This window comes from Prosopis cineraria, unplaced genomic scaffold (genome assembly GCF_029017545.1).
Source record: "Prosopis cineraria cultivar Desert tree isolate PC_DT_omini unplaced genomic scaffold, ASM2901754v1 PC3, whole genome shotgun sequence".
Classification (NCBI taxonomy): Eukaryota; Viridiplantae; Streptophyta; class Magnoliopsida; order Fabales; family Fabaceae; genus Prosopis; species Prosopis cineraria.
In genome coordinates this window covers 3,167,071-3,311,249 of record NW_026555334.1, presented here as the reverse complement: position 1 = coordinate 3,311,249, position 144,179 = coordinate 3,167,071, and the positions used below count along the sequence as shown (strand labels likewise).

Below are 144,179 nucleotides of genomic sequence, written 5' to 3'. Positions count from 1 at the left end.
GGACGAATCCTGTAACATCCCAATTTGAATTTTAATAGTTAATTTGGGTTAATAGAAATTTAAAAAAAATATTTAGAGGTAAGCAAATTAGTAGGAGATGATCATTAAATCTAACTTAGGATATAATTCTAAATTAATTTTTTTAAAAATAATTAATTAATTAAAAAAATATTATTAAATTATTATTATTATTATAAAAAAAAGAGAAAAGGTATTAATAAAAAAAAGGAAGAAGAAGAAGAATAAAATTGCTTTCGGTGCGTCCACATAATGATTACATATAAAATAATAAAAAAAAGGAAAGAAGAGGAAATAATAAAAAAAAGTTGTGGGACCCACATTCATTTTTAAAAGCCACCATTCTCTTCTCATTTTCCTTCATTTCCTTCCTCTTTCGTGTGCGATCAGAGAGAGCATCTGTGAGCATGAGTCGCCGGCGCGGAAGATCTAAATTTTTAAGGTAAGAGTTTTTAATAGGATATTTAGGGTGTGATTTCAAGCTTTTCAAGATTAAGTATGTGTTCTAAAAAAATTTCTTAGTCATCTTTCCTCTTTAGTTTCTATTTTTGTGGTGGTAGAAAATTTAGGATCTGGAAGAGGGATGAATTTATGTTAAATAAATATGGTTTATGAGGTTGTTAGTAGTATAATAAATATTCTAGAGTATAAATTTGTTGATGATCTTTGAATTTATGGCTTATGGATCAAATTCTAAACTAGATCTGAAAATATATATTAATTTATTGAGGTTTAGATGATTATTTGGGATGAAAAATGAATTATTATGGCTATAGGATTATGATTCTAAGTGAGAGACTTAATTTTTAATTTTTGGGTATTTTAGGTGCGAATTTATAAAATAAAAAGAAAATTTTAATAATAGAAATTAGTTTAGAAGTTGATTTTTAGATTATTAATGTTTATTGATGACTAAAAGAGGAGTTAAAAATTTTACTTAATAGTATTGACTCTAGATTTGTATTAATATTGAGATTAAAAATTATGTTATATTTTTAAATCTATTATTAGAATTATTTTATTAGTTTCAAAAAATTGAAACTAATATTTATAAATAATATGTTATTTGTAGATTGTATTATTGGTGAAAATTGTGGTGGGAGAGAAATTGTAAGGAATAATTTATTAAAAAAGCCACGAGGTAACCATGCTTTTAATTTGTGATTAGTGTTACTTCATGTTAATTGGGTGATTATTGAGAAAATTATGAATTTTGTAATATTGTATAATTGTGCAATATTATTATGAATTTGTTTGATTATTGTGGGAGGTGTTGGGAGACTTGCTATTGTTGTTGTATTTATGTGCCACGTGGTACGTCCCTATTGGAGCTCAATAGGTGGCTTGTAAGGGCTCGGGCTAATCTACCTTTGGCCGGGTAATTTAGCACCGAGTGAGGGCTACGACTCGAGGTTAATGGAGGGATATAAGGATGGTTGTTTGTGTGTATTGTAATATTTCTTATATTTGTTAGAATTATATTATTTTTAATTCTCACTTAATAAGCACACACTTAACTGTTTGTATATACTATCATAAATTGGCATTGGTTACTGGGACTTTTGAGTCTCATTATGTGGTTAACAATTTTCAGGAGAAGAGCCACGAGTGACACGTGGAGGAGTCCCAGAGGCTTAGTGTCATAGATCCACTGTTTCTTTTGGGTATTTGATTTATGATTTATAATGTGTTATATTGCCAATATTAGGGCTTTTTATTTATTGATAATTATATGAATATATAAATGTAATCATGCTTTTCAAACTATTTTTATTTTTGGTATACTTTGGATGACTGTAATTTTAATATTTGATTTACTTTGAATTGATTAAAATGGCATGATTTAGTTTACTTGTTAGGAGTATAAGGATGGACAAATGTGATTTAGCCTAATGGCATGTGGGAGGTAAAAATTTATCTGAAATGTTATATTATGTGAGTTAAAGCCAATTATAAAATATTTTTATATTGAAATTATTGATATAAAATGTGTTGGGTGGTTGTAACCCAACTATGGTTGAGTTAAATTATTTAAAAAAAATTTGGTGTGTTACAAATCTTGATATCAGAGCTACATGTTTCAAGATTCTTATAAATTATGAAGTTGTTATACATTAACCTAGTTTATTGTCAATATACATTATTAAATCATAATGCTTCTCCATTATTTTTCTTGTCTTGAGATTAGTGTTGACTTAATTATGTGACTTTCATCCTTAAGGAGGGGAGAGATGGTGTCCAAAACTAGAAGAGGTGGCGAAATTGTCGGAGATTCTATAGAGCTAATAGGAAATGACATACCTTCACTGTCACAATTAGAGCCCACACAGCAATAAATGGGGCAGGGCGAGCCTATACAGCCACAACCAAAGCAGGGTAAGCCAACCATGAGGCAAATGATAGATTTACTGCAAAATCTCAGTGACCACATGAAGAGGCAAGAAGAAGAGTTGGCTGCTTTAAGACAATATAAGGAGAATGCCAACCGAGAGGGAAATGGCCAACAAGAAGGAAGCCATATCAAGATATACAATGTGAGCCAATTTGTTGATGAAGGCTCACCTTCCTATTCTCACCATGAGACTAGTTCGAAGAATGCGAGTCTCCACTCTGAGCAACAGACATCCACGATCACAAAGATCTGGAGTATTTTTCGTAAGTTTAATCCTCCTACTTTCGATGGAAATCTCAAGCCAGCAGTGGTTTGAAGAATGGATAGATCAATTGGAGAGTATTTTTTGTATGGTTGTGTGCACTTCTAATCAGAAGGTCTAGCTGGCAATATTCCTGTTACAGAAGAGTGTTAAGAAGTGGTGGGAAACATCAGGACTGAAGGATGATTCCTCTCTTACTTGGGAAGATTTTAAAGCCATATTATTCGAGAATTATTTTCCTACTGCACTGAAGCAGAAAAGGAGGCTGAGTTTCATGCATTCTGCCAGGGTGATCTAGATGAGGATGAATTTATTGAACAATTTTCAGAATTATCTAAATACTTAACTTACCTTCAGAAACATGAAGACACGGAGTGGATGGCTGAACGATTACTAGAGAAGGTGAGGCCTGATCTAAGGGAACAGTTAGCCCCTTTTGAGATCAAGACATTCAATGAGATGTGCAATAAGCTTTGAATAGTCTCTCGGAGGAAGAGAGAGGCTAGATTAGAAGCTGATAGAGAGAGGACGAAAGAATCTCATGGGAAGCCCCCTATTCACACTAGACCCATTGATGGAGTAGAGAAGAGGAGCAACCAAGTTTTTGGAGGCTTTAGAAATCAGAAGAAGAAGGGCTACTACCATAAGGGCCAGAGCTACAGAGGGAATCAAGAGTGGGAGTCAGGAGTCCTACAGGAGCCCAGCTACCTCTACTCCTACTTCTAGTACTGCTAGTAATCAAGCATGCAATAAGTGTGGGAAGTTTCATTCTGGTGATTGTTGGGTTTGTTACATCTGTCAAAAGCCTGGTCATATTGCTCGATTCTGCTATCAAAATCAGAATAGGGGTAATGATCAGAGACCTATAGTGCCAGCACGAGTGTATGCCCTCTCTAGGCCGGAGGCTGCTAACAACCCTAATGCTATCCGAGGTATAATCTGAATCCTTGATAATGATGTTTGTGCTTTGTTTGACTCGGGTGCTACACACTCTTTTGTGTCTGATGAATGTATAAAAAGATGTAAATTGCCTGTGTGTACCTTACCTTTTGATGTGAAGATTTCTGCTCTTGCTGGTTTGACTGTAAGGATTGCTAAGGCATGTCTAAATGTAGAGGTTGAGTATGAGGGTCGAAAGACCACCATAGACCTCATTTGTTTGTCTTTATTAGGGATTGATGTTATTGTGGGGATGGATTGGTTGTCTACAAATGGAGCTGTACTTGATTGTCAGAAAAAGAGTATGTCACTCTCAACTCTTACTGTAACCCCTGTAGAGTCCCAAAGTCCTATGTTGTTGTCTGCCGCTCAAGTAGAACAATGTGTAAAAAAAGTGCTGTCAAGCTTTTATGATTTTCTTCTCAATCAAGGCAGAGATTGAAGAAGGTGTAGATCAGATTCCAGTAGTGAGAGAATTCTCTAACGTCTTTCCTACTAAAGTGATCGGTTTGCCTCCAGAATGAGGGTTGAGTTCTCGATTGAGCTCGTACCTGGTACGAGGCCATTTCCAAGGCACCTTATAGGATGTCCCCGTTAGAGTTAGCTAATTTAAAGAGACAAATTGAAGAGTTGTTAGAGAAGGGGTTTATCAGACCGAGTGTATCACCATGGGGGTCACCGGTACTGTTTGTGAAAAAGAAAGATGGAAGCCTTAGATTGTGTATTGATTATAGACAATTGAATAAGGTAATCATCAAGAACAAATACCCCTTACCTCGAATTGATGATTTGTTAGACCAATTAGTCAATTCAGCGGTGTTTTCTAAGATTGATCTAAGATCAGGATATCATCAACTGAGGGTCAGAGCAGAGGATGTCCTTAAAATCGCTTTCAGGACTAGATATGGGCACTACGAGTTCCTGGTGATGCTGTTTGGGTTAACAAATGCCCCAGCTGTCTTCATGGATTATATGAATCAAATCTTCAGGCCTTATCTTGATAAATTTGTTGTAGTCTTTATTGATGACATACTTATTTATTCTTAAGATGAGGTGGACCATGCTAAACATCTTAAAATTATTTTGGAGATATTGAGAGAGCACAAGCTCTATGCCAAGCTGAGCAAATGTGATTTTTGGCTTAAAGAAGTTAAATTCTTAAGCCATGTTGTTTTAAAAGAAGGGGTAGCGGTGGACCCTAGTAAGATAGATGTAGTGATGAAATGGGAACAACCTCGAAGTGTGACAGAGATTAAGATTTTCTTGGGTCTTGCAGGCTACTATCGTCGTTTCATTAAGGGTTTTTCACAAATTGCAATGCCCTTGACTAAGTTGATTAGGAAAGATGCTCCATTTATTTGGACGAATGAGTGTGAAGTTTCCTTCCAGGAGCTAAAAAAAAGGTTGACCACAACACTGGTGCTCACCTTACCTGTTCTAACTGCTCCTTAAACCTTGTATACTGATGCTTCTAAGAAAGGTTTAGGTTGTGTATTAATACAGGAGGATCGAGTAGTGGCTTATGCCTCTCAACAGTTGAGACCTCATGAGGAAAATTACCCTACTTATGACTTGGAGCTTGCTGCTATGGTATTTGATTTAAAGATTTGGAGGCACTATCTTTATGGTTCTTCTTTTAAGGTCTTCAGTGATCATAAAAGTTTAAAATATTTGTTTGATCAAAAGGAACTCAACATGAGACAGCGCAGATGGATTAAGTTTTTAAAGGATTATGATTTTGAGTTGAAGTATCATCAAGGGAAAGCTAATGTAGTCGCCGACGCTCTGAGCAGGAAGCTTATACATACTGCTCACATGATGGTCAAAGAACATGAATTATGGAGTAGTTTCCATGCAGTAAATGTAGAAGTAGTTGAGAATTATTTGGTTGCTCTACACATTACTGAATTTGAGAATAATTTTTGAGAAGAAATTAGAATTGCACAACAGAAGGACGATCATTCGAATAAGATTAGGGTAGAGATTGGAGCTGAAAAGGCTGAACATTTTGATGTGACCGATGATGATGTCGTAAGATATAAAGGTAGAGTGTGTGTGCCTAATGATGCTCGATTGAAAAATATCCTACTTGAGGAGGCTCATTAGAGTAGATACTATTCACCAAAGAGCAACTAAGATGTATCATGACTTAAGACGTGGTTGGTGGTGGCCAAGGATGAAGAGAGATGTAACTGAACATGTAACTCATTGTTTGACTTGCCAGAAAGTCAAAATTGAGCATTAGAAACTAGCCGGAATGTTACAGTCTCTTGATATTCCAGAGTAGAAATAGGACAGGATTTCTATGGACTTCATTACAGGATTGCCTAGAACATCTTCTGGTCATGACACTATATGGGTAATCGTAGATCGACTCACCAAATCAGCTTATTTTCTTGCTACCAATATCACGTATTCTCTTGAAAAATTAACTGAAATCTACATAAGAGAAGTGGTGAGATTGCATGGAGTGCCAACAAATATCATATCTGATCGTGATCCAAGGTTCATATCAAACTTTTGGAAGTCATTACAGGAAGCCATGGGTACTCGTCTAAGTTTTAGCACCGCTTACCACCCCCTAGACCGATGGGCAAACGAAACGAACCATACAAACTCTTGAAGATATGTTAAGAGCTTGTGCCATTGAGCTTAGAGATAATTGAGATAGTCACTTGCCATTAGCTAAATTTTCCTACAATAATAGTTTTCATTCTAGCATTCAGATGGCACCTTATGAAGCATTGTATGGAAGAAAATGTAGATCGCCACTGTGTTGGATAGAATTAAGTGAGAGAACTGTTTTGGGGCCGGACATTGTTGATAAAACTACCCAAAAGATTGCTTTAATCAAGCAAAAATTACTCACAGCTCAAAGTAGACAAAAGAGTTATGCAGATAAGAGGAGAAGACCGCTTGAGTTTGAAGTAGGTGACCATATATTTTTAAAAATCTCTTCGATAACTGGTGTTGGAAGAGCTATTAAGGCTAAGAAGTTGATACCAAGGTTTATGGGGCCTTTTGAGATCTTAAAATGAGTTGGACCAGTAGCGTACCAAGTAGCATTACCACCTCAAATTGCTGGTATACACAATATATTCCATGTATCACAACTGAAGAAGTATTAATTAGATTCTTCCCATATAATTGAACCCGAGGAGATTGAACTCAGGGAGAATTTGACGTTCAAAGCTGAACCAGAAGAAATTGTAGATTATAAGGACAAGCAATTAAGAAACAAGACCATTAGATTGGTTAAAGTAATCTGGAAGGGCACAACTCCAGGTGATGCTATGTGGGAGATCGAGGACAGTATGCGACGTGATTATCCTCATCTTTTTAATTAAGTAAGTAGTTAATAGTTACTAACTTTAAATTTTGAGGACCAAATTTTTAAAAGGAGGAGAGAATTGTAACATCCCAATTTAAATTTTAATAGTTAATTTGGGTTAATAGAAATTTAAAAAAAATATTTAGAGGTAAGTAAATTAGTAGGAGATGATTATTAAATCTAACTTAGGATATAATTTTAAATTAATTTTTTAAAAAAAATTAATTAATTAATTAAAAAAATATTATTAAATTATTATTATTATTATAAAAAAAGAGAAAAGGTATTAATAAGAAAAAAGGAAGAAGAAGAAGAACAAAATTGCTTTCGGTGCATCCACATAATGATTACATATAAAATAATAAAAAAAGGAAAAAGAGAGAGGAAAGAAGAGGAAATAATAAAAAAAAGTTGTGGGACCCACATTCATTTTTAAAAGCCACCGTTCTCTTCTCATTTTCCTTCATTTCTTTCCCCTTTCGTGTGCGATTAGAGAGAGCATCTGTGAGCGTGAGTCACCGGTGCGGAAGATCTGAATTTTTAAGGTAAGAGTTTTTAATAGGATATTTAGGGTGTGATTTCAAGCTTTTCAAGATTAAGTTTGTGTTCTAAAAAAATTTCTTAGTCATCCTTCCTCTTTGGTTTCTAATTTTGTGGTAGTAGAAAATTTAAGGTCTGCAAGAGGGATGAATTTATGTTGAATAAATATAGTTTATGAGGTTGTTAGTAGTATAATAAATATTCTAGAGTATAAATTTATTGATGATCTTTGAATTTAGGGCTTATGGATCAAATTCTAAACTAAATTTGAAAATATATGTTGATTTATTGAGGTTTAGATGATTATTTGGGATGAGAAATGAATTATTATGGCTATAGGATTATGATTCTAAGCAAGAGACTCAATTTTTAATTTTTGAGTATTTTATGTGCGAATTTATAAAATAAAAAAATTTTTGATAATAGAAATTAGTTTAGAAGTTGATTTTTAGATTATTAATGTTTATTGATGACTAAAAGAGGAGTTAAAAATTTTACTTAATAGTATTGACTCTAGATTTATATTAAGATTGAGATTAAAAATTATGTTATATTTTTAATTTTATTATTAGAATTATTTTATTAGTTTCAAAAAATTGAAACTAATATTTATAAATAATATGTTATTTGTAGATTGTATTATTGGTGAAAATTGTGGTGGGAGAGAAATTGTAAGGAATAATTTATTGAAAAAGCCACGAGGTAACCATGCTTTTAATTTGTGATTAGTGTTACTTCATGTTAATTGGGTAATTATTGAGAAAATTATGAATTTTGTAATATTGTATAATTGTGCAATATTATTATGAATTTGTTTGATTATTGTGGGAGGTGTTGGGAGACTTGCTATTATTGTTGTATTTATGTGCCACGTGGTACGCCCCTATTGGAGCTCAATAGGTGGCTTGTAAGGGCTCGAGCTAATCTACCTTTGGCCGGGTAATTTAGCACCGAGTGAGGGCTACGGCTCGAGGTTAATGGAGGGATATAAGGATGGTTGTTTGTGTGTATTGTAATATTTCTTATATTTATTGGAATTATATTATTTTTAATTCTCACTTAATAAGCACACACTTAACTGTTTGTATATACTATCATAAATTGGCATTGGTTACTGGGACTTTTGAGTCTCATTATGTGGTTAACAATTTTCAGGAGAAGAGCCACGAGTGACACGTGGAGGAGTCCCAGAGGCTTAGTGGCATAGATCCACTGTTTCTTTGAGTATTTGATTTATGATTTATAATGTGTTATATTACCAATATTAGGGCTTTTTATTTATTGATAATTATATGAATATATAAATGTAATCATGCCTTTCAAACTATTTCTATTTTTGGTATACTTTGGATGACTGTAATTTTAATATTTGATTTACTCTGGATTGGTTAAAATGGCATGATTATGAGGCCAAATAACTGGCTTGTGTTGAAAATTGATTAAATTATTTATTTTACTTGTTGGGAGTATAAGGATGGACAAATGTGATTTAGTTTACTTGTTGGGAGTATGAGGATGAACAAATGTGATTTAGCCTAATGGCATGTGGGAGGTAAAAATTTATTTGAAATGTTATATTGTGTGAGTTGAAGCCAATTATAAAATATTTTTATATTGAAATTATTGATATAAAATGTGTTGGGTGGCTGTAACCCAACTATGGTTGAGTTAAATTATTTAAAAAAAAATTAGTGTGTTACAAATCCCATAGGGCTTCTTGCACCGCGATGTAACAATCATGCACCGTGGCGTGCACTTGCTATCATGACAGCAAATTGTTGTCATGACTTTTCTCCGAACTTTCGGAGCATGTCGTTTCGTTATCCAACATCCGATTTGAGCGATTCAAGTGTCCACACGAAGCTCTATGAGCTCTAGTCTCATACTCAAACAATTATTTGTTTAAAAGATGGATACTCGAACCTAAAATGGTTTATTTTCACAATAAAACATATACTATGGTGTCTAACTCACAATACATAATGCCATTAGCCTCGGAGACAACTTGGCCACGTCAAATGGACCATACACCACATAACAATCCATTTACATCACACAATTAAGCAATTATGCTTCAAAATGACCACCAAACCTCCATTAGACAAAAACACAATGGGGTGGACAAAATCTAACACATCAATTAATGGGTCATTTTGACATTCAAAACACTTTATATATATATATATATATATATCACTTGTAAGCAACTTGGCCGAGCACACAATTAATCCATATCATCATTCTTGGATCAAGATATATATACTTATCACAATTTCATACAAGTGATATCCAAATAATGTCATGCTTTTAAGTTGGCAATAATTATCAACAATATTTGTTACAACACATAAAAAGAGAAAAGGAAAGAGCTATACAATGATGCTTTTCATTCTTCAAGTGCCCCTTCTTTTCCCTTGCCCCTTCCGGAGCCTTCACATGTAAAATATAACCATGGGATGAGATAAACATCTCAGTAACCAATATAGCTCATAAAATGTTTATTACCACAAATAACCATGAAAAAGTATCAAAACTATAGTATTATCAATTATATCAAAAATTATGAGATATATGTATCTCTTCTCAACAAAACACATAGTTTTTACACCAGCATGATCATCTAACCACCGAACTTCCAATGCTTCTCGACATGAAACCATAGGCTCTCCTGGTTGAACTACTTGTTGACTCGAGCACACTTTTGGTTGTAGAAATACCCGACCAAAGGTAATCTAACCCCCTACAGACTATGGTTTTTTCCTCTTCACACACTTGTGATAAAGGCATCGTTGACTTCTAACCGCACCCGAATGGGTATTGGGGAGTTGTCAGACTACTCGAATATCCCATGGTAACAGTCCCATATAATGTTGCACCGGATGTCCTATGGTGTCAGCCTAATCATATGGATTTCTCACTCACATATCTCTACACACACATATTCCCACATATCTCAGGTGAACTCTCACCCCCTATGATCATGCTCTTTCACAATTTTTACTACTTTTCATCACATTTTCCAATCACACTTATATACATAGTATATATATTTCAATTAGAAACAATAACTATTTACAAAACACTTTTTTCATGCTAAAATCATTTACAATGTCAAATTATGCACAAAACTCTTCAAAACCACAACCTTATTATTTAAAAATTACTTCTACACAGTTACAATAGTTAATAAACACAATAAACTATATGGTTACCTCAATCCTTTTGTCATATAAAAAGGGTTACCATGGCTCAACGTTAGCTCCACACGTTTTATATGCACAATATGGCTTGAGCAATGCTCAATCTACACCAATAGGTGACAATCATCAATTATCACTCCGGATAACTCCGAATTCACTAGGTTCTAAATGCTTAAAATACTCAAATTCCTTTTCTAACAATACCAACCATTCCTACACACTCTAACCATCTTATTAAACATTCCAACACACCAAATTCGCCAATCTATGTCCCACATTGTCTCAAAATCTTCAAATTATACTTAGGGTTCATTCAAACTCTTACTAAAAATTCTCAATCACCACAAAACTCATAAACTTAAGCTTGATTTAACTCTCCAAGATTTTAAATAAACCAATGGGTTCAGTCTAAATGTAAGGAAATCGAAATGAAAGCCCCCATTACCCCAAATGTTTAGATTTTCACATAAAGGAGGAGAAGAGGGAATGTACGACTTATCCAATGGTGAATCAAGCTCCTAATGCCCTCAAAGTAGCTTAGGGATCGTGCCCTAGTAGGCCAAAAGCTCTCCTTCATCTCTCTCTCATTTTTCCTTCTTCTCTCTTTTGTTTTTGGTCTATTTCTGCGATTTAATAAGTGCTGATTTTGCACGTGCGTTGCGACGCACTGACTCGCCCACCGCAGCGCATGGCACAAAAAGCCCCACGAAATTTTAAACTTTCTTCCGTGCCATGGCCTTCTTGAACCTCGACCTAGTCCTTTTCTAAGGCTATCCAAGGATCTAAAAACCATATTAGTCTCCATAAAAACTCACTAAATAATAATTTATTTAAATTGACCAAATTACCCCTTAAAAACATTGATAATTACTAACGGGGGAACTTAGAATGTTATAGTCATGATTGCAGCAACACGCCGCGGCGAATGGTGCATTTTGGGAATTATCTAAAATGCTCTCTTTAATACTTGAGTGTTGTTACTTGTTTTCACGCTTCTGTTACTTCTTTTCATATGTTTTAAATTTTGGTTTGAGCTCAAACGTCTTTTTAAAAAGGGTTTCTTGAGATTCTAGACTTTTAAACTTGATTTTATCACTCTCATGTTATGATAACCTAATATAAGGAATTATCTTAATCCTGGTTATCATATAACAATGTTGTGTGCTTTGTCAAATGATAATATCAAAGTAGACATAACAATACTCATTGCATTTTTTATTTGACTTGTATTAGGTACCTTTTTTTTTAACTGCTATTGCCTTCACTATTCTTTCTCTTACCACTATCTCTACTTAAGGTTCTATGAGAAGTATTTAGAACTATTCTATTGAACTCATCGCTTACTCTAGTAGTAGTTTCTAAAATCTCATCACTATCTCCTGAATATTCTTCCAAATCAATACCCTCATTTACCATGCTTGGGCGATATACATCTTCGTTCTCATCTTCATTCCTATTTTAAAAATTAGGTAAGATTCTACTTGAAGGTATCCATGTTCTAAATCCATTAGATATGGTACCTTGGAACAATACAATCAATTTATTGGCAAAGGGTAGTCCTTTATTTATATGAATTTTTCATATGATGGGTTTTCCTGCACATACATTACCAATAAATATTATAGAATATACAAATAAATAGAATACATACATAGCCTCATATAACAATATCATACCAATATCTTTTTCTCCCACCAACCAGTTGGAGCATCCATCGTATTCTTTCCATATTCCCATCCTAATTTTGTATCGTTAGAAATCAAATTATCCTAAAGTTGCCACTCTTTTTTCATATCATCCCATTTGTTCTTGAATTGCCTCTTGTCATATTTTTTCCCCATTGAAGCCACAATTTATATTTTTCCCTCCTGCTTTGGTGAAGCTACCACCATTTCTTTGTGATTTCCACACTTGTTCCAACCATATGTCAATAAACATTCTAGTGCTTCTTAAGTCCTTGGAAGCTTTTGATTTATCGTTACTCATTGTGCTATATAAAAATTAATTGTAGGATATCACATATCAGCAAGTCAAACTAGTACCAAATTACTTGACATGAATATAAAAATCAATGATAGCTCTAGATTTTAACTAGAATATATCGATAAACGTAAAATCATAACTTCACAAGTACCATATTACTTGCTAATTTTTTGAAGATCATTTGTTTTTCTACGAAGAACTTATCTTACGTTCTTTCCTAATGCACGTGATCATGAAAGAAGTATAGCAAAGAGTTCTTGAGAACAAAAACTTCAACAATGGAAGTCTTAGACCCAAATAAATTACAGATCTATCGACATACAAGACCAATATGACAGAATTCAGAGAGCAAAGCAGGCATGAGCAAACCCATGAGTATTATTTTCAACTCCAACAAGTAATCTTGCAAGCAATAATAATCTAAAGATGGAGGCACACAGGTAAATTAAGGGCATCCAAAGCAGAAGAAAGCATCACATTCACCACTTAGCCAGAGCATTGGGGTTATCATTCAAATCGAGACTCCAGATCTAGCATCTTGAAGGAACACTACAGTTAATCTAAAACTATATATCAAATCCTAACCTTCTTCATATGGTTTCATAGTTAGATAAAACACAGAGAATATACAAGCAAACAGCAACAAGAAGCAGGATAAGTCAATATGCAGAATCATATTATTTGAATAATACCCTCCCATGCTTTGTCGAATACAACTAGAAAGTACCTATGAAAAACAAAAAAGAAAGCCAGAAGACAACGAAAAAAGAAGTAGACTCATAATGCAAATCAGAGATGAATAGATCAGAGGAGGAGGAGACGAACAAGATGGTGGATGAAGAATAAATCAGAGATGGGGGAAGTAGATTGAGGCAACACAGACCTTCTTCGACATGGCTGGAGCTTGCTGCTGCTGGTCATAACTCAAGATGGCAAACAAATACCAGGTTGACGGTGGGAGGAGGACGGCACAGGAGAAGAAGGAGCACACACCAGAGAGCATGTACGTGAGAGAGAGAGAGAGAGAGAGAGAGAGCGCACAGGCAATTGTTGCCGCTGGTCGTAGTCGAAGATGGCAAACGATGACAAGCTTAGCGGTGGGAGGACGACGGCAGAGAGAATGCACAGACATGGTGCAAGTAGAAGCCACATAATAGCAAGAGACAGTAGATTGAAAACATGAGAATACACGTATAGGATACCTAGGGTAATATTGGCAGGTAAGAATTCTAACAAATTATTATTATTCCAATGGTAAAATTGGTTAAGAGAAGTTGGTAGGGGCGGCATATTACAAAACGTGGTTTAGGCTGGATAATCAATTAGCTGGTTAATTGTGCTGTTTGGGTAATTTTCTCCTAAATCATGGTTTGCTCCCAAAAAATTTATTATTTAGGGAAACTAAACAGGCACGAAATAATTATAAATAATTAATGTTAAATTTTGTTAATAACGCATGATCGTTTAACTATTGAATATATAAGATTACAGTTGTAAAAAGTTAAATTTATAGTTATAAATGATTGATTTTGTAAATTATTTGATTAATATAATGTATGTTTAATATGGGTATTATTGTTTTTGCATTCTAATTTAAAATTACACTCAAGTCCCAAAAATCCTGACTATAGTTTTTAAATTTTATAAGACTTATTTGTAGATAAGCCTATTTCATTATACCTATACTTAATTTTTTCAACTAGAAATGTCCTGAAAACACATCTACTTGTAGGAGTGTTCACGGGATAGGATGGGATCGGGACACTCTTGTCCTGTGTCCCATCCTGAAAAAAGATCGGGACTGAAATTTTGCCCCGTGTCTTGTCCTGTCTCGAAATTCATCTCGTCTCGTTAGAAATTAGGACAAGATTGAGACAAGATTAGGATGTCCCACCATCTCGATAAATTGAATAATGTCGAGGAAAGATTCAGATAATAATATTCATTAAAATTTTAAATTATATAATTTATTAAATTTAAAATTAAAACAATACAAGTACATAAATCATAACAATTTAAAGTTAATTACTAAATTACATTAGTTACAATCACACATTATGATAGCAATTATATGTGATCTCTAGACTATAAGAGTAACAACAACATGCAAGCCTAGCATAACATCAAATTATTGTTCTTCTACCTTAATTGAGATGTGCTAAGCTAATTACTCTTCCAAAAAAGTAAGCAATAAATACGATATAAATAAAAATTATTATATATATATATATAAGAATAAATTGTGTTAATATAATATTTTATATTATAACAAAAAATATCATCCTGTTTGCTCTATATTATTAAAATTATCAATATAAAAAACTTTAATTTTATATAAGAACTGCAAGTATTAAAATTATAATTAATATAAGTATAAATTATATTAATATAATTAATATATATTTAATGTATATTTTTAAAAATAAAAATAAAAATAATATATATATATATATATAAAATATTCAGGACGGGATAGGACGTCCCGATGGTAATCCCATGTTATGTTTAGATTATTTTTGGGTCGAGAGACCCGTCTTGATATGATCGAGATGATACCGAGTCACTCGATATAGATACAAGCTCAACACTTCGTATCTACTTGGATGTCATGTGACTACAAAAAACATGTCTACCTAAATAAATGACGGACAGCAAACAGCACAAGAATATGACAGAATAATGAAGCATCGAATTTTAATAATTTAAAAATAAAAATGACTCTAAAATTAAGTTCAGATGCTCTCAGGCTGTATGTGATAGATTTTAGAGGGTGAAAATGGCTCTTTCCGAAGAAAACATTTTCAGCCCGTTGACGACGACAGACCCAAATGCTTACTTTTCCTCGAAATACCTAATCAAATGCTGTCAGGTTTAGTTATGTTTTCTTGAGTTTTTTAAACCACATCGTCTGCACACACCCATTTAAGATCCAAAGAGATGTAAATGAGTACTGTTCAGTTTGAATTAGATGCTTTTTTTTTTTTTTTATAGGGGTTGGCAAAAGTCAGGCTCCACCAGATTTATTCAAATGCTACAATAAAAAATAAAAATTATTCAAATACTATACTTTTTAAAATATTCATTTCAATATTATAAATTCACAAATCAACATCTATTGGATCGAGTTTTTAAAAAATTTGTGACACACAATCAAGTCAAGCTGTGTGTCAAATAATTTTTTTTAAATAAAAAATGAGTATAGCCTGACATCTTATAGTTTTATACTTTCACCCTCTCTTCCTCCATTAGAAAAAGCCTTTAGAGTGAGTATCGATCGGTTCGGTTCGGTCTTAAAATATACAGAACCGATCGATCGAATAACACTGAAAATGAAAATTAAATCAAACCGAACAAATCAATCAAACCGAATAAGGACAGAACCAAAATTTAATAATTCAGTTCGGTCGGTTAATTCAGTTTTTTAGTTTTATATTGGGCTATTGAAATTGGGCCTATTTTTTTAAATATTAAAACAAACAACACTACAAAATTGGGCCTTTTTTTATCTATTTTTTTCAAACCCATTTTAATTACACCCATATGACATAAAGTCCAAATATTATAAAGGCATGGATAATTAAATAAATAACCACAAATAAACATCGATGATCAAATAATGGTCCCATAATCCAGTCACAACACCTACTGATGAGAGTGACTAACTGAAATAAGGTTTCAAGTGATGTTATTATTTTTTATTCTTTATTAAAATAAAAAATAAAAATAAAATAAAATAATTTATAAATTAATAAATTATATGTAATTCGGTTGGTTCGATCTATTCTATTTTAAATTTTACTAAACGAATTGAATCAATCAACTGAAATATTTAAAATAAAAAACTGAATTGAACCGAAAAATCAAATAAACCGAATCAAACAAAATTCGATTCGATTCGGTTCAATTTTTGGTTTTGATTCAGTTTTGCTCACCCCTACCCTCAGCCGCTTTTTCTCATCTCTCTCAACCCCTTCTATAATAATTAATAATATATAATAATATCTATTATAAATGAATGTGTATATATAAAATAAATTAGTAATCATGTATTTATAAGTATATATTTTTAAAAATAATAAAATATAATATATATATATATATACATCTTTTTTATTTTTACTTTTGTTATTAAATATATAATATAAATCATATAATATCTTTATTATTATTAAATAAATAATAAACATGAAAAATAATCATATTTAATATTTCATTTTAACAATTTTTATATAAGATTATTGAGGAGTAAATGAACTAATTACTCCTTAAATTTTAAATCTAGTAGCATTATAGACTTTAAACATGTTTATTATATAAATTATTTTCTTAACTTTTAAAAACGGTGTTATCTAACCCTTGCCATAAACAAAAGTTAACTTGGATCGATAGTTGATTAGAAAATGATAGAAAAGGATATCAAAAATTACAAAAAAGGACCAAAAATTTGTTGATCCTTTTCTATAATATTTTGGTCCTTTTTTGTAATTTTTTTATAATTTTTGAGGTTTTTTCTAGTTCACTAGTGGTTAAAGTTATCTTTTGTTAACAACATGGGCCAAATTAAATCGTTTTTAAAAGTTGAGAAAAAAATTTATATGATAAATATGTTTAGGGTCCATGGTACTATTGAACCTATAGTATTTGAATAATTTGAGGTCCAGTAGTATCATGGACCCTGAACACATTTATTGTATAAATTATTTTCTCAACTTTAAAAAACGGTTCAATTTATCCCATGTCATTAACAAAAATAACTTTGATCACTAGTGGATTAGAAAAATTACAAAAAAAAAGACAAAAAAATAAAAAAGGATCCAAATATTACAAATAAGGATCAACAAATTTTTGTCTTATTCAGTAATTTTTGATATCCTTTTCCATCATTTTCTGGTCAATTAATGATCCAAGTTTACCTTTGTTTATAGTAGGGGTCAGATAATACTATTTTAAAAGTTTAGGAAACAATTTATATAATAAATATGTTCAAAGTATATAATGCTACTAGATTTCAAATTTAAAGAGTAATTTGCTCATTTACTCCCTGATAATCTTATATAAAAATTTTTAAAATAAAATATTATATATGATTATTTTTCATGTTTATTATTTATTTAATAATAATAAAAATATTATATGATATATTTTATATATTTAATAACATAAGTAAAAATAAAATATATATATATATATATTATATATTTATTATTTTGAAAAACATATACTCATAAATACATGAGTACTAATTTAGTATTTATATATATATACATGTTTATTTATAATATATATTATTAATTATTATAGAACACGGTTGAGGGAGATGTTTGGAGGAAGAGAGGGTGGAAGTCTAAAACTATAGTGTTAGGCTATGCTCCATTTTTATTTTAAAAAAAATCACTTGACACAGAAATTTTTGAAAAACTCGGATTGATGTATGTCGATTTGTGAATTTTTAGTATTGAGGTAAATATTTTGAAAAGTATAGTATTTAGATAATTTTTTATTTTTTATTGTAGCATTTGGATAAATTTGCTTCAGGCTTCTTCGCAGTTACTTGTGATTCCTAACCTAACAAGAACATCCACTGTAAGTTAGCTAGGCCTTTTCGTTTACACACACATCAATCTACACGAACACGCGCTTGTATATTTTTCTTTATTAAACATACATATTTTAATAATATATTTTTTCACTAACATTTAATTAATAAATAATATAAAAAAAATTAATAACATGACTTTTAAGATCAAAATAATATTTCTCTTCTTACGCTACAAATAAGAGGAGTAGCAGCTTGATAGATGGGCAAACCCCCCCCCCCCCCCCCAAAAAAAAAACCAAAACCCCTCCAACAAAACAACAACAACAACAACAACACAAGGCTATGAAACAAATGGATGATTTTGGGAATAGTGGTCTCGGCGAATTAGAACCTAAACCAAGATCACATAATTCCCAAAAGGTGTGATATGAAGCCATCTATACCTATTAATATAATAGAACAAAACAACAACAACAATTTTGTCCAGAATAAAAATGATAACTTAAGCAATGGAAAGTGTCAACTTGGCATAATAAAATGACAACTTGAATCTATCAAAATGACAACTATAGCATAGAAAAATTATAACTTGGACATCAGAAAATGACAATTTGCAAATCTGAAAATGATAATTTGAGCAAAGAAAAAAATGCTAAAATGACATGAGAAAATAATAACTGGGCATAGAAAAATGAAACACTACAAAAAAAAAAGTAGATTAGTGATGAAAAATTTCATCACTAAATAGATTAGCGACATAATTAGTGATGAAATTTTAATTCCATCAGTAAACAAGAATAAGTTATTCTAATTCTGTGATAGAATGCAATTCGTTGCTAAATCCATTGCAAATGAAAATTCAATAAAAAATCACACATTGCCACGTCACCTAGTGGGCTAGTGCCACCTCCACATCCCCATGTACTTGTCACGTTACCTTCAAGTTATATATTAACTTCAAATAACTTCAAATGTATCTTGACCAAGTTTGAACCCATAACCTCACATCTTCATAAGCCTTTGTGTCCTACCTTATTGTCAGTTGAACTGAATGAGATCTTTAATCTTTAATTGATAAATTAAATATATAATATTTAACCTTCCATATATATATATATCAATAAATATATAATTTAAATATATTTATTTTATTTAAAATTATTTTTATTTATCAATAAAATAAGTTAATTTTTTATATAATACTTATTTTATATTATATTATAATTTTTAAAAAATAATTTTTTGATAAAATATTAATTAATATTAAAATGAAAAAAATACTTTATTATCACTATATATTTTATTATAATTTTTATAATACATAAAATTTTATATTTTTAAATTATTTTCTTAAAATATTTTTATTTTTAAATAAAAATAATAAGGTATGTTACTATGTTATCAAAAAATAATTAAAAATAAAATTTAAACTATTATAATTATTATTAATATCTAAATAATTTAAAATAAAAAATTATAATTATTAAATTTATTTATTTATTTATAGCATGATAATAAATTATTAAATAAATTATATATTTATATATTATAAATCATATAAGAAAAATTAAAATAATATTATAAATTATATAATATTATTTTTTTTTTCTCTTACTTTTTAAGGGTAGTTTGAGAATTTTAATTTAAAATAAAATAATTTTATCAATTAATAATTTATAATGTAAATCAAATTATATTTTTAAAATATGACTAATATATATGATCGGAGGAGTATATGATAGAGAACAGAAAACTATGCAGGGGAGGCATGAAGGCAGGAGCAAAAGTGATGACAGGAAATGATCGAATGTTGGAGTTTGTAGTCACGCTTATTTTCCTGTAAAGGTTTTCTTGCACGCAACATCAGCTAATACCATTTATTTCTTCAATCCCTCTTTGCTTTAACCAATGATTGCTCGCGCATGGCTTAAAAGGCGCTTTTGCCCTCCACTATTTGTTTGGGAATATTAATATCCTAAACTTTTATGTAGTATAAATTTTTTTATGATAAGAAGTGAAGATGTAAAACATTGTAAATATTATTGGCTAATAGTTAAAATAAAGGCAATATCTTATAATGTTCTCATGCATAAACGTCTTGTATTATAGTAAGTGCGCTTTACTTGGTCCAATTCCATTATAGTCCTAAGATATAAATGCAGTCACCTTAAATAAATATATCAAATGAGGATGTTTGAATTAGCTTGGGCAGGAGGTAGTAATATCAATTCTAGGTTTTCCTTTATGCAAGATAATGGAATAAAAAAAAAAGAAAGAAAACCAGGTCGCCTGTTGTGAATTGAATTGAAGACAAAGAAAAGATGGTACTCAACTGAATCTCGTCATATATCCAAAGCGAGTTTTAATCAATTTCAGAATTCAAGTTTCTTTCTTTACTTCTTTACCGGGCGTAGAATTAAAAAAAAAAAAACACAATACAAGTTGAACTTTGATAATATGTGCTCTATTTCTCTTTCCTTCCTCTTTCCTTAGACTATTATTCAAAATGAATTTGAAGTAATCCAATATTTTTTTCATCAATACATAATTTAATGTTTGTAGAAGTGCTTAAATATTATCATCGAACATGTCAACAAGGTTTTTCATGTTTATAAAAAAGTTTTTTACCCAAACCCGTATATAATCAAGTTCTTCCTAGGATCAATCTTTTGTTAGATGAGAATAATCCATTTTCATCCCATTGACCACAAGTTGAAAAGAAAGTGCGGCCCGCCGATAAGGAAATTAAAGGCAGGAAAAGAAAAGGTAAATAAAGATAGAGAGACAAACTTTTCACTGCTTGGATCATGCGTTGTAGTTTTTGTTAAGCATGCGTACTCTCTCGCCCGCTCCAACATTCCTCTCTGTAAAGTTTCTTGGATTGCTCATCGTTTTGGTTTTGTTTTCCTTATTGGTTACAAGGAAAAGGGAAGGACCAACAATGTCCAAATAACAAAGCAAATTACTGCAATCTTGGGATGAATATTCCTTCGATACCATATAAGCAAGTTTTGCAATATAGTCAGCGCCATGAATTCACTTCTTTATAAATGCGCTTGTCTGTAATCTCTCAATCCTTCTTCATTAAAAGGTTTATGATATCTTGCACTATATTGAAAGTTGTGTGGGTATGGTTTTTGTCATAGATGTTCATGATTCCAGAACAGCTTCCAGAGAGTCAGAGAGTCAGAGTAAAGCTTGATTTTCTTGAAGCCCTGAAACCAATAAAGCTGTAAGCCCTCATGCGAAGTCAAGAAGAGTTCAGCCTTCATGATTGAGATTAACCAAGCTTTTTTGCAAAGCCGCATGTCCATCTTCCTTCATTACCTCTAATAATAAGTCCCCTGCAACTGTAAGAAGCATGCCCAGCACTATTAATAGAGCCATCGACATGTAGTCTAATCCAGTCCTGTTCAGGAGGCATCCACTTTGTTTTATTAAGCAATCTCTAGTGATCAATCCTCCCTGTAAGAATGTCAAGTTTCATATTCCCACAAACAACTTGAGTTAGGAGAAATGACACATCATTCTCCAAATACAAATGAGGGGAAAATAATTTGTGGTTTAAAGACCAAATTTACTCTTAAACTATTTTTCGAGAATCATTGAGTATTCTATACTATAGGATAACGTAAATTAATTCATGAACTAACAAAATTGTAGCACATAGCACCTATCATTTCTTTTGAACAAATGAACGTTTGTTGACCAAGTATTTGATTGAAAAAAGCCACCACACCACGTGTCTCCTATTCAAGCTAAGCGCACCTATAGTGCATGCCACAAGTTTTCTTCTTCAGTTCTTTCCCCTCTTTCTTCTTTGTCATTTGAGGACACACACACACACTCGCCCCCCTCCTTATGAATTTTTGAACACCAAGCTTGTCCATCTCAACCTTCATTGGGCCATCGCAAAAAATCATGCCTTCATTCTAATTGTATTAGATTTAGATGTAGACATGGCCATGGCCTCTAGTCTTTGTGTATGTTATTTAGCTTATGGTGACTTTAGATCAATCAAAGTAGAAGAGACCATGGAGGAAAGCAGCGTAGGTGGAGGAGGCAAATGGCGAGGAACATTGTTCATGAGATTAGTAACGAGAATTCTAGGATGATTAGGAAAGCAACTTTGTCTTCTTCCCTTGCACAACATCCTTAGTCCTTATTGATTAAGGTTTCTTACCCATTAATCTAGCTTGCTTGTAGATAAAATAGAGGTGAGAATTCCAATAGAGCTCTTGTCAATGTTAATGGTGGTGCTTCAGATAATATTAACATTGCATTAATATTATAATATAGGATACTCAAGCTATCTTGGAACTCCATAATGTCATTTTAAGGATGAAGCCAACAATGTTAATGGTGGTGCTTTAGATAACATACACTGGCATTTGTGGGAAGATGCTAAAGCGATGGAAGTCAAGGTAGAAAAATGGGTAAAATTGAAGGCAAATAAACTTTTGACTAGCAGTCATCACAGAAAATGACTAGGAAAATTCTAAGTGATAAAGACAAATTGTATAGTAGGGGAGATTTTGGCTTCCCATTGTGACGACGGTGAGGAGTATGGTCATTAAGGGGTTCAATAATAGAGAATAGTTGAGAGTTTATGTCTTTGATCCAAGTTTAATTATTCATTATAGAAAGGTTTTATAGGAATCAAAAGTGATAGAGAAGTTATTGATGGGATTGTAGGTGTAAGACTGCCCTTATTACCCCATCACTTAGCCAAAATCTCCATGGTAGCCATAGGAGTAACCCAAGTAGATTACCATAACTCATTTTGAAACCAATTAACTACAATTTAAATACATTTAACTATAAAAGAAAGAAGGATTGCTGAAATAATGCCAAGTGTCCCCCTATTATCAAATCATTTAAGCCCTAAATAATAAAAATGGGACCTTAAATCTCCTTCAAATAAAATTTAACCATGTAATTCAAGATAAATAAGAGTTTAAGCAATGTATGGAAGCATATGATACCATTTTAAAGCTAAAACCTTTGAAAAATAGTTGGAAATAACTAAGACAACAAAATAGAGGATGCACCACAACTTGGAATTCATACGCTGTGACCTGTTCTCTTTATGCGACATGCCATAGTATAGGCTCTATGTGCCATAGTACATTGCACAGATTTAATAGTAATTCTATTACCATTTGATAACATATGGCTAAACTTCTAGTGTGCCCCATCTCTCCGTCTGATATCTGGTCAAGGTGATCTGGGTATCATCTAAAAACTCTTTTAAAGTATTAACTAATGGCACTAGTTTTATTTCAAAAGTATCAATCAATCAAATATTGGACACACATTTGCAAACTAGTACATTTTCACACTTCAACTCAATCTCGAGTGTCTAAACAACCATGTGCCATAATTACAATATGATATCTAAACTATGTGCAATGGACTCAAGACTACCTACACAACACACCACAATAATCATATAACTCATGCAACTCATGTTCAACCCTCAATCCCTTGATCTCAAAAATAGAAGGGAAGGTCATGTGCATTTAAATACTTAAATTGGTCAAGTTTATACTTTATAGTAGCACTCATATCTACTATTATACTATCACTAGTATTTTGGCCCTATCTAGGTTAATCAAATCATACCACATCACCTAGGGCCTAAAATACAATCAAATATCACGTAATACAATGGTGTAAGTATAATTGAAAACATGCTCCTAGTTAGCAATATCAACTTAAATTACACATATCAAAATAATAAATGAGATGCCTACAATAGGAATATGTAATCCTATGCCTCTTTTGCTTTTCCCTGATCTTGCCCCGAGGTAGTACTTGTAAAATATTAAGAGAGGAGTGTGTACAATTACTCAATAATCAAAGTACATCTAAATAATGCAAATGCAAGTTAATTGGTAATGATCATGGAGAAGGTATATATAACCAAATTCTCAACATCATCAATCATCATATTCATGGTTTTGTGCTAATAGCCATAAGCTATTATAAGTCACCTCATATTCTCTTAAATATTAGGGTCATAAAAATAACAATCATGTGACCTTTTTAATATTTCGCATACTACAATGTTGTCACAAACTTATCAACATGTGACAAATATGGGTATGCATGTTCAACACATCCCTTATACCTCTTAACACCTCTAACAGGAATTGTGGGCTATTAAATCAAACTGGGCCTTGTCTATGTGAATGAATTGCCCAAGCTCACCAATTGTGAGGAGTAACATGGCTTAGTTTTCCTTGTTCTTGAATTCCTAAGGTGTCGTGAGTCATATACTAGTCTTCTCAGAGAACAAGTGGAGATAAGGTTGGCTTGAGTCCCTCAACAAATAAAGAGACAATCCTTGGCAAATAGTAAGACAAGGGCTAGCCTTTGGTTATCAAAAGGTAGCCATATCATATGGATTTACTTGCTTCTCTTCCTAAGGCAAACTTCTGCCAATATGGTCATGCAACGATTCATGCTTTCACATATAGAATGTTATAAATCACATCAATGTGCCCAACTAACATTTAGCAAGCAATATCCTATAATCCATTAAACGTCATCTTGAAGCCAACAAATTTCCAAAAGGCACTTAAGTATGTATATACAACATCATGTTAACACATATCGCATAATCTCCCAAGCACTCATACATGCAACTAACTCAATCATATTAACCATAAACCATAAATCATCATCATGTAATCACATTATCACATATTTTCTTCTCTCAATATACCTCATGCCATAGCAAATACAAGAGTGCTTTACACATATTCACAATAATGCACGATACATCAAGCCATATTTACATTTACTAATTGCCAATATACATCATATCAATAGCACTTGTTTAATTAGCCTCACAAGTTCAATTTTCATTATAAAAAATTTTAGAATCAATTACAACAATTACATAAAAATATATTTTCTCCAATTATCTCAACCCTTGAGAGGTCAAAGGTTTACTACTCAAATCAAATTGCTTTTGAAGCTTGATACAAGCTTAAAATGATGCACGAGATGATTACTCTATAATTGATCTACTATATACCATTAATATCATTATATATAGGTTTCCAACTTTCTATTTCTACTATATACCATTTTTTTTGCCTAAACCTAACTAGTGCTTCTTAAAAGAGGGAAGTTATACGAGCTAAAAACCACCCACGCATCACTTTGACAATGATGAGGCAAGAGTGGAGCTTAGGGGATAACTACAGTTTATATATGACCATAGAAACGTAGAACATGGTGCCATCAAAGAAGCTACTCCATTTTTGTATAAGAAGGAAAGCAAGACACATTACAAAAAAAAAAGCTTTTAGCAATAACTTTCTATCATCACCAAAAGTACTAATGTTGCTATTAAAGGTCTTTAGTGGTGATTTGGCAATGACAAAAGTTCATTGCCATAACACTCATCACTAAAATGTTTTAGTGGTGACAAAGTTGACCTTCTTTGCCACTTAAAGTTAGAAAGTTATAGCCAAAAGTTTGGAGTTATGCCGCCGCTAATGGTAAAAGTCAAGCAAAAAAATCTTATTTACTTATGGTAGTGAATTATGTTGCTGCTAAAGGTAGTTATGGTGGTTAGATGTGGTCACCTGCCAAAGAACAAAACATAAAATCTATGTTACCTTTGTGGCAGAAATATATTGTTGCTGCTAAAAATAATATACAATCTTTCAACTCTTTAGTGGTACCTTATTGTTGCTGCTAAAAGTGATCTACAAAAAAAAATCTTTTAATCTATAATTTTATATTTAATTCCCTATATCTAACATAATATGATAGTAAAAATATTAAAATCCAACAATTAATAATCTAATAACACAATACCAATGTAAAACTAGAATTACAATATAAGAATTCGTAATAACAATCATCGAATTCGACAATATTGCATCATAAAAGCAATCCAACAATATATGAGAGGAAAAATAATAGAACAACTAAACTAATTTGGTAGCTAAATTATTGGGAAGTAGAGAATAACCAATATGAACAGTGGAGGGAGATCGGAGATTAGGGATGGAGGGTAAGGATTTAGTGAGGGTAACAAAGATTTAGAGCAAAAATCAAAGAAGAAGAAAAAACAGATCACGCAAGCATTTAATCTTTTTTATCCCTCTTTTTTTAATAAAGGGGTACAATAGTAATTTCATTTAGATGAGGCAAACACCTCTAATTAAGCCATGAGGATTTGAACACTAGACCTATTCCCTAACACAGGGACCGAGAAAAATTTCCTTAAGCCATTAGTATATCTTATTAATCTTTCCCTTATAATTAATAAAATAACCTTATTTTTCTTATGATTTGTTCTAACTTCATAAATATGTTATGGGTTATCACATAAAGTTTGGAGTGAGTATGATTTTTGGAAGAAAAATGCTAATTTTTAGAATTATGAAATTTAACAATTTAAATACTTTAAAAAAAGTGTTTTCCCTAATAATAAAGATTTGCCCAACCTAATTTGTTTAACATTTCAGTCAATATGTGATCTGAGTTGGCTTATATTCTTACTATTTTTGCTTTGCTTTAAATTTTAGATAAACTAAATATCTCTCAATTCAAAATGAATCCTCAATCAAACCATTGCTCACGTTCCACAGAAGAGGAGGATGATGATAGAGTAAATATGATGCAAGCATTGGTCTCAATAATCAAACTATAAGAGAGATTTACTAGAGATAAAAGAGAACCATGACAAACCCACACCTAATAGAGGGAGAGCCAGTTATGATTTATATAAAGGCAATTACAACTTTTATTCATGAGATATTGAAACATAAAATGATGAAGGTATTTTCAAAAAATAAGGGAGAGAAAAAAATCTTATTTTATTAATATTTATCATGTAGAATATATATATATATATATATATATCAAAAATAAAGTTTTAACATGATAAAAATTAATTTTAAAGTGAAAAAAATTCTTTTAATTTTAAAAAACTAAATTTTACAACAACAACTTATGGCGATGACCAAACTATCATCGCCATAACATAGTGATGGTGATAACAATTACTGCTAAAAGTCATAAAACACTTTTTAAAATAATTTTTAAATAATTTTTAATTATAAAACTTTTGGTGGTATGTCACCGCTAAACGATTGAAAAACATATGAGGGCAACATCAAATTTTTTTAAATTTTCAAAATAATTTTAAATTAAAAATTTTTTTAGAGTGACAAATGTTGTCAATAAAGGCCTGAAAAACTTATAGCGACAACAATTGTCACTATTAAAAATTATTTAAAAGCACTTTTTTAATTTTTGAAATAATTTTTAATTAAAAATTTTTGGTGACATTTGCTACCATAAGTAATTTTTGGGGGCAAACTTTCAAAAGTTGCTACTAAAAAGTCAAAAAAGGTAATTGTTAGTGGCAACCTTTGGTGGCAACTATTTGTCATCGTTAGAACTATACTTTTGGCTTTGACATTTCATTGTCACCACTGTAAGTCAACTTTTGGCAATGACTTTTTTAGTCGCTAAAGTCGCTATCAAAAGTTATTTTCTTTTTGCAATGACAACACATACAAGACCTCTCTCTACAATCAATCTAACATATCAACCAACATATAGACATTGTAGACACTTTCTTCCTTTAGCAAATTTAGATGTAGTGACACACATACAAGACCTCTTGCAATCAAAAGTAATTTTTTTTTTGTAGTGACACACATACAAGACCTTTCTCTGCAATCAATTCAACACATCAACCAACAAATAGACATGGTAGACGCTTCCTTCCTTTGGCAATTTTAGATGTACTTCTTTTATACTACCATGTGTCCATGAGATAGCAACAATCCACCTGCACCTAGTAGGGTGACAACACATAAAAGAACAATACCATCGCCAGCTGCTCTGACATTCTCCTTCTATTTTTTTGCATTATAGTTTTTGTAGTTTATTTTAGACCAATAATAGTATGTCTGCTCCCGTTCTGTAGTTATGATATTTTGTCCCATCTCATTTTCTTATTTTTAAGAACTTGCATATGGGGAAATTGTGACAAAGGATCTTGGGAACTCATCATTTGATTTTAAGGCTAGGTGTATTGCATCATTAAGGATATACTTCTTTGGCACTCCCATGCACCAAAAGCACAAGAAACAATACATGAAAGATTGAAGAAATAATATATGCACTTGGCATTTTGTATAAAAGCCTAAAAATTCAAGAATATGATATACCTATATAACAATTTTACATATATATATTTTTACAAAACCCTAACATATATGGATTATATATGAGAATACTAGTGTATATACTTTGCATAATGTTGGAGGTGCTTCCTATTATCTTTTCGGTAAAGAAGAAACTAGATTAAATGCAAGTTACTTTTTAGTCCTTAATTAAATTTTGCTCAATTTTTATTTAGTCCCTATTGCTAATTTTTTTTAAAAAAATTTACTAATATAATCAATATAATGTATATTGTCTTAATGTCTTAAAAATATAAGATTTATAACAACGGTAAGAATCAAATTAAAATTTGAATGAAATAATATAACATAAGCAATAAATTTTTTCTTCTATTAGTTGAATGAACTTGATGAAGTTTTGGTTGAGCAAAAAAGTGCGAGGAAGAGTTAGTACAAATGGGGAGGTGGAGGAGTACAAGATGAAGAAAAGTTCATGAACATTTATAATGATCAAAGTTAGTGAGATGAAATGGTGGTCCAGATTGGCTGCTTTTTGATAACAAAATAATGTTAAGGAGAGAAAATCAGAAATCTCTGAACACTTGAAGCTTAAGAAATAGAATGCATGAAAGAGATCATCAGAATATATTGCTATTGCCTTAATGCTTTTAGAAGAATGAAAAATTGTCCCTTATTCTTTAAGGAGAAAGAGATGATATATATAAAGTTATTACCTATGTGATATATCACAAGCATACACATGATATTTATTCTCTTATATATATACTAGCGAGCAAAGAAAGAATGATTCCAATATATTTGGTAGTGGTCACCCTCCATGCAAGGCTCTGCAACAGCATTTGATAACACTTACACAACACACTCACATTCTTGAGTGGTTACTAGAGAAAGTGCTCGTGCTTGATTTAGTTTGCATCTTTTTTTGATCTGTGTGTGATCCAAGATCCCTTTTGCATGATTTGATGAGTTATTACATTAAGGAATAATCAAGAATTGAGATATTACTGATGCTTTCATACACTATACTAATCAAAAGGTTAATCTTTTTGTATGTGCTTTCTTCCAAATTAAACGGATTCTTTTTTACTTTTTTCTCTTTAATGTTACTATTACTTCTCCTCCATCCCTCATTCCCCCCAATATGTAACATTAGATATGTAAATACCATTATACTAGGCCTTAGGGTTACAAGAAATTAGTCATATTTTATTTGATTTATTTGATTGTTATTTTATGAGTGGAGTTCACAAATTAAAGATGTGATAAACTCATCATACTAAATGCCGTGATGAAATGAAAAAAATTAGAAAATTAAAGAATAATTAAAAAGATGAAGATAATAATAATTAAAAAGAAAGAAAGGTTTGTATCAAAAAAGAAAGAAAGCCCTAAAGGGAGCAAAGCCTAGTATGATTTAAAAGGCATGTGAATGTTTTAAGAGGAAAAAAATGATTTTGTTACTAGTTGTCACAACAATAACAAGCATGCCCAAAGCAGATGCGGGCAAAAGAAAGAGTTAAGAGAGAGAGAAAAAAACCAAACAAAGTCATTTGATTCGTCAGTGAAAAATGAATGGCATCATAATGTGACATTGGTTTCCTTTAGAGAAGGCACCATAGAAAATATGGTGTGTGAGGTTATGGAAGAGAGTTCATTATCTCCATTCTTCAAAAGCACAAATCCAACAACATATTGCATATTATAATAATATCAATCAAATCTAGTTGACCCCAAAATATTTTTCTTTTCAATTGTAACATCAAGAAATATAATAAACCATGTGTATCAGAGAGAGATTGTGTGGGGGGGTTAGGTTTACCTTTTTTTCCTTGTTTATAGTTGGTGATTTAACAATTTTATTTTTAATGCAAAGGGGAAACATTTTGAACTTTTTCTTGGTAAAATTCTAGTGATATACACTTTCATGCAATATTCCTTCTTTCTTTTTTTAGTTGGCAAATGTCAAAATATTAAAATGTACAATTGATATTTCATTTGACCTAGAGCGCATATGTCAAAATAAACATGTTCAATGGCTTAGCTAGCAAAAACCCTAGGTGCAACATATTAATTGTCACACATCACAAACATAAAAACACACTTTAATATAGAACCTATCTAGAAGCTAAGCTACCCCAACTCCCCAACTTTCTATCTACTCTCCGCTTCCAATATTAGTTTGAACCCCCTCCCTCCCTCCTTCCCTCCCTCCCTCCTCTCTCTAGTTGGTAAGCCTACCTACTCTCTTGTCAAATCCCTCAGATGGGTTGATGTAGATGGAAGAGGTGAGTGAGTGAGAAAGTCAAGGACTAATGTAGCATTTGAATGAGTTTTGAACCAAAGTGTACTTAGGTGGTTGTGAAGTGTGACAAAATAAATTTTTGACCAAGGACAACTTTGAATGCTTGTATTTCTAAATTGCACTTCATGGTTAAATTAATCTTTCTAATATTCATGGCCAAAATTTAATGTGTGCCACATCAATCGATTAGAGATTTTTACACCATTTTTATGATTGATAAGTAAAATTGCACACCACATTGTAATACTTTTTAAGTATGTTTCCTTAACAAATTTAAACTTGTCAAAACATGCGGGATTCATATTCCTTGCTTATCTGACACCTTGCCTCATTATGAATTAAGGATTTTTGTATTGTTTTTTAGGGTTGATGAGCAAAATTGCACCATGGTGCAGTTTAGAATACTTAGTAATTAATATGGTTTTGTATGGACTAGTGGGCAAATTTTTTACAGAAGTTTTTCACTAGGTGTAATTAATATCTTTAATTTTTGATTGGTGCAATATTACTTGACAAGTTTAAAAAATGACACAATTTTGGCTAATAGTAATGTTAGCAAAAATTGAGAGTCTAAACTTGAAAAACTTAGAAATTTTGCCCTAAAAGTTTTTTCTAAAGGTGAAATTGGGATTCTAAATTTTTTTATTGATATAATGTTTTTGGGTTATTAATGTTCAAATAAAAAAAAAACTAATAACCTATTATCAATATTAAAAATTATTCATATTTAGATTTTGATAAGACATTTACCAAAATCAAACCTACCCTAGCCACTTCATAAACTTTTTTTCTTAAAGTCCAAACTTGTCTTTATTATACTTAAAAATTTAGTTTAACATAAAAGTTTCCTCTAGTTTGGGTTGTAACTAGTTGTTGGATCATTCTTCTTATATGAAAGTTGAAAACCCATAAACATTACTCTAATCAAAAGTTTAGAATACCAATTATTCTTTCAGACAAACTTTCAAGGCAAAATTGCCCTTTAAAATTTACCTTTCAAATGTTCCACATTATGATTTTTGGCTTTAGGAAATACTGAGGTGTTTGATAAATCTCAAGTAGGAAAGTGATAAAGAGTTTACATGGAAGAAGAAATGTGTGAAACCTAACTGTGATATCAATTGATGTGAAATAGGAAGGGGAAAGGAAAATAGAAAGAAAATAAAAGGAAGGGAGGGAGAGAAAGAAAGAGTAGGAAAGCCAAAATTCCCAAAAATTTTATTCAATATACTCAATCAAAGCGCCATACAATTGAGAACCCTAGCTGAGTAGCTCAATTTATAAGACCCTAAAAATAATAAAATAACAATAATTTAAATTTAAATCCTAAATCTAATTTAAATTTTTAAACATGCTAATAGGATGCTAATATCCTATTTTTTTGAAGATAAATAAATCTAAGCTAATGATAAAATAAAACAATAAATCCTAATTCTAATGGATAAATATCTTTATTTAAATATCTCTAATTGATAATCTTACTACCCTAAATTAACCCTAATTAACTTAATTAATCATTATCCCATATTCTATCAATCACTCTAAGTCATGCCAAAGTTATTTTCAGTTTGACAGTTGATTCAAGTTCTTTTAGTGTTCATTGTTTGTTTCATTAATTATATTTTAGTTTCATTTTCATCTCAATATTATATGTAAAGGGTTAAATGGAAAATTTTTCTTGAAAGTTTTGTTTTTCAAGATGCAATTGGTATCTTTAACTTTTGATTAGCATAATGTGATCTTGAAATTTAAAAAATGGTGTAATGTTGGCCTACCATAATGTTTGACCAATGCTATCATTATTTTGAGAGTTAAATGGTAATTTTGTTCCAAAAATAGTCTAAAAGAGTAATTGACATCCTAAACTTTTGATTGACACAATTATTTTTTTGGTCATCAACTTTTAACTTAGATTAAATGATCCAACAACTTGTTAAAGCCCAAAATCTTCTTTTTGATTTTGGGTTGAATGATACTGAATGCCTTTAAGTCAAAATACAAGTTAGTCTGTTGCCCACAAACAAGTCTAAACAAGTTTATATTTGCTCACATTTAAGCTAAGCAAGTAGAGACCATCTCGTAGAAACATATTGGACTTGCTTGTGGAAAAAATAAGCACAAATCGAAATTTTGTTCAAATAAAAGTTAGTAAAGTGCTCAGGGTAAAGTTTGTTTTGTGCCTAAGAAACCTTAGGTAAGATCTCTTGTAGAAATCCAGAAATACAAACCATTTTTAACATCGGTAATATGTTGTTAAATTTTTCTCCTTTTTTGAACATTGATAGTAAAAAACATTATGCTAAGAAGTTTACGATATCAATTGATCCTTCAAAAAAAAAAGAAATCATGACAAATTATTCTTTAACCCTAATGATAATTTTTTAACTAATGCAAATTTTATTATAAGGGTTAGGGCTTAAAAATACCCATGAAATATTTTGTTAGGAGCTACTGGTATGTCCTTAACTCAAGTATATATGATGCAATTTTACCTATCAATTCAAAAAAAAATTTGGTGCGAAAATTCCAAATTTGTAACAATGACTTCACATCCCTATGTTATGCGTAAATGGGTCAGGGGGAAAATATTCATAAAGTAGTATACTATGGTGCAATTTTGCCCATCAATTCTAAAAATAGAGCAAAAGTCTCCAATGTGTAACAAATATATTTGTTAGCAAATGTTGACAATGAATGTTAGAAACGTTGAAATTTTATTTAACGTGAACTGCATATATCAGAATACATGCCTTTAAATTTGTCCTAACTTGTTAAAATTATAACCATGGGTAGGACATTTTATTTTGTCACATATCATAGCCATATTATAAACATATTTTGATTCAAAACTCATTTGAAGCTATTCCAATTCCTTACTCTCTTCTCTCTTCTACCTAAGTTGGTCCAAGCTCTTTTCCCTCTCTTCTTGACTGAAAAGTGTGATAAAATAAAATATTGTGCTTAGGGTTTGTGTTGGTTAAGATAAATTTGAACACATGTATTTCCTTACTTACACTTAAGGTCATATAAAATTTCAATTTTTTTTACATCCAATGTCAATTTTTGCAAACATATGTATTTATTTTAGATTGGATATTTTTGCATAGTTTTTTAGGGTTTTGGGAAAAATTGCACCACTGTGTAGTATATGATGAATATTTTTACCCCTTCTCCATTAACATATGGTAAATATATAAGACTCCCAACCCTTGCTACACAGGTGTTTATTTTGTTACAAATTAGGGAGTTTCGCACTATATTTTAAGATTGATGGTTAAAATTGTACCATATACTTAAGTTAAAGATACCAGCAACTCCTCATAAAATACTTTGTGGGTATTTTTGCACTAGCTCAACTCTTATTACAAGGTGAAATTAAAACAACTTTGAAACTTCTAAGGAATATTGTGCCAATCAAAAGTTAAGAATATAAGTTGTACTTGGAAAAAAATTTTAGACAGATTTTCCCTTTAACCTATGTATAAATTAGCATAGTATATGCTAAATGTGCGTTCATTAATTAATTTGACATGGCATGCCTACAAGTTAATTAGGGTTTTTAGGTAAGGATTTTTCTAGAGTCTTAGTTTAGCTTAGGATCTTGAAAGTCACTCCTTTTGAAAAGATCTTTTGAACATCAGTTTCTCCTTAACAAGTTTAACATCCGTTTCTGTGTTCTTGTTAGAATATAATGGAAAATCAAAGATTTGATCATGAACCTTTGTGTTGTGCTCTATCAATTATTTATTTACTTATTTGAGTATACGTTTGATGTGATACTGATTTGAATATTTGAGGTCCTCATGTAGCTCATTTCTATGAGGTCCATGTCAAGAAGATTTTCATCTAGATAACATTTGATAGTTACAAACATGTTTGTTTTCGATCTATGGGTTAAATGTTAATTATTGTTAGTTTTTAGTTCAATTCTGTTGGGAAGATTTTTTATATATGGTCTATTTTTAGATAGAAAAAAAAGGTGAATAGAAAATAGAGAAAAGAGGAAGAGAATAATTCTAGGGAAGACAAAAAAAGAAGAAAAGAAAAAGCAAGATAAGAAAAGTAATAACAGAACCATGTAGAGAATCACTAGAACAAGAGACATCACAGATAAAAATAAAAAATGTGAAGGTGGAATAAAGGCATGTATAGATAGAATGAAAGATAGATAATAAAATTATAATAAAGTGAATTTTCACATACAAAAAATATAATTAAATAAACTTAATCGAAGAGAATCCTTTTCCCTTGTTCTCTGTAACAAATGAAAGGAATAGCATTATGGACCAACTGTGATGTACTCGTGACTTTAGCACATTAATTTTAGAAGTTTTTCCTCCCTTGTAAATATTGTTTGATAATTAGCAAAATCACAATTGCATTATATGGATAACATGATCAACTGCCATTATAATATATGGATATACTCTGTCCTTTCAAAAACATTAGCTTTTAAATGAATCTTAAAGTAGTTACTTGTCTTTAAATTAATTCCATCTTTCCACATTTATTCTTATTTAATAGTTTGTTTTACTTTAAAATAAATATAAAGTGATTCATTTATTATGAGCACTTTTGAAAAAAAATACATTAGTTACACTTAAAAATACTAAAAATACCTAATATTTTTTTAATAGAGGGGTAACAAATTGTTTTGTTCATAGTTAGAGCTTTCTCACTAAAGTGTTATAAATGGTTTTAATGTTGAGATGGTGATCGGGGAAAGGACAACTAACTTTACCATTATGATGGATAAGCTACATGCTATATAATGGCAAACCTAATGGATTTAGTGAGGAGTTCCAAGAATTAAGGAAGATTGGACATACTTTGATCAAGTTATTTGGTGGGAGTAGTGCAAAGGATATGTCTGATGTTGTAGAAGAAGACTAGACAATTAAGGGCAAAATTAATGAAGACTTTCCAAAGTTCCCTAAGACATCTAAAGAAGTAACACTACTAATAAGTGGGTTGCCTTTGGAGATGAACGTGCCATTTGTTAAAGGAAATTCAAACCCTTTTAATGTCCAAAAATGGGTTAATGTACTTAGTGCGATCTTGCAAATTATAGATTGCCTTAAGGAATAAAAGGTTTAATTGGCTGCTCTTACACTGGCAAGTGATAATACCTTTGAAGAACAATAAGAGAGTAGTAGTAGATCTAAAAGAAGAAAGCTACTAGTAATTGTTGTTGGCGGCAAGGAAAATTAAGCTCAAGTCATGCCGAAAGACACTGTCCTTAAGAACTATTTCAACATATTGGTACAGTAGGCTGGAAACTCCTCAAGATTAAACAAGCTCTTCTTGTAGGTAAAGTAAGGAAACAGAATAATAGGTAATAATGTGAAAGAAACTTAGGTAGATGAACATAGCACAAACAAGGTAGAGGAGGAAAAAAGTGTCTCTAAAACTTAAGAACTTGGCACCCTTATTCTGTCTGCATGCATACCTATATATAGGCCGAATTTCTAAACAAACATTGGATCAATAATCACCAGATTAATCCACCATTAAACCTCAGTTACAAGTATTTTATTTCCATTAAGCACTGAGCTGTTGGGGAGACAAAACAGTAATGAAATTTGATTAATAAAATCCATTTAAGAATTTACTTAATGGCCATAAATGGTTGAGATTTGAATTCAAACTTCAATCAGCCAAAAAATAAGGTTTTCTAGTAAGCTTGTTTAAATAAATAATTATTTATTTTTTGCAAGAAATAATCCAGTAAAAGGAATCCATTGCCCGTTTAACTCGCGCACAGGGGAGTAAATTGGCTATTTGCAACTGCAAGTGCCCTGAGTAAGCCTATTTCGTGCATGTGAGCCTTGTAACACCCTCAAATTTACAAACCAATTTTTCGTAAATTATTAATTCAAGAAATCATTTTTTTCATTGAACCCTTATCATACCCTTATCATGGTAGAAAAATTTCTACCATGATACATCCAAGACAATATACCACAGGTCTTAAAATATCTCAAAAAGCAATTAGAACCATGAGGGACAGACATGATCCTCATAGCATGTTATTTAAATTAGGTCATGAATCAAAAGGGACAGACATAATCCTCTTGGACATATAAATGCATTTAATAAAAAGGATTAGAGTTTACATGCTCCATAGACAGATATGTCCTAAGTTGGCACAAGATACATTGTATAATCCAAAATAAGAGGCAACGTAAAAGATGGTGTCTCATACACCATAATTACACCTCTGGTGCTTTCTCGGCCGGATTCGCTCCTATAAAAATATTAACCACGGGGAATGAGACTTAAAAGTCCCAGTAACCAAAAATTAATATGTAATAATGCATGCGGATGTAACTAATCATGCGATTGCTAAGTGGGCACACAAAACATTTAACCAAACAATATTTTCAAACAAACCGAACAAGTATTTAATTGCATGACTGCACCTTATCTCCTCCTTTCACCATGCTCGAACGCCAAATCACCCGGCCAAAGGTGAGTTGGACCAAGCGACACGCCACTCATTGGGTCCAATGAGGGCTTACCACGTGGTAATAATTAACCGAACAGAAATTCCCATTAACACCATACATTAAAATACCCTGACAAGTCATGCATCATTCAAATATCCAAACAGGAATATATCCGAACAATAATACCTCATCATGATAAATAAAAAATAAATTTTTAACCCACTTGGCAATAATTTCAAACAAGTATATACCGTATTTATTTTCAATAATTCATAATTTTTCCAACAACAAAACAACACATAACCATTCACAAACACACTCATCACAACACATTAATAATGGTTACCTTGTGTCTTGAATAACAAGTTCCCCTTCACAACTCCTCTTTTACCACTATCTTTGTCAACACAATCTACATAGTTATTTCATAATACTATGTATTAATTTTACATTAAAATACATAACTCTAATTTAAAGAGTTAGAAAGTCTTAGATCTATAATCCATATTAACACTAATTTAAGATTTATGCCTCATTTAACTTCTCAAATTCTTTTCTAAAATTCTCGTACCCTAATAAACTATTTTTAAGCCTCAAATTACTTCTAGTATCACAATTTCATCCTTCTATATTCTAAAAATTCGCCCAAAAATAAATTAAAAATTTTAGAATTATCCTGAAGCCTCAAATCACATTTCTATAACCTCGAAAATACCTATTCATACTTAAATAAATATTTAATAATCAGAGGTTCATCCCTACATCTCAGATTCCACATAAATTTGACCATATAGATCTAGATTTTAACTCAAAAATTCTTAAACATGAGTTTCAACCTCAAGAAAATATTCTATAATATTTATTATATCCCTAAGAGTTTTAACCTATATTTTTACTCCATCATATCATCAGACTAACTATCCTATAGAAAAATCCTAATCAGAATATTTACTCTATCCTACAAAATAATCATATCACTAGAAAGCTAATATCATTTAGAAAATAACTATAAAATTAATTTTGTAATTAAATAAATTTTTAAATGCTAATCTAAACAGGAAAGCTAGAACATACCTGAAGAAAAAGAAAATAATCCCCCTTGCGAGAAAAAACGCCGAGCAACGTGAGAGGAAGAGAGAAAATAATATAAAAATGGGATTGTGGTCCCAAAATTATATTAAAAAAAAACTATAGGTTCGAATTTAATTATTCAAACCTTTGGGCCAAAAGTTGTAATTTCCTCTAAATTACATCTTAGCCTCTCATGCTTCCTAATGCACACACCCCTTCCTTTTTATACATGAAGGCACCTCTTCTCTTTCCTCATCTAACCAATGTGGGACTTAGAAACAACAACCTTCCACCCCCCCTTTTTTTGTTCCTTCTACCTTCTCTTTTTTTTTAACACACAATAAAAAATTATTTATGTATTATATCTTAACTAAATATTGCTTATGTGATTTTAAATTTAAATTTTTAAATTTATAATTAAATACCTAACCATAATATCATTTCTAAATAACCTCAAATAATATAAATTCCTATTATTATCATTTTTTTTCCTCAAAACCCAAATTCTACAATTTCTTTATTATATAAAAATCAGGATGTTACAAGCCTACTTCTCCACTAGGCCTATTTTACTAGCCCATTTCATTCTTTAGTATTTAGACACTAGGAGCTCTCTTTATATGGGCTGTAACATCTAGGAAATCTAAACACAATTAATTAAGTTAATGAGGATAACTAGTGAATTGATGAAGTTTGTGGCTAAAGGGGTCTAATAAGTATATTTGTTTGTGATTTCAGCCTAAGATGCTAGTCTAAAGTGAAGTTGGACCATCTGAGTAAGGAAATAAGAAGAAAATATAAAGAAAAGTCCTTTGTGCCATGTGCCACGATGAGAGGAACATTCTCCACGGCACACAGAGGTATATTCATGAAGAAAGGCCTTTCTGTGTCATGCGCCATAGCTAAAGGCTACATGTGCTGCGGCACACGATTAAAATTTTTCTTAAACTAGTTTGTGTTTGTGCAAGAAAATAGAGAAGAGGAAAGGAAGAAATGAAAGGCACGACTTGGCTTTATTAGGGCACATATATTGGGACAATTAGTGATATTTTAGAGCTTCCCAACACCTAAGGTAAGATTACTAAGCCTATCTCTTTCCATTTCCTTCCATTTTTGTGAAGAGTTAAGTTAGCGTTTAAGTGTTACTGGTAATTTTCAGCTTATATGAGCTATGCATCCTAACCCATTAGTTAAAATAGATATAATAGGAGTTGTTCAGGGTATTTAAACTAACATTAATGGTTTTATGAGTGGTTAGTAATTCAGAGCCATTAATATCTGACTTTTAAAATAAATGAGGTTGTTGGGAGTATTAGATAGTCATTTATGATGGTTTAATGACTCATTAATGATAATGTAGTCAATGAACTTTAGGAAACCTATTAGGCATGATGGGTAGCAAATTTAGGGTGTTAATGGAATGAGAATGTGGAGCTAATTGTTGAGAAATTTACTTATAAAAGGATATTGACCAATAACCTTATGGAATGATTGTAGACTATTAACTTGGCACCATTCGAGCTTGGAAAGAAGCTTTAGAAGTTAGTATTGTGAAGAGCAGACCTTTGACCTCTTAAAGGTTTGAGGTAACTGGGGAAAATCTAATTTGTATAGTTGTATGTTAATTAGATATTTGTTGAAATTTATAATTTGAAACTTATGTGTTATATGGAAACTATTGATACAACTTTGGCAATGTGATGGTGAATGTGTGTGAAATGGTTTTGGAAAATCAAGAACCTTATGCATGACGCATATATAGGTTTAATAATGATAATGGATAATATCATTGTGAAAATATAAAAAACATGATATTGCAAAAATGTGTTATATATTAAGTTGTGAATAATTGTTCAAAGTTGAGATGGGCTGTTGAATGGCCAAATATTGACCTGTGTATATATGATATAAAATATGGTCAATCAAGTATGTTAGGTCCTTTTGGACTTAATTCAAGGTCTAAAATAGTCTAATAAGATAATGTGGATGATTTGAATGCTTGGGTGCACTAAATTTTTAGAAAAAATAACTTTTTGTACTCGAGTGTTTAAATTTTGATTGAATTGTTGGATGATGTCTAAACTTATCTTATTAGTTAGCTTATAAAATAAGTTTCATGTGGGCGCTTGCATCACTTCAATTAGATGTCGTGTGTGAAAATGACACCGGAAGATTACCCTGTGAGCAGCAAAAATAGTTATGTGTGTCACGGTGCATAGTACAAAAGGGTCAACTTATAGCTCTATGCCACATGCCGCAACATATGTGGTGCACACCGTAGAACATGACTCAGTTTTTGACTTTGTTTCCTTTCTTTTAAGGTATGCATTGATTTTAATGAATGTAAGTATTAGTCTTCTACAATGCAATCATTACTCATATTGGATTTCAAATGATTATGAGGTTTTATAAAACAAGTCCTGGGCCCCAAGTCTTTCAAACAAAATTTCTTAAATATAGTTTAGTTTAAGGATGCTGTGATTGAGTTAACCCCTTCTAATGTTAGGTGGATATCAGGGGAGGTTACAGTTTGGTATCAATTTCTTGAGTTTTAAGATTTGATTATTATGATTCCTTCTTGCATTTATTTAGATATGACAGCTTATCATTATTCATTACACAACTCTTTTCCTAATGCTTACTTTATGTGTTTTTTCTTATCCTTAGGAGGGGAGAAATAGTATAAGATGAGGAGAGATACTCATGTTAGAAGTGCCTATTCTAGATAGGTAAATGAGGAAGAACAAGGGCCGAAAGTCTAACCAGTTTAGCCATAGCTAAGAGATAGGCCTGATAAGCTTCTTGAAGAGCTTTAAAATATGATGGTAGACATGAGGCAAACGGTTAGGGATCATGATATGATTCTAAGAGGAAGAGAATAAGAAGAGAGAGTTGAGGCTCAAGGTATTCCAATGCAAGAGGAAGCGTAAAGCATACTTGGATCATCTCAGGGTTCGGGTAGGAGATAAGAGGTTCCTGATATTGATCCATCAATAGATTGTGCTTGGAAAACTTTTGTTTAGTTCAACCCACTTACATTTGACAGAAATATGAGAAAGTATGAAGTAGAGCTATGGATTGAGAGATTAGAGACCATTTTTGAAGTTGTGATCTATACTATTAAGCAAAAGGTTATTTTGGCTATAGTATAGTTAGTTGGGACTGTAAAAAGGTGGTAGGAATCTGTGAGACCGACTAGCAGTACTCATCTAACCTAGGAGGAATTTAAGAAGGTTTTTCTTCGACTAGTACTTTCTAGTTTCATTCAAAACTAAGAAGGAGGAGGAATTCTATACGTTCAAGCAGGGAGATCTGGATGAGAAAGAGTATATTTGGAGGTTTAATAATTTGTCCATTTACTCTACCTACCTTCAGCACAGTAATAACACCAATTGGAAGAAAGAGAGATTATTGGAGAAAAAGATACTCGAGCACAGGCAGCAGATTACCTTATTTAACATGACCATATAAGAGGATATATACCATAAGTTGGGAGTAGCAACTCAAAGAGGCTAAGAGGCTGAAGCTGAGAGAAGACAGGATAGTATGGGGAGATTTTCATCTCCTTTAAGTCCGACAGGTAGAGTTTCAAAGAAGACTAGGTTTAGTACAGGTAGTTCTAGTTCCTTTAGAAGGAAGGGTTTTGTCAGAGGATCTCAGTCTCATTTGATGCAGAAGGGATCCATGCAGAGAAGTGGAGGTGTAAGAATTAAGCCTCCACAATCTTTGAGGCAAGTATCTAATGTTTCAACACCAACACTGAGCACAAGAAGTTGCCTCAATGCAATATTTGCGGTCGATCTCATGAGCGTAGATATTAGGCTTGCTTCAAGTATGGCAAGTCGGGACACTTGGCAAGACAGTACTAGGAGGGCAAAGTTGAGGGGATTGAGCAGAGATCTACTATTCCTGGTTGAGTGTTTATAGTTACACAAGAAGAGGCTAGAGTGTCTCCAAACTTGATCCGAGGAATGATTTTTATTTATAGTCACCAAGTTGAGGCACTATTTAATTTTGGTACCACACGTTCCTTTATTTCTTAGGAGTGTGTGGATAGATTAAATCTATCTTTTATAAGAGTTACCCATACTCATTAGAGTAACTATGCATTTGGGATCTACTAGTATCACTAGTAGAGCCTGTCAAGGGATAGAGCTTCAGTTTGAGAGTTAAGTTTCTAGAATTAATTTGATTTGCATTCCTATGGAAGGAATTGATGTGGTTATCGGCATAGACTGGCTAATAGCAAATAATGCAATGCTTGATTATACTAGAAAGATAGTTTTGTTGCCAGTGTTATCTGTAACAGGAAGTTCTTCTAAACATTTCAAGTTTTTATCGGTAGCTAGTATTGATTTGGTAGGGTTATAATGCATATATGGTATTCTTTACTTCCAGTACAGTCTATAATAGGGGTATAGAGAAGATTGGGATAGTAAGTGAGTTCCCTGAAGTATTTTTAGATCAAATGACTGGGTTACCACTTGAAAGAGAAGTAAAATTCTCAATCGATTTGGTTTTTAAAATTGAACCAATATCAAAGGCCTTATATCAAATGTCACTATTAGAATTGGCAGAATTGAAGAAGAAAATTGAATATTTACTGGACAAGGGGTTTATTAGCCTAAGTGTGTCACCCTGGAGGTCACCAGAGCTCTTTATAAGGAAGAAGGAAGAAGGACAGCAGTCTGTGTCTTTGTATTGACTACCGATAGTTGAACAAGGTGACTATTAAGAACAAGTAACCCTTTATTAAGGATTGATGAATTTTTAGATCAGCCAGCTAATGCATCAGTCTTTTCCAAAATAGACTTGAGATCAGGGTACCATCAATTGAGAGTTGGTGTAGCAGATGTGCCTAAGATAGCTTTTAAAACTTGGTATGGTCATTATGAATTTTTGGTCATGCCATTTGGTTTAACTAATGTACCTGTAGTGTTCATGGACTATATGAATCGTATCTTTAAGCCATACTTAGATCAGTTTGTAGTAGTCTTTATAGATGACATTTTAATATATTTTAAAGATGAGAAGTAGCATGCGAAGTATTTAAGGACGGTGCTTCAGATTCTAAAAGATAAGAAGTTGTATGCCAAGCTCAATAAGTGTGAGTTTTGGCTAAGAGAAGTAAGATTTTTAGGATATGTGGTGTCAGTAGATGGGATTTGTATGGATTTGCACAAGCTTGATGTAGTATTGAAGTGGGAACATCCTTGTTCAGTCATGAAGATACACAGTTTTCTAGGATTAGTTGGAAATTATTGGCAATTTATCTAAGGTTTTCCTATATATATTCTCCTTTGACTAAGTTGACACGGAAGGATCAGCCTTATATTTGGGATGACCGGTGTAAAATGGCATTCTAAAAGTTAAAAGAGAAGTTAACTACAGCATCAGTATTAATTATCCCCAATTCAAGACTACCTTATGATGTGTATACTGATATATCGTTGAGAGGCTTAGGTTGTGTCTTGATGTAACACGATTAGGTGGTAGCATATGCATCTCGACAATTGAGATCGTATGAAGGGAATTATCCTGTTTATAATTTAGAGCTTGCAGCAGTGGTGTTTGCTCTAAAGATTTGGTGTCATTATTTGTATGGCATGGTATTCAATGTGTTTAGCAACCATAAGAGTTTGAAATATCTAGTAGATCAGAAGGAGCTAAATATGAGACAGAGAAGCTAGATAGAGCTTCTTAAATATTATAATTTTGAGCTGAAATACCATTTAGGTAAGGCAAATATAGTTGATGAGCATTGAGCCAAAAGACTTTACATGTGGTAAGTCTAATGGTACAGGAGCATAAACTAATAGAATCTTTCCTAGAGACATAGTAGGATGCACCACTAAAGGTTTTAGTTAGTGCCTATTCTACCATGATTAACAATAACTTCTGGAAGGAATTGAGAATGGCACAGCTAGAAGATGAATGTCTTCTGAGGATTAAAGAAGAAATTGAGGTGAATCAGGCTGGAGATTTTAGTTTCAATGGTAATGGGTTTATAGTTTACCTAGACAAGATTTATGTGCCTAATGATGCAAACTTAAGGAAGATTATCCTGAGTAAATATCATTGTAGAAAATATACAATCCATCCGAGGGCTATAAAGATGTATCAAGATGTGAGACGATATTGGTGGTAGCCTAGCATGAAAAGAAAAGTGATTAACTTTATGACTTCGTGTTTGACCTATCAGAAGGTTAAGATAAAGTACCAAAGACTAGCAAGATTGTTACAACCATTGGATATCCCTAAGTGGAAATGTGATAGTATATCTATGGATTTTTATATCTGGGTTGTCGAGAACTCAATTAGGGTACAATGCTAAATCGGTAATCGTTGATAGGCTTTTGAAGTCAGTTCATTTTTTGGCTATTTAATAGTGATTCTTTGGAAAAATTTACAGAGATTTATATCCAAGAAGTTATGAGACTGCATGGAGTATCGAAGAATATAATGTCTGATAAAGATTCAAGGTTTATGTCTAAGTTCTTGGGAGCTCTACAACGAGCTATAGGTATTGAATTGAGATTCAGTATGGCTTATCATCCTCCGATGGATGTACAGACAGAGTAGACTATACAGACTCTAGAAGATATGTTGAAAGCCTATGTATTAGAGTTGAAGGGTAGTTGGGACAACCATCTTCCTTTGGCTGAATTTGCTTTCAATAATAATTACCACTCCAGTATTCAAATGACACCCTATAAGGCATTATATGGGAGAAAGTGTAAATTGCCTTTACATTGAATAGAGTTCAGTGAGAGGAGTATATTGGGACTAAATATTATAGATTAGATGACTCAAAAGATTGAGCTAATTAGGAAAAAGTTATTAACGGCTCAGAGTAAGTAGAAAAGTTATACGGATAGGCTAAAAGGCTATTAGAGTTTTTAGTGGGAGACCATATGTTTCTGAGGGTTATACTAATGATAAGAATTGAGAGGTCAATTAAAGCTAAGAAGTTAACTCCTTGATTCATTGGCCCTTTTAAGATTCTGAAGAGAATTGGATCAGTAGCCTACAAAGTTGATTTGCCATTATAGTTATTGGGTGTGCATGGCATGTTCTATATATCTCAGCTTAAGAAGTACCAATCAGACCCCTCTCATGTAATAGAACTAGAAGAGGTTAAGCTCCAGGAGAATTTGACCTTTAAGTTTGAGCTAGAGCGTATTATGGATGTGAAAGACAAACAACTGAGAAACAAGACCATATGATTGGTAAAGGTTTTTTGGTAAGGCATAGCTCTTAGTGACATTACCTAGGAGACAGAGGATAAAATAAAGCAACAATAACCTCATTTATTTCCTTAGGTATGTATCTAAGTGTTTTATGAATTTTAAGGGTAAAATTCTTAAAAGGAAGGGAGAACTGTAACATCTTGATTTTTTGATCCTGTAATTAGTCATTAATTATGGGTATATTAGTAATTAGTAAGCGATTAGAAAAATTAGAAGATTGCTTGATGTTTTGACTTATTGGAGTGATAAATGAACAAATATGGTTGAAAGAACTGCATCTCGAAGTGAAGTGTGTGTGCATGATGAGGATTTTCCTTATTGTGTCATGTGTTGTGGCATAAGCTACCTATGTCACAATGCACAGCATAGAAAATGACCTGTTATATGCATGGTCAGCTTGTGAATTTCAGAAAGGAAGGGGAGAGAAGTCGAGCAAAGAAGAGAGAAGAGATTTGGGCTTAGCTAGGACAAGGTTTCTTAGAAGCTTGGAAGGCATTTTTGACCGGTGACTTATCGATTAAGCTTTATATGATCCTTAACTTTGATTCTACTATAATTTTTTTTAGTATGAGTTACAAAGAAATTGAATTGAAGAGATTTCATGTGACATCTGTAATTTTAAACTGGATTAATTAAGCCCAATTAGATAAATTAAGTGTATTAGAAAGGTATGTGGCCAGAGAAGACTAACGACTATGTTTGGTTTTAATTCTAGCCCCTAGAAGCGAGTCTGAGGGAGAATCAGGTCATCCAAAAATAAGAAGAGGAACAAATATGAATGGTAAGGTTTTGTGCCATGCGCCACGACTTGTGGATTAGGTCGTCGTGGCACTTATGTCCTGACATGCCTAGAGGGATACTCTTTGTGCCATGCATCGTAGTGTATTGTGCGTTTGCCACGGTGCATGGACATTTTTCTACTATAATAAGATCACGAAATGAAGTAGAGAAAGAGAAGAAATAAAGGTATATGAAGGAGGGACAAAAATGCTTTGCTAGGGCTTAAGGAAAATAACTATTAAGAGTATTTTGGAACTCATAAACGTTAAAGGTAAGCTTCCTACACTCAAATCTTCCTGTCTTCTTCCATTTTCTTAATATTAGAAGTTAAGATTTAGTTGATAATGATAATTTTTGGTCTATATAGGCTATGTGTATGAACCTATTGACTTAAATAGAATTAATGGGAGTAGATTGAGCTAATAAAACTTGATATTTATGGAGTTATGATGATTAATGGTTGAGAAGCATTTAATATGCAAAATTCCTATTAATATATTGGTTGGGGATAATGTGGCCCCATTAATGGCCATTAAAGAGTTCAACAATGTTAATAAGAGTTAAACAAAGTTAAGAAACCTTATGAGTCTTTTTATGTGAATAAAAAATGAATCTTGAGCATGAAGAAGTGTTGAGTTACTAGTGAAAATTGGCCCGAAAATAGATATTGATGAACTTTATTGTCATTGATTATAAAGTGACTACCCTTGGCACTATTCAAGCTTCTTAGAATCTTCGAGAGTGAGTATTTGAGGAGTAAAACCTTTGACCTTTCAAAGTTTGAGGTAACCAAGAAAATTTTATCTTATACTTTTATGTGTTAATCAGTTTATTGATTAACAATTGACCTTTGAAATGTGTAAAATAAAATGAAATGCAAGTATGGCATGAATTTCTTGAAAATTCATTATGATGATTTCTTGCACAAATAAGCAATGACATGTTAAATGTAATCCTTTGAAACCTTGTTAGTGAATTTTTGTGAATTATTAGGGGTTTAATGATTGTTGTTATGGGAGTTCAATGATTTTATGTGTGGTAAAGTACAACGATTACTTGCCAATGAAGTTCTATGAGTATATGTGTTTATGAGAAGTTCAATGATTTGTAAAATGGTGGAATTCAATGAAATTGGTTACAGGGAGTTCAATGATCTATTTATTTGTATTATTGTGATTATTATGAATATGTTTGGGTATAATGATGAGGTGATGCATGCTTGATCATTGAGTAAATGCATACTTAAAATTGTGCATATCTATGCATTACATGATCTACAGAGGTGGGAGCTCGCCTAAGTAAAGAGTAGAAATTTAAATCCACATAGTAGAGCTTCCATCTAGGTTGATGGCTTACTTGGATTATTTATATACATATTGTCTCACTTGTTTAATGAGGAACTTGAACCTAGCTAGCTATCCATTAGTTTAACAAGGAAGCTAGTTTAGGGAGTATGACACCCTATAGTGTGAGAAAATGAGGAAATCGTGTTTCACAAGTAACTTAGGAAAACTTTAGTTGAGTAACCCCTCATAAGTGTTTAAGCTAAGGAAGTCTTGAATTATAGACTATCCTAGTGTGCTATAGCCCACGGTTTCATATTAAAGGAATAAGGAGATTATAAGGGAGGTATGATCATGCATAGAGTAAAGAGGGCACATGGCTGTTATTTTGTGTCCTTAATGAAATAAAACCAATGAAAGCCTTTTCCTTTGAGAAAGGCCATTAATTCAAATTATATACCTTAAGCATGTATTATTTATGAATGATAATTGTGGATATACACTTTGAAAACATGTTATGTGACTTGATATTGATCATTACTGTGTGCATATGTCCTACTAAAAAGGAAAAGAATGAACTATGCTTGTGAATATCTTCATGTTTGAACTTGTTTACTAAATTTCCACTTGTATTTAATTAACTGACATGCATTAGTATGAGTTAGTTGGACTTTAGTTACTGAGTGGTTGTACTCACCCTACTATCTTCAATATTACAAGAAATAGCTCAGGAGGATCGGACAAAGGAAAGAGCCAGAGGCATAAGATTGTGATTCTATTAGTAAGCCTCTTTATTTTGAATTTTGTGTGTATATGATGATCAAAAATTGCCAACTAGGAATTATTCATTTTGGTTCTTACTTGCATTATGTGTTTTGTGAGTTGTGAGTGTATTTTGGGCCCTATGGAGTGTGTTTGTGAAATGTGATATTTGTAGTAGGGCCAAAATATTAATGCAAGTAAGAGTTTGGCATATTATGTGATATTTGTAAAATATTTGATGAAGTAAATGATTGAACTCCCCCTTTTATATTTTTAAATTAAGGGATTGAGTATTAAAATTGTAAATTATAAGTGTTTTGCATGACATGGTGCATTGTACAAGTAAATTTTAGTCTATTGTATGTGGTCGGAGGGGTGTTTAAGGCATTTGGCTTGAGAATTGTGTTTTGGACACTTTATGTTGTAAAAAGTATTGTAAAAGTGTAAGCTTTGAAAAGAGTATTAAAATTTTGAATAAGTAATAATTTAGTTATGAAACTAAAGCCATTAATTAAAGCTCAGAAAGAGTTTCCTATAGACACCTAGTTCGCATCAATTAGACATTAGACGGAGGAATAGAGCCCGTCGAAAGTTGCCCCGACAGTTGTCATTTTGATAGCAAAAATTTACTGCCATAAAACGTGCAGTGCATCGCAGTATATTATGCAACGAGCCACAGTACATGGCACAAAGGCGAACAAGCTGCGACACTTGTTTAACAAGCCACGGCATATGACCTTGAAAATCACAAAATTGCATTATTTTATGACTTCTAAGTAAATGCATTGATTCTTAAAGTGATCCCATGCTTTTGCATAATTCTAAAATCTGATTTGTTGATTTGGAAATCTTTTGAAATGGATTTCTATTTTGAAAACTTGGGACACTACCTTTATAACTTATTTGTAACTTGGTAAACTTATTTTTACCTTAGCCTAATCTCTTAATCAATTGAGATAGATAGTTAATGATAGTTTAGGAGGGAAGATATTACATTTCAAGGGTTAGTTTCTTACCCTATAGAAATAAAAAAATTCTCAAGAGTTAAATTAAAGCTTTATGACTAGTTTGGAGTTGAATGATAAAGCTTTAAAGCTATAGGCTTCAATACCCTAAATCAAAGGAAAAATGGAGTGGAAATTGGGTAGAGGCGAAATGGGATTGATAGAAGTGATAGAAAGCAACAATTGAGGGATAACGGTCCTATAGTAGCTAAGTGAAAAGGAATAGATGGCTAAATATAGCTTTAAACAGTAATTAAATGTTGTTAGTCAATTGGATTAATTGACCAATAGTGACAATTATGTGTAGATTGGTTTATCTCGTGTGTAGAGTGAGAAAAGAAGCTTGTAGTAAATCGCTAGTGATAGAGAAAGTCTACGGGTAACCTTTCTTATAATAGAAGGATTGAGATAACTAAATAACTTTTACTGTTTGATTATCTATTGTAACTGTTTGGAAGTATGATTAGTGCAAGAAAAAGGTTTTAAAATAAACACATTTTCTAAATGAATGTTTAGTGCATGAAATTGAGTTTTAAAGAAATGAGTTATGAATTGCATAATTTGCGATATATATGTGTGTGTGGTTTTATATGTGTATAAAGTGTGGTTTGTATGAAAGCATGATCATAAAGGTGGGAGTTCACTAGTAGAAAGAAGTAGTGAAAGACCATATAGCATATTCTCTTTAGTGTCCACAGGGTGCAGTGTTGGAGAATTGTATATTTTTAATATCTATTGAGGTGCAGTGTTAGAGATTATCTCATTAATACCTATTGAGCTGCAATGTTAGAGATTTAAACTTCTTAGTATTGATATGATGCGGTGTTCGAGTTAACGACATCCCATTGTATGTAATAGAGGAAACTATAGTCTAGAAGTGAGATAGAACACCTTTTGCCAGGTGATTTTACCACTAAAGGTGAGCTCAAAGCCAATAAGCGTGTGTATTGGTCTAAGGCGAGTCTATAGTTTTAAGTTTGGTTGATTTGGAGGTTTGGATGGTAGTGATCATACTATATTTTATTACCGGTGAAATGATGAGGAAAAGGTTTATAAAAGTGGTGATCAGTGGTAAAATGTAATCTTGCTTAAATGAAATGAATGTTATATGCTATGTTCAATTGTATATTATAATATACTTGTTTATAGTTACATGTGATAATTGATTTTAGAGAATTATTTTGTTACTGAGATTATTATCTCACCTTATGGTTTCATTTTTACAAGTCATAGTAGTGAGCCAGGCAAAGGAAAAGAGTCAGGACAGACATAATTGTGCCATTGCTGTGAAATCCTCAAATTTGTGTAATGAACACTCTTCTTGTGTACAATTGTATATGAAAATTGCCATAGGACTTGCATATATGTTTTGAATGGTTATAAGTAGTGAGTTATTGAAATTGTAGAAATTTATAGTGATTGTATAAATCTTAACCCTTATGTGAAAACATGTGGTGAAATGAGTAGCATAGGCTAAGACTTTATTGTGAATATGTTATGAATGTGAACAAGAGTGGCTTTGTTGTGAACTTGTGGTGCAAAATGGCTAAAACTGGTCTGTTTATGTTAGGTTATGAATAGTTATCAAAAGTTGAGATGGGCTATTAAATGGCCAAATCTTGACCTGTGTGTATATATGATGTAAAATGTGGTCAATTAGGTATATTAGATCCTTTTAGACTTAGTTCAAGGCTTAAAATAATCTAATAAGACAATGTGAACAAAATAGCCTTACGAAATGAGATGTACTTAGGTTTGCTACATTTTTAGAAAAAATAGCCTTTTGCACCTGGATATTTAAATTTTGATCGGATTGTTGTATCGTTCTAAACTTATCTCATTAGTTAACCTATGAGTACTTACATCACTTTGATTAGACGTCATGTGTGGAAACGACACATGCCAAAAGTTTTCCTTACGAACTATCATATGACAGTAGCAAAAACTATCATGTGTACCACAATGCATAGTACAAAGGGGTCAGCTTGTGGCTCTGTGCTACATGTTGCAGCACATGTGGTGCATGCTGTGGCACATAGCTTAGTTTTTGACTTTATTTCTTTTCTTTTGAGGCATGAACTAATTGTAATAAATGCAAATATTAGTCTTTTGCTATGCAATGATAACCCATATTGGATTTCAAATGATTATGGGGTTTTATAAAACAAGTCTTAGGTCTAAAGCCTTTCAAACGAGATTTATTAAATACAGTTTAGTTTAAAGATGTGGTGATTGAGTTAACCCCTCCTAATGTTAGATGGATATTAAGGGAGGTTACGTTTTAGACTTTAGATTCTTACTTTAAAGAAGGACTTACTTAGTGGTAAATAGTGAAATTAGTTTGAATTGTTGAAATTGATGAAAGTGTTGATCTTGTGACTGCTTTAATAATTTTGATATTTATGGTACCTTGAAAAAGTGTAAAATGACAAGATTGTAGAAGTTGTACTTAAGGATTATTAATTAGGTTCTTATTTTGGGTTGAAATTGGTTTATATTATGATCTAGGTTATTGTTATGGGCTTTATAAGCTTTGAATTTCGTTTCAAGTATTTGAGCATTGCTTCTAGATTGTGGTGGTGATTGCTTGCATTTTGAAGTGGTTTTGGCTAGCTATACTACCCTTCAAACTCGAAAGGTTGAGGTAATTAAAGTTTAATTCTTGTAATGTGCATGAATATATGTGGCTTTCAAATATCTTATCAGGCAAACTCTTGGAATGAATATGCATTAAATAAACTCCACTCTTACATAACATAATATAGCTATTTGATTGAGTATGAATTATTGAAATTTACAACTATGTGATTATGATTTGAAAAATATATTGGCATCGGTACTGACAAAAATGGCATGAAACTATCATTTGAATAAATGTGGATATTAGATTTTGGATAGGGATTTGGATACATACACATATGTAACAATTGATCTGTATACACTATCCATAGTATCCAAACTTTTGTCATTATGTGTTTTCTCATAAATAATGGATCACTTATTGCAATGGTAGCTCCCTTCTTTTTGGTGGACCATTTTAATATTATGGTAGTATAATGAATTTCTTAAGACAAGATCTGAGTTTTCAATCCATTGATTATCAAGTATTGATATAGTCTTTTGTAAAACATCATAGTCCTTTCTTCTTCCTTTGTGTCCCCTCCTCCTCCTCTTTTTACATCTTCATTTTTCCCTTCATCTTTATCTTGTTTTTCTTTAACCTTCCCTTCTTCTTCCTCTTTTTCTTCATTTTTCTCTTCCTCTTTTTGTTTCCTCATCTTATGTTCTAGCTTGTTTCCTTCTCTATTGTCCTCTTTCTCCTCTTATTCAACCTCATGTTCATTTAATTTCTTCTTCTTCTTCTTCTTTTGCAGATAGTGGTTTCTATTTTTCATATCAAGGATACTTCGATCATTTGGTGCTTAAAAAAAATTTTAGTTCAGCTCTTTGGACTAGCATAGGAAAAAAAATCATATTTCATTAAGCCTTACTTGTAATTTATTTAGTAGGGATTCTGGTTGAGATTTTGCCTTTGTTTTTTAAATTCACCCTCAAGTAATATTTTCACACCATCAAAATATTCTAGCAAGTTTCTTATATTATATTCACAACAGGAGCCGATTATATTTATGTTGACTATGAATTCATACCTTTCAGCCTTTTGATTGGCAATTATGATATACAAAACACAACAGAATATTAAGTTGCGAGGTTGTTAGCACACATGATGCGATGACACTCATAAACTGTCGTCTCATTGTCTACCATATTAAATATTGCTCAAAAGATGATGCTTTATTGCTTACCAAATTTATTATGCCACTGAAAATTTGTCAGTCTTATCTTTAATATATATAGATTGCTCTCACATCTAGTTATCCCACTAAAATTAAAAAAGGTAGTTAAAAAAATCATTAATTTCATTTAAAAATATAATAAATTTTTAATTTTATCTCTATTTGAATAAAAAAAATTTTAAGTTTACATTAAATTCACTTCTCAAAAAATATCTCACTTTAAATTTTAAGTAAACTAGATGCATCATGCTTTTTGTTAGTGAGAGAAGAAAAGTTTAGATAATTCAGATATACCACAAATGACATGGAATATTAATTAGCAACAATGTTAGTAAGAGCTCATAGACTTCTTTTTTTTTTATCAATTGGTACTTGCAAAAAATTTAGGTTGTTAGAAACTTATGATGGACATATATATAATACTCCAAATATAATGTTACATGTTTTTATTAAAAAAAAAGAGAAAGTACTAATTGTTTCACATTATTGAATTTTAGTGCTTAGGTTTAGGGCATCAGTCATTGCTCCTCTGTAAATGCTTATAGGAGGAAGGGATCCCCTAAACTTTTTTCCTATTTGTTAGTCTAAAGATGACATTTCAACTATCCTAACACTTAAAGGTAACATTGCTTTAATGAATAGTAATCAACAGTCCTTGCAAAATTGTTAGAGATAAGAACGTTCATTAACCCATTAATAAATTATAATAATGTATATCTTAGATTCAATATGGAACATTATATTAACGTTAACTCAATTATATTATATTAGTTTCACATTTCTCTCTATCAAAATTTACGTCACACAATCCACAGAGTCTAACACTAGTAAATTCATATAGTCAAAATAAAGCCTGAGTTCAAAAGAAGCCCAAGATATAGAATATAAGTTTTAGGCCTTTTTAGCACTATTACACAAGCTCAACCAAGGTTTATAAAGCCATGATTGGATAAATAATGAAAAATAGGGTTATGAGATACGAAGGTGAAGTTGAGTGTTACGCACAAATTTCCAAAATCTAAAGAGCAAATAATATTAGTAGGCTCAAGGAAGTACTACTATTGAAGTAGAGACTATATATGGACCATAAAACCCCAACCAAGGATGGATTTGGATTCGGTGCCAGTCTTTAGTATAGGCATTGAGTGTTTATCCTATATGAACCATTGAAATTAAAATCAATAGTTTAAATAAACTCATGCTCCTATAGAATTGGCTATACTTGACGTCTTATGATTTTATTAATTAACTATTCATTAAGCTTTTTTGAATTTCCTTTAGTGTTTTAAAACCTCTCCCATGTTAATTTTAGTTCTAAATCATCTTCTTTGCATCATTGGTGCTTTTGGGTTTAATCTGAGGTGTTTGCTCATACTTTGGGCTCAATTTTAGGTGAGTGTTCTACCTACATTGTAATTTGTTATTCATAATTTGAATTGGCTATTGAGAATTTGCAATTTCCCTTAATTATTCTACATGTTATTGCTTGTGGGTAGTATAAAGATTGATAATTTGAATGTTTTTTGCCTTTGTTATTTGAATTAATAACTTTTTATTGCCTATTGTTCTTATGGATATTGTGGGTATTCTACCTTTGATGCTTTACTTGAGGAAGGATGCTTGATTCATTTAGAATTTGGTTCTCATTGTAAACTTAATGAAAATTCTTATATCTATAAATTTTTTGTGACTTAGGTTGAGTTGTATTGTGAATTTTGTTGTTGTTATCGCTAAGTAGAGTTAAATTAGGTTATATTAAATTGTGCGTAGATGAAATTTAGTGTGAAATAAGGGCAAAATGCCTGAGAAAAGTCTCATTTTTAAGTCATCATGTTGCTAGATTTTTGCTTAAAAGTAATTAAATTTGCTATATTTTTAAATTGTTGTGATTGAGTTGGATGGAATAATTATGTTTGATTATATTAAATAGGTATGTAAGTAAAAATAGAGGGCATATGCTCAAGAAAGTCTCATTTTTAAGTCGTTAAGTGTCAAATTTCATTTAATACTTGGAATATATACTTAGTTTCTTAGGGAATTAAGTATAGTTGCAATTATTTATTTTAATTTAGCTTAAAGAGGAATTATGTTGCATGTAGTGGATAACTCATGGATGGGTTTAATTAGTTAACATTCCTCGTGTGTGTCGCAAGTACTCCTCTAATATGACTGAGCTAGCCACTAATCACATTTCTTAAATTAACTTTTGATAGATCAAGATTATAGATAAGACATGAATGTCTACAACTTGAATATCAAAGGAATATTTGAATGGGGTTAAAAAATTTATTAAGTTTGCACTGTCAAGTATAAAGATGACATAAATGTATTGTGTGCCATTGTGTAAGATATGGTCTCTTAAAGTAGGTTAGCAAGAGTGAGTTGGAAAATTATTTAATGTGTTGTAGAATTAATCAACCTTACAATTGTTGGTATAAGCATGGTGAAGCAAGAAATTTGACAAAAAATAGTTGTAGTAGTTTTGTATCACATGATTTCAACTCAAATACAGAAGAGGTAGATCATGTTGAAGAGATGGCCAATGCAATTGAGGAGGAATTTGAGGACTGTCTTAAAATACTTGAGAAGTTGAAAAGCGATACAGAGACACCTTCATACAATGATTGCATTGAATTCTCAAAATTAACTATTGTGTTGAGATTATACAACTTGAAAGCGAAGGTCAGGTTGACTGATTATTATCCATAAAATTTCTTTTACTTATTCATAAAATGCTATCGAAGGTAATAATCTTCCAACTCAAACATACAATATAAAATAGATCTTGCAATCTATGGGCATGATTTATGAGAGTATACATGCTTTCTCTAATGATTGCATTTTATTCAGGAATGAATATGTATCATTAACTCATTGTCCTATATGTAATACATCACGCTATAAGAATAACGGAAAGAGTTTGGAGAAAGCGTTACGATACTTTCCCATAGTACTGAGATTTAGACACTTGTACAGTAATGTTGTTGATTCAAAGAATTTGATATGGCATGCAAATGGAAGGATTACAGATGGGAAGGTTTGGCATCCTACTGATTGTTTCCAATGGGAAAAGATTAATCATGAGTATCCTAAGTTTGCAAAGAAATATAGGAACATATGCCTTATACTATCGCCTAATGTAATGAATCCATGTGGACTTCAAAGTAGTACTTACAAAACAAGGTTAGTGATTTTGGTCACTTATAACTTGTCTTCATGGTTATGCATGAAGCACAAGTATTTGATAATATCCAAGCTAATTTCAAGGCCAAAACTACTAGGAAATAATATAGACATATACTTGGTTACCTCTAATTAAAGACCTAAAGCTATTGTGAGAGATGGGTGTTAAGATGCATGATGGCTACAAGGAAGAAAATTTTAATTTGAAAGCCTTGCTATTTGGTATAATAAATGACTTTTTAGCCTATGGTAATTTGTTAGAGTGTAGTATCAAAGGAAAATATGGAAGCTCTATTTGTGAAGATAGCACACATTTAGTCAGGTTGGAACATGATATGAAAAATATCTATTTGGATGTATTTTGTAGGTATTCTAAATTGAAAAAAAATATTTGGATGTATTTTGGATGTATTTTGGTTATTTGTAATGCAGGGGTTGTGAGATATGCAATCGCCCAATCTGAAAAAAGGGCATATTTGATTATAATATGCCTCCTCTTATTTGATGGTTATAACAAATTATTGGTCAAATTTGAGGACCTATATATGACAGTTGGCCCCAATCGTCAAATATTTAAGCCCAATATTTGACAGTTCCATAACCGTCAAATATAGCCACCCCCAATATATATGACGTAAGCTTACTTGATGGTTGTGAACTGTCAAATATGGGCAAAGATAACCATCAATTATAGCTAATTATGTATAGTAATGTCACTCATTCATTAATCTTTGGTAAAGTATAAATTTAAAATTATTGATATGAATTTTAACAGCTCAGATGGGATAGGCATTCGATGCCTATACTAGGGACATGCACCGATTTCAAATCCAAACAAGGATAGCAATATTAATGTCATATGAAAGAGTTACAAAAAATATGAGAAAACCCTTGTAAAGTTGTGGCCTTAATTAGATGATGTAAACATAATGTTAACAAAGTAAGTCGCAACAAATCATTATTGAACTGTGGCGTTATATATAAAAATAGTCTATAAATAAAGTGATGATGAGATATTTCAACTAGTTTCCCACACTTTGACCATGAGAGATTGAGAGAAACACCTAGAGAAACATTCAAGAGTGAATGAGAGATTGAGAGAAACACCTAGAGAGACATTCAAGAGTGAATGAGAGATAATAGAATTAATGAGCTATAGATGATCACAAAATAATGCAGCAAATAAGCTAGTCAAAATTAAACTTAATTTCTTATACATCTTTGTATCTTCTCTATGTTAATTCTCTTCTTCTAATTAGAGTTACCAGGAACTAGCTAGTACTAGTACTATTTAAGATTAATCATGGGAGCTAATAATTAAAACAATATTTTTCAAAGTTACCATTTGAGATATTAGGAACATTTTTAAAATAAATGATAGCCTTGGATAAAACGTTTTTTTTTATAGAATGGATAAAACATTATTATTATATTATTTTTTGGTCAGAAACATTATTATTATACTAAAAAAGAATACAATGTAACTTTCATGATTCTCAGTTGTGATGTTAAGTACTAATTATAGTTATGTTTTTATCTTAAAATATTAATTTATAGTCATTAGCTATTGATTTCATAAGCTTTGGCTCGTTAATCATCATTGTCAATATAAATTTAAATAGAATAAAATATAAAAGGGTTAAGGATTTGCATTAATCATAAGTTATAAAAAAAATTAGGTTAATTATATTGGATCTTAAAGATTTATGAGGGCATGGACATACTTTAGCGACCGAGTTTAAAAAATACTTATAAACACACTTGCAAATTTCCTACTAATAAAATTTTTTATATAATTAAACAGGATTTGAACTCATATAGCTCATGGATCATGCTAAGTTTTTCTTAATTTTCGTGTTTTAAGACACTTTTTCCTAAACAAAAATACAGTGAATCAATATTATCATTTTTATAAAAACATCAATATAAATTATAAAACTTAGGGAGCCGCATGATTAATATCATAGGCCATAAACAGTAAGACAACTCTTGAGTGCAGTTTTGTGCATTATTTCCGATTGTTTCGGTTTTCCTACAGATTTCACTATATTTCGTATGTTTTTTAATTTATTAAATAATTTATTCATTTTAGCTGGACTTGGAAATAAATATTAAGAAAAATAGTACATATAATGTCAAGAAATACTATATTTATAAACTAAATTACATGGGAAAAAATATCTATCTAGTTAAATAAATAAATGAACAGTATATTTTGCGACAGTTACCTGAGGTAACCGATGACATAAGTACGCTGCCCCGGAAATAGAATCCAAAGCTCTGGAGGTGAGGACAAAATAATTCAACATAACTTGTTCAACTTTTTCTGATATACATCAGTTTCTAATAAGAGAATACAAAAGTTCTCCAATTTGATCCGACTTAATTTAACTTGAAATGGTCTTATCCTATTCAATTTATATAAACACTAATCCTTTAAGATTAAAAAAATTAAAAAGATTAAATTATTTTTTTAGGTTAGACTAAACAGGCCATTGGACATTTAGACCATTTGATCCAATTCAATTCTATTAATTTATTTAATATAATTATAATTAATTTATTTTTAACAAATATTCAAGTGTAATTAAAGCTAAGAAAATGATTGAAGATTTGTTAAGTTTGTTTCTAAATTTGTTGTTGTAATATAGTATTGTTGAAATTTGTTGAGTATTATTTTTATTAAAATTATAAATTTAAATTATTTGGACTGTAATTGAAATATTTTTAAAGTATTTTTATTATCTTAATTGAGTTTATAAGGTTGAAATAGATTATTACCTCTTATAGAGAAAAAAATTATATAAGTACTAAACTAATAGGACTAATTTTTCAGTCCTATGAATCAAGTACGGTCTTATTAATTTTTGAATTAACACTAGACAAGATCGGATTATGAGTAGTTTAATCCAATTTTTTTTATAAAAAGGATCAGATTTCAGGTTAAATTAAAGTTTAATACCATCCAATCTTTTTATATAATTTCTAACAATAATAGATTTTCTCTCAATTCAATTTGTTTATTTTTTGAGCAAATTACTTTTGAACCACTATTTCTCCCCTAAAAAGTATTTTTCCATTTTCTTTTTTTCTTAATTTATTCAATTTTTAATACATTACATGTAGCATGAAAATATAAATAATGGAACTTATAGTAGATTTTATTGTATCAATTACCCATAAAATAATATCAGAAGCCCAACCATATAATATGACAGGTCTCTTAAAAAATACGAAAAGCAAATTCTCAAGATGAAAGTAAATAAAAGATAGTTGGCGAAATAAATAAATAAATAAATAAAAGATCAAATAACCAAGAAAAACCGTATCGTTGTATCAATTAAGGAAAACATAATACAGAATAGTATAGCCGTAGCTTATAGACTCATTGCTGCATTATCCATCTGTCTTCGCTAAATAAAATGGCTTAAAAGAAACATCGCATCACCACCACCCAGAACTGATCTATGGAACTTCACCCAATAATGAAATCTGGTAAAACTAAACCCACAGTACAAAGATATATTATTTTATAGAGCAAAGATAGTACTCAAGACAGACCCACGGAGATAAATGATAAGAAGGGTACTAAACATGAAGAAGGAAGTGAAAGTCAACACTTTTAACTAGCTAATAATTAAATAACCAGAGAGTTAATTAAAAACAATAATAATAATAACGATTATGAAATAGTTATAGTTTTCATAATTAAGATGGTGTAGTAGCAGTGAGAGGAGGTGGTGGAGCGGTGGGATTGATCTTTTTGGCGGAGCTGTGCTTATTGTTGTGCATCCAAACCTTAAGCACTCTTCTCTTCACACCAATCTCTTGACAAAACTGTTGCACCACAGACTCTTCCTGTTTCTGAATCTTCCACCCAACTCTCTCAGCAAAGTCCAGCATCTTCTCCTTCTGCTCCTGTGTGAACTTGGTCCTGAACCTCTTCTTGTTCTGATGATGATGGTGGGATGGTCTCATTATCCCATGATGATGATGATCTTCTTGCTCATCAGATAAGTCTGAAGGGAGGGATGAGTGGTGGGACCCCATGACATTGTAGGGCATGACCATTCTAGAAGGTAGGATGTTACCTGGTGGTGGTGTAGGGTAGCCAGCAAGAGTTTCAGGAGGAGGAGGAAGGAGGAGCTTCCTACCACCTAACCTGTAAGGATGATTATTGGTAGTGTTGTGATATTGAAGGTGGTGGTGATGATGATGAAGATATTGATGAAAATGATGATCATGTTGTTGTTGTTCATGGCCCTCAACTTCTTTTCTGTGGAAGTTTCTGTGGCATTGGCAGGCTGAGCAAGTGAGAGCTTCAAGGGTTCCTTCTTCTCCACTAGGCATGAACTCTCCACATCCATCTGTGGCATTTCCTCCCATGGAAGCTGCATGGTTCTTCAAGCATTCTCTGTACTTCACCACTAGTTTCTTGCTGCTGTAGGGCCCATGCTGGTGATGACCCTCCTCCTCCTCCTCCTCCTCCATGCCACCGGCTACTCCTCCTCCTCCCCCGCTGTTATGGGGCGGCGCTGAGGCTACTGGTAGTACTGAGGAATTAGAGATCATGTGGTGAGGGACTTGGATTGGAGGCTCATGATGATGGTGGATCAGGTGGCCATGGCCATTATTACCACCTCCATAAGAAGTGGCACTGTTTATTGGGATTGGGATCTCTCCTTCTTCACTGGAAAATTCCATCCTCTTTTTTTCTCTTTTGGCTCTCTGGGGGTTATTGTTTCACTCTTGTTTGCTAGTTTGGAGACCAAAAGGGGAAATCACAAGAGAGAAATTACGAGAGGGATTGGAAATTCAAATTAAGTAGTGCTGTGAGAACACCACTTATCCGGTTTCAATTCAAGCAAGTTTCCTAGCACCTGAAGAAAGAGAGCTAGCTAGCTGTCAAATTTTCAAAGTGATGATCAACTCTTTTAGGTTCTGGGAATTAACAGTTCCAGCAATGGAAATTAACAAGTGAAATGTAGGACGGGCTTTTTCTCGCTTTTTGAGGGACGACCAAAGTGAAAGTGATGATCTAGCTAGCTAGATATTTTCTGCTCAATCCACAAAAGGAAAAGGCAAGAGACTAGATAGAAGAAGATAGGACAAGAAAATGGTGAATTTAGGAACTGAGTAATTAAGAAGAAGATCAAGAAGGAAACAGCAAAGTATGAGAGAAACTATACACTAATAAGAGATTGAGAATCTGAGAGAACTACTTTATTTTCTTTTTTGATGAGAGCAAACAAAACACTTTCCCTCTCTGGGCATTTTCTGGCCAAGTTATGATGATATCTCATGAAAAGGAGAGAGAAAGTGATCCAATATAAGAGAGATAAAGGGGGGAGAGAATAGAGAGAGAGAGAGAGAGTCCGCAACAGGCAGGCAGACAAATTAAACAAACAGTCTCTCTAGCTATAGCTAATGAAAGTGAGGAAAATAATGAAACTGGAAGCAGCTAGCTAGCTAGAGACCTTGTTTCTAGAATGAATTAAGAGAATTTGAAACTGAAAACGTCATACCAGTATCAAGTTGTAGCTTGGAGAGTGGTAAGCTCCTTCATGATCTTAAACCTTCAATTTCAACTCGCGAGAGAGAGAGAGAATAGAATTAGGGTAAACTGGAGGAGGAAGTGAGAGAGATATGGACAGAAGAGACGAAGGAAGACAAGTTAGAGAGACTGGATTTGAGAATGAAATGAAATAAGAAGTAATAAACAAGAGCTTAAAAGGGAAGATGAGACATGAGAGAGAGAGGGGGAGAAGCAGATTTTTTTTTTTTTTTGGTTACAGACAAAGAGGAATGCACAGTGGAGTTTTTAGGAGACGGAATTAGCTACAAAGTAGCAAGACATAATTTTTTTTTTTTTGGAAAAAAAAGAAAGAAAGAAAAAGAGGTGGGGCGATTTCTTTGCTTGCACTATCAGCCATCAAGTTTGCGCCATTAGAGTGTAGCAGAGAGTGTCAGACAGTGGGGAGGACAAAAGAAAGGCAGGTAGTTAACGAATAAGTTTATGTGGACTGTTAATATGAACTTTAACAATTTAGATATCCCAATATTTATAATCATTAAATTCAAATTCAATAGATATTGATCAAAATTACATTACTGAGTCAATTTAAACAATGACTTTTTAAAAAAAATTAAAAATATTATCATCATAAAATATATTTAAAATTCATTAAAATATTTATATTACAATTGCATTAAAATCTGGTATTACGCATTTTTGAAAGGTTGATATTGCATTCTATATTATTAATGGAGATGGTTTCATTTTATTTTTATATTTAAAAGTTAACTGAACATCAAAACTCAAAATTATCCTGGGATTGTTATGTTGTTGTCATTAAATTATATTTTTGGTAATAATTAAATATTTATATAATTTTAAAAGAAAATATTTTGTGACATGTGAGTTAAAAAAGTGTTGTACCTAACTAAAAGTTAAACAATGAATGATTTTCTTTTGTTAATAACCAACCACAAGTTACTCAACAACTAAAAATAGTAATAAGTGATAATATAGAAAACCAAGCATTCCATATATATAACCAACAATTAAAAAGAATATAATGAAAAAGCTTTTCTTTTTTTATAACAAATCAAAAAATTTAGGTGAACAAGATTTCTAAATTTAAAAAAAATGAAAATACTTACATATCAATCACCAACAAAATTTTCATATCACCAACAAGGAGTGATTTGAACATACGACTTTGTAAATTATGGACTAATAAATATTTATACCAAATAGATCAATCTTTATTGGTGAAAAAGCCTTTCTTTCTCTTTATTGAAACTGAATGTATAAGTATATGCCACATTTAACCCTATTAATTCTGTTTGTACTCTCATTATATTCTTACAGTTGAAGGGAAGAATTTAAGAAGTGTGTTCCATTTAAGAGACAAAAGTTATTGAAAATATACAATTTCTTCTATCTGTATCCTTTTCATCACACACACATATAGCCGTTATTAGTTAGATGAACTTGCTATTATTATTTTGTGTTTCATTCACATAAACATTATTAAATAGGAATTTATCGTGATTTCATTTTGAATTTTTTGACTAATAATTATTAAAGTGAGTGATTGGAAAGAATGAAAAGAAAAGCCAAACATAGTACCAAGAATGGTGATAATTGGGTCTTTGGCTATAAATAGGCAACTTGTTAGTGGGGTTCTTGCTTCACGCGCAACATTACCGCAGAGAGAAATAATAAAAGCAATAATACATTAAACATAATATATATATATATATATATATTCAAAAAATCAATAAATACTTTTGAAAAATTTGAATTTAAATTGTACATAAATTAAAGGAGTTGGTTGTGTCCTGTGTTTGAATGTACAGTGAGAAAATCATGATTTGGTTTATGTGATTGTGGTGTTGTGTCAAGAAACAGTAAACTCAACGTGTCAATGATGTCTTCATGGAATACACAAGCTGTCATTCAATTTCGTTCAGAATTTTCACATGACAGGGAGATAGAAATTTAAAGGAATAGGTAAGGTTTGTAGTTGAGAATGTTCCAATATGTCTCCAATATTTTTTTTTAATAATCAAATAATAATCATTATGTTTGTGTATCTTCACACTTCATTGCAATGTCTACTAATCTTCGAATCAATATCACGCAAAAGAACAAAAATCTTTGAATCAATCTATATGATAAGATATTGAGGGATAATAATTTTAAGTTTCTCAAAATTAGATATTCTTAACATTTAAATTTTTTATTAAAATCTGTGGAGAAAATTGTTCATTAAATTGAAACTAAATAGAAAATTTAATCACTGAACTGATTAGTTGTTACATTAAATTGAAGCGTAAAATAATTGTATATATACTTTTTGTGACATTGTTCTTCTTATTCTTAATATAATTAATTTTTAACGAATTTCAAAATTAAGTAGAAAAGTTAGTTACATCCTTAATATTGTCCAAAAATTACTTTTGTTTCTGCTTTTAACCGTACTAAATATAGTGTAAACTAAATGTTAACCCATGCATTGTATTGTGTGTGCGCGCGCGCGCGCGCTCTCCAATAAATTGCTAGTTTCTACATTACACAAGTGTTTTTCTGGGTCCTGGCTCGTTTCCAGTAAGTGTAGGACCCAATAATATAACAAATTACAATTATTAATAGAATAAATGTTTCAACATTATAACATGCAAATAAACAAATTAACCACGTAACTCCACGCAAGCCATATTTATTAAATTATATCATGGTTTATTTGTACACCTTAAACATTTTTTATACTTAGTTTTTTCGACAATACCACATAATTATTTATTTAAGCTATTAATACGTATGCTGATCAAATAGTTGTCTTAAGTATATATGTAGCGGACCATTTATCCATGATATATATATATATATATATAAGATTGCAATTGTAGTAATTATTAAATACGTATTTATTTATGAATGAGGCAAAAATGAATTACAACTTTTACAATTGTTTGTACAAAAATTACGAGGACATCACGGTTGGTCTGTAAAGCTGTTCTTTTCATATTCTGCAGTGAAGGGGGGAAAGGGATTCTCTTTGATAAAATAAAATATTTATTTATTAATTTTTATAGTGAAATAATAATCGGTTTATTCTTTTTATCATCTATCTATATGTGCCTTTAATTATTCCCTTCTTTGGGATTCTTGTTTTTATGTGTGTTGTCTCTTGTTCCAGTAATTCTGCATGGCTCTATTACTTTTCCTTTCTTGCTTCCCTTTCTTCTTTTTTTGTCTTCCACAAGATTATTCTCTTCCTTCTTTTCACTTTTTTCCATTTTATTGAAACTTATGATTCACTTCATGCTTAGTCACATAATTTAATGAGCAAAAAAAATCATCAAATTATGAATGTTATCGTTGATACTCTATTCGTTAAACAGTTTGAAAGAAAGATCTAGAACATATTTGAAATATATAATATATTTTATAGAGTTGGATTAATAACATTGATATGATGATTATAGAGAAAATTATAATCATCAATCCTTATAATTTCATTAAATTTTATTTCTAATTTTTATAGTTTTTTCAGTATTTTTAATTTATATAGTTTCAGTAAATTTGGGTGAAAGTACTAAATATAATTTCAATGTTTTAAGTGTTTTTAGTCCCAATAAAGACTAAAAATACTAAAAATTATAAGGACTAAAAGCAAAATTTGATAAAACTATGAGGATCAATTATTATGTTTTTCCATGATTATATATTGTAGGGAGATAATAACACTAAATTCCCAAAAATTAAATTAATAACAATTAGATTCTTGATAAAAAATTTTGAAAAATAAGGTAAAAATATTGATACAATTGAAAATTAAAAATTTTTAAGTTTTAATAAAATTTTTAAATGTAAATCTTAAATAATTGCAATTTATGTTTGCATCTATTTAAATCAATGTTTGTAATTCATTTTTTTATAAAATTTTGCCAGGAATGTAATTGTCATTATTTCAATCGCTTGAAACCTAACTATCATTCTACCTATACTGTAATACAAGTACTTTATTTTTTTTCCATAAAATGTTTTTCCTAAGTTTGAACGATAGATTGATATGTTGTGTCTGAAAATGAATTTTGATTCGTTCATCTGTCATTGCTACATTATCAGCTTTAGAATATTAAATTTATAACATGGACCTACAAATTTAATAATGAAAATTAATGTTGCATTATTTGTCGTCTTTAATATTAATATTAATATTAATTAATAATCTAATCTAAATTAAATTTTTTCCTCTACTAATTTCATTTTTTGTATAATTTCTTCAGGTAATTAAATTTAAAAGTGAACTTTCCCATGATGCAAGTAAGCATACAATCCTAGCTTAACATTTTCAATTTTCGTTCAGGATATTTCTCAAAGCAATTGAACATAGATTAATAAGTAAACTTTTTTCCCTTAACCAATTATAATAAACAATGTTAAAACTCTCCTAATATAATTGAACATGGAAGAACAATTATCAATCTGCAACCATCATACACTTGAACAAGTATATTAATCATCAACATGTTTTACGGATCATATTACTTCTTACACACACAGATACCTATATATATAGGGTTTATGATGATGGTGCTAAAACCTCTGTATTGTGTGTGTGTGTGTGTCTGTAACTACATATGTACACACATACACATACACTTGTATATACACACATGAGTGTACAATCATACACATATAAATATATACATACACACAGCAGGCTTATAATAATGGCGGATGCTGTGGTTGCTGAGGAGGGAGGGTCCACATGATTAAATAGTGTTGATGACATATGAACATGACACACCCTTGATCACAATTTTCAATATGCTTCAGAGATGTCAAATAAAACTGAATTTTAATGAGTTATTTTATATATATATATATATATATATATAAAAGAATCACTGCCTGCCAACCCTAAATTGTCTGCAATAAAATAATAATGGCTTTGATTGATGATGAACCTTACTACACTTCCACACGCTTCCCCTGCGGATAAATAGTTGCCACATTGTCGTCTTCTCGTTTCCCATTAGGTATTTCTGACTTCTCATATCACAACAAAAAAGTATATACATGCAATTAGCTAAATATGGATATTTAGTTGAAAATAATATATATAACTTATACTCTTTTTTTAAAAAATGTAATGTATTTTTTAAAAGTTAAATATTAAAAAATATAAAATATTTTTAATTTTTTGAGATATAATTATTATTTTTTTTAAGTGTTTCTATTGGTAAATGACTTTATATTTATCATAAAGTATTTAATAGGGATAAATATAAAAAGATAAGTTTAATTTAAAAATAGGTAACTATTTTATTAAAGGATGAGATTCGATTAAAAATACCTTATAATTTTAAAATAGTTTATTGCAGAATAGAATGGTTTGGAGTTTCATTGAGTATAATGACTTTATGGTGAGGAATTTTTAAGCACTTTTTAATATTAAATTACATATCTTGGAATGAATTCAGGCCTAAACTCTTTTTCTAAGAATATATGCATGCATGTATAAGTTGTATAATTTACAAATCATGATTAGTGTGAGTTTAATATAATAATTCGTATTAGTGATGAGGCATGAATTATTTTAGATTTAAAATAATTGATTGCTTAGAATATTAAATAAAAAAGAGTGGATGTAATATGGAAAATCCATAAATTATTATGCATAATGCGTGCGTGCATGTGTGTGTAATTGTTACATTATCATGTAAAGATTCAGAGGGTTTAATTAGCGTTGTTTAATTAGTAGCTCCATCTTTTCCTTTTAGCAAGAGGACAAGGGTAAAGGAATATTACATAAAGTGTGGATGTTCCCTAGGAAAAGTTCAAACTTTTGCCCCATAAGATTAAAAAACAAATTATTCAACACCAAAAATTAACAAGAAAAAGTAAACACCTCTGATCTTTCTTCCTCTCTCTCATTGTTTTTCATAACCAAATGTTTTATTAATCCGGATCGAGTCAGGGCAGGATCCTTTCAACTTTCAAGTAGAAATTCTACCACAAAACTCTGCTATTTTTAGACAAGTCTTTAGACACCCAAAATTAAATTTCAATTTTTTTTTTTGTATTTTTTGTTATCTGAAAGAAGATCTCGAACCCATGACCACCCTGATATCTAGATTATCTTTGCCACCATAGGGTAATATGCCAAGCATGAATAATCAAGATTTATTAGAACCATGTAACACTGAATATGCGTGAGATGAGTTTTAAAAAATTAAAATAAATAAAAATATAATAAAATAATATAATAAGGCTGAATCACCTAAGATCAAAATTTGGCTATAACCTTGATGTTTATATTTTATTATTTTTCAAATTATCCCTAATTTCTTTATCTTTTTTATATTTTGTTCTATTTCTTGGGTTGCACAATGGAAAAGCAAACGTTTTGGGGTCAACAGGATTTGATTGTCATTATTATGATATGCAACAAGCAAGTTATTCGATCGGTGGTTTTGAAGATGATGAACTTTCCCCTAATAATCTCACATGCCATAGTATTCCCTTTCCTTTGGTGCCTTGTCTTAGGAAACCAAAGTCAGCTTTATTATGCCAATCATTTTCCCTTAGCGAATCAAATTACTTAGTTTGGTTTCTTTTCTTTTCCTCACATTTGCTTTGGACGTTCTTGTCATCATCAAGACAACTACTGGTAATTCATTCATTCTTTTCCTTTTAAAGCATCCAACACATGCCTTCTATATCATACTAGCCTTTGCTCTCTTTAGACTTTTCTTTCTTTCTTTTTTATTATTTGACCTTCTTTTTTTTAATTATTCTTTTCTTTTTTTTAAAATTTCATTCTAGCATTTAGTTTGAGTTTATCACGTCATTTATGAACTACACTTACAAAAATCACTAGATAGCAATGAAAAAAAGTCAAATAAAATATGACTAGGTGAAATTCTTGCATGGACCCAATACACCATGTCATCCATGTTCTGTTAAATAAAAATATACCATGTTATATGGTTGTAAATATCAATAAATTCTATCATTAATAAAGAGAGAGAGAGAGAGAGAGAGATTATAGAGATATTTTATTCCAAAAATAAAGCCACTAAAAATAATAACATATTAGATTTTATTTGATTGAACCGGTTTAACATGGTATGTTTTTGTTATATAAAACATAGATGATGTGGTGTATCAAGTTCATGCAGAAATTTCTTACATAGATGTGGGGAGAAGGGAGAGAGTGAGAGTTTGTGTGTGTGTGTGTGTGTGTGTGTGTCTGTGAGACTGTGAGGGGGAGAGAGGGAGGGAGGGAGGGCAGTGCACGGTAACATAAAAAGGAAAAAAGGCAATAAAGAATCTGTTTTGGTGGAAAACACATCACAAAAAGATTAACCTTTTGCTTAATACAGTGTGCGAAAACATCAGTAATATCTCAAGTCTTGGTTGTTCCTCAATGCAATAATTCATCAAATCAAGCAAAAGGGATGGATCTTCGATCACACACAGAACAAGATGCAAACTGAATCAAGCACATGAGAGAACTTTCTTTGGTGAGCACTCAAGAATGTGTGTGTGTGTGTGTTGTGCAAGTGATATCAAATGCTGCTGCAGAGCCCTGCGTGGAGGGTGACCACCACCAAATACATTGGAATCATTCTTTCTTAGCTTGCTGATATATACATATAAGAGGATGAAGATCATGTGTATGCTTGTGATGTATCACGTGGAGATATAACTTTATATCTCATCTCTTTCTCCTTAAGAAGGGATCATTTTTTTTCCTTCCAAAAGCATACATTATAAGAAGCAGCAATATATTCTGATGATCCTCTATCTTCAATGGATTTTGGTTTCTTAGCTTAAGCTTCAAACGTTCATAGAGATTTCCCATTTGTCTTGCCTTTCATTGCTAGCTATCAGAAAGCAGCGGCCTGTCTGGACTATCATTTTATCTCATTCTCTACTCATTATGTTCACAAACTTTAATTTCCTTCTTCTCCTGCTTCTATCTACTTTTCTTCTCTAGTACATTTTCCTCAACTGGCCAAAACTAATTCAATTAGTACACCAGAGAAAATAGTGCTTTAATAGCATCCACATATTATATATTTCAATTTTTGCATTTGAAGAAAATAATTTTTCCCACTCCCAATAAGACAAAGGACTTGCAATATCTATAGTTTCGCTAAATTTTTTTAATCATATAGCATAAATAATATTGTGATCAAGTCTTTATTATTATATTTTTGTCAATTTCTGTCATATATATGATTTGACTTTACTGCATCGTCTATATTTTTAATGCTTTCATTGCTTTAAACCCCATATATTCAAATTGTTAAAATAATAGATAATTAATTATCTCAACAAAAACTAGAAAAATACTTGCACAATTTTAACATATCAATTAAATTATAAATTTTAAGAATTTCATTACAAATATTTGTATTCTTGGGACCATATTAACAATTGAATAAAATTATAGGCATCAACGGTAAAATATTCTATTTAACAAAGTTTCTTCTTTATTATAAAGATATAAACATTATGCAAAATATGTACTGGTATTCAGAATGCCTCAATGACTGTATCACAGTTTTCTGAAATACATATGTGTCAAATAATTATAAGGGAATCTCATGTTATTGAATATTATTTAGACTTTTACAAAATAACAGTACATAAGATATGCATGGCAAACCAAACCCTAATAATAAATTTGATATTAATGTGATGGATACAGAGGCTTGAACGAATAAAGAAGCAAGAACAAGGAATAAAAGCAGAAATATATATATATATATATATAATTGAAACTTGAAAATAAATAAAATTGAATGGGAAGTAGTTTTCAAGGTGAGGCAGGTCTCTTTCATGTACAAAGAAGTCATTGATTTGGACTGAGAAGACGGTGTGCTTTCTGTGGCTTTGGGACCCTCTCGTTTATGATAGAATCTGAATAATGTTTGTTTCTTTTTAAGTTTTTCAAAAACAAAACAGAGAAAGGAAAGGAAGAAGGACTAGCCGTTGGGAACATTCTCACTGCTTTTAATATTTGTCTCAAGCTAAGCAAAGACTCGTAGACCACACAAAGCTTCAAAAGCCCACCAACCCAACCAACATTATTCTCCATCTCACCATGATCATGTGCCAAGCTAAGGCATGAGATTCAAAGTTTAATTTGGCCATTCAAAAGAAAAGAGCATAAAAGAAAAAAAAAAACACCTTTTTGTTACACATTATTCATTCGTTTCCCATTGGCATATATACGTGTACAATATAATTAGACTAAGTAGAAGAGACTCAATATACCAAAAGCTACTCCTATTTGAACTCTCTAGAATGAGTGACTATGTATTAGCTGATAGTAATTAATATCAAATGATTAAATTGCCACAAAATATAATAGTCCTTCCACTCTTAGGCTCTGTTTGGTTTAAGGGGAGGAGAGGGGCTCCCCTCCCCTTCCTCTCCCAACCAAACAATATCTTAAACGTAGAAGCTAGTTAATGAACTTGTTTCAATCCTAAATATAAGATTTGTCTCCAAAATTTATATCTTCACAAACTATCTCTATTGATTGCGCATGCGCCCACACACATATATATTAAAAGGGTTTTTCATTGATAGGGCTAGTTTTCAATGTAAATGATTAAAGGGGTTATTTTAGAAAAACTAACACATATTTTTTACAAACAACTAACTCATCTAATTTCCTTAATTTCTGTAAAGATAACTAGCTTCTATACTTAGGATCAGTTGGAATACATTTGAAGTCAAATATATACATTAATAAGTTAATATAAAGGAGGTAAATGAACTCTATCCACATGGTTACACTCTATTTAATTTATGTTGCACAAACACATATCTCAATATCATTGAGGTAGTTAAATCTCTTACAACCTTTTAATTAATCAAATAGTTGTTATCGTATCACGTGAGACACTTATTGAATAAGTAGACTTAAACCACTTATCGAATCCAAATCTGGCTTTTTATTGTTTTTTTTTAATCTTCTCTTGAATCAAAAAAGATATATCTTTTTGTTTTATAAAGGACTAGACTGGATTAGGCTAGATGGTCAAACTAGTTGGATCATTAATCAAGCTTGCTAACATCTTGGTTTAGACCAAAAATTTATTTTCATGGATGAGTTGGGCTGAATCATAATTAAGCTACCATTAAACCAAAATCTAGAGTTGAGCTAGAAACTAGAATAATTTTCAAGAAAAAATGGATGGGTCTAAATCTAATATAAAAAAAGGTAATTTTTTTAAAAAATTAGAAAAATATAAAAATTAAACTCTTCTAAAAGCCAACTTTATTTTTAGATCCTTTAAAGGTATATAATATTATATGGTACCATTTTTAATTTTATGAAGATGTTGATAGTTATTGATGCAAATGTAAATATTTTTGAATCTACTTGTGCATTTAACCAAGATCCACATGTGTTTGATAATTTATAAAATTATAATTTATAATTTTGATTTATGGTCATAATGTGTTGTTTTATTAACAACTAGACATATTGTAGATTTATTTTTCTCTCTCACACGCATATACATGTATGCATTTAATATTATTTTTATTTAATTTTTATATCACTAATTCCAACTGCTGCAGTTGATTTTTTTGATTTAATGTTCTTTTGAATAAAAATATATTTTTTGGCAGATTTATTGAAAATGATAAATTTATTGTTATAAAATTTCACTAATTTTATGACAAAACCTATATATGTTTATTAGTACATTTAACCCAAATTTTTCTATTGAAAGGAAATAATTATAATCATTTATATTTTAATTTTACACGTTTTAAAATTTAGAAATGTGACTATTTTGTATTGATCAAATATGTATTCAGTACTTCTTATATCATATAATTAAAATATTATTGCAATGGTTGGATCCAAATTATATGCAATGGCAATATTATAACTTTGATTATTAAAAAGAGAAGATAATAATGCTTTTTTAGTTATATGATATGTGTGTGTGTGTGTGAGAGAGAGAGAGAGAGAGAGAGATTTATTAAAAACTATAATAATGTGAGAAACATATAATCAAATCTGTATAATTTAACTCAGGCAAAAATGTCATGGCCGGGAAAAAAAAGGCCAAAACCCCCCGGGGGGGTGACTCAATGCAAAGAGATATTACTCATCAATATTTAAATGAAATTCAAAATTCACCTTTCCGGTAAAGTTAAAAATACAGGCAAAATCAAGCCACATGCATAAATCAAACCCTTTGGTTCAGCTTTATATATGTTTCAACTTTCAAATTGTCTTTAACCTTTGAGTCGTATCTATAACGTGTATAATGAAAATCCGGTATTGATACTAAATGGATAGAATTTATTGGTACTTAATGATTTTATTCTGATCTGCTTTTAATTCTTGAATATGCATATATATCTTTTGGGAGAAAAAATGTTGACAGAATTATCTTATCTTGATTTGATGATGATGAGCATACATCAGTAGCCCTGCATGAGAGAGAGAGAGAGAAGGGTTATATCATAATACAGGGAGGCAGTGTATGATTCAGTCGTGGGGACCAAATATATATATAATATGAACAGCTCACAAACAAATACTTTTTTTAAAAAATATAATGTCATTATTCATTCATGCCTTGCATTTATGCCCAATGAAGGAAAAACATGACCACTTTTATCCTTGCATATGAACTCATTTATTGACGACCAGCTTGTCAGCACCACCCCTTTCTTTCCGTGATTATTATTTCCAATCCTCCCCCTGGGACACACATATTATTCATAGATATCCTTTTACTTGAGTCAATCTTATTTGAGGCGTGATCGAGTATTAACTATTAGCTCTTGATATTAACTATTAATACTTGATCTTTTAGTACAGGTTTGAGCCTTCAATTTATTATATTATGAAAGACTATTCCTTTTTACTTAACCTTGGCAAATAAAAAAAAAAACTTGGCCCGTTGGTTCCCCCGCCCTGCCAAACAAAATAATTTTCTTCATATTTTTACATCCAAAAATAATTGGGCTATGAGGACTTGAATTCAGTAGGTAGCTTAAATTCACTAGTTCAATAAATGTCTCAATTGCATATAGTTATGAAATTTTATCAACAATCACTTAAAAAAATTAATTTCAATGGAAACTTGTGGTGTCATCGCTAAAAGTTTTCAATGGCAATTGTCACCACAAGAGCTTTTATTACTGATTCTATCACAAATGCCACCATGGAAAGGAAAAATTGTTGCCGCTAAAAGTTAAGAAAACCACCACTCAATGATAACTATCAGTCGCCACTAAAAGTTGAGCAACAACTACAAACAGCAATAATGCCAAAAAGTGATGCTAATGCACCTTGCCATGTGGTGCCACATCACTCAAGTCACCTTCCATGTGGCGCATCATTGCCACATGTTGTCCCCACCTCAAGTCACACGTCACCATATTGCTAATTTATATTTTAATTTTAAAAATTGCTTCCTTCATGGTTCAAACTGATGACCTTCTTCATTTCTATCTCACTATTTGGTCACTGAGCCAGAATGAACTTGCAGTCTGTTATTGCATAATTAAATATATATATATATATATATATTGTTTTTATTAAACTAAACAAACACACTTATAATTAGAGATAATTAATTTAATTACACACATATATCTTAAATATTAAATATTATAAAATATTATTACCACAATTAAATACTTCAATTTAATTTTTTTAATTTATTAGAATTTTGAATTATATTATTTATTTTGTTAAAGTAAACTGTAAATATAATTGATATAGTATCATTTATTTTATTTTATTTTTTGTACTTCTTGAGGTTATTGTATTATTTATTATAATATTCATATTTATAATTAGGTTTATATTTTTTCATGTGCTTTCTTTCTAGAAGTGTTGGACACACTGGACTAATAAGTGGAGTATTTTTGCTCCTAAATCATTTTTTAGATGAGCGAAAATTCCTCTCTATTAGTAATTTGTGAATGGAAGGAGATTTTTGCAATAAAAAACCCTTAGGTACGTATGTTGTCCCTTCAAAAATTTGAAATTTGATGTTTTATCATGTGATAAAATCTCTTACAAGTACTATTCAATTAAATTAATGTTTGGTATCGTGATACGTATGCTGCTCATTCAATGAGTGGATTAATGTCTCTCATTGGATCCAAATTCTAGGCTATGTGTATTATAGAAGTTTAAGTTAAAAGAATTCTTTGCGCACACACACACACAAAGATTATGAAATTAGAACATACAGGAGGCTAAATAGGAGCAAGGTGTTTATTACACAAATCAGTAAGTTAAAATATTACTACACCCAATAAGCAACAAGTTGTTCATAATCATCGTGAACTTAACATGCAATCCAACAACAACAAAATCATTTTACATATTTATAACTTTGAATAGTTTGAGCAACTTTATATAGATTTTATATTTTATTATATATTCAAGATGATATTGATATATATATATATATATATTATTTTAATATATTTATGTTAACCTAAAATGGACACAATTTTCATGATAAAGTTAATTGCACTCAATAATGCAACTCTACCTGCAGGAGGATAGGGTCTATTGTAGTACATCAAGATTACAATCAATATATGTATGTATGCACGTACGTATCTATATATGTATGATGATATTAAAAGTATTCCCGTTGATAATATAGACTAATTTGTCAATAGCAGGTCGTTTCAATGGCAGCGTCATCTTTCTCTCAGAAAAAATAGCTGAATTCAAACTTGACATTATGTTTGTGAGTGGGCGTGCGGACGAGTGTGTGTTGTTTTCTTATAAGAAGGAAGTTAGATTAATTAGGGGTAAATTTTCAAAAAGAAGGAGGAAAAGGTAATATTGATTAATTTTTCTTGGGGTACGACAAGCAAGAGACAGACATCTTTCACTTAGATTTGTTTCATACAATATTTACAATATTTTAACTCGAGCTAGAGTATTCCAAAGCGTGTACCCACAGGCGAAATCAGCAATTGTTTACAATATTTTACTATTGTACAACACAAAATGAATCTCCTCATTCATAATGTGCCTAATTCTGAGGGAGGTTGTAGCAACCTATATCATGGGTTCACGGATGGTGTATAGGGGATTTCAGTAATCTATTATCTATGAATGAGAAGCATAGAGGAAGACCTAGAGAAATAATTAAGAAAGACTATTTAATGTTTCAGATCTCTATTTCTGATTGTAAATGGTGTTAGAACAAGGCAACCACTTCCAAGAAAGGGTGAATTGTGTCTATAAAAATTTCAGTTCTTTTAAAACTTTTTTTCTTGAAAACACTCTTTATCAATATTATTTCGCCAATTTATGCTTAGTGCACAGTAATGTTATCAAACTATGAAACCTTGATTTGAAAGGCACAAATATGGATATTAAGATTTTTTATGATCCATCATTAGGGTGCTGAAATTATGAGTATAGACATGTTTTAATTGCTTTTTCTATCATGATTTTCTCGTGGCTTTGTATTGAACAAAATCTTGATTTCAAAGAAATGAACATATTTAAGATACTTGTTCTTGATGTAAATGTGATTTTACATTTCTAAAACAAAACATTAGAAAAAAGTCTAGTTGTTCTAGATTAAGAAGGTGTGCTTTTATGAAAGTTAGATTAATGGTTTTGTAATCTCTTTCAAAATGGGATGATTGGAATGTTGATGCATTTGGATGTATGAGAATTTAAATTTAAATTTGAATATGTTTTACTATAATTTTTTTTTGTAATTTTAAATTCCCTTTAGACCTTATTATTTGAAATTTTAGCTATTCTTATGTTCTCTTCACGAATTTATTATTGGTGCCTCTCATCTCATTCTCTCCTCTAACCAATTGAATAATGCAGTAAGGTTGTCACTCCTAATCTTCTTCTTTTTTTAAATTTTAACTCATCTTTTTTATATCTTTAAAATTTTTTACACCATTCAAACAAAGGATTTAAATGTGAGATTTAAATTTGAGATTTTAAATTTTAAATTTAAATTCAAATTCAAATTCATCAATCCAGTTGCTACCAACATAAAAATATGCATAAAGTGATATGAAATCCTTGGAGTAAAATATTAATATAAAAACAAAATATCAATATCATCAACTTGAAATGTAAAGAGAGTAAGGAAGAGAGATAATGCAAACTCAAAAATTGGTTCATCTCCAATCACTCAACTATTTAGTCTTGAATTTTCAACTAAATTTTTTCCACTATACCTCATGTTTAAAATAGGCACTTTTTGATAAACTATTATAATCACAAATCACTTTCTCACTCTACAAGTAAATGACTTTCCCAAGAGGTATCTCACTATTTTTGTTCTCACTAAAGGATCCATCATGTACCCATAGTGAGTAAAGAACAGCAGCATGTAAAAACGTATTCCCTGATTTTGATTATGATAAATTTAGAGAATATTTTACATTTAACATGAAACAACAGTTGCTCTAAGAGTTTGAAGATAATTCATTTAAGGGCTTAACTTAAATCAAATTCATTCTTTTTAAAATTTCCTCATCCCTTTCAAAACACTACAAAAAAAAGCTAATTAGCGATAGAATTTTTCATCACTAATCAATAAAAATTTTATCGCTAAACAAGTTATTGACAGAATTAATGACAGAATATTTTCATTGGTAAAAATACCGTTACTAATTCATTAGCGATGGAATTGCATTACATTGCTAATTATACTGATGGAAAATTTTTATCATAAAATAAGGATAAACTATTCTGACTTTTTGATAGAATGCATTTTGTCGCTAATTTTTCAATAGACTTATTCCATTGCTAATTCCATCGTTAATTTTTAGGCATACTAAAATATCATTGCCACATCATCTAGTGGACCAATGCCAACCTCACCATTGCCTCATCTCCACATCATTTGTCACTATTATGTTAAATATTATTACATTCAATTGTGCCATGACCAAGCCCAAATTCCCAACCTCACTTCCTAGTACTTTTATATCCACCTTATTATCAATCGAGCTAAAAAAAATTTTTAATCTTAATTAATAAATTAAATATATAATACTTAACCACACACGCATACATTAATAAATATATTATTTAAATTATTATTAAATATAGTATTTAAATTTACTTATTTTTTACATTATATTTATTTATTAATATGGAAAAACTAATTATATATAATAATTAATTTTATTATATTTTATTTTCAAAAAATATTTTTAATAATAAATTTAATATTAAGTTTAAAAATATTTTATTATCATTATATATTATATTATATTATAATTTGTACCTAAATAACATATAATATTTTAAATTTTAATTTATTAATTATTTTATTTTATTTTTATTTTTAAATAATAATAATTAAGTATACAATTTAAATTATTATTAATAATATACAAATAATTTAAATTATTTTAAATTATAATTTTCAAATTATTTATTTATAGCATAATAATAAATTAATAAATAAATCATATATAAATATACATTATAAATAATAAAATTAAATTAAAAATAATTTGTGATAGAATTAGCGACAGAGTTATGACTAAAAGCTTCGTGATGAAATTTTCCATCACAAATGCCATCATAAAATTGAAATAGAATATCTTAAAAATTAGTGATGAAATAATGATAGAATTTTAGTGACGGAATGTTCCATTGCTAAAATTACTGTTAAGAGGGAAGATTTGTAACATTTTAAGAAATCAATCATGATTAATTAACCTAACAAGGGTAAAACAATAAAATAACAAATTAATTAAGTTAAATGTGATTAGAGAAATCACTAATAGACCTAATCGAACCTTAGAAAGGATTAAAATTAGGCCAAGGATGGTATTAGGTTGTATTGGATTTGGTGACCCAATCTCAAATTTAACCCATTGTACTATCCGCCGTAGCAAATGGCTCAAATCCAATTAAAATATAATCATGAGATAGATTTAAATAGAGAAAGAAAGAAAGGGAGAATGAGAGAAGAACAGCTAGGCTCTTCTAGGGTGTATCTTAGGCAACATTTAGAGGTGATTTGGACGCCTAAATCACAAAGGTAACCTATCTAGCTCATACTCCATCTCTATTTGAATTTAAGCTTGGTTTTTTGGGTTTGAGATAGTGGTTTTTATAATGGGTGAATTTGAGTACGAATCCAATAAGTCCAATAGGACCATTGGGATGTTGATTATTTGATTTTTTAAACCACTTGTTAGGGTTTTGATAAGATTATGTGAATAGGTTTGTGATTTTAAGCAAATCCTAAGCATGAGAATCATAATGTGAAGATTAATAGATGGGTGTAAAATGAGTCTAGTTAGTCCTATGGGAGTCCATTGAGGCTAATAGAACTAACGAGCACCAAATATAGTTAATGAAATGGGTTTTCAAAATTTTGAGAAGCTATGTATAATTATGGAATGATGTCTATAATTGGAAATTAATGAAGTTTGGAGATGTTAATTGTAGATTGAAAATCTAAACCACTTGAGCACATTGGGAAGCTTGAGTTAAGGAGTATCCACGGGTGCTCTTTTTTTATTAAATCAAGGGGTGGAGGTAATAAAAAACCTAAATTTCCTTATATATTTGCTTGAGCATTTGTTGTATTTGTGAAAATGAAAATGAAAATGATGCTTGAACAATAGAAATGTTATGTTATGTTTTGGAAAATTCGTGTGAGCGATTACGAGAATGTATGTCCAAAAGTATGCATGAGATTGTGAAAGCAATGATGGTATGATGTTTGAAAAGCATTATTTAATCATAAACATGATTATGAGTATGTAAACAATGTTATAAGCATGAATTGGGCATGATCATAATTATACCATGAAATTAAAATGAATGGGTGGGAGTTTAATTACCCATGTGGAAGAATGTACATAAAGGACCACATGGCATAGTTAATGCTTTGGTAACTCCCAGTGTTGCATAGCTATGACATCGACTCCAACCGAAGTAAAGTGTGATTTTGGCTTAGTCGAGGATATTCCTCTAGGAGTGGGTAAGTGTTAACAGCAATATATGATATCTTGTAGGAATTTGATTTGTAAGGAAGTCTATGGTTCAAGTTTGGGAAGCAGTGACCTTAGTTGAGTTATCCCTCAAATATTGGAGAGCTTAGGTTACTTGTAACATCCCCAGCTTACTAAGGCCTTCTCCTTTTGGACTTTTGCTGTGCTGGACATACCTCGTCCTAAGCCCCACATGGGATGACCCCTCCTAAGAGAGCATCAGGAGACAAGGCTTCTCCACAATAGTATGTGAGATTATTCTCCTACAATAAATACTGCAAGGAGAGCCTCCCCAGGTTCAATCCTTCAACCTTTCTACTTAACAAAGTTGAGGCTGAACCTTATACCATTAAGCCAAGTTGGTTCACTGGTTTTAGGTTCAGCCTCAACTTCGTTAAGTAGAAAAGGTTGGAGAATCAAATCTAGGGAGGCTCTCCTTGCAATATTTATTGTAGGAGAATAATCTCACATACTACTATGGGGAAGTCTCGTCTCCTGACGCTCTCTTAAGAGGGGTTGTTCATGTAGGGCCTAGGAAAAGGTGTGTCCAGCATGGCAAAAGTCCAGGGGGAGAGGCCTTTAGTGAGTTGGGGTTGTTACATTAATTAGATCATACAAAATTGTCCTGTTATGATTATATCCCATAGACTTGGTTAGAATGAATAAGGAGGAAATAAGGGGTAAAATGATTATGCATGCCTTTCATGTGCTAGTATGATATATGAATGTGTTTTATCACTTACACACCCTTAAATGCTTTGTTGGTATATGCTAGAAGTTAGAAATTTCTTAGTTATTGATAAATTTATCTCACTCTCCATTGTTAAATGATTTACAAGTGATACTTTAGATAATGGCAAGAGAAAGGAATCAAAGGCCAACAACTAGATAATTAATGGTAATGCCTCCTAGTTTCTGTTATATGTAGAGGACTTGCAACTTAAGTCTATAATTATATATTTTAATTTGCCAACTAAGAGCCTATTATGCATTGTGAATGAATTCAAATATACGATTGAGATTGGAGGCATGTTTACCCATTTTTGTGTAAATAAACTTTTGGACTCTTGTTGAGGCTAGAGAATCTTATTAGTATGCTATCAAGGAGATAAGCATGTTATGAATGTTTTTGAGAGGTATGATAGGATCATACTATGATAGGGAAATTGACTCCCTTGATTATTAATGTTGAATTATTGAAGTGGAGGTCAAATTGAGTTTTGTTAGTGCATTGATGTGTGTAATAGCTTATATTGGTTTGTCTCAATCCTTAGAGTGCGGATTGGTGCCCATAAGTAGCTATTAGCTTTTAGTAAAGGGATTAGATACTTGGGATTTTTCAAAAAATGGTACAGTGTGAGAAATTGTCCTAGGTGTCCAACTCTCTTAATTGGTGTCCTTTTGGATTAGAGCTAAATCTAATAGCTAGAGCTTAGGAAGAGTTTCATGCGGGTGCTTAAATCACATCAATCTAATATCGGACAAAGATATGGCACATGTAGGAAGCTAAGCTTTGAGTGTTGTCACGATAGCTCGTAAGCTATTATGACTGTGCCATGCATCACGTCGCATAACACACATGTCGTGGCGCATGGTATAGAAAGGGTAAACCATGATCCATAGCATGCTTAGCTGTGATCAACACTATCAACCTTGGTGGGCATTCCAAAATAGAGTAACTTGACCTTTTTACCCCTTATTTAATGTGTGATGCTATTGGTTGATTATTATATGTTTCTGTTTGTTAGGTTATTCTGATTTTAAAGCATTTGAGCTCAAACAATCTCATTAAATGATTTTAAACTTAGGATCCCATTTTCAAAAGTATTTCCTATTGTTTTGTTTTTTTCTTCTTCTCCCTTTGTTATCCTTGGCTGCTTCTGTCTACCATGGTAAAGGTTAATATGGGATTAAATCTTTTATTACCATTATAATGAGTTTAGTTAGTGGGCTAATTGCGCTATACATTACATCTTGGAGCATGCATTGAGGTAAATTATCCCAAATTAAAGCACATCAATATCATTATTGCTATATTTCTTTGGATCTTCAAAATACTACAAAGTGTAAGTAGCAATGGAAAATAATTAAATTAAGTAATAGTTAAAACTCAATACATTCAACCCATAAGAAAAAAACAAGTTACTTGACCAAATTTTACAGTAACTCCAAAGTATATGATATCATATATGTAACAGATAATATAGTATCCGCACTCTACTTGGTTAAATGTGATACTGTTAAGAAAACAAAAAGGTGACAATGAACAATTTTAAATTTAAAGTGGTTGCAAATGAAAAATAGTGTGTTGAAACCACTTACATTTGGGTATAATCATTTTGGTTTACTACTCTTCTTTTCGTATCCCCCATCATGTCGTATGCCGTGATCGCCCTATCATGAAATACCCAATAAAGTAAGATATTATAACAATTACTAACACAAGCAAAAAAAAAAAAAGTATCAACTTAACTTACACTTCAAAAACATTGTTTAATTCGCCACTAGGTCGATGACCCAATAAATCAAACCAGAAAACAATGTTAACTGTAGGGCATACGATAGCCATCACATGAAAACTAACATATAAGGGCAAAAATCATAAAACTATATCAAACTAAATCAATATCTATATATAAAATTAAAAGCTTCTTCCTCTTCTATAATAGCTAGGTTTGATAACACGACAGTTTTGTTTTTAAGATAATACCTATAACATATAACTGACTGTTATCTATGGTATTAAATTCCTTCTGCACCTTCTCTAGACACATGAATCAATATTTTTTCCTCGCTCCTTGTTAGTTAAAGCTCGATCATTGCACTAAGACAGAAATCAATATATAGAAATAAATATAAACGATATTTGTGAACCATGAGGCTGTGCACTTACAATATGAAAAGTTTCAATAAGGATTGGTACAGCGCCTGATTAATTAGGATCTCTATGAGGCCCTTCTTATCAAGAGTGATTTTTTACAGCAGATCACTTACAATCCCCGTTGGCATTTTGATTATGAATATAATGCCTCTTTCAGTGTCGCCACCGTATCTCGAAGAAAAGTTTGAGTAATTTATTATTCGGTTTTAAGAAATTTTAAATATGTAGGTTTCAAAAATAGAATGTATATTTACGTAGGAAAACTCAATAAATAATGCTCAATTTATTTAGTTTAATTTATAGAGGAAATAGTGAGTATATATTTTGAAAATATGTATAGATTTCCTTCAAATTTTCTTAAAATATGAAAAACTGAAAGGAATAATTTGAAAAGATGATGATTAAAGACAAATAGTATTGTACTGATGAAAATTAGTTTAACTGATTAAGTGAATTGAATTAACTTATTCTTGAGATATAAAATTCGAGTCTTGAAATATGTAATATTAATAACAATCACACAAACAAAAGTTCATATTATTTTGAACAAGTAATGGTAACATCTTCAATTAAGTTTTACAAGACACAGAGTGATGAAATAAAATATTAAAGACAAAAAGTATTGTAAATTAGAATGCAAATTTAGGGAATGGGAAGAGTGGGAGTGCGATCGGAGAACAGAGAGAGAGAGAGAGAGAGAGAGAGAGGGAGGGAGGGAGGGAGGGAGGGAGGGAGGGAGGGAGAGAGAGAGGGAGGGAGGGAGGGCACGCATGCCCAACAAAAATTACAACGCGCGCATGATCCAGGCGGTGAAAAAGTTTGTCTCCTGCACGTAGCTTTTCTTTCTCAGTTTTCCATTTCGCTCTTGGTGGACCCCACTCACTTTTCGCCCCTTTCCAAATCCACCGTCCAAGTGAAAAAGAAAGGGCAAATTATATATCAATAAAGATTGGTACAATACAATTAATAAAAATTTGATTCATAACATGTAAGATTGAGGTCAAATTTTATTGTTAATATGAAAAATTTGTTAGTGACTAATATATAAGTATTTTGATACTTTTTTTTAATATCTTGATCTTTGATGAGCCACCATGACTAAACTTACATAAACTTTTCACAAGTTAGAAAATAGAAATAGAATTACATGTCTTTTTTAATCCAATAATAGCTGAAAGTATAAATTTTTTTTAATATGGCTATCTAATGAGTCAAAGTCAAATATTATTAGTTGAATTATAGATAGCTCTTCGAAAGACTTTTTTTATGAACTCAAACCTAAAATCCCGTGCTTAAGTGGTTATTCCATTAGGATCAACGTATATAAACCAACTTTATTTATAATGCTTCAAATTAAAATACACACTGTTATATTATATTTTAAACAATATCTATAGAGTACTTGAAATCGTTAAATTCATTTATTTTTGGGAAAATATCATCTAAGGATTTTTGTAGCTTTTTATACCAAAGAATGATCCTATAATTTTGAAATATCATTGCACCCTTAGGACCTAATTGAAAATAAGATTTAAGGGGGAAAACCTAATTACCCCTATTAAGTGAATGAAAAATAGAACTGAATAAATGTCCGCTTGTTACTAACATATGGTTACTTATTAATACTCAAATGATTGTTTGTTTATTCAAGACAAACACTTATACAATTATTACATGTCTTATCAATTTTTTTAAGTTGTTCACGAGGCAATGAGTGGTTGTTACATATATATGTAATTACTTCTTTATATATGTTACTGCTTATTAGTATGTTTATGCATTTTAACTCTGCTTCCATGTTCACTAAGCTTGTTTTACACATTGATTTTATTCACTGCTTCAGCACCCTCACTTCTTCGTTAATACTTTTAAGTTTAAACAAAACCCTTTTCTCCATAGAGCATATAATCCCATCACCCAGATTAACCATTGATTAACAAAAGCAAAAAATATTGGGAAAATATTATGATAAAGGATCAAACAAGCAAATTAATTGGGGGGAAAGGACCTGATCCAAAATCTGCAATTTTTCTTCCACAAACTGCATTTTATCTCCCATATTCTGCACGTTAGGTCCTTTTCTCCAATTAATTTGTTTAACAGTCATAAATTCTTGTATGCACAGGTATATCACATCATTTGTATACTAGCCAGTAAATAAAATATGTCATGTCAGATAACTGTAAATATAAATTTATTTTGTCATTGATGATAGTAGAAAAAAAATACAAGAAATTAAATCAAAGAGACATTTCATTTCAAAAATAAAGTCATTAAAAACAATACACATAAGATTTTACTTAATTGAAATGGTGTAATTTTATTAGATAGAGTATGGATGAGATAATACTCTTGGTTCATGAAAAAATTTATCGTTAAATTGGTCCTTTTTCTCCCACCCTTCCAAAATATATTCAACAACCAATAAAGAATCAATATTTATCATGAAGAGAACCATCAAAATTATAATTAGACTAACTGAGGGACGTTTCATTCAACTAATACAGAGAGTTAAATCATCTTAACTTAGAATTTTGAATTTAAGTCTTCAAATATACAGTTATATTAAATAAAGATGCCAAAGGCATTTCGAAATACTTGTAAGGCCACCGATGATAATAACAATCCTACAAAATAGGGGTTTAAATTAGTCTAGACAGGAGGTAGTAATACCCATGTTTCCCAATAGAATCAATATATATATATATATATATACACACACACAATTAGACTAAAGTAACGAAGGAGTTCAAAAAAGGTATAAACAATTTGACTATTATAACCCCAAAACAAAATAATCTTAGGCAAATGATCAATTTGCTATAAGTCAATTCTTTGTATTATTCTCGAACCAATTCACAGTACATAGATTAAGCTATTTGCCTTAAACACATCTCAAACTTCATATACATTCATAATCTACTTTTTAATTACTAGTTGTAGTCCTTCTTTCTCTATCTGATACTATATTGGGTAGCGTGTAGAGTAACATAGTTTTTTTAATCAAAAATTGTTTTTTTAAAAAATCAAATTCAATGGCTCCCCCGGATCTCTCTCTTGATGTTTGTGGAACATAAGCAATCATTTGGTTAAAGCTGAGTGATTGAAGAAACAATAGACAGTGTAGTGCAGATGTGGCGTGTAAGAAAACCTCCCCACAAATGTATATATAAGCGTGACTTCAAACGTACCATTTTGCAGACACTTTTCAATTTCCCTCTATGGATTTATAATACATATATATATATATATATATATATCAATTCTCTATAATAATAATAATAATAACAACAACGTTACTACTCTCTCTCTCTCTCTCTCTCATATGCATGGTAAGTAAAAGAAAGCAAGAAAACAAAGAAGTTGACTGCATCAGTGTATCTGATATCACACAGCAACAGCTGCACGATATACATCATTTATAGTTATTTGGAGTGCCATCATTCATTCATTCAATATCGTATCATACAAATTTATCTCTCTAACCCATTGATTCTCTCTGCCAACCACAACTTGCAGATTTATATATGCGTGTGTGTGTGTGTGTGTAGAGGTTTCAGTCAGATTATAGGTATCTGAAGTAACTGATGGTGAAAACGCCACAGACTGAAATGAAAGTTTTGTCAACCACAAAACATCTAGTTCAAACTCAACGCTACACATCTACAAAATTTTAACATATATATGTCTGGTTGGTTGGTTGGTTACTTGTATACTTCTTTTGAATCATGATATAGGATATTGGTACAATAACAACTTGTACTGTTCTTAAAAAAGTTTAGTAAAACTTTTATCTTTCCCAACTTTTTTTTGTATTTTTAATTATATCTTTATTAAATATTTTATATAAGTGTTTAATGACAATTAATAATGATGGTTGAAATTTCACTGCATGATCGTCTTTTCAATAAGTATATTCCTATTAATCTCGATTATAAAGTGCTTTCAACTATTTTAGTGAAGTCAATGAATAACAGTTAACTCATTAAATGTGTTATAAAATGAAAAAAAATTGCAAGTCTACCTCTACTAGGAAAAAAAGAAGAAAGAGATACATAGTATGTAAAGAGCCAAAAAAATAAATTTATAACAAAGGTAAAATTAGAAAATAGTAATAAATATTTTTTCATGTACCTTATATTAAGAACCAAAGAATTATTATAGAAAGTGTCATATATAATAGGGATTGGAAGGAGTAATTCATGAAGTAGAGGTAGAATTGAAAAAAAAAATTATAAAAACTACCAAATATCTTATATTTTGGACTAACAAATGCTTCTATAACTTGCTTTATATTAGTTTGGCGGGAGTATGTTGCTGATAATCTGTAATTGAAAAATTCAAGAAAACAGAGATTAAATCTGACAAAAATGCACTTGATTTATTTGTTTAATACAATAACCGGTGGATTGGACATTATTGTGCGTACAGATGAGAAAAATTGTGAGTCTGGCTTCGTAAAGCAAAGTAGTCAAGGGAATTCTAGACTAGTTGCTATATATATATATATATATAGTCAAGCTGTCGATTGATTATTCGAAATAATTGGACGGAAGGGTCATTTTATTATACATCAATTTTGTTTGGTGTCATTTGTTTTTATTTAAGAATATATTCTGTTTTCTGAATAAGCATGTTTTGATAATGAATTGTCTACTACTTAACCATAAATTCAAGAAGTTGGAAGGTTGAATTTTGAACATGTTTTCTCGATATTTTTGCGAAAAAACTTGATGATATTGGGAACCAACAAATAAAATAGATGGTCATTACCCAAAAAAAACATCTAAATATATTATTGGAAAAATTACAAATAGGTCCTTAGGAGGGGACTGTAAAGACTTTTTAACCCTCAATGGTTTGTAGAAGGCTACGGCCCTACGCGCACAGTGGGGGGAGAGAAAGAGCCGAAACCAAAAGAGGCCCAAAAAATGTGTTTTAACCTTCAATTTGGGCCTACAACCAGAGTTGAAGATCCAACACTGTCCACTTCTCTGCAGGACTTCACATATAAGTTAAATAATCATAAAAATTATTATTATTCTGAAAATCATAGAGCTAAAATTTAGGAGATCTATCATTGAATTAAAAAATATATTATGATGATGATAGTGATTGTTGCTGTTTCTTTTTGTTACTATACATGAACATGTAAATGCATACATACATATCTAAAATCACATAATTTAGTTTAATCCACTTCTCATGCCAAAATGTTAATGAATAATTAATTTAAAATATCAAATCAAAATTAAAAATATATTTTTATTATTGTTCAGTAAAATGCATATCAAAATGCAAAGCCTTCACTTGATGACAGGCTTCAATCAAAGAAGGGCTTTACAATTGGACAAAAGAGCTCCATTATATTCAACACTGAAGATTTGGAAATTCTATTGAAGTCCGATACTCCGTACAGAATTTCGGTTTCATTGACATTATGCTATAAAAACTTCTCCGATTCTACAAACACATCTTTGAGTAACATCACTCTTCCTCTTTTTGAACATCCCTTTACTTTTTATTTGTCTGTTGCCATTTTACGTCCTCAACATATGTAATTATGAGCAACAGCATCTCATTGAAGTAGTTGATTTTTCATAAAACAGATGCAGAGAAAATAAAAATGATAGCAAAAAGAAATACAATGATTATACAGTTCGAAGTACACACTCTATAGAACAATAAGAAAGTTTGGAACCACAAGATCCCAAATTGAAAATTTGCATTGCCATTGATTTTCATGGTTCTCTACAAGCATATCAAGTTATTACGACTAAAGTGACTAAAGAGAAACAGGCTACAACAGTGAAAACAAAAAACTTATGTAAAACTAGCAGTCCCCAATGAAACCATGACTTTTTAGAACATTAGGGATTTTATTGACGTTAAATAACATTCAGAAAATACACACAATATACACGGTGATATGCTCGCAACTCATTCCTATAACTAAATTCCTTTTTTATTTCTAAAATAGAATCCTATAGCTAAACACTATAATAGGTCTCCATTCATATAAATATCCAGTGGAGAATACACTCAGGTTTTCTGAGGCTCAAGGTTTCCATGATTCCTCTTAAGCATTGCAATCTCTGTTCCCAACAATGGGGGATTTGAACTTTTTTTGGTTGGTTCATTGGTCGGCCAATTTCATGTCATCCATAGCAGTCCAAGAACCTTGGGTAGAAATTCTTAAATAGACTTCTAATAATAAATTGGTAGATCAAACTAATCATGGATAGACAAGTAAGCATATTACAAGAGAACTCCACGGCAAACAAGCTCACATGTCTATAAATGACTGAATTCACAATCAAGCTTTCTATCATCTGAATCCATGAAGAATTTCTCCCAGTAGATCCCCAGTCAAAACACAACAGCATCAGGTGATGAAATCAGACGTCGCCTATTTAATCAGTTAACACAGCCTGGCTTGACCGGGATTAAGAAGCGATTCTGACATAGCCCAACCCTGCAAGAGAATAGGTTATACATGTAATTTGGCAATTGCATTAAGTAAATATCCACAAAAAGAATAAGACCTTAATAGTGACCATGGGAATGTATCCTAAGTATTCATACCATAATTACTTCTAATATGAAGAAATAATATAAGGTGGTGGCTGTACATCCTAAACATTGAGCCAACCACATGTCAACGTGGTGAGATTCAAAAGGATGTCGAAGTCAACTGAGATGTAATTTATATTATAAAATCCTTCATTGCAACTACATGAAAAGCCATCTACACTTATGACAGCCATACCATCTTATTTACTTCACATTCACCCACTCAAAAAGTGGAGATAAATGAATATAATAAAAATCATTAAACCCTATCATACATTCATACCATTCGAATCACCTAAATCAATGCCATCGGTGTCATAGAGCTTCCCTGGTCATAACGCAACAAACCAGGGGCAAGAAGTTCAAACTAATTTTTAATAGAGGAAAAACACTAGATCTTTAATTGTTACTTGTCCCTTAACCGTCCAAATCCCTCTACCAACAATCATAGAAAGAAAAATCATCTCTTACTAACCAGGAAAATCGAACACAAAAACAGTGTCAGCCACAAACCCACCAATTCAAGACCTCAATACAACAACAACAACAAGCCTTTATCCCACTAGGTGGGGTCGGCTACATGGATTGCAAGACGCCATTGTGCTCTATCATTTATTAAGCTTTTAGAAATATTATTAATTAAGAGATCACGTTCAACAACTTCCAAGAGTGTTCTCTTAGGCCTTCCTCTACCTCTCTTAATCGGACTCAAAGTTATATGTTCCACTCTTTTCACTGGTGCCTCCCTTGGTCTTCTTTGTACATGCCCAAACCATCTCAACCGATTTTCTACCATTTTTTCCTCAATAGGTGCCACCCTCACTTTTTCACGTATGTGCTCATTTCGAATTTTATCTTTACGTGTATGTCCGCACATCCATCGTAACATTCTCATCTCTGCTACTCTAACTTTATGCTCTTGCTGTCCCGTTAGAGCCCAGCATTCACTACTATATAACATTGCCGGTCTGATAGCAGTACGATAAAACTTTCCTTTAAGTTTATTAGGCACCTTACGGTCACAAATAACTCCTTTAGCTTTTCTCCAATTAAACCACCCAGCTTGAATTCTATGTGAAATATCTCCACTGATTTCGCCATCATTTTGGATAATGGCTCCCAAATATCTAAACTTTTCCACTTGAGGTATAATTTGATCTCCCAATTTCACTTCCAAATTATTTTCGAATAGTCCTTTATCAAATTTACAATATAAATATTCCGTCTTACTTCTACTCAGACGAAAACCTTTCGACTCCAATGTCCTCCTCCATAACTCAAGTTTGCAATTAACCTCTTCTCTTGTCTCTGCTATAAGAACTATATCATCCGCGAAGAGCATACATTTCGGGATTTCCTCTTGAATATGTTCCGTCAAAACATTTAAAATCAAGTTGAACAAATAAGGACTCAGAGATGATCCCTGATGTAGCCCAATCTTTATAGGAAAATCCTTTGTTTGACCACTAGGCGTTCTTATACTAGTTTTTACCCCCTCATACATATCTTGTATGGCTTTAATATAAGCAATCCGTACTCCCTTTTTTTCCAACGCTTTCCAAAGCACTTCTCTTGGTATACGGTCATAAACTTTTTCCAAATCAATAAAAACCATGTGTAGATCTTTATTTTTACAACGATACTTTTCCATTAATCCCCTTAGTAGATAAATCGCCTCTGTAGTTGATCTACCTGGCATAAAACCAAATTGATTCTCAGAAATACTTGTCTCCAATCTCAACCTGTGCTCAATTACTTTCTCCCACAATTTCATTGTGTGGCTCATGAGTTTAATCCCTCTATAGTTAGTACAATTCTGAATATCTCCTTTATTTTTATAAATAGGAATTAATGTACTTCTCCTCCACTCATCAGGCATTTTCTTGGACCGTAAAATCACATTAAATAACTTAGTTAACCATCTCACCCCTTCTTCACCTAAACATTTCCACGCTTCGATAGATATACAATCAGGTCCGTTAGCTCTACCATTTGCCATTTTCTTAAGAGCTTCCTTTACCTCCTTATCACGTATTTTTCGATAGAATGACAAATTTTGTTCTCCTTCACCAGTTACTAAATCCTCCAAGTTACTAGATGAATCCTCTCCATCATTGAAAAGTTTAGAAAAATAAGTCTCCCATCTATTTTTAATTTCATCATCTGTAACTAAAATTCTTCCCTCTTCATCCTTAATACACCTTACCTGTTCTAGATCTCTTGATTTTCTTTCCCTACTCTTGGCAATCTTATAAATATTTTGCTCTCCTTCCTTCGTCTCAAGGTTCTTATAAAATTCTTCAAAAGCTTTAGAACGAGCTTCACCCACAGCTCTCTTAGTTTCCTTCTTAGCCATACGGTACCTCTCCCAATTTTCCTCATTGTTACACAAATGTATGGCTTTAAAACAGTTCTTCTTATACTTGATTTTGTCCTGTACACTATTATTCCACCACCAAGACTCCTTATCTCTCGGACCAGGACCTTTCGATTCTCCCAAAACTACTTTTGCAACCTCCCGTATCTTTTTAGCCATATCCTCCCATATGATGTTAGCACTTCCCTGAGAATCCCAAATTCCTTTATCCAAAAGATTTCGCTTGAAAATATCTTGCTTCTCACCTTTTAATTGCCACCACCTAATCCTTGGTGTTACTACTTGTCGACGTTTTTGGATTTTACTCATAATACACACATCAAGGACTAGGACCCTATGTTGTGTCGTTACAGCATCTCCAGGGATCACCTTACAATTTTTACAAAGTTTTCTATCTGTGTTCCTAACCAAAAGAAAATCAATCTGCGACCTTGAGGCTCCACTTTTGTAGGTGATGAGATGCTCATCTCTCTTCTTGAAACAAGTGTTGGCAATCTTAAAATCATACGCCAATGAGAAATCAAGAAGAGTTTGCCCTTCATTGTTTAGCTCTCCAAAACCAAAACCACCATGCACCCTCGCATACTGACCAGCTTCCCTCCCGACATGCCCATTAAAGTCTCCTCCAATAAAAATCTTTTCACTCTGTGGTATGTGTCGAATCAACCCCTCCAGATCCTCCCAAAATAATTCCTTAAGACTGGCTTCTGTCCCGACTTGCGGCGCATAAGCGCTAACAATATTAACAGTCTCACGTCCAATTATCATTTTTAAAGAAATAATTCTGTCTCCAATTCTGCTAACTTCTACAACGTTCTTCTTCCACTCCTTATCTATAATGATGCCTACTCCATTGCGTGCACTTACTTTTCCTGTATACCAAAGTTTGAAACCTTGAATATCCTTAGCTTCTTCTCCACGCCATTTTGTTTCTTGCAAGCAAAGGATATTGATTTTCCTTTGAATCATAACCCCTACAACCTCTACAGATTTACAATTTAATGTCCCAACATTCCAAGTACCAAATCTAATTTTGCTCTTATGGACTAACTTCTTTAGCCGCGTGCGTCCAGAATGACGCGGTAGCCCTTGCTCATTTAACACTACATCCGGGCGCCGATGCAGCGGCTCTAACTCACTTATCACTGTACTCGAGCCATGCAGCGCGTTACTTACGGGCAACGACCTAGCATTAACATTATAACGTCTATTGTCCATATTCATGATAGATTCAACAAATTTTTACATTGGCTGTTGATGGCCTAACACAACCCTCCTCCTTTACCCGGGCTTGGGACCGGCTATAAACATAGGCGGAGTTCAAGACCTCAATAGCAGCCAGTAATTACAAAGCTAGAATAATCAAAGGCAAGCTCCTAAGCTTTTGAAGCAGAAAACAAGATATGATGTTTAAACATGGATGAAAAATAGTCTCCACTAACCTGCTCCTCAGCTTTATTCTTAAATTGCCCATAAGAATTTGACACCATCTTGCATGACTCAGCAATACAAGCTTTGAGGTAAGGAATGTTGAGCATCTCATTTGAATTAGGATCCGCCCTCTGCTTCCAAGAAGAAATTTTACTTGAATTTGATGAATTTATAAAATGTAAAAGGACATGAGCCTGCAAAATGAGGTGATTTAAATTCAAGACCTTCTTAGTGAGAAAAAAATTCCCAAACTATTCTGACAAATATGCTAGAGAGTAATGTCTCACATGAAATGCTGCTTTTAGAATGTCATCTGACTTCGCCTGACCCTTAAGTAGTGCATACACTTTACTCTTTGAGGGGTTATATGTCACAAGATACCTCTCTTCCTGTTGGTTAAAAGAAATTATAGATGCATGATGATTACTAATAATAAGTCAATATATAGACTTGTAACAGAAGGCTCAAACTTGCATCCACTCAATAAGGACATACTTCAAACAGAGGCTTTATGGCAACATATGCACTAGGATCTTGGAAGGCATCCTTGAATCTGGATCCTGCAAAAATTTAAAAAACAATAATTAGAATAATTGCTTTCGAGCATAAGAGACCGTAATTAGTAAATATCAATCTTTCAGTCCATTTGTGTACCAAGGACAACAGGCCTCTCTTTCCATGGAAAACTGAATATGTTCTCATTCATATTACCCTCATGCAAAGTAGGTACTCGCCCTGAAATGTAACAGCTCAATTAATATACAGATAAAGGATATGATGCTATAATATAACAGAGAAAACTGCTTCTGTTTGTGTAGGTTGGGGAAGGGACGGGTGAGTTTGAGATGGTCATGCATCAAAGGTGGTCTTATGATACCTGTCCTGAGGAAGGACTCTACTGCCACACTAAATCTTGCCCTGTTCAGTGTGTGCAAGACCACAGATTTTACCTATTAATGCAATAAGCATAAGAAAACAGATACCAGATTGAAAGAACAAGACATAAGAAAGAATCATCTTTAGAAAAATCAAACCTCTCTATAAGAGCTTAGCACATATCCACAAGAAAGGAAGGCAAATGTGGATACTAGAGATGGATTTTTTTTGCTCATTAATATGCCAAGTCCAGTTCCCATCTGTAAATACAAAAGAACAAGGAAAAGGAGACTCAGCTTAATTTTATCAGAAGTGGTGACTTCAGATGTGAAGTTACATAAAATAAGAATCTTACAGAACATAAGAATCACTAGCATAAAATAAAGCATAACCTTACAAATAAGATCATCACAGTATCATTTTTTATAACAATATTAGGGATATTTGCAATATTTCATATGCTTCATTTAAATCAGAAATTACAGACCAAGTAAGCTGCTACTTTAGCTCAGTTCATGTTTTTGATCCCCAGGTTCAAATTTATAATTTTTGCAGTCCCTTATTATGGGCTGTAGATTTGTAGTCAGAATTGAGATTAATGTTATTACTAAGAAGGTTTGGTCATCTGAGTTTTTTCTGTGTAAGTTTAATAGGGACAGAAAATCTCAATGCTGGTCACCCAATCTGTCTTCATTTATTTGTCTTCTGTTTTTTAATTTACACATTTTCTATCCCTGATTTCATGGGATTATATTTTCTGTTATCATGCTTTGATTTTCCCTCCTTCATTTCTGCTTTTTTCTTTTCGAGTTAGTTAGCATTTTCCATGCTATCGACTCACTTATATAAGCTATATCAGTTTTATCAGAATAATAGATTGGGGTTTTGAGATTCTCACACTAAATAGTCCTAATTCTTGTAGGATTCAGACAGTTCTATTTAAGAATTTACCACTCTCTGTTAATATGAATTATCAAATTTCTCCTTTGTCATGTCAATTTCTACCATTTTTCAATCAACAATTTCTTCTTTAAAAATTGCATTAAATAAATATCCATTAACAGAATAAGCACTCAATAGTCAATACAGATCTCTTGGGCTACTATTCCTTTCAAATTTCAATTCTTTCTTGAACTTGTCCAATTACTCACCAGCCTCCCACAATCACCAGCGTTGTTCACAACCCTAAGCTATCACCAATTTGATTCTCAAGACCTATGCTACAACTTACATGTGCTCTAGCTCTTCAACCCATCCTTTTCTACATTTCAACTTTCAAGAAATATAATTTAAACCTAGAAAACCTTAATATATCAGCTTTCCTAAGACATTACTTTAAACCAATATCCTTATTCCTCATTTGTTTCTTCCTAATATGCCGTCAATGTAATAGCTACATAAGGTCTGAATTCATAGGATGTTTATTTGCATGCACAAACACAACCAGACATGCGTGTAAAAGAATAGCCTAGATCAAATCACAAAAGCATAAGATGAATTCAGAATGAACAAGATGTTCCAATTAAAAAACAAAAAAACATATGAAATAGTATTAAGCAGAAATTTACCAAATGTTATGAGTTCTTAAAAACTTTCTGTGACAGTATATTATTTTTATCCACCAAACCAGAAATTAAGTTTGCTTATAATAAGTTAATTTGGCCCCTATATTCCTCACACCTCACACTAACATAGAACAGGCACTAACAATTTTTTCCAAGTTATTAGTGCTAGTGTGGCTTTAATTTTTTTTCAAGTTATGCAGATGAACAAAATTAGACAAATCTTAAGAGTCAGAACTAAAAATTTATTATTAATTATAAAGGTTCTCATTCATTTCATCCAGTAAGTTCCTGTCGATTCTTAGGTTGCTTGAACAGAAGACCACAATTTTCATTATGTGAATTTTACACGACATAACAAGTTTGCCCATCTTAAGAGATGCCTGAATTGCAAATAGAATTTAAAAGGAACAAATTATTCATACATAAAGATGCCTAGTACAGCCATGTTAAGTTTAATTTGATCTTAGCATGCACGAAGTCAAATATTACCTGATTATAAATCGATTAAAAAAATGCTTAACTGATTTAATGGTAGACAGGCATGCCTTCTGACAAATTTTCAACTTAACCTAATAAATGTACAGGGAAGAACACTATGGACAGTGAAAAATAGTTTCCACATGGTATTAGAGCCTTATTGATAAGATTCCAGATAACGTGGAATGGCATGGGCGACCTATGGAGGAAGCAAGTTAGGAGGACTACGACCTCCTGCGTGTCCAATTCCCCTCTTTTCAACTTGAGGACAAGTTGAGTTTTCAAGGGCGGGGTAATGATAAGATTCTAGATAACGTGCCTATAAAGACTTATTCAAGAAGGAAGCATCAAAAGATAAAATAGGATAAATTAAGATAATTAAGATAGATGATTTGATTCAGTCTTTTATTTAATATTTTATTTGGTATTTTCCTCTATTTAGTTTTTATTCAGATTTCCCTAGATTTTATTTAGTTGTTTAGATTTGATTCAACATTTTAGATATTTGGATTTTTTAGTATTTTGGATTTTAGGAGAATCTATCTAGTTATCCAGTTATCTAGATTTTATTTAATATTTTATTATATTTAGCTTTATAAATATGACTAGCAACTTAGAATCTAGCATATCAGAATTAATGAAACAGTCTTTCAAACCCTTTGGAGATTCTCCTAAGCGTGGTTATTAAGAGGAGTATAGAACGAGATTCTTGTTTCATACCCTCCTAATAGATTTATTTCTCTTATTCTATTTTACTATCGTGAGCACCTACCAATTTGGCATCAGAGCCATGGTCACTACACGTGCTGATCAAGAGACCAACCCTACCGATAACCCATCCAACATCGCCTCAGAAAATCCTAACTTGCTTGCGCACGATCTGGCTCTTATCTCCTCCAAATTAGAGAAACTCGACATATTACAAGAAAAGATAGAAGCCTTAGAAGCATCAGCAACACAAAGAAGTAGAAGGACTCCAGAAAGCCAATACAGACGTCGTAACTGGGATGAGGAAAGTGAAGAAGAATTCGATTATTACAAGAGGGGGTCACGTCCCCCTCAACCCAAAATTGATTTTCCCAAATTCAGCGGGGGTGATCCTCGGGGATGGATTCTTAAAGCTGAAAAATATTTTCAGTATTATCATACCCCAGAAGAATCAAAGGTGGATATAGCATCTATGTCATTAGAAGGAGATGCTTTGGATTTGTTCTCTTGGTTAAATTCAGAACGCACCTTACTATATTGGGATGAGTTAGTGAAGGCATTGCAGGAGAACTACGGACCACCTGAATACTAGAACCCGGACGAATATTTGTGCAGAATCAAGCAAGACGGCTCTGTACAAGAATATCGACAGGAATTTGCAAGGCGCGTCGCCAGAGTAAAAAACTGGCCTGAACACTGCCTTCTCGGCGTGTTTCTCAGTGGGCTAAAGGAGGAGCTCCGGTCAGACGTTCGAATTCACAAGCCCAGGAGTGTATATCGTGCGCTCAGCCTTGCTCTGGAATTCGAAGGGAAGATGACTTCGAACGGACCCAAACTGAATCCGGGTCAAAACCCGACCCGACCTTATTATGGGTCTTCAGCCACTGCACATGACTCGAATCAACCACCGAGGAGGTCAGCTGGATTCTCACCAGCGAACACAAGCCCGAACACGTACAGGACCCCGACGCATACTGCGTCACCCTCGGCCTCCCTCACTCCAGCAAATATGCATCCTTCTAAGCTTCCTCCAAGCGAGATCGAACATCAGAGAAGGAGAGATAAAGGACTGTGCTTCCGCTGTGGGGAGTAGTTCCGGCCTGGGCATCGATGTAGGGGTTCCTTCTCTCTAATGGAGATCACCGAGGAAGGAGAGGAGATTTTTCCTCCTCTTGATGACGTCGCGCTTGAAGAAATAGAACCTAAGGGAGCCGAAATTTCACTAAATGCCACCCTGGGAAATAATTCTGGCTCAGTAATGAAATTAAGTAGCAGATTAGGCTCTAGACAGGTGTTATTATTGGTGGATAGTGGATCCACCCATAATTTTATTTCTGATGCATTGGTTCAGGAGCTTCATCTACCTACCCAAGCTATTTCTACTTTTGGGGTCCAAATAGGCGATAGTAGTATTGTGCGATGCAACCGAGTCTGCAAAAATATTGAAGTAGAATTGACGGGGTTAACAATTAAAGAAGATTTTTTCCCCTTCACTTTAAGAGGTGCTGATCTAGTTCTTGGTATTAAGTGGCTAGCATCTCTCAATACAGTGCAAGCCAATTGGAATCAACTCTTCATGATTTTCTGGGTGAACGGCAAGAGGTATAAGTTACAAGGGGTTCCTAATGCTGCTAAAGGTGCTCAATTTAATTCAATGCAAGCTTCCGCTGATCCTAAACCTTCCCAATATTTCAAACCAAAACCTTTATTTGCCACCTTTCCTGCCGTCTTTGAAGAACCCATAAATTTGCCACCATTCCGAAATCACTCCCATACCATTACCCTACAACCAGGAGCCAACCCACCCAATTTACGACCCTATCGATATCCTCGTTATCAAAAAACTGAGATTGAGAAACAAGTCGAAGAATTACTACAAAAGGGATTTATTCGACCCAGTTCCAGTCCATTTGCCAGCCCAGTCTTACTAGTTGCAAAGAAAGACGAGTCATGACGCTTCTGCGTAGATTACTGAAAATTGAATAGTATCACCATCCCAGACAAGTACCCAATCCCCAACATTGATGAGTTATTAGATGAGTTACACGGGGCAACTTATTTCTCCAAACTGGATCTACGATCGAGATACCACCCAATTCGGATGTCACCTGATGATATTTACAAAACAGCGTTTTGAACTCACTCCGGGCACTATGAGTTCACAGTCATGCCTTTCGGCTTAACTAATGCACCAGCCACCTTTCAAGCAATCATGAACGATTTATTTCATCCTTATTTACGAAAATTTGTACTGGTCTTTTTTGATGACATCTTGATCTACAGTTCATCTCTTCAACAACACCAAGAGCATCTACACACCGTATTCCAGACTTTACAGGAAAATGTATTCTGTGTAAACTTTAAAAAAATGCTTCATTGGTCGACCGAGAGTTCCCTTTTTAGGACACAACATTTCTGCCCAAGGGGTTGAAGTTGAGGCTGGAAAAGTAGAGGTAGTACGAGAATGGCCTGTCCCGAAGAATGTAAAGGAGTTACGTGGATTCTTAGGCCTTGCAGGATATTACAGACGTTTTGTGAAGAATTTTGATATTATTGCACGACTACTCACTGAGTTGACTAAGAAAGATGCCTTCTTATGGTCTGAACTAGCTTAGCAGGCTTTTAATCACCTTAAACTTGCATTGATGACAGCACTAGTCTTACAGTTACCAAACTTTGAGGAGGAATTTGTAGTTGAATGCAATGCATCCACAGAAGGTATTGGAGCTATACTCCTACAAAACAACCATCCCATTGCTTACTTCAGTAAAGGATTTTCATTCTCTAATCGCTTCAAATCCACTTATGATCGAGAACTCCTAGCGTTAGTTCTTGCAGTACAAAAATGGCGCCATTACCTCCTTGGGAGGCATTTTTTTGTCAGAACAGATCATGCTAGTCTGCAATATTTGCTACAACAACGCGTCACCACCAACACCCAACAAAGGCTAATCATCAAGCTTTTACCATTTAATTTTACTATTACACACAAGGCAGGAGCAGAAAATAAGGGAGCTGATGCATTATCACGACAACCCCAGCATGCAGATTTTTTTCAGTTGGCAGTCCCTTTCGCTACAGAGCTTCATGATCTCACCTCTGAATTAGCATTAGATCCCTTCACTAAGGAAATAATGCAGGACATACAGAAAGATCCGTCGTCTCGCCCTGGATTTCACTTGGTTGATCAAAAACTCTTTTATGACCACAAAATAGTCATTCCCTACTCATCCCAACTACGACCGAAGTTACTAGCAGAAGCCCACTCGACTGCAGTTGGGGGACACGATGGTTTTCTTAAAACATTCAAGCGACTATCAGAGAACTTTTATTGGCCTACTATGAAGGCCGATGTAAAGGCATATGTGAGGCATTGTGCCACTTGTCAGCAAAATAAGTATCAGACTCTAGCACCAGCAGGACTTTTGCAACCTTTACCTATACCCTCTCAAATTTGGGAGGATATCTCACTGGATTTTATCACTAGTCTCCCTAAGTCAGGAGGTTTTGAGGTCATCTTGGTAGTAGTTGATCGTTTGAGTAAGTATGCCCATTTTCTTGCTCTTGCGCGTCCATATACCGCCTAAAAAGTGGCCACCATCTTTTGTGAGGAAATTGTCAGGTTACATGGGTGCCTCGCTCAATAGTATCTGATAGGGACCCTATCTTCATGAGCTCTTTTTGGCAAGAATTATTCAGATTAAGCCAGACCAAATTAAAAATGAGTACTGCCTACCATCCCCAAACTGATGGTCAGACAGGGGTGGTTAACCGCTGTCTTGAAGCCTATCTTCGATGTTTTGCACATGAGCAACCTAAGTCATGGCACAAGTTTCTTTGCTGGGCTGAATATTCCTATAACACAGGTCATCATACATCAACCAAACAGTCTCCTTTTAAGCTAGTATATGGAAGAGATCCTCCGCCCTTGTGTCCTTATGTCAAGGGTGAAACCACTATCACTGAATTGGAAGATCAACTAGAAACTAGAGATGCAATGCTCAAACTCTTGAAGGACGATTTACGCAAGGTTCAGGACCGGATGAAGGCTTATGCTGACAAACGTCGGAGAGAAGTTAAGTATGCCATGGGTGATGTAGTGTGGCTACGAGTACAACCCTTTCGCCAACAATCACTGACCAAGAGGAAGTTTGAAAAATTATCACCTCGCTTTTTTGGTCCTTACAAGATTATTCGAAGGATTGGAAAGGTGGCCTATGAGTTGGAACTTCCTGCAGATGCTCGTATTCATCCTATTTTTCATGTATCTCTCTTACGCCCAACATATGGGATGGCGGCGCCAACTACACCAGCTTCTTTACCACTATCAGCTGATTTTGAGTTACATGTGAGGCCCCATCAAGTCTTAGATCATCATTGGACACGTCATCATTCGCTGGAGCTATTGGTGGAATGGCATGGGCGACCTATGGAGGAAGCAAGTTAGGAGGACTACGACCTCCTGCGTGTCCAATTCCCCTCTTTTCAACTTGAGGACAAGTTGAGTTTTCAAGGGCAGGGTAATGATAAGATTCCAGATAATGTGCCTATAAAGACTTATTCAAGAAGGAAGCATCAAAAGATAAAATAGGATAAATTAAGATAATTAAGATAGATGATTTGATTCAGTCTTTTATTTAATATTTTATTTGGTATTTTCCTCTATTTAGTTTTTATTCAGATTTCCCTAGATTTTATTTAGTTGTTTAGATTTGATTCAGCATTTTAGATATTTGGATTTTTTAGTATTTTGAATTTTAGGAGAATCTATCTAGTTATCCAGTTATCTAGATTTTATTTAATATTTTATTATATTTAGCTTTATAAATATGACTAGCAACTTAGAAGCTAGCATATCAGAATTAATGAAACAGTCTTTCAAACCCTTTGAAAATTCTCCTAAGCGTGGCTATTAAGAGGAGTATAGAACGAGATTCTTGTTTCATACCCTCCTAATAGATTTATTTCTCTTATTCTATTTTACTATCGTGAGCACCTACCACTTATGACCAAGGGGTCAGGAGTTCAACATCCCAAAAAAAAAAAAAACATAATAAAACAAACTGATTACAATTATGTCTCATCAATATAGTTAGCCTGAGTTTTGTCCTCCATTTAAGGCTTGGCTTCTCTTTTTTTTTTTTTTTTTTGGGGGGGGGCTTCGGCTTCTGAGTCGAAGTGGATTTTGACAATGGCAGATCTTTCATTTATTTATTTTGAAACAGCCACCACAGTTAAGTGGGTTCTAATCAATACTTACCTTAAACATGCAAAGTGCAATTGGAAAAAAAAAAAAAAATTGTTAAGCTTCCAAATTTATGCCAGTAATTAACGCAACATAATTTCCCAACAAATGATGACAGCTAATGTAGAAGCTTGTAAGCATACCAGGTCTGCAATATTGCTAACACATTCTCCTTTAGCAGTGACATCACCTATGTTTTCTCCTTGAGCAAAGGCTTTATAAATTGGTGTCCGAGTTGATGTTGATGTTACAGCAGCAACATTCTAAAGCAAAAATTAACAAATAAGCCTGCAAAACTGGCATAGTAGTAAATCATGATCACTCACGGTAAGGAGGTCATCAAACCTTTACTAAGTTAGCAGCACATGCCAAAGGAAGAAATAGATGTGGCACTGCTGCAGTTGCCAATTCCACCCCAGCACCTAACTCCAACAGAAGATCACCGGTAAATCGCAACTGCAACACAAATAACTTTCAGAGAGCAGATTGCAGAGAAGATTATAATTAAATTAACCAGAAGTAACTGATTTAAACCTGTTTAAGGTCATAATCAAACTTCTTTCCTTGCCGAGCATAAATCATCTTTCCAATACGACCAGCACCATCCTATAATTATCAAACATAATCATATTCACTCGAATGTCAGCAATTGTATGAAAAACAAGTCTATCTTTCGCAAGCTTAAAACAATAAAGCACACTTGGCATATTTGGGCCCACATAAGCGAACAAAGAGATGGTAAAGTAGGGTGCACCATATGCCATTTTAGGTACCATAGCCATATCAGACATATAGCTGATACAAATACACATACCATACACATAATCCCTTTTCTTGTTTTTCCCTTTTTGTCCAATGCATTTCAAAATGTTTCCCAAAAAAAAAAAAAACGAGCATTACAAAACAGTACTGGAATGCACTGAAACACCTCAAGTTGTCAAAATGTACGGAAGTGGTACAAAAAGGGCCATTGTCATGGAAAGACAAGACCATTGAATTTAGAATTTCACATGGATTTCAGAACTTCATGGTCCAGCATCTGTCCATACTTTAATTTAGAGGGTTCATTTGTCTTTTTTCAAGAAAAAGGCAATAAAATTATTATTTAAAAAATTAATGAATTTTCAATGAGCTCAGTAGACTGAAATTCAGCAAAAAAAAAAAAAAAATTATTGGTCCTAAATTTTAAAGGTGTATTTTGTGCACGTGTATTGCCCCAGAGAGGTTCATAAGAGTATAGGTTGGCTCAATTTTTTGCTTTCTCATTTTCCTGATATCAAAATTTAGATTGTTTAAAGTAATACATTTATGAAGTGTATTGTAATTGAGAAAGAATTGATCTGTTGACTGCACATACAGAATTATGAAGTAATACATACACACGCATAGCCTAAAATTTTAGAAATTGTCATATCTCATGTAACATATCTTGTCATCTCATATGTGTATCTGTATTTGTGCTTACATAGATGGTAAATCTGGTCACTTTCAGACCATATCTTTTTCCAATCATTGAAGTTATTTCAGGGGGGAAGCAATTACAGGGTTAAGCTAAGTGGATATTATCCTACCTTGAGAATCCAGTTGATAGCTACAGCCCCAGGAGTAGCTCTGTTTTGAGAGACTCCTACTGAACTTAAGAGTGTTTGAGTTGTTAACACACCAATTGCTCCACCGAAAAAGTGCTGCAAGGAAAAGGGTTTTTTTGTTAGCATTAAAATCAATATATTCATCAAAATAGCAATAATCCAATCTCAATCTGATACTGATAAAAATTTTGCCCACATTGTATTGATGCAAAACTGCAAATATTAGTTAACAAAAGAATTTCTAATACAGCTTATTTTCTGTATGGCAGACATTATGAAAGTAAATACCTTCAGAGCTCTCCATGTCATGTATGGCACATATGAAGGAGTAACACTATCAGGGAAACCTTCTGGAACAACATAGGATCTAACAAATGACATTAACTCCTGCATGCAAAAACATGTAAGAAGTAAGAACTTAGGATCTAACAAATGACGTTAACTCCTGCATGCAAAAACATGTAAGAAGTAAGAACTTGCTTCCACAAAAGAATTCAAGGCTCCCTACCTTTTTGGATTTCAGCATAAGGCATTTTCATCTCCAGATCCGGCAATATTTCTTTATTCAATCATACAAAGCATCGAAAATTATTTGTTACTTCTGTTTTTGATATTGTATTATCATGTCAGTACATCTTAGGTGAATGTCAGGGGAGTAAACAGCAAGTAGCCAACATTATAACCCTTTATTTTAATAAGCATACTGTAAGGGAGAGTTTATCATATTCATTGCAGTTACATATCATTATAATATAACTATAAATTTACTGTACATTTATCATGTGTCTAACTTCACAAATATATGTCCTTTTCTCTTTTTTCCCGTGCAATGCCGCACCAGAACTGGTCTACTTAAATAAAATAACAATGGTGTCCCTTCAGCTGGCATTCGATAAGTCAAATCTATGGATTTCATTCTAGTGACATTAATAATAAAGAATATGAATCGATCAAAAGCTTACTGATTCCAGATATGAGCACAGATTAAAATATAAAACCTATAGAGATTTTTTTTTTTTTTGGCCTGATTATAAGATTGATTATTTGCAAGTAATGATATTACCCAGATTTTTGCATATACTGTTTCGAATTTATTCCTATAAACTTATCCCAATCGTATAACGTTGAGGCAGCTAATAAATCATAGAATCTCTAAATCTAGAAATATTAAAGGAACTCAATTAAATGCACAACGCCCAGTGAAATGTCATCCACGATCTGTGCGTGCCATCCTTGTTCACAGCACAATGCTAACTCCGTATCTTCCAATTTTATCGGATGTCCACTAAGGGGAAAGAAGAATGTCACTCTCCAACTTAACTAACTAAATTATGTAAATCAAAACAATCTGTATTGGCAATAATTCAACACCTCAGTATCCAACAACAGAACGGATCAATTTTTCTTTTTCTCTAACAAATATTTTGAAGAAGGACTGAAAAGCGTCCAACATATACGTATTATACTTGCAACCAGAGAGCAAGACATAAAACCACACGAATATAAAAACGAGTAATTATTATAAAATTGACGGAGAAGTTACTCACATCAAGTGGCGCTTGAGGAGTATACAAGCTAAGTGCGCGAAAGGAATTCCGTTTAAAGCCTCCCGAGCCATCGCTCTCCGCCACATACTTCCATCTACGGCCACCCATTTCCTCGCAGCAGATCAATCTGAAGCTCGAACCGACAAATTCCTCACCACCAACAGCAACACCCCCAATAATTCTCCTTCGACACTCCGGTTCAACCAACGACGCGACTTCAGAGGTGGCGGGAGTAGCAGCAACAGTAGGCGGTGATGCCAAATTAGCACTTATACGCAGCGTTTCGCGCACAAGGACTCTAGCATCCTGAGACGATGCTATTGCTTGAGAAGTGGCAGCGGCGTTTGGGGCTTGCTTCAGATTGATGGGAGCCATGGGAGATAAATCGAAGAGAAAAACTCAGAATGGTGGGGTTTAGGATTGAAGAACGAAAATTAGGAAATGAGAGAAGGGTTGGATTTATAGCAACAGAGAAAAACAAAGAATAAAGATGGCAGCATTGTTTTCATCGAAGGTTGATGAACGAAATGAAATGTGTCTACGTGAAAGTTCGGTCTCACGCTGTGAAGAATAATCTGAGGCAGGTGGCTTGCCTGGCTCAGAGAGAGAGAGAGAGACGGGGGAAAATTCGGTTTGTCTTCTTTATATGTCTAGTGAGAGGGGGAGGCTCTAATTTCAAAAAACAAAAAACAGAGAGAGGGGGGGTTGACCGACATCGTTTAATTGACTATTCATCAAAGCCGCGAGTTTAGATACGTTATGTACGACCCGGATATCATAGGAGAGTCAAGAATGTGAGTGAATGACAAGTGTGAACAAGTTACACTCAGATAAGGCCACGTGGTTGTGCATTTCTCCCTCAAAAAAAAAAAATTTTTTTTTTTGGAATCGAAACTGAAATGCAAATAGTAATCAATGGAAGCAAAATACATCAAGGAACGAAAACAAAACCAAAAAAGCCTATCATCTTTTATCATTTTCATACTTAAATTAGGACGTAGATAATAATTAAAAACGTAAAAATTAATTTTTAAAGTGTAAGGTAGTCTAATTAGATTATCATCTCTAAGAACATGATTTAACTCAATTTGAGCTTTTATAGAGAAAAAAGATCTAACTTGCCCAACAATATCCTTAAAGGTGTGGTTGGCATCACATACCGTTTACTCCCTCAAATCTGAATTAACTTTGCCCACACAATAAGCATTTTACATAACAATTATTCAATTTAATCAAATAGTTATAAAAAGTTTTATCATATAATATTTTGAAAATTTCAAATTTCAAATTTTTGAAGGGATAATATATGTGAAGAGTATTTTGATCATTGTAATTATTTTGAATTTTTAAAAGGAAATGTATATTAATATTTTCAAGTATTAATGAAATTCAATTATAATCATGAAACCTATTGAGTTAGTAAATTTAAGGTAATCATCGAATATAAATCCCTCAAATCCTCATCAAGGTATCTTTCCAAAAAAAAAAAGTGAGTCTTCAATATAAAACAGTTGGTGGAATACTAATTACATTTGTTAATATTATATATATTTAAACACATTAATTATGAGAAAGAATGTAATGTAAATTTAAAATTCTTTCTTTTAAATATGAATAAAATTAAAAATTTATTATTTTTCAGATAAAGTTAATGATGTAACCCTATCTTCTTAATTCTAATAAAGTAGTTAGAGATATTTTGTGATCTAGAGATAGTATGTAATTATAAACGACTAACATGAAATGGCCAAAGAAAACGTGTTGCCAATATTTGCTTGCTGGTACTATTTTTAATGATCACCAACTAGATATATTATTAGCGGGGGGACCAAAATAAATAAATTGTTTGGTAAAATGCCAAGTCCAGAAACTTTTATGCAATCTCTTATTTGTTATGGGCCAAAATTTTTTTATCCTATTTATAAGTTATTTTAACTATATAATTAAAATTAATAAAAGGTAGTTAAATTATTAAACTTGTCTTAAAAAAATTAATTTACCCATATTAAATGCATCATCTTTAAAAAATATTTTTCTCTCAAGTAACCTTTTCTTTTCTACTTACTGAAAATTGTTAAAAAAAATAAAATTAGGAGAAAATAATTAATCATTCACTTTTTTTTGTAAGTAATTTATAATAAAATCATAAATTCCTCATGAAATGTTACTCATATATAGAATTGGAAGGAGTATCTATAATATAAGCTAATAAAATATTTTTTTATTATTGTGTGATGTGTAATATATTTAAAATACTTGTTGTTGTTGTTATACAAGATTGGGTGAAAGGTTTATAGCTAGGCATAATAAGTTTTAAAAAATATTTAAGAAAGAAAGAAAGAAAAGTACTAACGTATAGTTATACACATTTTCTTTAAGTATAACTTAGTTATTGAAGTTGTTTACAATTAATGCACTTGGCTTGAGATTCAGTATACCTGCCTGTTTGTGAACAAACATACTATAGTTTTTTCCCATTTATGTATTACATTTAGTACTACTATTCTTAATGTACTCTATCTATATGTCCATGTATAAGATTTTTTATTTTTTTTTTACTATCTATCTATCTATCTATTATATATTCCCTCCATTAAAAAATGTAAGATATTTTTTAAAAAGTTAAATGTTCAAAAATATAACGCATTTTTAATCTTTTAAGGTGTAATCATTATTTTTTTAAAAGTGTCCTATTGATAATGACTTTATATTTATTATAGGGTATTTAATAGGGATAAATATGAAAAAATAAGGTTAGTTGAAAAGTAATTAACTACTTTATTGGGGATAAGTTTCAGTTAAAAATACCTTACATTTTTAAATGGAAAGAGCATATAAAAAAGATCGTGAGCATGTTTTTGGCTACATCAAACATCACTACTTATAAACACTATTATAATGTTATTTTACTATAATTCTTCAATCTTCAATATTCAATATTCTTTCTAATTTTAATTTTAAATTAATATAAGTCATGTCCATCGCACCAAGTTTAGATAATAAATCACAATATTTTTGCCTTAATTTTAAAAGTAAGATTTGTCAGAGTTTTAATATTATATATGGATATAAATTACTTAATTACCCAATTTATATATATATAAAGTAAATATGATTTAAGCAATTTTCTAAAAAGTAAATGTAACATAAATTACTTTTGGGAGGGAAAAAAGAAAAAGAAAAAAGAAAGAACTAGCAATTTGCTAGATGAGAGGGTTGAAAGCGAAATGAAAATCTTGGAAAGATTTGGGTCCGAGGGAGATGGAGAAAACATACAAACCCATACGGAAATAGATAAGTATTGATGATGTTAGCAATAGCACATGTATCAAGCACATCCATGTGGAGTGATCGGTAGTTGATTAGGAAAACGACAATGAAAGATCACATAAGGCATTTATTATGATTAAAGACCATGAATTTTTGAAATATTAAAAAAGGACCAAAGTCTTTGAATGAATTTTTAAGAAGTTGGGCGGATCAAAATGGGGAGAAAGACTTCAAAGCTTTCAAAGTGAATATTGAAAAGGCTTTTGACAAATTCTCAAAGGATTTCATTGATGATGGCCTCTAAATTATCACTTACGGAAGATTATTACAATAACTATCTCAATATATATAAAAGTTTGTTGAGACGAACATTTTTAAAAAGAATTCACTCTTACGCATAAAACTTGAAAAGATTGTCATGACAACCATCTTAATAGAGCCTTGCAAATTAGGAATTCCCATCATTGAAAATCTTAGCAAATATCTCATGCTCCTACATGAAAGGGCCTTCAAATTAACTTTCACTATTTTGCTAGAAAAAAACGAACTCATGTCTGTCAAGCAGGAAGTTGCTGCCTCAAAATATTATAAAAAATATATTATTGGCAAATGTGTTTTTTTTTACTCTTAGTTACATCATGTAAACTATGCTTCTACATGACAATGTGCCTGCTGAATTGGATAAAAGCTCTAGACACTTGTTTTGGGGTTCAGCATATAGTTATGGTAGTCTTGACTTCAAGAATCTTAAAAATCAAAATATTGCTTGCTTATGAAACTCTATAAAGGCATTGTCACAAAACCTAAAAGTCTTTGAGTTTAGATCCTACATGATAAATACAAATATGATAGGTTGACTATTCTAGTGGTTTACAAACCAAGTTCATCTTCTTATATTTATGTTAGTATTTGTAAAGTCTAGGACAACTTTATGACACATGTAGGTTAGAAAGTTGGTAACAAGGATCAAATATCTTTCTAGTATGAAAGAATGTCACCTCTACTTCTACCTCTTGTCAAGTATGCATATCCTAATGCTAAGGATATTTTGCATGCTACAATTTGAAACTTTTGATCTCTATTATTGGCAGACAAAAGATAGACCAAATAAGCAATTATTTATATGCTGATGTGGTCAAACTAATCTCCATTGTCCAATTTCTCAATCTTCATGGTGATGATTATTCTCTCTATTGGAGACTTTTCTCGAATAATAATTTTTCTATTAAATTTATTTATGAAGCTATTAAAAATCAAGGAGATAAAGACAAGGCTCAAATCTTGACTACAATAGTTGGTTAGTTGTCAAAAGCAGAGCTTTAAAATGAGCATTTTTGTCCTCCCAACTTTCTAAAAAGACCTTGGTTCTTTCCCAAAATTTTAAAAATCATGGTCTTCATTGCTATTAGCATACTTATATGGTCCATATTTGCCATTTTCTCTAATTGATTGATTTATACCGCACTACATTTTAGTCGCTGCTTTTTTTAGATGGGTGGGCCCCACCACCTCTTTAAGGCCTTCTTTCAGTCGCTCACCAAGAAGTTGTCTCTATATGCTCTCCGTCCAAGCCCACACGGAATGCTAAACGTGCTTCCCTTTTTGGTATGAATATGGGCTAAACGTGCTTCCTTTTATTTTAATGAAAAATCACGATTTATGAAAAGTCTCTAATAAATGAGCTGTATCATTCCCGATTTTATTTTTGATACAGGTTTTTTTTATAAAAAATTCATGTTATAATATTATGTGGGTCTCTCATACATTAATGCATTAAGTTTTAAAAAATAAGTTAAATTATTTACAGTTTATAAATAAGCATAGATTATTGGATCTTTCATATTTTACATTGACATTGTAAGCTAAAAAGATTACAGGGTATCCATTATTTTTGCACAAAAATGATTAATATAATACATTTCACAAATTGTAAATAGACCGTGTCAATAAACACAAATAAATCTTCTACCACCACTACAAAAAAAAAAAAAAACTCATACCGAATGGTTATTTTAATCTTATATTAGACAGTTATAAAACATTTAATATGAAACCATTATATATTTGCAAAACTAAGACGATTAAATGAATCATTAAAAATCCTTATTGGACCATCCATACACTCCTTCAATCATGATGTTGGAAGAAAACGATGCATTAATATAAATGTGGCCCATGTCCTATAATTGAAATCTCTTTTCTCTTAATCTCATTTTGAAAGTACTATTACATAAAGTACATATATACCAAAATTTTAAGATTATCCTCTTTTTCAGTTTATAGTGCCATATCTAATATCAATGTGATAGTATAAAATAAGATTAAAGGTCATTTTTATCTTTAAACATCACTCAAAAAGTTAATAAGCATCGGAAACTCAACTAAAAATCAATTATATGTCTATTGAAAATTCCCTCTTTCGTCATCTAACCATTTTCTTCATCATTAGTAAATCCCACATCGCAACTTTTAATTTTTATTATAAAATATTAAGTTAAGAATAATTTTTACTTCTTAACTTTAACCCCAAGAGATTAATGGCACTCAAACTCAAATATTTTATAATAAAATATTTAACAAATATATTATGAGGCCTACGAACAGATATCAAGTCAACAAGGTAACCAAGGAAAGAATATTTAACGTTGAGGGATAAAATTAACATATAATTAAATTTAGGATGCTTAGTTTAAGAGGTAAAATTGACCCTTAAACCCTAAAAAATTTTGTGCAGAGGTCCGTAAGCCGGATATGGTCTGATCTGGCAGAAAAATATTTGCCAAGTTGAAATTTTGGGATGCTGTGGAGACTAAGAATGGCCTATATATCAAAAGACACTCAGAGTGACTACGCTATTCATAAAACAAAGAGAGAATTACTAAGGTTCCATTCAAAACAATTAATTACTCATAAATCCATTGACAAGTAAGCTTAAGAACATAATGTTATCATTCTCTTAAACTTAATTGTCAATGAGCCTAGGAGTAGAACTTGCCGTGTAATTCTCCCTAAAACAAAAGCACAATAAACAGTACTACCGCAGGATCTATTAATCCAAATGAAATATACACCAAAAGCGTATTAATCTATGAGAGCTGGATCTTGTGAAGAGAATAAGGGGTGTACAAGGGCCAAACCACACCGGGTTAATGACTAACCTGAAGTCCGGTCTGAAATCACCACAGATTGGATGGCAGCCTGGAACGGGCTTCGTCTGCCAGACCACAGGACCCTACCAGTATTTCTTTTCCCCTGTTTTCTTCTCCTTTCTTTTGGTATTTCTTTTCCAGATTCCCATAGAGCGTCAGAAATAATATAAAATTTGAAAAAAGAACCAGATTTAGTATTATGGGGAGCACACAAGTATTTCCAAGTAGTCTGCCATATCATGCAAGCCAGAAAGAAAAATATTCCAATGATTCCATAATTTTTTTTTTTTTGGCGCTTGTGCTTGTTTTTCAGCCTGGTTGATGACGGAATTAATCATCAAAAATTTAGCTAATTGATATGATGCATACAACAAAAAGGGCAAAATCTTTCATCCTATACAAGCAATTACCACTAGTAAATCCTCATAGAAGATCATATCAACTGGATCCTCTTGTGGCACAAGTACCCAGTTTTAACACTCAAGATATGCATCAAAGGATTTAAAATCAATGCATATCACTTTTCCCATCAAGATAAATTCAGCTACCTGCAGAGATGATCTGCAGTTCATCTTTTATCACTCTATCATGAACAAAGCCGAAAATTCCGTCCACATCTATCCATCACTCATTGCGGATTGAGTAATACTTCTCCAAAAGAGTTGGCGATTTTGATATTTCATTCATAAGGTTCTTGAACTTGACACTGCAATCTCCACCGCTGCAATAAACAATTTGACAAAGATATAATGATGTCTAAGAGCAAAATAGTTGTTGGAAGGAAAAAAGAAAATAAAAGAAATTAGAGGGGAAAGTAGAAGAGAATGAAAAGGGAAAAAATGTTCCCTAGCTTTCAAGAGGCTAGAGACTCTCCTCAGTCCAGACTTAACTTTTTTTCTGCATCCCCATATCTCTCTAACAGAATCATTGTATCGCTTCTCTGTCACGCCTTTTCACAAGGGTCACTTCACCCCTTCTATCACGGTCTCTTCCTTTATTTTCATTTCCCCCTCCTACAGACATTTATGGTCCAAGATCCAAAGATTTGTAACTTGAGGGAGAGCTGGCAACAAAATTTTCGTGTGTATTATAATTGGGCATATGTGAAAGTAAGGCTTGTCTCCCACAAGTTGTCTGAAGTATAAATGGTCAATTGGTGGCCGGAAGAACACTCAACACTACCAGCATATATGGGATTGTAGGTTTCACATGTTTAAGCTTTCAATGTTGTCTACCATGGAAATCACATCTAGACACTTGACAAGATTGATGGAAAAAGAACTAGAATCTCAAGACTTGGGGCCCATTTGGTTCAACCCTATTGCAGCCTCACAACGGTAAACCAAACGCCATTACCATAGCGTGTTTTTGGTTGGGCTTTTTCATGGTAATAATCATTACAATGGTAATCCAGATTCAAAATTTTGGTAATCTCCACTAATAGGTCCCCCCTATGAATGAGATTACCGTCCATTGCAGGGTTTTAAAAGTCTTTTTTGCCCTCAATATCTAATGCGAAAAGACACAAGATACCCCCAAAATGTCTTCCCCCCCTTTCTCTCTCCCCTTCTCTACCTTGCCGGAATTTCTCATCCCCACCATTATTCACTTCCTCCACCAGGTTCACATCCACCATCACTCGTGTTCTCTTTCACGAGGTTCATCTCCACCATCACACACCTCATCGTCCATCAGGTCTGAAGTTGTGAACTTCATGAACATCTCCCTCTCCCCAGATCTCTCCACAACTCACTCTTCATTGCTGTGAATGCCCTTCCATGCCATCAATGATTTCTAGATCTCGAGGCTGTCAGCAGCAACACCCAAGCCTTTAGCTTTGATTCCTAGATCTATTTTTCCATCTCTCTTCATCTTCATACCACGCCATCGACTATTTTCAAATCTTCACTCCTCCCTTCTATCTTTGATTTATGTTGTGTGTGCTGAGAATGGGCTGACTACCATTAGCGGGCCCAACTCAATATTTAACCTAATTTTCCTTTCTTATTTGATTTGAAATTATCTCTTATTATCACAGTATTTATTTCTTCATATTCCTAGGAAAAAAATATAGGGTTCTGATTGTTATCTCTCTCCTTCTACTTGTATTATATGTCGACTCTTTCTAGTCAATAACATTCAGACTCACACTGCCAAAATGTTAGCGTGTATGGATTTGTTGTGTGCTGACGTCAAAAAACCATCACCACTCACCAGGGAAGAAAAGGCACTACGGAGTTTTCTATTTTTTGGACCAAGGGCAAAAGAGTCATTTCACAATTTTTTATTTTTCTTTTGAGTAAAAATAAACATCATTGCATGTTTATAACATATCAGACACATTCATAATGATTAAGATTACATTGCATTACAAAGGGTATCTGCAATTGAACCAAACAGGCCCTTGATTCTACCCTGAACAATTACGATCAGCAAGGTCTTGAACTAACAAGATAAAACACAATCAAATCTGAAACCAAATATGCAACTCGTTGATATTTAATCATGATACTTCTAGATTTCACTGCTGGCAACAGTTTCATATAAAATAATTCTCAACGATGAGAGAACAGTGTGTCAGTGTTACTCTAGCTTTCCTAGCCGTTGTGTTATCCAGCAAAAGTAATTTGTGAAAAAAAAAAAGCTTATTTCTAAAAGAGAAGAAAATACGAACCTTATGCGGTTCAAGGATACAATAGCTCGAAGAGCACTTCGAATCATATCTTCATTACGATCTACTTCTTGCTTGACAGCATCCTGCTTTGGCTTGAAATTAATAGTCTTCTGGAGAGGGTCCACCAACGAGTCTAACACTGACATGGGAATCCAAACCAAGTTAAAAGAACAGAAACATTACACATCCAAAATTTAGCATCTTCAGAGACGCATCACAAACCTGCTAGCACTGCAGAAGGACACTTGTCAGCCAGTTTTGAGAGTATGAGGTGGCAAGGCATTTTAACATCATAATGATCTGAAAACAATGTATCCATGCAATTAGCAGTACATCATCAACGACTCACCAATTAATACAACAACAACAACAACAAGCCTTTATCCCACTAAGTGGGTGCGGGAAACAACAAGCCTTCACCAATTAATACATAAAGCCAAAAAAAAAATTCAAATTCAATTACAAGGGGAACGTTTTAACATGGATGTACTCAAGAACCTCACAAAGTATGCTATATAAACAAAGGAATTACTCTTCTTCCAATATAAACATATATTAATTATGATATAATACAACTAAATACAGACATCATATTATAACTGTTGTTGGAAAAAAACCGGATGACCATGACTCTGTCAATTTTATGTCTCTACTATCAACAAGCTCATCCTAATGAAATGTGATAAGAATAATACGCCCACGGGTCAAATAAAAAATAGATCAGCATCAGAAGCAACAGAGGGCAATAGCAGGATAAAGAGCCAGCAAATAAACAACTTTGAAACAAATGCTCACCATCCAAACCAGATTTAAGATAAGGAACAATAAATGATGAGGGGTTAACTTGATCAAGACAACTGTCCAGCAATGTGTCTACGCATTCAAAAGCAGCCTTCCTTAGTTCAAGTCCATCATCCACAGTATGCTTGAAAGGACCAAGATCAACAGTCCTTATTAGTTCTTGCTGTCAGAAATAAATAACAAAAATCAGACCATTTACAATTATAATTGCTTTACATAAAAAGAGAGTCAAATTTCTATGTGATAATATAATATACAAAATGTTTCCATCTAATAGTTTTGATTAAAAAAAAATTCTATCAAATAGACTGCTCCAACAAGTCATAAGTTACCTTCACAATTGTCTGATCATAAAGAAGAGGCAGAAGATCAGGAAGAAGCCCCTTGATAAGGTTTGGCTTATTGTGAGCAAATGTGTTCAAAGCCAAGACAGCAGCTCGCCTAACATGCTGCATACTCATAAAATCAGTTCCCAATAGGTTCAAGCCATAAAGTACCTGATGCTCGGTGACATGCATCTAAAAACAGAGATGGTGACTAACATTTCTTTCGTGACTTCAGTGATCAAAAACTAACTCACCCTGTCATTGTCGGTAATGAGCATCAGAAATGATGATATTTCAGGGTATATGATTTCATCTATCTTCTCAGGACGCTCAACAATAGAGTACTTCACAGCAATGACAACAGTAGCTCGAGTAAATGCAGTTGGGCTGGCTGTTCTAACCTGTAGAAAATTCAAAATACAAAGAAACCATCAAATATCAAATAGAAAAACATAACCAATCACAAGGTTCCCATAGAAAATCAGATACCTTGAGTGCAGGAACAAGTTTTGCTGGTTCAATAAGTGCAATTTTACCAAGGCACTCAGCCACTACATTGCGAACCCCCTCTTCCTCACTCTCACAGTGGTTGAAGAGCAAATTAAGTATTTTCTCAACACTAGACTCTTGAAACTCCGCTTTATCTACAGATTGCCTCACAATTACCTGCAAGGTAGCGACAGGAAAATCACAGATTCATGAGTTGCTAACGAGAAGGCAAAAGCCATATTAGATTAGAGTTCATTAGGACAACAACCTCCTTCAAAGAGTGAAGTAGCAGGTATTGCTTCTTCTGCTGATTATCAATCTGGTTCAAGATAAAAGGCAAGTACTTGGGAAGATTACCAACAGCAATGTTACCAAGAGCATAAGAAGCAGCAGACTTTATCTCTTCAAAAGGAGATTGGAAGGATTCGATAACAATAGTTTCTATGTTCTGATGTGCGCTTAGATCCTTCCTTCTACCAATCTCCCCCAAACATAGAAGGGCAAGGTGCTGCTTAGCCTTTCAAAAAGAAAAAGAATAATCCAATAAAGATGAAGAACAATCAGAGCTATAATTGGTGTAGGGATTGGGAGCATGCAAAACCCACCAACCCAATTCAATACGACCATACAAAAAGTTAAAAATCAAATTATCTAGATAAAGTTCAGGAAGGTTGATAGGTCCACACAAGTGGAATTCGTCTTTTGGTTCATTCAGGGTAATCAAGTCTACAACTTAAAATGCATGTGAAGTTAGATTTGTCAAGATAAAGATATTTTACAAAATAGTCATCCCACCCATTTAAGCCCAACTTTATATAGTCTGTCAGGATGGTAACTGCCCAATGTTCTCCCCTAGCAGTAATGTATTATATTTACTAGAGGCAAAATAAAGAAACTGAAGCTCAAAAGGACAATAAACAGAAAAATAAAGTGATGGGTACCTAAGTAGGATGGGGAACCCTACCTAGCTAGCTGTGGAGGTGAGAAATTAACCCACTTAAACAACCCATGAAAGTCTCCATCAACTAGCCACCCGCCCACCCCATGAAAAGCCAATGCCCTAGCAGTTGCACTCCATGGCACTTAACTCAACCTACTACTAGTTAAAACCCTCTAAGGGTATCCCTCTCTAGAACCGCTGACAACCAGGCTTTGATACCAATTAATAGATACCTAAATGGGATGAACCCTACCTCAAATGCTAGCTGTTGAAATGGGAGAACCAACTCACTTAAATACCCTATTGAGCATCTCATACTACTCAATGTGAGACTTGTAAACCATGCTACCAAGTCTCCATCATAATGCAATTCCAATATTCTAAAGTAATATGATCACTCTCTATCCCAAAAGTATGGAGCAATACGAAGACATCAAGAAAATTGATGGTCCAAAAAAAAAAATCACCGCACTACTTAAAGACTAGAGAGAAAACTTACTGAATTTGAACTAATGTCATCCTTGAGGATTTGAGTAAGCATTCTCACTGTAGATGAGGACTTCTGATCACCGGCAGCAAGGCATAGAACAGCTACACACTGAGCAATAGAATGTAAAGCTTGTTTTGCAATGCCACCTGACTGTGGAGAAGGCTTGGCACTGGCAAGTAGTGACTCTAGCAGAGAATCAAAACTAGTGTTTGCAGAATAGACTAGAGCAGCAAAAAAATTCTGTAAAGCCTGCATTATTTACAAGACATTTTTTAACATGCATGTAAATTATACAAGAGAAAAAATTGAGACAAGTTCAGCATCATAGCAGAAAATATACCAGAAGAGCTTGCCCCTGCAACAATGGGCTTTTAATTAATGTTAGAGCTTGAGGAAGAACTTTGTTTCTAACAGCCAAACCAACATTTAGACCAGACCTACTGTCACCCATCAATGTACAGCAGAGTTCCAAAGCAAGAGCCGTCATATGCAAATCTGAGTCACTAATAGGGCAGGTGATGAAAACAAGGAGAATTAATCTGCAGGGTCTATGCCAAAGTAAAATAAAGTCAACCCAAAAGAATATACTACTAAGAAAAACCTTATTAGAGCTGAAAGTTCAACAATAATAACTTCATAACCAGATGAACCAATCTTATCAGCATAAGCAACTATAAGTGAATTCAAGGTACCCAAGGTTGCCTGCCGTAGTGCACGATTAGCCTGTTTTTGAAACCATGAAAGCAAAGCTAGGAATTATTGAGGTGGGGGAAAAAAAGCTAGGAATTATCCATTCCATTTTAGCAAGAAATTGTAGAAGAGACCATGATATTTTAATCAGTTACATCCAAAAATCAAAAGATTATCCAAGAAGATTTCCGCACCTTTCGTAGGAAAGCAGTCAACTCTGCTATAACTTGATCCAGTACGCATGACAGGTCCACCTTTAGTGGGGAAGCAGCAATGACAGCAAATGCCTACATACAAAACTATGTCGTTCAATAACCACAGTCAAAAGACATACAAACACATGCTGACATGTATGCTGTCAAAATGATGCAAGCCAACCTGCTACTGCATAGACAAATCTAGCCTATTATTGATTACATAAAAGGGAAGGGCAACAGGAATGAGTCAAACTGTAAAAGTTCACATTTATACAAAGTAATACATTGCAAAAATCACATTACTCGCCATAAAATCATGTTTCTATGTCATAAGTCTAACCAATTGCAAATCACCAAAATTAACTAAATAACCTTGACAGCTGTAAGTCGGGTTATCTCATTTCCCATCCGATCAACAAGTACAGGAAGGCATGCAGGTAAGTCTGCACTAAGATAGTCTCCAAATGTTGACACAACAAGACCCATGCAAGAGATAGCACACTCCTTAACTTCCTGGAGACAGAAAAATGTTATCTATTACATGCTGAAAAAATTAAAAGAAATTACAGCAGAAGACCTTCCATATCTAACTAACCTGATCCTGATCTTGGTTTATCAACCTTGACATAATGGCTTTATAAATAGGATGAACAAATGGTCTGAAATCAAAATCAGCACCCTACACCATGTAGCCATTCATTTTTTAGTAACAAGTCTAACATCAAGCCAAGCCCCAAGGCCAAGGAGGATAAATGCACGCACCTGAATTTGTGGCCGCACAACACGGACAAGTTCCCCACATACCCTTAATGCCTCAGCCGTGACCTTGTAATATCGCTCACCAACAGCTGATAAAACAGGAGCAGAAAGAGCCTGCAAACAGGAACATTTAGTGAGAATGAAAACTATCATATCTGATCATACACAAGCACATATGTCCCTTCCCTTGCATGAAAAAGTTTGCAACAAGTCTCATCTCACTAGATGAGGTCGGCTCTATGAATTGCAAGATCCATTGTGCTCTATCATTTACCAAACTTATAAGAAAGTTCACTAAGAGGTCTCGGTCAACAAATTCCATAAGTGTTCTCTTTGGCCTTCCTCTACCCCTCTTAACATGGCTAAAAATAATCCGTTCCACTCTCCTCTTCTTTATACACGTCCAAACCATCTTAAACGATTTTCTATCATTTTTCCCTCAATAGATGCTTCGCCCACTTTTTTCTCATATATGCTCATTTCAGATTTTATCTTTGCATGAAAAAGTTTAACAAAGAGAATTGAATTGAACTGATATAATGTGTCAAAGAACTGCTAGACCTGAAACCTGGAACTCTAACCAGCAAAGAGCCCAAGAAAGTCTTTCAACTCCAAGATCTTTCTCTGACATTAATTGCCCACATTTCACAATCCAGATAGGTAAAACCCACTAAATAACCTTTTTGCCTTTTTTCTTCTCATCAACTTAGACAGGGCAAGAGTGGTGGTGATGCAGAATGGGGAAGAAGAAGGGGAAAGAGAGTACAAAAAAGAGACAACGGGAGTAGAGATAATATAGTGAGAAGAGAGAAACCAAGAAGAGAAGCAAGACAACAGTAATCTTATTCAATCAAATGTGCATCTATATCAAATGAGCTAAGGTGCTATTTATAAGCCTCAACCTTAACCCAAGAATTAAATGCAATAAATTCTTGAAATCCTAAAATTAAATGAAAAGATAATAATAATTCAAATATTACAACAATTAAAAAAAATATTACTAATTAATAAAATATCCTAATAAAATATATTTGATCTTCCAATCTCCACAAATCTTTAATATCTTTAATTACTTCTTTTTCTTTTTCTTCCCATCAAGTGGTGTTGTCGGTTTCACCATTAGATTAAAGAACTTAATATACTTTACCTCTACTTCAGCAACAGCATTGCTACTGCATGCTGTAATGCTTAATAACAATACAGTTATTTCCAAAGAGCCAATATTCAATTTTAAATATCCATAAACCAAATCAAAGAGTGAATCAAACAAATACAGACTACAGGGAGAAGCCTCCAGTATGAGCTATGGCTGTTTACCTTGATATAAGGATGGAAAACAGCAGGAGCATGTGAAGATAACACTAATCTTGTAAATGTTAGGGCTTCAATCTTCAAGTTTGAGGTAGAAGATTTGTCCTGGGAAGAAACAAGGAGGAAAATTTGGTGAGAAGGTCACAAAATCAGAACTACAATAAGTGAAACCAAATAAAAAACAATTTCAATTAAAATCAATAATTATTACATTTAAGGCTTTTTCAATTCCTGGAATGAGTGATCCAATGTGGTCTGCAAGACAATCGGGCAAGACAACTACAAGTTCTTTCAAAACAGAAAAGGCACCAACCTGTACAGACAGAATTGTTAACCTTCTAATTAGCTAATGAATCAGCTATCTACTCTTGAAAAATCCTACCTTAGTTTTAATAGATTTCTCACGGAGCTGCCTATTTAGAGACCTGACAATCTTTGGTACTTCTTGTTTCAACAGCCATCGAGGACTGCATCACATGCCAATATTAACATGGTAAGTAAATGACACACATTACAAGACAATTGTACAACTTGCTCAATGAAAAATAAAAAATGAAGTCACAGGAGCAATAGTAGAAGATGAAATTACTCTTAAAATTAACAATTGTAGGTAAACTAAACATGTGCCTTGATGAAAACGAATGAGCATTTTATATCTTCTCAGTTCATGTTATTTTATTCAATAAAGGGTATAAATAGAGTTTTGAGGCAACAAGCCAGCCCTCCAGCTCTATAAATCCAAAATAAATTTATCTAATAACTCTAAAAGATAAGATGATTAAAAACTAGATAAAGTACCTAACGGATAAATAATAATAAATCAAAATACTACATACTAAATATTAAGTCCTAGATATTGAATATTAAAATATCTAATATCATAGGCCCTTTATTCATGACCTTCAACGCTCCTCTTGTAGCTCAACTTGCCAATAAGTGTGTCAAACTACCTGCTTAGAGTTAGAAGGCTTTTTATAAGAAGGTCAGCCAATTGACCTTTAGAAGATACATATGATACCTCAACTATCTACTTCAACTGTTTTTGTGATAAGTGTTGGTCAATCTCCACATGCTTTGTTCTACCATATGATGGACATGATTCTTTACTATCTTGATTATAGCTTCGTAATCATAAAAAAGCTTAATCAGTCCCTCCTTGCTGGCTTGTTCTTTTAGTAGTCTAATAAGCCATATACATTCACAAATACCTTGAGCTAGTGCTCTATACATTTTGCACTACTCCAAGATACAACAGGTTATTTATTGCTTCTCCAAGTAACTAGATTTTCCCACATAGAGGAAATAACCCATTGTTGATCTTCTATCATCCACTCTGCATCTATGTATACTTCCACCGCTCTCAAAGATCCTTTCTTGAAGCAAAGTCCTTTACCAGGTGTCGCTTTTTCTATGGACCATTTGGAGATGTTCTACTTTTCCTTCATGTATGAGCTGACTAACACCACTCATTGGGAAGGCAATATTTAGCCCAATGTGAGTGAGCTGAGTACCTTACCTTTGTCAGCTGCAGGTGGAGGTTCTTCTTTCTGAGCCCCACTTTATAGTTGGCTTCCATGGGTATTTCTGCTGGCCTGCACCACAACACCCTGGTTTCTTCCAAACTTTAGTCCCACTTTAGAGTATACTTTCTTTGTGAGATAGAAATATTTCCCTTGGCTCTAGCTACTTCCATACCAAGGAAGTATTTCAAACTTCCTAGGTCTTTTATTTCAAATTTTGAGGCAAATGGTTCTTCCAATCTCTTGATCTCATAATTATCATCACTAGTAACCACTATATCATCCACATAGACAATTGGAAGACTATGTTATCCATTTAGAAGCATATTTTACAAATAGAGTGTGATCCATTTGACATTGTTAATACCCATTTTGCTTTATCACCGCCGTAAATTTGTCAAACCATGCTCTAGAAGATTGTTTCCAGCCATATAAAGACTTACGCAATTTGAACACTTTGTTCTGAGTACTGTGTAACTCAAAGCCAGGAGGTATATCCATGTAAACTTCCTCCTCTACCTTGCCATTTAGGAAGACATTTTTAACATCTAAATTCTAACTGCAATAGTGGCCAACCGAGGTTAACAGTGATAGAAGTATAGTTATAGTATTAAATTTTGCTAACAGGGAAAAAGTTTTTGGGAATCAATGCCCTCAGTCTGAGTGAATCCCTTGGCAACAAGTTTAACCTTGTCCTTGTGTACACTGCCGTATGGATTATATTTAGGTGTAAACACCCATTTACATTGACAAATCTTCCAATAGGATGATAAGTGCATGATCATCCACTTTTCTAAGTGCAATGAGCCATGCAAAATAATAATTATGGGACTTGAGCCAAAGGTTGATGGTTGGTGCTGATAAGCTTCAGGCACTCAGTTATGATGCACCAGATGCTGCAGTAAAGACTCATTTTGTATCTGTAATTCATTATTCTGCTCCTGCAATTCATTTTGTGTACTGAGATTTGAAGGTTCTGGGTCTGCATGCTGAATTTCAGGTTCTGATAGGTTGGTTAAAGGGTCTGTATTTGAGTTTCAAGGCTACATTGTGGAGTTCTAGGGTCTGCTAGCATATTTTAGAGATAAAATAGACATCCCATGAAGTTTTGATCGTGTGTTCTCTCCCCTTGAATGGAAAGTCTGGCATAAGGTGTGGTTTCATGAAAGGTAACATCTAAAGTGGTGCATTATCTTTGTGTAGGTGGATGATAACACCTATACCCCTTTTGTGTGGAAGAATGACCTAGGAAGATACACTTAGTGGCTCTAGGCTCAAGTTCCCCCCATTGTAATAGTGCACAAATGCAATACATCTAAAAATCCTTAAAGATAACCACATAATGTGGCTGTTGGGATTGTGTTCAAGAAAGATTTGTGGGGTCCTGAATTTGAGGGTTCCTGACGGTGCACAGTTAATGAGATAGGCAGATATAAGGATTGGTTCACCCCTGATAGGAATCGAGTGCATTTAAGGCAAGCATAAGTGACCTGGCAACTTCTAAAAGATGATGATTCTTCATTTCTCTAACACCCCATTTTGTTGTGGAGTGTATGCACATGAGCTTTGACGAATAATTTCACTATTGGTTAGGTAATTTAACTAACTTAAACTACTCTCTTCCACTGATCTTAAGAATTTAATGTTTGTTTGAAATTGAGCCTACACCATAGGGTAAAACTCTTGAAACTTCATATTTTTCTTTCAAGAGTTGCATCCAAGTCAACCTAGTATGATCATCAATAAATGTGACAAACCATAAAGCCCCATTCAAGCTTTTTACCCTAAAGGATCCCCATGCATCGCCATGAATCATAGTAAATGGTGGTTTGGGAACATGATCATGAGAGTTATAAGAGTTTCTAGTTTGCTTTGCTAAGGGACAAGTATCACATTGGAAATGAAAATCTGATCTTTTATTCAAACAAGTTTAGTACAAAAGTTTAAAATCATCAAAACTAAGATATCCATGAGATAATGAAGCGTCTTTATTTCATCTAATTCAACTATCAAACCAAAAGCATTAATCTTCTTGTCTCCCTTTAAGTAATATAACCCATCTAGTGCAGGTAGCGTTGTTGATTCTACTATCATACACATCTACTTGTTGCCAAAGTGTGACAAGGGAATTGAAGGTTGTAACAGACATGAAGCGCCGTTTTAGTTCGTAGAGTTTGCCCTTCACCTCAAATAGGACTGTTGTATCTAAGACCGAGGAATAGACATCACATGCAGCTTGCCAAATGTTCTTCTCTGTTGGATATATATAAATCCTTCACCAAGCTCTACAATCATTGAATTAATTAGCCAAGGCATTACTTGATTATTCTCTGCCATCCAAGTAGCACATTTGGCATAATCTTCTTTTGGTTGAGAACCACAACCTACGTGATAGTCTTCCTTTCCATGAACACAAACAACAACAACAAGTCTTATCCTGTTCAGTGCGGTCGGATATATAGATTACACAACGTCATTGCACTCTATCAGCAATTAAATCTCTGGAAATAGTGTTAACCAAAAGATATTTCCATGAACATGAACAAACATCAAAAAACTCTGGGACCATTGGAGGTAATTATCACCATCCAACATGTGAGAGGTGATATGATGATCATCAACGTTGGAATTTCAAAAGTACCTTGCTATTCTTGTTGCTTTTCAACATCTAAGGCAGAGTTTAAGTCTTGATAGGTGCCAAACTGAAACATAGCTGTTTTTGACATGTTGAAGATGAAGACCTTCAAAATAGCGCACAAAATGTCACCTATCTAAGTTGCTGCTTGAGGGGTCAAAGACACATGGTTGGTCATCGCTTTGTTGCCCATTATGTCAGTCAGAGTTGTGCTGACCATGGCTTTGATGCCATGATGAAAGCACTAAACCTTCTTGCATTTTCTTAGTTCACGTTATTTTATTCAAAACCATGGGTATAAATAGAGTTTTGACGCAACAAGCTTGCCCCTCTAGCTCTAATAACTCCAGGTTAAATTTATCTAATAGCTCTCGAAGATAAGATGATTAAAAACTAGATAAAATACCTAATGGTAAATAATAATAAAATAAAATATCAAATATTAAATACTGAGTATTAAATCCTAGATATTAAATATTAAAATACCTAATCACAGGCCCTTTATTCATAACTTTCAACATGTCTCACTTCCTGTGCAACTTTATGAAAGATTCATGAAAAATTCAGGCATAAATGGGAAACAAACAGAAAGAAAATGAAAAGGGCAAAAAAAATTTTAAAAAAAGAAAACAAAAGATGACAGTACATGCAGCCTGACACATATATGGCTAAAACTAGCTTAGGAAGTGCCGCACAGGAAATTCTCTTCACAAGTTTTTTGGAGTGTATGTAAACCAACCATAACACCCAAACAAATAACACAAAGTTAAGTCAAAAAAATGAGGCAGAATCTTTTAAGAGAAAAATGCAAGGGGATGCAGCTGAAGAAATATTACTGGCTTAAACTAGCTTAGAAACAAAATGCAACAGGAACCGTAAGTTCTCTTTCCTGATGCAGGGTATATAAATTGACATACAGATATATACATACACATAAGCACGCCCATGCACACTATAGAAGGATGTTCAAAGATACAAACCAAGGATGTATATTTGTACTATTGTCATTTCCATAAAGGATGCATCGAAAATGTTGTTTACATCATGCTTAACAGAAGTCCTTCAAAATACTATATGCCATAATTACTGATTCTCAAGGATTATAATGAAGCTTCATGACATTTAGTTGTTCCTTATTGATAAAGGGTCTTCTGGTTGATGTTTACATTTTAGTTTACATATTACAAATAGAGTTAAGGTCCAATTTTGCCCGTGTACTTATTTTTTAGAAGCATTGGGCACCCTTTACTCTTACAAACAACAACAGCCTTTATCCCACTAGGTGGGGTCGGCTACATGGATTGCAAGACGCCATTGTGCTCTATCATTTATTAAGCTTTTAGAAATATTATTAATTAAGAGATCACGTTCAACAACTTCCAAGAGTGTTCTCTTAGGCCTTCCTCTACAATGGGCAAAAACGCCCTTTACTCTTAAGTAGGGCAATTTTTCCCTTGAAGTATTTTTTCGAGGTCCAAAAACGCCCTTCTGTTAGGAGGCCATTAACTTTGCTATTTTCTACTAACGTGACATGTGCGTGAGGCCTACATATAGTAACAAGTAAGACTCTGACCATGTCCATTGATGCTAATTTACCTCTAAACTCTTTTTCCAAGAGCACTGGGCATGCAAAAATCTTTTTTCTAAAAGCATCAAGTACCTTGAAATCTTAGTAAAATAAATTTTAATAAATATTGCCAAAATATTAAATACTTTCATATTTAATAATTTAAATATTATTATTTATAAAAATTCATTCAAATTCATAAATTACTTTTTAAATATTAACAACTCAAACTAGCATTTTACAAATGTATAGATGACTTCCTATTTTTTACATATCGCTCTTCGATCTTCTCTCCGAAACAATGCCCAAATCATTACGCCTTTTATGCATATCAAAATTTACTTATATTTTTAATACTGGTGAAGTTCCTCAAATTTTTAGGCCATTTTCTGTAATTTTTTTGGTCAATTAACGATCTTCCTCCAAAATATTGTACTAACCAAATTTAATGCTCTTTGTATGTTGCAATGTTAGGAGTAAAATAAAAAACATGACAAATCAAGACCAATAATATGACAGCAAAAATGTTTATTTGAAAGATATTACTTATTCCATTAATGTGCTACAAAAAAAAGTTACCTAACAAAATCAAAATGGAGGGATGAGAAGAAAAAAATCCTTCGTTAATTTGGAAGTTCATTTCCTTCATTTTTTAATATAAAATTACAAAATATCAAAAATATTAAATTAGGTGATGTAATGTTTTTAAATAATAATATTTAAAATACTTAATATTTTAAATTTTATTTTAACAAGACTTTATGGTGCCTAAAGCTCCTAAAAAAAGAGTTAAGGGGTAAATTAACACCAAAGGATATGGTCAAAGTTTTCTATATCACTGTGCGTGGACCCCACGCACATGCCACATCAGTAGAAAATGGAAAAATTATCAGTTGACTAAGAGAGGGGGTTTTTTGCTCCTTAAAAAAATAGTTCAGGGGTAAAATTGCCCGATTTAAGAGTATAGGTGCCCAACATTTCTAAAAAATAAGTATAAGGGCAAAATTGGACCTTAACCCTTAAAAACAAGTAATAGATTATTGTTTAACCATACATCTTTATTTTCAATATCAATTTACCAGTCAACAACAATAAATATGGAAGTAGACAAGGTTGTGTAATAGAAGGGGGTAAATGGCAAATTTAACATATTCACCACATTTAGTTCATGTCTAATCATTAAACTCTTCAGTAAAGACACTACTAAAAAAGGTATCCATAACATATGATCTTGGAATGAAAAGTTGCAACAGAAACAGAAACAGATCCAAAGGTCAATTCAAAATAAGTGAATGCTTTCAAAACATATAGGTAACTTGCCTTGTTTCATTTACATCAATCTGCCCTTTTGTGACATTTCCAGTTTGACGCAAGAGCTCAATGAAAGTATTAAATACATCCATCTGCAACACAGCCATGTCAGATAAGCAACCATGTGGTGTTATGGAAGACTGAAGTAAAATATTCACTTTGGTCTACCTTGACATTTTCTTCTCTCTCTTTACATCTATCAATCAGTTTTGGACAAGCCTATAAAATGGGAGAGCTCAAGTTAGCAAACCATGCAGCTAAAGGCTAAAGAGTGAACCAGCTATACACAAAAAACATACAGATGTAACCTCTATAGAAGATATTTAATAGAATAAAAAATGATCTATCGTTACAGAATTCAATCATATCTGCACAAACATAAACACAAACTAAACATGACGGTAGGTCCCATAAAGAAAATGTTCAAAAATTATGACCTAAAGAGGTTCAGTTTTGAGTTTAGTAATCAAAACTGTCAAGGCTCAACTAGGAAAGACAAAACAATACCAGGAAAGCAACAACTAAAGGGGAAAGGAATCAACATGTTCTACACAAGAAACAATATCAAATTGATGGCAAAGATACCTCCTCATACAGCTTTGAAAGCATCTCAGGACGGGATACAATTAAAGCAGCTAAGCATTTAGCTGCAGCCCTTCGAACTTTCCAACTGGCATCTTCATCATCTGTATATTCATTTGCACTCTCACTGCAAAAGGACATAGTATTTTAGGCCTAAGTAGCAAGCATGTCAGATATACATTACTGCCTTACTAGCAGACAAGTAAACAATGCACATACTCCTCCTCCTCCTCCTCATGTTGTTCATCATCAGTATCCTCATCCATATTGTCAGTGAAGTTGGGATCATAACTCAGATATTTCAGGGTAAGATGAAGAATTTCATCACAGTAAAAAGAAATATCTCTTGGACATCTGAGGAGAAAGCTTTCAAGTGCCTGCAGTTAAATGTTAACATTATGGAGATGCAAGGCAGAGAATATTAAATAAATTAGTACAGAGTTCTGAGGTAATCATCATCTAAATCACACAGTAATATGAGTGAAGACAAACAAATATAGCACCTGCAAGCTGTACTCACGAAGTTCTTCATCATTTTCTGAGGCACTTGTACAGTAATCAATAAGCACTGGAACTGTGTCTCCAAGATGGGGTCCAAATCGGTAACCGACAGCACGACTGGCAATAACACTCAAGTGTAACTTGATTAATAAATGATGAAGAAGGAGAGGAAAATGTGAGAGACATTCCATACCTTAAGACATTTCATACCTTAAAGCACCAATCATCTGAATGTTTGTGCGGGTCAATTCTGACTTCTGAGCCTTATTTTTCAAGTTAGCAACAACTTGAACTGTTGCCCTTGCCAACAAATCATCTGACAAGCTTGAAGAAAGAGAAGCTGAAAAGTGGAAAAAGTATGTTAAGAGAAATGTACTTTCACTTCATGGTCAAATTTGAAGGAAATTATGAAAGCAATCACATCAAGGATGATAACAGTTTTCTCTGAAGTTTGTTTGTGCAAAATTAGCAACTATGTGTAGTAGATCCAATCAATATGCAATGCATTCCATAGAAAATGAACATGCATGAATTCTCAACGTCTTATTATAGTTCACCAATCACAATAAAGAGATTATACATGATATAATCAACATTTAGTCCATCTGAAAGTAGCTGCTTATCCAATCAAATCCTACAGTCAAAATTATCCCCCAGACACAAGTTGCCCCCGACAACACAAATTACTTGTCCACAGCTTTAAATGAGTTTAGGAAAATTTGAAAAGATGCTAAAGGTAAGTCTAAATAAAAATTTTTACAACAGCATATCAATCCAAGGCAAAGAAATACAAATTTGACAACATTCGAAAAAATCCCAATAACAACAAAAACAAAAAACATCAAGCTATAAATTCTATTTTTAAAAAACAATTATTTCATAAATATCAAGAATCACAACCATGTCTTACCAATGCATGCCACAGTCTTCTTACGTATGCTGGCTTGATTGGAACTCAACTGAGACAACAGAGCACTCAGCAACAGCTCATGGTCAGATGCCATCAGATTCCCAAATTTATGAAGGATTTCACATAAAATATCTAGACATTCACATTTTATCTCCGAGCCCATTCCCTGTACATATATAGGAGTAATATAATTTTAATCTCCAGTGAGAAAAATTCTATAACAAAATTCACAATGAGCATGGAAGTGGTCCAAAAGTGACAATCAATATCATAACATTAATATTTCAATATATATCATAAAAGCTAGATTGTAGCACTGTTATTCCATGTAGTTTCATTAATAAAAGCATATACTAGAAGCCATGCAGATGACTTCAATGCTAGGAGAACTCTGGAAGGCCACTGAAAAGGAGGAGGAAGAAGAGGCACACATTCCAGGAAAAAAACCCATTCTTTGTTTTTCCTTCTTAATATCTTAAAATAAGCAATAGATTTCTTTTTTCACCCTTGGAAATGCTAGCTGAGGCAAGAAGAGAAGAAAGCAATAGATTTCCAATCAACCTTTCATCATACAAGTATGCAGAAAAAATGCAATTTTCACATCTTACCACAGGATATGCTACCTCAAGAATCAAATCGAGCTCACTGGACCAAAATATAGAAATCAAAACAACCCACATTTTATTTACTGATGCATTTGAAAATGGAAAAGAACTCCTTGGTTAACATGTCAGCAAAGGAAATGCAGTTGTGCAAAGCAAATAGTACCAAGAATAATACATGACAACTCGACAAGAAAAGGAAGAAAATCCTCATTTACCATGCGTACCAAGGGTGCGCAATTGAACAGGGATGTGACACTATAGTCTGTAGATTCATAGATGAACATAAAACTGTAAAACTCTTTCAGAGAGGCAAAAAAAAGAAGAAGAAGAAGAAGACACTGAAGTTTTTATTTAAATTCTTCCTCAAAAATATCAACATATGAGAAGCCATCAGATTAGAAATAGACTGGGTTACATTAATAATAAGGAATTCATGGAGGGAAATAGAAGAGGAAGATAGAAAATCGATGACAATGGTATCATCCAGATATGGGCACAGTTCTAGTGTTCAGTCTTCAAGAGTATGGTTTAGCAAAATTAAGAACTTACTGGGCCAGTAATTCCGTTAATCAATTGTGGTGAGAGAGAAACAAGAATAGATTGAGCAAGAGACTTTGTAGAAACTTCAGCAACAATTGTCTTTAAAGCTATGCTGGCAATATCACGATGCTGATCCTTCCCATTTAGCAATTTGTCACATAATTTACTAGTCATTTCCACAACCCTTGGCTCACTCACCTTCCTCACCAATGGAGCAAGACTGCAATTTTAAAAAGGTAAGAAGTTCACAACATTGCAACGTCATATTTTGCTGAAATAATTTTTTAATAGCAGCCTGAATCTACAACTTAAGAGGAACATCAACAAGCAAATTATTATTATTTTTTTTTTTTTGGCCATTGAACAAGAAAATTATTCACAGCAAAAGTTAATTAGCTATCAAATTGATTCATCTTACATGAAATTCAACCACAAAAAACAATCAAACTCAAGCACACATAAAAAGCATCACGACAGGCGTAACAAGAAGCAAGAGATTCCATTAGGAGGGCATATTGCTTGACTAATAGCTCCAAACATTTTTGTTATAAACAATGCATGTCAAAGAGAGACTCCAAAAGGAGGCTGTACCATTTCACGGCCAATCCAGAAACATCACCAGCTGCATCATCAAGCTGTTGTATGATGATATTTGTCAATTTAATCTCCAGCTCAGTATCAGCCTTGAATGTATCTTTGTTTAACTCATTAAGCAAATCAGAAGTGGCCATGTATCTATAATCTTTATCCTTGCCCGTCATCTGCATGAAATTAAGAAATATTTAAGCCTCACATATGCCTACATGAACATCCTTATTTATGAGTATGTGAAGAAATATGGCCAGTATAGATACACTCATAAAAATAATCATACCTTTTCCAGTATCCCAGTCAAAGCTAGATTAGCCATGTTTGCGAGATTATATGACAGGTGTCTCTTTTAATGATTTCTCACCAAATATCAGTAGTCTGAAGAGTAAAGAAGAGAAATAAATGAGAAAACTAATAGCATCAAAGATTATAAATTTTTCAATGCAAAAATGAATCAATCGAAAACTTAAGTTCAATGTTAAAGTTATATTTTCAATGAAGACCAAGCTACTCCATTTTCAGAGGACGATGTCCCCAGGTTAATTACTGTTGAGATACGCAGAAGAAACCCAAGATGATATGCTTTCTGGTTTGGGAGAAAGAATGACAGCACCGTCTACATTGCAGACGGCTCCAGTCTATTTGTACAAGAATAGAAAAAATCAGCATGAGATTTGTCACAAATTCACAACCTCTTCATGTATATATATCATTGACAGAAAACAACCAGTATAGCATTATTTGTAAATACATTCAAAGGAACAAAATAGAACTGTCGGCCATTCCATAGTCCCTTTTCAGGGTGCCATGAAATTGAGAATATATTATCATTGCAATTTTACATCAATTCCTCTTTACGATCGCAAGTACTGGTTACACTTCAAACCCGATTCTTTACAGGGTACGCCTGTCTTTTCTCAACTTGAATTAGATAGAAAACCAAGAACGACAACAATGTACCAGAGTAACACATTAATCCAAAAGCCATAAGCTTCCACTGTCAAATGCAAGCAGCTACCATGCAAAAGTCCCATAAGAAAGAACCTAAGAAATCAGCCTCCACATCCAAAGACATTTACACTTTAACCACTACTTTTACCCACATAGACGAAAGAGATTGCCTGAAGAAGCCCAAAACCTAGAACCAAACGGCGCAAAAAGACGTTGCGACAGAAAGACTGTGTCGGTACTGAGGTGCGACTGGCTGAAAAAAGAAAAAAGGAAACCAGAAAGTAAAGAGAAAGTCAAATACAAGAATGGAGGAGTGGCCACCGCCGGGAGCAGCAGAAGATGGACCGAAACGAAGGGTTACGGCCGAGCGACGCCACCATGAGCAAAAAGGAGCCGTAAAATCAAAGAAAATAGGGACCTACCAAGGGATGGCGCAAGCTGGGGTAGAAGCAAGGTTGCCTTTTTCCTTCTGTCTGAAAACGCTCAAGTGTGACTCAGTGAGTCCTGCTGGCTTCGGTGCTAGCCCTTCAATACGCTTTGATGATTATGATTTGCTCCAAAAAAGTATCGCTTTGCAGAGAACATTGCCCCGCCTTTCTTGTGTAATCAAGGAAAGGCCCCAATGTACATTGTACTTTGTCAAACAACTCCCTATTAAGTATTTCCCCCATTCAAAAATGTAAAGTATTTTTTAAAGATTAAATGTTCAAAAATTTAAGACACTTTAAATTTTTTAAGGTGTAATCATTATATTTTTAAAAGTATTCCTACTAATAATGACTTTATATTTGTTGTAAGGTGTTTAATAGAAGTAAATATAGAAAGATAAAGTTAGTTAAAAGTAAATAACTACTTTATTAGAAAGTGAGGTTTGATTAAAAATGTCTTATATTTTTTAATGGAAGGAGTATTAAGTGTTTAATTTTGAGAAAATTATGTATAAATCTCATGAAACAAACATATTTACAAATAATTTTCATAAAATTTAGAAACTACAACTAAGTTCTTTAAGACTTACTATAATTTGTGATTGATTTGTAAATATAATATTGCCCTTACTTGTTAGGTTATAATAACAAAGATGCCCATCTCCCTCAAATTAAACATTACACACATTGTGATCGCATTCACGATCGCTCTACCTCTTCCTCCTCTTTCACCATCCTATTGTGATTGACACCCATTTTGCTTCATTTTCTTCACCAATCGAAGCCTATGGGAATCATTAGGGCAAAATCCATGATAATTTTAAATGAGCATCTCCTTTATCATTGCAATTGATTGTGATCAACTCTATTCCTTGTTTTTATAGTTGCTTTACACATTAAAGATCCTATCTAAATCAACTAGTGAGATTTTAAGTTTCAATTTTCATTATTCATTGGTGTACACTTGTGCTTTGTTCTGTTCTATTATTGTTTTATTGTTCATTATTTTTCATTTTTATTTGTTGCTCCATCAAGATTTAAGGGAAATTGATTGTTGATGTTAGGACCATAAGATTAGAGAAAAGTTATTGTTGGGGCAAACATGAAAGGACTAACATGGTATGTAAAAGTCAGATTGTTTTATGATCAAAGTCGCTGGGTAATAGGTAGTGGAAAGGGGATTTGATAGTTTGCAAAAAAGTTTGAACATTTATTGTGCTAGATAATCTTTAAAAAAAGCAAAGAACTACACAGAGCATAGACCGAGTTCAATTCTTATTATATTTTAGATACAATTATGGGGAAAATGTTTTAGAGAACAAAATTGGTTTGAGTAACATAATGGCCTCTGTCATTAACCAATCTTAGACTCATATAATTAAACCAGCCCTTATAATTAAGGATTAACCATGGCTACAATTAAATAAATTAGTTAACTTGGATAACAAAAGAATAATGGATCCTAAAAACATTTGAAATTAAATAATAAAGTATCAGCCTTTGAAAACACTTAAAATCAAAGTAGAAAAGATTACATAAACATGGAACTTGATTTTGCATTAAAAATGAGTTAAATAGGGGCGAAACAAGCATCACAATAAAAGTGTGCCCACCCACAATGGTTAAGGGACCACCTATCGCGACCTATGGCACAGCGCCCACTCATCACGACCAACTCAATACAGCACATTCACCATAGCCAAACTCTACATACATTACTCCACTATGTCATCTATTGTGGCCAAGAGAAGAATTCGTTTTTACCAACGGACCATATCAGTACAAAAAATTAAGCAGAACTATTTCTTACTTTCAATGCACCTAATTAACTACTCAAACCTCCATTTAAGATAATCCAAGTATCCACACGCAGATAAATTAAAGATCTATCCAATGGCCCTTATCTTAACTCAATTTGATCCCCTTTTTATAAACCATTAACCATCACCATCCACATGCATACAACTCTTTCATGCATAAAACATATTAGTAATACCATAACATCATCTTGCTAAAAGTAAAGATTATCAATCATATCAATACATTTGCATCAATAGCCTTTCCCAAACATATAAGGCCAAGCAATAAAAAATGCTTAAGTATACAAAGAGCGCTATCATGTAAATGATACATAATTCACATGCAATTAACCCCAATGTTGGCAAAATAGTATTAATACACATTAACTAATAACTTGAGGCTTTACAAGATAAGCTCTAGTGTCTCGCCTTCGATGCTTCCCCTTTTTCCTTAACCTTAATGTCTCTTGGAAAAGATATTAATAAACATAAGTGATGTTACATCCTCAATTTCAATTTGTGAATTTCTAGGCGTAACAAAGGATAAATTGATTAAATTGAATGATTAATGATTTAATGGTGTTTTTAGAAAATTAATGACGTTGTTGAACCTTTGGGTAGTTTTAAAAGTGGACTATGATGGAGTTCGGGTTAACCGAGCTTGAGAGAGTGGCCAAAATGGAACATTGGCTTGCTGTGCCATATGCCATAATGCACAGTCAATTTTTAAAATAAATCAAATGCGAGTTATGTCTGATTTTAGTAGAGGAAGAGAAAGAGAGCGCAAGAGGTATCAGAGACAAAGCTTAGGGCTATTAGGGCTTGGATTCAACATCACTTTAGGAGTATTTAGAGCTTGATTCTTGTTGGGCAAGATTCCTATTCATCCTCCCTCTTCTTTATACAAAATTTAAGAGTATTTGGGTAGAACGGGTGTTGATTTTGATTTTCCCTTGGATTGTGGTTGAACCAATTGGTTTAGATGAAGCTTTAGGGAGTTAAATTAGGTTTCTAAACCTAGGTTTGAGGATTGGGAGCAATGTCGATAGAAATTGAAAAAATAGCAATTAAGGACCATTGAAACAAATTTATATCCGTAAAAAATTATTTGTTATCAAAACCCAAATGAATACTTGTTAATTTAAGTTAGTCTTTTATTAGAAAATATCCATTTAGATTTTAACAACAACTCATTTTAAATTAACAACAATCCATTTGGGCTTGTTTTTTCATTAAGATTTTGACAACAACTGCTTCTTGACTTCTATAAAATTACAAATTTCGTCTAGCAATTCTTAATTGCTACTTTCCCATAGAAATTTTTTGTTATCTTAAGTGTTTAGGTGTTAAATGAACTAATGGAGTGTGTTAGAAGTGTTAATTTTACTAAAATGAAAAATTAAGTGATATGGGTACCCAAAATTAAGTAAAATAGGAGTTTATTAGAGTTATAATTGATGATTTGTATTTAATCTTATAGATTAGACTAAATATTGATCGAGCATTATTGAGCTATCGAAATTTAAAGGAGTGATTCAATTGCCACAATAATATAAAAGGATTGATATACTTGGATAATCTAGTTCTTTTATTTGTGTATTTAAGTGGTTATGAGTTCCGTAAAGTATACATAATCTATTGTGAAAAATATGATTTATGTTTGAATGGTTGATGTTTTATAAACTTGTGTGAAGTGGTATTAAACTAAAGTATTATTCTATGCTTAAGACCTTTTTTTTTTATTTATTTGCAAATGATTGTGAAATCAGATACAATTTAAAATATTAGTATTTGTTACATGAGTATTCCTGATAAGTAAGATATATATGATTGAAATGGCGTTATCATGATCATTGTGAGAGGATGTGAGTTCACCCTAGTGTTGGGCATATTGTATGAAATCTATATGGGACACTAGTACTGAAAAGGCTCCGGTGCACAATATTTCTTGTTTAAAAGTCCCAGTACTACCTTAAATACAGGTTGGGCATATGATACCTAGATATTTGAGGAAGGGATAATTTATAGTAAAAAATGTGTGAAGGTGTCTTTAGCCGAGGTTGCCTCCTATGATTGGTAAGCTTGAGCCGATTCAATCACTTAGACTTAGTCCTATTGTGTTGTTAGCCCACAGATTTAGTCAGAAGAAATAAGAAGGATAAAAGGTAGCGAGTGCTTGATCATGCATTGTATAAATGAGACTTGATATACATGTATGCTATGTATTTGTTAAAGATTTTATATTGCCACTTTACATACTCATATGCTATTATGATATACTTGTGAATAGATTAAATTATTTGGTTACTGAGTCATCAACTTACCCTTGTGGTAATATTTTACAAGTGTAGGCTTTGCTAAGGGTAAAGGGAGGGAGGACACTATTGAAGATCTAGAGAGCTAGTATGTATAGCTCTTTACTTGATATGTGTGTATGTGTGTGTGGTGTAACTAAATTGAATAATTATATATATTGCTAACTCTATGATACATATTATTTTGAGTATACTTACATGATGAGTTGTTATTTTGGTGTATTTCGGCCTAAGATATTGTATATATTTTGAAAATTGTGTAAGAGGCTGAAATATTAGTGCAAGTGTTATTATTGGGATAATGGTATGTATATAGATAATTGTTGTATGGCTATGTTGATTTTTGCCAATATCCCTTAATTTATGTAAAATTAGGGGTTTAATGGCCAAAATGAGTTTGAGATATATGTGTATGTAATTATTTGCTCAATTAAGTATAATGTGGTTCATTTAAGTTAGTTCAAACGGTCATAGGGTTATTGGCACTTGGTTGATGATTTTTGGATAGTTATGATAGGAAAAAAGATAATTTTGCACCTAGGTGTCCAACTTTTAAATGGTAAAAAATTTTGTTGTAAAACCAGTACTAATAGACAGATGGCTCAAAAAGCTATGTGTAGACACTCGAATTGCTGAAATCGAATGTTGGATAATGAAACGGTACATTCCAAAATTTGGTCTGAGAGTGTTGTCATGATAGTAGGGGTGTGCCATGACACAACACATAGCAAGGGGAATCCTCTCTTTATGCCATCCATTATGGTGGGTGACACTTGCGCCGTGACGGATAGGGAAGTTTAAAGTGTCCAAATTGCCTTTATTTGATGTTGTTCTCTGATAAATCTTCCATATTCTTTCCTTTATATGTTTTAAACTATTATTTGAGCTCAAAAAAGGTTTCTTGGGATCCTAACTTTTAAACTTAGTTTTTCTTAAATCCATGTTATGATAACTTAATATAAGGAATTACTTAATCCTAATTATCATAATGATATTATGTTCGATGTTAGGGTAATGCTAAGATGGGCATTACAAGTGAGATTAAACAATCTCAATAACCAAGTAATTTAATTAAAGCATATTGAAGCGTGGCATTCACATCAAATCAGCATATATAGCACATAAGGCAAATCGCTCATTAATTACAAGACATCATGAAATCATAATCTGAATGATTAATGCAACACCTTTTGCTACTCTTTAGATCATCTGATAAAATCCATGAGTTATTACTCATATAAGTCTATCCCAAGTACCTGAACTAGTCCTACTCCCCAACTATGAAAGGTCACTCGACCAAAAGCTCTCACACTTACTTTTAGACAACGGATTCCCCCTACTTGAATTTTAGGGTGCCATAATTGCCTCACCCATATTGTTCTCTATAGAAACCAGTGATACTAAATATCATGCCTGACTTACACCATGTCAGTAGGTTAATGGCAATAATAAGCATATTTAATAAATATATATATGCCAATCATTATGCATATATTTAATGGAAACCACACCACATGGATTTTCTAATCATATGCTCCACTACTCTTAGATAAACTCCTACCTGTCTATAATCAAGCAAGTTCATTGAATATATGCAAAGATATTCTCACATGCATATCTCAATAATTCAACACTTGTATGAATTTAAGAACTTACATGTTTATCACAACTCACATATCAACATAATTTACAACAACTCATTATATCATGATCATATAATCATTACATGGCCAATTTAGGCTCAACAATTTCTAATCATAGTCTTGTAATAATTATACAGAAGCAATCATCGAGCATAATTCATCGTGAAAAGGCATGCGTCATGACTCATGCATCAAACTCAAAATCATTAAATTCATTATCATTTATTGCTCATTCTAAACCATCAATAACATTAATACTATTATGCAAACACAATGATATACTCAAATTAAATTTTCAATTATATCAATTCTTAGGTTTATACCACTCCAACAATGTAATTTTAGATATCCTAAGCTCTTCACCAATGCTAGTTCCAAAAACAATAACTCTATAATTAATAATCCAAAAATAACATTAATGAATAGTTATCATTAAGTGTTAAGAGTTAAAAATACCCCTGAAATGCACACAAAGAGTTATAAATAACCCTAAACTCAACTATGGGTCATTTATATCTCTCAACTTCAAAAAATTATTGACCCATTACCTTAACATTAACTTACCATTATATGGGTCCCACATATAATTTTTTTAATGTTTTTATTATAAAATATTTTTTGTGGGCTCCACATTATTTTTTTAATGGGTTAAAGGTCAATTTTATTCCTGAAGTATACCTGAAAGGTTACAAATGATCCTAAACTCAACTTTAAATCAATTTTATCCCTCAACTACTAAGATTTTTAAATTTATCACCTTGCCATTTTCTTCATTTATTTTCTCTATTAATGGGGCTTATTTTAAATTTTTTAATATTTTCATTATAAAATATTTACATGGGTCCCATAATCATTTTTTAATTTTTTTCTCCTTCTCTCTCCCCTCTCTCCTCTCTCCTCTTCAGTCATTTTGAGCACTATGTTAAGAGGGGATCAGCATTATGATTGCTTTGAGCATCATCAAAATGCAACATGTATGTTTATGTGCGAGTTGCTATTCGATTATAGATCAAGTTTTGGGCTCGAACTACCTGAGTGGTATTTTGTAATGTGAAGCTAGCCTTTAGGCACTATGTTTCTTCTTTTTCATTTAAGATTTCACTCTTAACGAATGCATGTTGCATCTTTAGCTATAGATTGAGTTTCAGGCACATATTGCTCTTAATTGAGGGGCTTCTGCATAAGGACTTAGCTTATTAGATGATACACGACCTTAATTCAAACGACTGAAGGAGAGAGGGGAGAGAGGAGGAGAAAAAAAATATTAAAAAATGATTAGTTAGATCCACTTAAATATTTATAATAAAAATATGAAAAAAATTTAAAATGGGCCCCATTAATAGAGAAAATAAATGGAGAAAATAGCAAGGTGATAAATTTAAAAATCTTAACGGTTGAGGGATAAAATTGATCTCAAGTTGAGTTTAGGGTCATTTGTAACCTTTTATGTATACTTTAAGAATAAAATTGACCCTTATCCCATTAAAAAAGAATAATGTGGGACCTATAAGTAATATTTTATAATAAAAAACATTAAAAAAATTATATATGGGACCTCCATAATGGTAAGTTAATGCCAGGGTAACGAAGCAGCGGTTTTTTGAAGTTGAGAGATATAAATGACTCATAGTTAAGTTTAGGGTCATTTATGACCCTTTGTGTGCATTTCAAGAGTATTTTTAATTCTTAACCCTATTATTAATTAATTTTTAATCATGATTAAGGCCAAACACCCTCAATAAGCATAATTAAGCATAAATAATCCTAAAATTCATTTCCATTAGCTTATTTAACTCTCATTATGCTTAATGATTATTGCTAGCTAGCTCATTAAATTAAACTTAATTATTTAGCATTAGGGTTAACCTTAAACTCCTCATGGATGGCATTAAATGCCTCTAATAATTAAAACCTAAGATTAAAAGTATTTATAGCACCTATAGACTCTATTAGAGTCATAAGGATGGCTAAAACCAAGCTCTAGGTTTGGATATCATCTTTCCTATTCATCAAAACTAGAAAAAGACGCATGAAGAGGTAAAAGAACAAGAAAAGATGCTTACCAATGATTTGTAAGCTTTAAATCACTCTAAAATGCCTCTAATATGAAACTCTAGTAGAGCACCACTTTTACCTCTTTGATTCTCACTTAAAATCTACCCTCCCACATGATAGAATTAGGATTTAAAATAACATATCATCGACCACATACATGGCATTGCCTACCATAACAAATGGCACAAGATGAGCAACATTATGTAAGCCCATTAATTTGGGCCTAAAGTAGCACAATAACCATCTAAGCCTTATTTTAAACCTCCTATAATGTCTAATAGGCCTAAAAGACCATCTAAACTCTATTATTAACTTCTAATTATCTTAATTAACTTATTAAACCTCTTAATTAATTAATCTAACCTTTGAATTTAATTTTTAGGATCTTACAAGTGATCTTATAATTATTGAAAATGCTTGATCGATTTAACCATTAGGCCAGTAAATTTGAATGTTCATAGGAATGTTTGAAATTTATTATAAATATTATTGTGGAGATATTATTCTTAGGCTTTATTAGTCATTATTATTTTTTCCCATCTTAGTTTATAAATACCTAGTTGCATTGCAATATTTTGAATTAAATGAGAAATAGTATTCTTTCTCAAATTCCACATGGTATTAGAGCCTTACTATTAGGTTAGGGTTTTGTGTATTTTTTCCCTAAACATATTCATTTACCACTCACGCAATGCGAGTCTATCATGCCCCAAGATAAAGCCTCCTAGTTCTCATCATTGGCTAGGGAAAGAAGCTTAAGACTCGATCAACCTAACCTTGGAACACTATTACCATAAGTGGAACATATACATCACACGTGTCGATCTTTATTTCTACATCAAAAGCTCCCTCATGTGTGTAAGGGAGCATGCAATCTCCATTTCGACAGTGATCACTCTTCCGATGATGATAAAGCACTATTAACTTGTAGATATTTCCTAGATGTGGGCACCTCTCGTGTGGGTGTTGATTGTTGTTTTATTTATGATACTAGCATGAACAAGCAATGTAAAGCTACGATAATTAGATCTCATGGCTTGCTAAGTAGCTTATGGTCTAAACATTGAAGGTGTAAGCTTGATAGACCTGCTCTACCACAGAATCATCACATGGTGGATAAGGCTCATGATGAGAAATACCCAGCCTGAATACAATGACTCTTGCAATATTGTAATTGTTAGTCAACTTTCAAATTTAGTGTTTTCTTTTTTAGCAAAAAGAGGTCATTTCATTTGGGACCTAATAACTTCAAGAAACAAAACCTTGTGGATTATTGACTCAGGTGCATCGAATCATATAACCAATTGTCATTAGTTGTTTTACTTCATACACCCTTTATGTTAGGAATGTTAAAGTCAAGATTGCAGATGGCAAAAAGAGATTATTTAAAATTTTTGATTTTATAGTATTGGATTCTTTACTTCATGTGCCTAAACTTGATTACAATTTACTTTCGATTAGTCAATTGACTAAGCAATCAAATTGTTATGCTAAGTTCCTTCCATCCTATTATGTGTTTTAGGATCTATCATTTAGAATGACGATAGAAAGTTCTAAAAAGTATGAGGGGCTATACTATTTTGAAGCCACCACTCAAGTAAATAACTCACTAACTATTAGTAATTATGCATCTACCTTTAAGATTAAAGATTTTATGTTGTGGCATAAGAGGATGCGTTACCCTAATTTCATGACCTTCAATGATTGGTCCCAACTTTGTGTCCAAACCTGAATATTAATGACATTATTATGAAGTGTGTAAACTAGCCAAATACCATAAAACTTTCTTTCTCAGAGTCAAATTCATACCCATCAAACCTTTCACAAACCATTCATAATGACTTGTGGGGGCTATCTTGTACTCCCAACCATACTCAAACAACATAGTTCATTTCCTTCATTGATGACCATACTCATATCTGTTGAGTTTATCTTTTAAGAAACAAGAACTAAGGTTATTTCCATTCATGAATTTCATCAATATGATCAAAATCTAACTTAATACCACAATCAAAGTCTTACATACCAATTATGTCACCAAGTACTTTAAGCAATCTTTAAGTACTTTCTTCCAAATGTACAATATTGTCTATACCAGCTCTATGTCCATACACCTTAAAAAAATGAGTTTGTGGAAAGGAAAATTTTTCATATGCTTGACATTGCTAGATCACTCATGTTTATTTGCAATGCGCCTAAGTTTTTTTTAAAAGGATGCTATTTTGATCATGACCTACCTAATCAATTGTATGCCTAGTCAAATCTTATCCTTTGAAACTCCTCTTCCCAAGTTGCAACCACATCCCACATTACCACTAATATTTTGCTTCATGTGTTTGGCTGCATAGCCTTTGTTCATTACTACCGAAAACTTAAACCTTGAGCTGCCAAATGCATATTCCTTGGCTATTCTACTACTAAAAAAGGATGTAGATATTTTAATCCTATCTCCAAACACACACTTGTTAGTCTTAATGCCACTTTTCATGAAACTACTCCACTCTATCCCCATCCTTCAATTTAAGGGGAGAGAGTATAGGTGAATCTCAAATTTAGGAACAAGAATCTAATAAAGAACTGGTGCTTCTTGAGCCTGAGCCATGTTTTACACTAATTAAGCCATTATTATTACCAACACCTAAGCCATTATATTCACATACCCTACCAACACCAACATCTTCTCTTATTTCACAACTTGAGGAACACTAACAACAGGGAGAGATGTAGAAAGACCACAAAAGGGAGGATTTTCAGTTATATTAAAAAAAGAAATCAAAAGATGGTAAGTGACTTGTGCCTGAAGCACCAAGAGAGTCAGAACTAGAGGTAGCTTTTGAAGTAGAAACTCACGGAGACTTAGAATTTAGGGGCAACTCCTAAAACCCTAAAGCTAGATTGTACATAACAAGTGAGTGAATCTACTAATTTTGATCTCCTTATTGCTTTAAGGAAGCAACCTCATTCATGTCCTTTCCATCCATAGCGAGTTTTATCTCATACAATGTACTTTCTCCTTAATATTAGGATTTTATTACTAATCTTGATAAGATGAAGATACCTAAGACTATATAGGATGATCAAAACATCCTTGAATGGTGAAATGCTATCATGGAAGAAATAAGGGCTTTAGAAAAGAATGGGACATAGGAACTAGTTTAGCTATGCAAAGGAAAGAAAATAGTGAGTTGTAAACAGTGTTTACCTTAAAATACAAGGTTGATGGAGCCCTAGACAAGTTGAAAGCATACTTGGTTATAAGAGGATTTGCCCGGACATATGGTCTGAACTCTGCAGAAACAATTGTTTCGATAGAAAAATTAAACACTATTAGAGTCTTATTATTTATGATAGCTACTCTTGATGGAGAGTTGAAGGAAGAAGTTTATATGACTCTACCTCTTAAATTTAATAAAGGCAAAGAAAGTCAAGTTTGTAAACTAAAAAAGTCTATATATGGCTTAAAATAGTCACTAAGGGCTTAGTTTGATAGGTTCTCGAGAGTCATAAAGTTTAAAGGCTACAAGGAAGCCCTATTGGATCATATAATGTTTGTTAAGGTTAAGGGAAGTAAGAAATGTATCCTTATTGTCTATGTTAATGACATAATACCCACCGAAAATCACCTTGAGAAGATAAAGAGAGTAAAGGATGTCCTTGTGAAAGAACTTGAAGTCAAAAATCTCGACAAGCTAAAATAATTTCTTAGGATGGAGGTTTCCAGGTCAAAAAGAGGAATCTATATTTCTCAAAGAAAATATATACTTAATCTCCTACAAGAGATGGGTATGTTAGGTTGCAAACCTGTTGAAGCCCTTATTGAGATCGAGAAACTAAAGAATAAGCTTAAGGAAAAAGAGGAAGGTGAAGAAGAAAAGGAGGAAAGTAAAGAAAAGGAAGAAGTAGCTGATAAAGAGAGATATCAAATGGAAAACTAATATATATCTCATATGAGGCTAGATATAGCATTCTTTGTTAATGTTGCCAATCAATATATAAACATTTCCAATGAAGAGTCATATGGAGGCAGTCTATCAAATCTTGAGATATTTGAAA

General features: G+C 32.5%; 3 protein-coding genes across 7 annotated transcripts; all 3 read right to left on the bottom strand.

Annotated features, from left to right (window-relative positions):
- Nucleotides 1-59,579: 59,579 nt before the first annotated feature.
- Nucleotides 59,580-62,079, bottom strand: LOC129306662 (zinc-finger homeodomain protein 3-like). Its single transcript, XM_054947363.1, has 2 exons — nucleotides 61,795-62,079; nucleotides 59,580-61,149 (listed from the first exon to the last, which is right to left on the bottom strand). The coding sequence occupies exon 2, from the start codon at nucleotides 60,971-60,973 to the stop codon at nucleotides 59,978-59,980; it is 996 nt and encodes a 331-aa protein (XP_054803338.1). The 5' UTR covers nucleotides 60,974-61,149; nucleotides 61,795-62,079; the 3' UTR covers nucleotides 59,580-59,977.
- Nucleotides 62,080-88,368: 26,289 nt separating this feature from the next.
- On the bottom strand, nucleotides 88,369-105,710 carry LOC129305916 (protein root UVB sensitive 6-like). Of its 4 annotated transcripts, none has more exons than XM_054946124.1 (13): nucleotides 105,078-105,705; nucleotides 103,819-103,917; nucleotides 103,513-103,626; nucleotides 102,476-102,547; nucleotides 102,287-102,397; nucleotides 102,085-102,204; nucleotides 94,105-94,206; nucleotides 93,948-94,020; nucleotides 93,725-93,805; nucleotides 93,566-93,630; nucleotides 93,358-93,459; nucleotides 93,082-93,201; nucleotides 88,369-89,164 (listed from the first exon to the last, which is right to left on the bottom strand). In XM_054946124.1, exons 1-13 carry the CDS (start codon nucleotides 105,450-105,452, stop codon nucleotides 89,111-89,113), a joined length of 1,488 nt encoding a protein of 495 aa, XP_054802099.1. In that variant the 5' UTR covers nucleotides 105,453-105,705; the 3' UTR covers nucleotides 88,369-89,110. The 4 variants fall into 4 exon arrangements, with proteins under 4 accessions (XP_054802099.1, XP_054802097.1, XP_054802098.1 ...); XM_054946122.1 differs by having other exon boundaries at nucleotides 93,082-93,264; nucleotides 105,078-105,704; XM_054946123.1 differs by lacking the exon at nucleotides 88,369-89,164 and having other exon boundaries at nucleotides 93,001-93,201; nucleotides 105,078-105,710.
- Nucleotides 105,711-111,648: 5,938 nt separating this feature from the next.
- On the bottom strand, nucleotides 111,649-132,418 carry LOC129305327 (cullin-associated NEDD8-dissociated protein 1). Of its 2 annotated transcripts, XM_054945388.1 has the most exons (30): nucleotides 132,309-132,418; nucleotides 132,039-132,139; nucleotides 131,219-131,313; nucleotides 130,936-131,105; nucleotides 130,354-130,564; nucleotides 129,200-129,365; nucleotides 128,500-128,629; nucleotides 128,292-128,406; nucleotides 128,008-128,165; nucleotides 127,792-127,915; nucleotides 127,375-127,425; nucleotides 127,216-127,298; nucleotides 120,556-120,640; nucleotides 120,385-120,486; nucleotides 120,180-120,278; nucleotides 118,866-118,976; nucleotides 118,699-118,782; nucleotides 118,476-118,616; nucleotides 118,101-118,193; nucleotides 117,818-117,939; nucleotides 117,557-117,719; nucleotides 117,226-117,465; nucleotides 116,055-116,303; nucleotides 115,787-115,963; nucleotides 115,552-115,698; nucleotides 115,304-115,420; nucleotides 114,966-115,134; nucleotides 114,393-114,470; nucleotides 114,171-114,309; nucleotides 111,649-112,217 (listed from the first exon to the last, which is right to left on the bottom strand). In XM_054945388.1, the coding sequence occupies exons 3-30, from the start codon at nucleotides 131,252-131,254 to the stop codon at nucleotides 112,121-112,123; spliced, it is 3,657 nt and encodes a 1,218-aa protein (XP_054801363.1). In that variant the 5' UTR covers nucleotides 131,255-131,313; nucleotides 132,039-132,139; nucleotides 132,309-132,418; the 3' UTR covers nucleotides 111,649-112,120. The 2 variants fall into 2 exon arrangements, with proteins under 2 accessions (XP_054801363.1, XP_054801364.1); XM_054945389.1 differs by lacking the exons at nucleotides 132,039-132,139; nucleotides 132,309-132,418 and adding an exon at nucleotides 132,188-132,216.
- Nucleotides 132,419-144,179: the final 11,761 nt, after the last annotated feature.

What these genes read in the sequence shown, in the direction of transcription:
- LOC129306662 (XM_054947363.1), bottom strand. Translation starts at nt 60,973, where the DNA reads ATGGAATTTTCCAGTGAAGAAGGAGAGATCCCAATCCCAATAAACAGT.
- LOC129305916 (XM_054946121.1), bottom strand. Translation starts at nt 105,452, where the DNA reads ATGGCTCCCATCAATCTGAAGCAAGCCCCAAACGCCGCTGCCACTTCT. An exon ending in CTATCAACTGGATTCTCAAG is followed by an intron (nt 102,548 to 103,512) that starts GTAGGATAATAT and finishes TGATAATTATAG; the next exon opens with GATGGTGCTGGTCGTATTGG. An exon ending in TTGATTATGACCTTAAACAG is followed by an intron (nt 102,398 to 102,475) that starts GTTTAAATCAGT and finishes TTTGTGTTGCAG; the next exon opens with TTGCGATTTACCGGTGATCT.
- LOC129305327 (XM_054945388.1), bottom strand. Translation starts at nt 131,254, where the DNA reads ATGGCTAATCTAGCTTTGACTGGGATACTGGAAAAG. An exon ending in TTGTGCGGCCACAAATTCAG is followed by an intron (nt 118,783 to 118,865) that starts GTGCGTGCATTT and finishes TACATGGTGTAG; the next exon opens with GGTGCTGATTTTGATTTCAG. An exon ending in TACTTCACTCTTTGAAGGAG is followed by an intron (nt 115,964 to 116,054) that starts GTTGTTGTCCTA and finishes GCTACCTTGCAG; the next exon opens with GTAATTGTGAGGCAATCTGT.